The sequence below is a fragment of the Thunnus albacares genome, chromosome 7 (genome assembly GCF_914725855.1).
Source record: "Thunnus albacares chromosome 7, fThuAlb1.1, whole genome shotgun sequence".
NCBI lineage: Eukaryota > Metazoa > Chordata > Actinopteri > Scombriformes > Scombridae > Thunnus > Thunnus albacares.
In genome coordinates, this window is record NC_058112.1 from 26,556,215 (window position 1) to 26,699,330 (window position 143,116).

The following is a 143,116-nucleotide window of genomic DNA, read 5'->3' on the forward strand; positions in this document are numbered from 1 at the left end:
CAGACCATATTTTAATTCTAAAGTAGGTTGTTTGATCATTAATAGTTTACTGCGGAAGGATTTACAATGACTCAAAACCACTTAGAAACAGACACCTCAGCTTAAAAGTTTCTGCTTTAGCCATTTCTATTTCCTTTGACACAGTGTGCCAAGACCAAATCCCATAATCAGGGTAAAAGTAGGAAAATGTCAATTACATAAGGAGCAGTTAGTTTTCCATCTTTGTGTTGAGCCAGGCCTAAATGACAGAGCAGAGTCACAGAGGTGCCTAACAGATGTGGAGTTCAGACGACTTCTGAACAATGTTAGAAATATAAAATGCGTCCCAAGTTTAGTCTGTGCAGCACAAAGCAATTTTCTTAATATTTTTCTCTGTAAAAGTATAAATGCATCCAATCTTGGCTTCTTTTTTTAAAAACTATTGTTTGAATCAGTTGTTCTGTTGTCAGAGTACGTTCATTTTGCCATTTCAAAGATAATGAAAACAGTCCTGTGCTCCTTTCAGCGTGCTGCAGCCTGATGGCATAACATCAGTCCATTACCCATCATTATTTCCCGGAAAATATAAATGGATCACTTGGCTGAAAACAGCAACATAATGATCGTTGTTGCCTGCAGGACAAATAAACAGAAATGTACAAGTGCCTGGAGAAAAAAGATTATAGTTTCCAGTCGGGGCTGAAAGATCAGATCCAGATTTCAGACGACATATATCCTGCATTTGTAATTTTGAAGCTTGAGGACAACTTGACATTTTCAATGCTCATATAGTTATTTTTGAATATTTGTTTTCATCATGAATACAGTATGAATTGACCGAACATGAATGAATACAATAAGACTACCAAAAGGGCCGATGTAATGGTTCTTTGCAAGAACTTTATGGCATCAAATGGATGGATGAAACAGTCCATTACAAGCTTTGACTCTACCTACAGCTGGTTTGTGTGTTTACAAGTAAAAAGAAGCAGCTCGGAAGGAACAGTTTTGTTATTGAGGCCTTGGAACAATCATCATCATAATCAGTCACAGAGGCACTTTAAATGCTTCATTACAAAGCATGTATGGCATATGCAAGGACCAAATTTCAAAATGTAGATGTAGCTCTTAAAAGATAATTGTTCAAGTGTGTCCTAAAACAATAGTCAGGTGCCCAAATGAACATTGAAATAGTTTTTAGTTGCCATCATCAATCCTTCTGTTCATACTGACCATTAGAAGTTCCTTCATAATGCACTTATAATGTAAGTGATGGGGGACAAAATCCAAAGTCCTCCTTCTGTGCAGATTGTTCAAATTAGATATCTTTGCTTTTGATTCTGTGGTTGCTTGTTTGCTTATTTTTGTGGATCACATGACTTTTGTATTTGCTTATAATGCGTAATGAGGTGAGATTACTACTATAAACCTCTAGGGGTTTTCTAAATCTCACCTGCACAATTTGTTTGGTTTGTTTTTTTCTCTTTTGTTGTTGTGTTTATGCTACTTTGTTTTTATTGTGCAAATAAAAAAATATAAAAAATATCTTTCAACGTTAGTCTTTTTACTGTCAAAGTCCCTCTTTTTGTTATGATCCTTCCACTGCAGCTGAACAGGAAATTATTGTCCGTCGACACACAAAGAAAGAATTATTCTACTAAAAACACTGTAACTGTGGAATATTGATACTTTATCTGACTAAATCAGACAGTTGAAGCCTCATTTTATCTTCAGGTACGTTTTTGCTCATGAGGATTGTGTATTTTGTCCCACATCACTTGCATTGGCAGTACATTTGGTGGAGATCTTTTAACGGTCAATATGAACAGGAGGAATGATTACAGCAAGTAAAACACTTTTTAAATGTTCATTTGGGCATCTGACTGTTGTTTTAAGACAGATTTTAAAAAATGTGAACCAAATCTTTAAAGTTTTCTTGATAATAAATGTAGAAAACAGATTTAAAACCCACAATTATTTTTATTATTCTTACACACATTGTTTTTCAATTACCTCTCATTCTAGATTTTCAAAAGCTCGTTCCTTCAGTTCTTCATTTATATAAATGCAGTAAAATATCTTTGATTGATTGTTAAATAGACATGATGGGTTACTAAAAACCCTAAATATGATACTTTAGTTGAATGTGTTGAATGGTGTCCTGTTGTTATTTTACTGCTACTTTGTACCACTTCAAATAAGAATAAACCTCCAGATGAGAATTTGTGGAGTGAATATCTGCACAAAATATCTGCTCATTATCGGTCTTAAAAATAACCCAATAATTAAATTATCTTTCTCTGTTTCTCCGAGTGCACACACACACACACACACATACACACACACACACACTGCTCTAAATAGGACATCTCTCATCTACCTCACTCAGGTCCCGGGCTGTCAGGAGATTCACACTGATGTCCTTTTCTGGGACACAAGTGCCCTTTTCAACTTTACATTAGGAGTTATTTAAAACTTTCTTTCCTCTTTCTCCTGAAACTTTCTCTTGACAACCGTTTTTGGAGCTTAGATTGGAGCTGCAGCAACTGTCAAAATATTTTTCTGCTTACTCTTCAGACTCAGGTTTGCCTTTTTTTCTTTTGCACCATAGAGGTTTTATGTAAGCCATTATTATGGTAGTCAAGCTTCTGAGCAAAGAGGTTTGCCCGGGTCTAGACCTTTGAATCCACCCACTCCGCCAAATCGACTTGACTGATTCTGAAATGGAGTGAAAGGGGTTGACAGTTCTGTCTGATATCAGGCAACAAAGAAGTCTCATCTGAAGTCAACTGTTGGTCATGTTTGGCCTTCTGGGCACCACAGGTGAGGCTCATGTTGCCTGAAGTGCTGCCAAAATCAATATCTGTGCTATCTCCTCTGTAAGCAAAAGCCTTAGTGTACACACAGTATTTTGATCTGTTTCATTCCTCCTCGCTTTTCAGTTTTGCAGAAAGATTAGTGTTGTGTCTATTATCAGTATACAGTGGGATTAATTTAGGGATTTTGAATGGTGCTATTTTCAAAATGAAGTGATATACAGCAGTGGCTCCCGACCTGTAGGTCACGATCTCTCACACTAAAAATCACAGGGTTAAAATTTAACCAAGTTTGGGTCAATATAGCACCAACACAATATTGGGTTAATGCCAGAAAGCCACTCAAGAGAAGGGGTTGATTTGACCCAGTTTTTGTCTTTTGTTTTTTATTTTACTGTTGTTTTGTACAAAAACCAATACATTTTTGATACAATTTTTAGCGAAAGCTTGATGTGTGTAACACTGGATCAAAATAACAGATTGTAATTTACCGAGTAAAGTTAACGCAGTGATTTTAGTGAGCTTAAATGGTCACAAGATAAAACTGAGGGGTTGTGAGATGATTAATGAGAAAAGAAATTTAAAAATATATATATTTTTCATGCTTCTTCTGACTTTTTTGAATGTTTGCATTTTTTCTTGTGAAATATTATACCTTTTCTGGTTGTTAAAATTTGCTCAAATAAAGTAATAGTTAAGTTAAGAAGAGAGATCCACTCTTTGATGTAACAAACTATAGTCATATGCAACCTGCAGTGAGTAGGAGTCACAAACCAAAACATCTGGAAACTGCCTACAAGCAGTATGTGGCATTGTGTGTTTACTCTTATTAATAGCTACAATTAAATATTTAGATAAATTAAATCATATATGTAACTAAGTGTATAAATGTAATTAAATAAAATATGCTAAATAAAACAAATCAGGATATTGTGATTAATAATTAAGAAATTACTGAATTTATTTATTGATGTATAAGTCTGAATTAAAAATGTTATTGCATTCACAAATATACTATTGATCTCACATTTTTGTTATATTGTTTTATTTGAAACGCATATTAAATAAAACACATTATAAATGTTTTTAATTATGTAAATTTAATTTCATGTATATTTTTCAGCTCTAGCAGTCGCTTTGTAGACGCTTTCTTCTTCTGTTCCGCTGGTGGCGGTAGTGTTCATGTTACTCGCCAACCGAAATGAAACAGACGAAGAAGACGCTAAACGGAAGTTACGTTGAATGTTGTCATGGAGTCTCGCTTGTAAGTCATCGAGCTCCCGAAATTATATTAAACATTTTACAGGAGTTTTAAAGGTACGTGGACGCAGTTTACACTATAGTAGAATAGAAACAGTTATCTTGGTATATAACCTAATAATCTAGTAAATGTTTAAATAGGAAATTGCACTTTGTTGCCAACTGGCCGCTGCTAGTCAGAGCTAGCTGCTGTTAGCCACGGTACTCTAGTAGCTTTTTCAACTGTAACACTGCACAAATTAATGCTAAATTAAAAACTAAATTTTCTGTTAAACTTAAACGTCATTGTCTGGAGCATGTTTGCAGGCTTAAGCTCTTGCCGTATATCTTTGTTGCATTGGTCGCTAAACTAAGTAATGATAGCTAACTGCTGAAATAAATAGTGTGTCATGGTTTCATCATGTGTTGCTGCTGTTTGTTAACGTACCACTAACAAACTGTCACTTTGTTTTCAGGTTGAAGTAAGTTATCTGGCTCTCCAACCACCAGGACCAAAAAAATGAGCACTCAAGTAAGCATCAAATTTAAGCAACCTCATCCTTTCAAGGATTGGTTCGCAATTTCTTAAGTCTGTCTTAAAACAACAGTCAGGTGCTCATATGTATGAACATTGAAAGAGGTTTTCCTCACTGTAATCATTCATCCTGTTCATACTGGCTATTAAAAGATCCCCTTCAAATCTGCTTTTAATGTAAGTGATGGGGGCCAAAATCCACATTGTGTCCACACAGTCATTTTGTGCAAAACTGCATTTAAAAGTTTATCTGAAGCTTATATGAGGCTTCAGCAGTCTGAGTTAGTCATATCAAGTGGATATCTGCCATATTTACAGTCTTTTTAGCATCAAATTCCCTCTTTGTGTTTCCTCAGGCAGTGTTTCCCTGTTGAGCTGCAGTGGAAGTATAGTAACAAAAAGAGGGAGTTTGGCAATAAAAAGACTGTAACGTTGAAAGATATCTGTTTGATTTGACTCATTTGGACGACTGAAGCTTCACATTATTTTATTTATTTATTTATTTATTTAACAGGGACAATGGACAGTCATTGACTGGGCAGGCAAATTACAAAAGAATTATGGTATCAAGTGTTACAACTCATACTGGGGTATAGTAAATAAACAGTACATCATACAAAACTAAAAGCACTATCTATTTAAAACATTGCATCATACAAAAACTAAAATAAAATACTCTCTGGTTAGTATCTATGTGGTTAATGGTCACATGATTGGTTCTGTTTCAGCCATGATTTCAATTGTGATTTGAAACTAGTGAAGTTAGAGCATTGTCATGCTGGGTATCGTGTTCCAAAAATTTGCAGCTCTAATGGAGACACAGTTGTCTCTGGTAGATGCTACTGTTTGAATATCAGATAAACCTTTAAATACACCCACATCAACTATATTGTAAGTACATTATGAAGGAATCTCCTAATGGTCAGTATGATCAGGAGGAATGATTATAGCAAGAAAAACCTATTTCAATGTTCATTTGGGAGCTTGACTGTTGTTTAAAACAGTCTTGAAAAGCTGTGAACCCGTCCTTTAAATACACTCAGCATTTCCTAAATGAAAGAATTTAAAGATTAGTTATTGTTTTATATACATACAAGTGGCCAGCCCACATAGACTTACAAGACACCAAACATAGACAAGAATAAAAGCTGATTTCATTACATTGCAAACAAAGAACTTTGTCTTCTATACCAAGCTCTACAATGTGGTTGTTTTTCCATCAGACAATATTGAATAAATCTTGGTTCGTACCAACCATCAACAGACTGTTGTTCTTTGTACATCAGGAACAGTTTGGGCTGTGCATCATGAATATTACGCTGTAATCTGTTTTGGAAAACAAAAGAAGAATCAAACATAACTGTTAACTTGTGCTTCAATTTCAGTACAGCATTCTTTTCAAGCAAGAACATGGTGAGTAACGTTATGAGCAAAGTCTCACTGTATAACTTTTCAATGTGATAAGTTACCTTTGAGTTTCCCCTGAAAGTCCTGTTATTCAGAGCTCTGCCGCAGCCTTTTCCCTCACATTAAACATGCACCGAGTTTGTTTTTCTCTCTCAGCAGATGACAAAGCAGTAGCCACATAATTAGGAGATTAAAGGATAAGGCTGTCATTATTCTGTGTTTTCCATATTGTCATCAAATCCCACGAAAAGACCAAAATCAACAATGAAGTTATCCTGATCCTGCAAAAGTCTCATATAGTGTATTCAAAATGTGTGTTAATCTGCACTGATGCATTATTTACCTTTTGTTTATGTTTGTTTGGTAAAAACATACTCAGCCGTTCTGACAAATGGGTTTGTGGACTGAGGACCACAGACAGGGTCTGGACGTCTGAAAGAACCAAGAGACACTAAAGCAAAGCAATGTTAGTTTCAGTCTTTATATGAGATTTGCTCATAGTAAGAAAAATATTGAGCAACATTAGCCTGATCCTTTAAATACTCTTCCCATCAGCCCCACTAGTATTTGGGATGTAATACAAGTCATTATCACGCTGTTGTCAGAGGTTTAACCTGCAGTTTGTTTCCTCTCAGCACACGATGATGCTATCTGGACGGCAGCGTGGGGTAAAAGTGAGGCGGACGGGACAGAAACTATCGTCACTGGCTCACTAGATGATATGGTCAAAGTGTGGAAATGGTGAGTTGTTGTTTTTTTTCATGACAATGACACTTTAGACATTTTACTGATAGTTATGTGTCTAGTTGATGTTGTTTTCTTGCCCAATATTGTATTTGTGTGTTTTCTTGTTTTGTAACATTGGATTTAATTAACATCTAGATTTCTTTTCTCTCTGTTTTCATGGACTTAAAACAAATCTTTTAAGATTTGCACAAATACCAAAGAAACAACAGTATGACTGTCAAAACAAAACTGTACCATATTTTCCAAGGTTCAGTTCAAATAGCATTCAGCCCACAGATCATATCAATTTTATGTGCTGTGAAACTTCATATTTCTGATTTGACAAGAGCCAAGCCAGTGTTCATTCCAGGTCAGAAAAGCCCAGTTAACTGAGCGAGACTCTTTTCCATCTTCATTGAACTCATTGAACAAATATGTCTTCTCTCTGAGTTTTAACGATAGAGGGTTATATTTATGACCTCTGCTGCACTCAGACTGTCATAGCACACTTCTGTAGTTTGAGTCCCAGCAGTAGCTGCTCTTTCATGGTGATATGGGAGCGATATCGTCTTGAGATTTGAAGTCCTAAATACACCAATGTGACTTTTAACATTTACCTCTTAAGAGGATCTTTACCAAGGGACCATTAAAGAGATTGGTCTAGACCTGGTCTATGTGAAAAAAGCTCACTGCCATTTCAGGACTTAATTATTGTTAGTGTAAAGAATTATAATCTACAACAGTGATATAATTGGCTGTTACACTTTTTTTGTTTGACTCAGATCCATTTTTACACCAGCAATTTGTGAAAACTACTTACTGTGCACGCAAATGTCACACTACACATATGATTGTTGCTCTCAATTTGCAAATAAATTAGTCCTACAAGACTCTCGCATGTTAATATGCGAGTCACCAGTGTGATGTTTGTTTTTGATTAGTCAAACATTTCAAGATTAGCACGAGAGGAAGTTATCTCATGTTGCAAATTTGGTGAAACGGACCCCAGTTTCTCAGAAGTCTTTGTTTAAATGTGCTGCCTACATAAACTTGATTTGACTTGACGTGACCAAACAAATCCCTGCGCCGCGCTGCACATGCAGGTCAGATGAGAAGCTGGAGCTGCAGTGGACCCTGGAGGGCCACCAGCTGGGTGTGGTGTCAGTGGACATCAGTCACAACGGAGCGATCGCCGCCTCCAGCTCACTCGATGCTCACATCCGCCTCTGGGACCTGGAGTCTGGAAAACAGATCAAGTCCATGGATGCAGGACCAGGTAAGACTCGGAGGATTGTCAGTGTTTATTGATTGATTTATACTAGGTGCTAGAAATCATGCTTCCTGCAGCTCTATATCCAAGAGAGACAAAAATCAAATGAATATTATATTTTCTCTGTGATTATTCTTCTGCTGGCTTTTGATTAAACCTCTGGGACTGAAGACCATGTTCTAGAAAACATTAAATAACTTTAGAACTGTTTATAATATTGACAAGCCTTCTTTTTTTTGTCTGAACTGTGAGACTCAGTTTACCGAGGCGCCTTGACTTGTATCTTTACGACCATCAGGGTCGATTTACGGTGCGTGCAATCACGTGATACAGGAACAGAAGCTTGCTGTCTTACAGGCTTCCCTCGAGTCACCATGTGCACTGAGCAAAAAGTAAACGACTACAGTCTTCCATATATCAACAGATTAGGGTGTTTATTTTCCAATGATATATAACATTTTGATATTTACTCTCAGAGGTGATATTGATCAAAATATAAAGACAGCACCAAAATTTATATGTTGTCACATTGTCCCGGGACACTATGCAAATAAATGGCTGTAACTCACTGAGGAAAAGGTGGATTTGCACCAAACTTCACATGTAGCTCCAAAACACCTAAAATACAACTTTACACACTGAGAAAACATAAATTCCCTGGTTGACTATGGAGTTATTTGACAAAACTCAAGGTTTTTTCACTGGGTGTTTTTCTTTTTTTGTCAAATATTGTATGCTGACACAAAGGTAATGCATGATGGTTTACACTGCAACATAAAGAAAGGGCAGATTCCCCTGAATCATATGATGTATAACACTTGATACTCACTGAAGGAATAAGCTCAGAATCAGCTAAAATATGAAACTATGTCCAGGTGCTTCTTTGTCTATGTAGGTTTTAGAGGGTTAAAGCAGCTCTAGCCGTCTGTGTACTTTGAATTCATTTCAGCTGTTTCTGTCCTTCGACTGTAACCTTTTCACTGTTAATCATTGATTAAATGATGGATCGTTCCCACTTTATAGTCAAAATGTAGTTTTAATGTAAGATATGTCACTTTTGGCTGGATTTTGTCATTACGGATAAGGATATTATTTTAGAGAAGAATTATGGAAGTTTATAAGTATAACTCATTTGTAGTAACTTTGAAAATCATACCTGTGTTGTGTTGAGTAGTTATTTTCAAGTGAACATTGGTTCTTACACTGCAACAGAGTTACTACAAAGGTAATGATCATTCAGTTTAGTATTAAAACAAACCTGGAGGTCTGGTCTGCTGCATACTGTAGCACAACGAACTCATGTTATGTTTTTTTTTTTACACTCACCTTTCAGGAACCCCACACGCAGAAATGTCCGTTTCGTTGTGTATCGTGAACCAAGCTGTACTTCATCTAAATGTCATGTCGACTTGTGTTAGTGACAACCCGTTTCACTCAGCGGTTGGTCTGGGTCACTGGATTAAAGACCTTTTTCCCCTCATTGGACATACTGTATTTTGGTATATTTGGATTCTTCAGAAGTGAGACCTGTTATTGTAAAACCTTCATTTTCTTTTTCTTTTTGTGGATTTCATTATAGTTAACGGAGCATAATTACAGCTTAATTAATAGTATTGGCAAGTGAGCAGAAAGTAGATTAGATGTCTTCAGGGACAGTTTGTGCTGCAGCAGGTATACACATAAATAAAACTAGCTGAGACATTGCATTAATTAAATTGTGTTCATTGTAGCCAGCATTGCTAAAATAAATAATTCCTGGAAAAGAATACACGTGATGAGTTAAATCCTCCTCATCCTCTGTCTTCCCCCTTTCTATTCGTCTCTGTAGTTGATGCATGGACGGTCGCCTTCTCCCCAGACTCCAAATACATCGCTACAGGAAGCCATCTTGGCAAGGTCAACATCTTTGGTGTGGAAAGCGGCAAGAAGGAATATTCTCTGGACACTCGAGGGAAATTCATCCTGAGTATAGCTTACGTAAGGAACCATAAATTGTCATTTTGGTCGGCTGGATGACGGCTTATCAAGCACAGAGTCTCAGAGGCTGAGACCTTCCTGTCTTGACTTTATAATAACTCATCTTGATTAGTGTTTCTCCCCATTCACACCAAGGTTTTCACTAGTTTTAACTCCTGAGCCTTTCTCTGCAGGCGAAAATGTTGTTTTTAAAAGCTTATAATGAATAAGTGAATTGGGTTTTTTTTTTTTGCTTTTTTTGCTCTTCAGAGCCCAGATGGAAAATATTTGGCCAGTGGAGCTATTGATGGAATCATCAATATCTTTGACATCGCAACTGGAAAGCTTCTCCACACACTGGAAGGTAAGTTCAATTATTACTATTTATTAGGGTAATATATTTATTTATTAGGGTCGTTTATTAGGGTATAAAAATGTCTTTACTTTAATCACTTTTTACGGACAGTTACTAAACAGATGGCCATAAGAAATTCCAGATCAGACAAGAAATGAAGGAATGAAATGAACAAAAGCAACATGGATTTGGGGGGAAAAGTTCAAATATACAAGGTCAAACATAAATAAATTAAGAAAATAGACTAAAATATCCAAACCAAATTTTCTTGGACACATTCCGACTGCAAATGAGGATGTTGTAAAATTAATAACCTTTCACTGCTGCAGTCAGAACATATTGAACATGAAGTATAAACTGTTTTCACCTCTCGCTGCTGTTACTGGTTTCATTATTAAGGATGAAAACTAACTTCAAGCTTTTTGAACAAGTATAAAGGTCATTAAGCTGCCAAACCAACAACCTTTTCACTGAGACTTACATCTTCCTGAGTGCCTCTTCTCTCTCTCTCTCTTCAGGTCACGCCATGCCCATCAGATCTCTCACCTTCTCCCCCGACTCCCAGCTCCTGGTCACAGCCTCCGACGACGGCTACATCAAGATATATGATGTGTAGGTTTTTTTTTGTTTTACACTTTTGGTTCTTTAGAAAGTAGCGTTTTGTTTCCTTTATAAACTTTTGCTGATATTATTCTGTAGGCAACACGCCAACCTGGCGGGCACGCTGAGCGGACACGGATCCTGGGTTCTTAATGTCGCCTTCTCCCCAGATGACTCCCACTTTGTCTCGAGGTAAGATTTCACACTGCAGCTTCAAAACAGCTTCGGGAGGTAGAATTTCATGCTGCTCTGCTGATGCGTAGAAACAAATTCAGCTGCATTTCTGCAACATGATTGACAGACTTGAAACAAACTGTGCCACTGTAACTGATTATAATAATCATACCAATAATAAAACCAAGGAAAGAGATCATATATTTCTCCCCTCTTAATGTCTTTACATTAGCTACCAGTTTATTACAGAATCAATTTGAAGATTTTACTTATGACGTTAAGAGCACTTAGCATTTGTCTTAGCTCCAGACTATATTTCTGAATTACTTGCCCGTTACAAACCTGCATGTAGTCTGAGGTGTGAGACTAAAGGGGACGAAGCTTTAGCTGTTAAAACCTCAACTTTGGAGCGACCTGCCTGTCGATTTTGAAAAATCAGTATCTTCTTCTTTTAAATCACTTCTGAAAACACATTTCTTTTCAAAAGGCTTTTGAATAACCTCTTTTAAATATGTAATTTTAAATGTATTGCTTCTGAAAATGTATTTCTACCTTACTGTCTTATTCAATTTGGGTAAATTTGTCTGCATGTGGTTGGTTTTGCTTGTTTTTTTCTGTTGCTTTCTCATTTTGTCCTTATAAAGCACTTTGTAATCTCTGGTTTTGATAAGTGCTACATAAATAAACTAAGTTAATCATTATTATTATTATATAATAGGCAGTAGTTGTGACCATAAAATCTGCTGCTGTCTGTTTGTGTACATTAGAAATGTAGCAGACGTGTTTTCCTCTACTTTCCCAAGCTTTCACTTCCATCGTGCTTTAACATCGTCAGCTGAAGCTGTTTTTCAGGAAAAAAGTTTCCAGTCGACGGTGCCAAGATAAACCGTTCAGACCAGTCAGACGTTACAAAGTTTGACACTAAGATGAACTGTAAAACATGTCAAACGTTGTCTCTCCTCTTCTACCCTCAGCTCGTCTGACAAGAGTGTGAAGGTCTGGGACGCCAGCTCCAGAGCATGTATCAACACTTTCTTCGACCATCAAGACCAGGTGACAAAGAAAATCCTGTGTTTTTTGACCCGAATGTGATATAATCCAAATTCAAAGTGAGAAAATCCATCCGCTTGTAGGTGCTAATGTGTTGGGAAATCAGCACGGCCAATGTCATGCAGCGGCCCCTCACATAACCCTTCTCTGATGTTTAAGCTCCGGCAAAACCAATAATCCCAGCTGTCATTAGATCTCTGGTTGCAGACGCCTGTGGGGTGGTTCATCTGCACTACAAAAAAGCCTCTGATTAAAATAGCACGGCTCCTCGGAGAGGGGATCAGAGGCGTGTTTGTGTCTCCCATATTTCTTTTGTGACTTGCCATGAAATAACAGTAAATCCAGAGAATCTACAGGGACAATTTGCAGCCAATTAACTGTTCAGCAGCTGCTTTGTTCTTCTATTTGGAACATTTTTTTGCTTGGTTCGTAGCTCTTAGGCTCTGCTTAATTTGTTGTTGTAGGTTTTTGCTTCAACTGCCTAAAGTTACAATTATGTTTGTTGCAGATTAGCAGAAAGGAACAAATGCTTTCTATGAACAGCTTCCCCTCCAAAATGCTGTAAATTCATGTGCAATTACTTAAATTATTACCCTTTTTAAATGTAGGGTAATTGCCATGTGGGACATTGTGTCACAGTATCAAGTTTGTGAATACAATAATATAGATACAAGTTTTTCAAAATGTGGATTACTAATATGTGATCAAAGAAGAGCACAGACTAGCTGAACTCAAATCTCATTACTGTCTGTGGTCCTCAGGTGTGGAGCGTAAAGTACAACAGCACCGGCTCAAAGATCATCTCAGCTGGAGACGACCGCGCCATACACATCTACGACTGTCCCATGTGAGCAAAGACGTCCGATACAGAAAACAAGACGAGAAGATCTTCAGAGCTGTTTACAATAATCATGGAGTTGAAGTTGGTTATTGAGGCAGGGAGGGAGGGAGGGAGGGAGGGAGGGGGGTGTAAATGTTATGGATTATTTTGCACTTGATCAAAACGGTCAAATAAAAGGGGTTTTTTTTGTATTTCTGTCTCTGTGTCTTTTTTTGTGGGCTGAAATCTTAACTAGTACCTCAGTTAGTGATCTACTTTTGTATCGTCAATTTAAAAGCTTTTGGTTTTTGACATTTTATAGAAATGTTCAAAAACTTAAACTGGTTGGAATAATTTCTGTTTCAGCCCCAAGCATCGTATGTAGTGTCAATTAGTGGTCTGAGACTGTTGAAAACTGACTAATTTGTCAGATTTCAGACTCCATTGTGATGTTGGATGTTCAGACTCAGAATTTAATCTGTATTCCTGTTTACAATCATAACTCTGTTACATCTGTATCATCCTGTAATGTGTGAGAACTTTAAAACATCCTCCTGCAGTCAGTTGGAGATGAAGCATGATCTCATGCTCCCTCCAGTGGTCAGCAGCTGTACTGCAGCTTTATGATCTACTGATGCTGCAAGAGCTGTCTAGGAAACATCTAAAGCTACGATTTTTACTATCAAGGTCCAACAACCAGTCACATCTAGGGCTGAAATACACATTTTAAGAAAAAAAAAAAAGAAAAACATTTTAAAAATGTATCATTGTAGTGATCAACCTCTGCAGTGATTCACAAATCTTTATTTCTTTTCACAGGTCCACAGGTTCTCAATGTTTAAAACACATCAAACTGTACTTTTGACAATTCTTTATTACAAACACAGCAGGCAGTTGATAATTTTAGGTGTCGCCTAACGCACAACTTCCTCCATACAGGCAAAGTTCCATTTATTTTCCAGAAATCATGTAGGAATTGTTGAGTCCATTATTCTCATTCACTTGAATATTGTGTTGTACAAACTGAAAAGTGCCGTTTGCAAACACAAACACAACAAAGACAGTTTATTAAAAAAGAAAAAAAAAAAAGGCACAGAAAGTCAAACCTCTGAGATGTTTTCTGGCAGTAGTCACTGTTGCGTTTACAGTACATGCCTCTCCGACTGCATTAAGAGTCTTTTCTAACATGACAGTAGCCTTGTTGATACACCTCACACTAAACAGGTGACTGAAGGCAACTTCGGAGTTTTGTTTTTCCATGCTGGTTTGTTGCTGCTGCCTTTACTCGACCTCTGTCTTTGCGTTAGCTTTAACCAAACAGCGAAATGGCTCAGCGGTTAAGGTTTCTGCGCTGTAACGAAATGGTTGTAGATATGATCCAAAAAAGTATAAATAATGTACAGAACAGAAGAGAAAGAACGCACACCCTGAAATACATCAAGATGATTGTGTGAAGGCCTGTAACACTCTCCTACAGCGTCACCCCTTTTCTTCTTTTGTCAAGATCCACTTTGTTTTGTACAGTCACATCTAAAGATATATAAAAAAAAGCAGAAACAACTGCCAGATTGGCCCAGTTAACTCACCCATACTGTACATAGAGTTCATCATATACCTGCACACTGCTGCACAGACGACAGCTACGTAACGGTCAAACTAAACCAACCTGGGCCTGGTTTCACAAACACCTCTAGAGATACATTTATTATGTCCTGAAACAGTCCATCAGTTCAAGGATATTTGAGAAAATTCAGCTTTTAACTTTAGAGTTTTCTGTTTTTTTTCTGCGCCAGTGATCAGCCAATACTATAATTAAATACAATAAAGTACAAAACATAATCTCTCTTCTGGCGGGCCTTCACAAAGGTGAGATTCTTTGCAGATGTTGCAGACGTCCATACGTATAAATTTAATTTCACTGGAATGCACTCAGATATCGAGCTCTTCTGCTCTTTTATGTGCTCAATAAAGCAGAAACAAGGCAGTTGTGTCTCCAGATTTTGGCAAACGGGAAGAAAATTGTCACAAATTATCTTAAAGTACATATTACAATTTACTGCTGAGTACCGGTAGCTCTATTTTAAAAACCGTACCAGCTGGGAACATAAGCTCAGGACGTGCATCACGTGTCCAAAAGCTTAGGTCAGGTTACATTATGACACTGTAAAAGATATATCATTGTCCTACTACACTGGATACACTAATCAACTATCTACTATCCTTTAAGATGCAACTTTATTTAATTAATCAATCAAATTTAAGGAATAGGGGTCATTCTTTTAAATCAATTTGGGCAAAACGCAGTATTTCGTTTTCACTTACATTTCCAGCTTTCACAGTAACCATTTAGACAAATAAAGGCCAGTAGAAACAAGTTTGACAAACAGAAAAATGCAAGGTTGTATCACCTGTAACTCTCAAGTGAACCTAAAGACAAACATCACCTCCTGCACTCTGCTGCATCATCATACCTGCATTAAAACAACAGTTCTAAAAAGGCATGTTGGAGCAGCTGCACAGAGAGCCGAGAAACACGTCAGGGTCTTTATCTCCGGCCCGGCTGTGACGAGGTAAAGCCCGGCTTGAGGTTCCTCTGGCTTTTCACCAGTGTCTGGACTCTACCAGCTCGGCTCGCAGGCTCAGTCTCTTCAGAGTCTCGTATCCCACCACGATGAGCACCGATGTGGGCGTGGAAGAAATGATGCGGGCCGACAGCCCCTTGGTCATCCCCCAGACACCCTCCTCTGCCAGCAGCTGCTTGAACGTCTCGATGACAGATGATCGTCCCTCCACCTTCAATGGACAGGAAAGTGGTTTTTGAAAAATTATATTACATAGTTGTTTTTAGGGCTTAGAGGCAACATCCAATTCATTACAGGCAGGTCTGTGCTTCAGTCTCAAATGGTATTAAGCGAACAATGACCGCTGCAGGAACAGCAGACTTTGTGAAAACATCTGCTGAACTTGTGTCCTCAGACACAAACACCTCTAAGCCTGCCTGCCAGCTATCCCATTAGCGAGTTAAGAAACTACTGAGTAATGTTAGAAACTAGAGGGAGTGTAGCTTACAGAGAAAAGGCAGCTGTATTTGATGTTGAGAATATCAATACACTGATTCTGATACAAAGTGTGGTTTCAATAGTTTAATTAGAGAGAAAGGTTTAAGATGATTACTCAAAGGTTCTGTAGATTTATGACAAAATTTTGATGTTCTCTACACCCTCCAGTTATGAGCTAGCATATAAATTTTGAGCCTGAATGCTGAACATATGACTCATAATCCACTCACTGTGGATTATGACAAACTTGTGTTAGTTAATACTCCCTCGTTTCTTCATATGAAGCCTCGCAGTGTGATCTACTGTAGTGCGCATACGACAGGGAACCCAAAATTTCCTGGAATTGTTTAAAAACTCCTCAAATCTTTCAGGAGTACTTTTCTAATCCCCTTCAAAAGGACTCTCCTCTAGATGTGATACACTTGTCCTTCTTCCATGGAGGTGAATCTTCTCCCTTTAGGTCCTAATTTTACTTTCACTAAGCTGTAGGCATACAGTGCACTACCTAGCAGCAAATCCAATAATTACAACCTACTCCTGCGCTATTAAGGGCTTCTGGGAATTTTCGGGTACCCCCTCATATAATATGGGTCTGACTGTGCCATCTCGGTGATAAATTTGTGTTGGCAAGGTAACTCTCCCTTTTACTACACGGTTTAGTCACGTTTCATTAACGCAACCTTGAGCAACACATTAAACGTCCACCTTATCAGATATTAGCCTTTATATGACATTTTGAGCAAGGTCAAGCTAGGGCTGTGCAATATCAAAATGTGCTATATCGTTATAGGTATTGTTATTGGGATATAAAATAACCTATATCAGGATATGAGATTTTGGTCATATCCCAGAGCCCTAAGTCAAGCTGTATTGTCCAATGATGTAACCCTGATCATAGTGACATCATAGTATCTTCAATGAAATTTTAGCCCCTTTACAACTATTATTCATTCAATTGTTAAAGAAGTATTTTTTCTGTATATAATGGCTGTCATGTATGGCTGTGATGTACTGCACAATGGTGGCCTTCAGCGTTTACCTGTACTCTTGCTCGAACAACATCCATGGGGTTGGTGATGGTGGAGGCGGTTGCTGCTGCCATTGGTCCTGCAAAAGCCTGCAGAATCAGGTGAGGGCACTCAGTGGGCGCCATCAAGGACAGCTGCTCTGGGAACGTAAAAGATATGAAAACAGTGTCAGACAAAGCAGTAGTCTTACAGATTTGGTTGAAGTTGTAATTTAGCTGTAACTAGTCTGATGAAAATGAGTATTTAACATCATGCTACGTGTGGTACTAAGAAACAGTTTCATATTAGATAAAATTATGAGCTGTGATAGATTTCAGTCCACACACTTACACACATGTAGCAGCTAAGAACATCTATTATAAACCACAGCTGATTTACCTGCATAAAAATGATAAAAAGGCCACCAGAGTGCACTGTTTGGGATGTACGTGAGTAGCGAAGCCACGTAGCCCCTGTAAAATCCCCTGAAACCGTCGGCTGCAAATATCTGCACCGTAATATCACGGGTTTGCCCGAAAGTCAGTCTGCGTTTAGTCGCTGCGAGCATCATTTTGGGTTTGGCCTTGAAGCGAGTCAGGTGTTCCCCCTGTCCTTGCATCATCAGGTGTTGGGACACCACGTCAATGGGAACAGTGATGGTCTGGGCCACCAGGGACGCCGCCCCTCCTGCCACCACCGACTTCACCGTGTTACTGGGCGAGTACTGGGACACATATTTGCGCACCAGTTCATAGGTGGTGATGTAAGCCTGTCCTGAGATCAGTGTGAACGTATTGACCATAAAGCCGCGGTAGAGTCCTTGCACGCCCTCTGCTCGCAGGATCTTACAGAAAGCATCAAAGGTGCCGGAGTAGAGGGCTTTCCCCTTCTGCACCTGGAGACGAGTACGGATGAGGCTGGCCGGGTACACGGTGGCCCTGGTGGTCAAGGTCATGAACACACCCAGGGAGTAGAACTTCCTCTTGTCCAGGTCCTCCCATTCGATAATTTGGATGGCGCCTTTTTGCTGCATGGTGCCGGCCCGGGCAGCGCTGCACCCCTAAAGCCACGTGTCTGCGGTCGTCAACCCTCCGACTGCCATCACACCTGCAAGAACCAACAACATTCAGCATTAAAGCTCTGTGATCAGTAGGGATGGGTATCAAGAACCAGTACTAAATTGGTACTGGTTCCTGACTGGTCAATACTGAAATATTGATAAGCTCCTGGACAAACTGCTGCCATCAGTATTTATGTAGCGTCAATTCATTCTAACATAGGTGGCATAGGTGGCCGTAATTCACATTAACGCTAGTTGCCACCCGCCATCGGCACCATGTTTCCCCATCGATCAATCCAATGGTTGAAGCGTAGGTAGAATTTCAGTCGACGAAGATTTTCTTTGGTTGACTAACTGACTTCCCTAATCATTGTAAAACTAAGTGTAGTTATGAACTCAGGACACAGCAGTGGTTTTAAGCACTTCTTATTTAACTGTTCTGTTGATAAATATATAACTGTTGAATCTTTTCATTTTTTCCATGTCATGTCTTTATTTTTTGCACCAAATTACAGAGAGTTGTATCAATAAGAGTATCGATAAGGTATCAATATCAGTAAAATCCTAACAATACCCATCCTTTCTGACCAGCTGCAAAGAATCTGAAGGGTTCACCCCCTATATTCATTCATTCATTCATTTCAGGATTGTCTGATCCCAAATGACTCTCATGAGGCGTTACAATACCAGATGAGACGCTAAACCACAATACTTAGGCCCAATCATAATTTATCAATAAAAGGTTCTCCTATGATACACATGGTAAATTAGAGCTGCAACTGATGATTGTTTCCATTATTGGTTAATCTGCCAATTATCATCTCAGTTAATTTAATTCTTTGGTCTATAAAATGAAATACTGAAAAGTTATGGTTGACATTTTTAAATAGTTTTTGTCCAACCAACAGCACAAAACCCAAAGATAATACAGTCATTGTGGGAAAATGACTCCTCAGTTATAAAAAGTGTTGACTAATGCCATCTAATCAATCAATCAACCAATTGTTTCAACTCTAATGTCAATCAAAAAACTGCGCTGGCAATAAGTGAGATTAGGACTAAAAATTACTTTCAATAACGATTATTCTGAAAATTATTTTCTTGATTAATCATTTTATCTATAAAAAGACACGTCTGAACATAAAATTAGTGGAAACTGTCTGTGATAATTTCCCACAACTCACAGTGATGTCCTCAAATGTCTTGTTCTGTCTGACCAACAGTCCAAAAAGCCAAAGATATTCAGTTTACTATCATGTATGACAAAAAAAGACAAACATTTGAGAAGCTGACCTCAGCAAATACCATTTTTACAATAAAAAATGATTAATGATTATTTGATTATCTTAATAGTTGCAGATTAATTTTCTGTTGATCGACTAATCATTGCAGCACCAAGGGAGATGACCTCTTGTTACACGGTTAGTGTTATTTATAGAATTGTAACATGACCTTAGTAAGTCACAACACTTCCAACACATTTTATTTGATTTTGGCGATTTGTTACACTTAAACCTGGCAATTTCACTCACCTCCTCCCTGCAATCCTGCATAACCAGGCAGGCTGATTTACCACTAGAACAGTATGTCCTTGCAGTGAATATGTTATGCAATTATTTTGCATTATGCAAATATATAAAAGAGAGTGTTGCAAACCCATTTCCTCATCTGAATGTCTGGTTTGTCTGAATATAATTGTTTCTGCAATTACTGCTGCATTATAAATTAGGAAATTCCTCAATTCCTGTCTTCTTCCTGTTGCATTTAAGGTACAAGTCACAGCCTGATAGACCTGATAGACCTGGTTTCATGTGTTATCAGCAAAACATATCAGACTTCCAGGCAGAAGTGTGTAAAAGAGGCTGTACAACACGGAACAGTAGATATACGGTTGGTAGGTATACAGTAGGTATATCTACTAGCTACGTTCATACTATACGAGAAGATAAGACAAAGTGTACAAACGGGAAGTTTAACTACACAGAAAAGCTTGCCAATGAAATACTGGCACGATAACTTATGAACAGCTGTTATTTTAAGCAGTAAAAACACATTATGATCGTTATTAATACCAGATGTGTCCTTGTAAATTACACATTAGTAATCAAACACCAGCTCAACAGCATTGCCATGTGGAAGTCTAATCCGGCCAATCTTACAGTTTCATTGTTGTCAAGCAGTCTTTGCAGAAGGAACAGGGAAGCACGTGCAATGTCACAGCTTGTTCTCGCGCTGACTATTAGCTAGCTAACAACATGAGTTAGCTTGTCAAAGATAATACAGACCCGTGATTTAACGCGAACACGCAGATTAATCTTACCTGTTAGGAGGTTTTGTAGCTCGGGTTCACCTTCCGCCTCCGACACGGCCACTCTTGTTGCGAAACTGAGCTGCTTTGTGAAACTCATACGGCCTGTTCTGCTACAAGGAGGGTCATGTCTTCCGTCCATTACTGCTGAGAACAAACACTGTGAAAGGTTAAAGGTCATGAGCTGTATTTAACTACAGCGCATTGTTTTTTATTCATTACAAACAGTTTCTAGGAAAAACAAACACATCGTGGCTCGATAATTATTATATCTACTGGGCAACTCCTGTAACTGTGATGTTTAATGTTTACTTAGCTGGTGGTGTGTTTGTCGATCATGATGCGTTCACTGTCCGGTGAAAATGTAGGAATTGAAAAAAAAAGACACCATCGAAAAAACAAGTTGTATGATACCTGAAACGTAAAAATAGGCCGTTTGAGCGGTAGGAAAGCTTTTAAAACAACTTGTGGTAATAAAAGGTGCGTTATTGTACAGGTATTCAAATTTCTAAACATTTTTAACATATTTTCTCCAAGAACAACATGACTGGGAATCAATTATAGGTCAAACAGACAGAGTGAAAATGAAATATATAGTAGTTACCTGGATGTAACTCCAGTTCTATGAGTACAGCGCAGGGCAATGAAATGCAATGGGTGAGTTGCCCATTATAGTTGCCTATTTTTGATTAATAAAAAAAAATTAATGAAATAATAATGAAAAAACAATAATCTGAGTAGTGAGATTATGTTTTGAGACCAGCAGATCAACCAACAATTAATTCATTTTTGCCTTGTAGATACAGGAACAAGTGAAATAGTAATAGTTAAAACTACAGTGAAAAGCAAGCAACAAACTAGTAAATAACGTCTGTAGTTGTGCCAACATTGTATTGAAGTACAAAAAAGCTTTTTCTCTGGTAGTAAAAAAAAGTGTTTTTTCAGGGGTGGCGACACTGGAAATAGGACAGTGCATAGAAAATCAAAGGGGCGGCTGTTTTGATGTGTGCCATTTGGCAGGGATGTGTTTTGGCCTTGATAGTTGGTACAATTCCAATTAATTAAATCCAATCAAAAGTTTTGTATCCTGGTTAGAGCTCATTAGGCCAATTCAGCAATCCAAAGACAAACATACTGTAGTTTCCTTTAACAGAGCAGTGATGAATTAATATTTACTTTTTTTTTTTACTTTGGTTTTGTTTAAATGGAGCAGCTCTTTCAGCAAAACTCCTGGATACCATAAACTTCTTTTAAAGATGATAACAGTCTCTATTGATCATTTTCCCTATAATTACTACTAAATAAAATCTTTATTTCAAGAGGAAAACTAAGAAATGATCAGGAGTTTATTAAGAAATGATGGACTTGAAAAATAAAAGCCCACATAAAAAGCCAACATCACCGTCAGAATACCAAATATCTTGAGATATGAATTACAGTCCTCATAATCCTGATTTTTCTCCTCTTTATTCTGGTGTTACAGCAAATTGTAACTTTGGTTGCTTTAGGAGAAAGAAGAACAACCAAAACAACCAAGGACACTGAATGCGGCACAAATCGTTAACGACGAAACATGGAAGTCGGAGGTGCCCTGAAGGCAACGCGACTACATAGTAGAGTCGCATCCGTACTGTCACATGGGACCTTCACAGCAGCACTTTTAAAGTCACAGCCAAAATCACCTTTATAAGGTAATGATAGTCGTAAGAAGGTAATGTTCACCAATGATCAATCCATGCATTCCTATAGGCAATTTACAATGTGGCTTGTCTTGTTGAGGCACTGACTCATTATTTTTTATTTCATTTATTTCTTTATTGTTAATCTTATTTCTTATTTCTCATAACTCCAAATACCTATTTTTTAAGTGTGGATAACAAGATGATGCTTTCAGACAGGTATCAATAGGCTATAACTGCAAATCTAACTTTAGACACTTTAAGATTTAATTGAATATGGAATTAGATATGTTAAAAACAAGAAAGCTGTGAAATATTATTATGTTATATATGTTATGTATATGCTCATAATGTATCGTTTTTTTTATACTCTCTGTGGTTATATCCCTGGTATGATCAGTTTTATATGCACATATGTTGTATGTAGTAATGTTCTGTTAATAAAGAGAGAAAAAAAATCATAGGTACCTAACTGGTCTATATTAAATAGAGTGTCCAGAAACATAAGTGATCATATCCTTTGTGCAAAGCAAGATGATTTCCAAAGGTAAGTGCCTTCATGCATAGCCTTATGATTAATTTTGTGTTTTTACATACTTTACTTAAAAAAATAGGCTAATTGTTTACTTATCGTCATACAATGCCAGTATCATTGTTTTAATCATAATTAATATATTTGCATTTAATATATCAATCAATAAAGACAATAAAAATAAGTTATTATAAATATAAAATTTGAAAAATCTACATAAAGGCTTTTTTTTTCATCTCATTGTCTTCATCAGCAGATGGAGTTTGCTCCATTGTGATCACAGATGTGGTTATGATCTCCACCTCATATATCTTTTTTTTTTTTTTTTTAATTATCAACCAAAACAAACTTCATTTTCATCACAATCCAAGTGTTAAACACTGTAAATGGAAATTACAATAAAGTCTGAAAGGAAATACAAAATAGAGAGGACAATTAAGAAATATAAAAATTAAAATACAGTAAATGGAAAAACAGGGTTTCAAAAATGTAGTTATAATAACTAATTGTGCATATACTCTTCTTGATATGACACTTTAGAGAGTTTATAAAATGTGTAAAATCATGAAAGAAATGATAAAACATTGGTAATCTTTCAGACAAAACATTTGTGAATGAACTTTTATTTTTTCCCATTATTACCCAACATATACCTGATAGTCTGGAACTGCGGTCAGGTGATGACAACTAAGCAAACTGGTGATAACTGTGTGATGCGACTGTGAAATTTAACTTTTACGCTCATTATTATTGTTAGTAGCAGTGGTACTGTCGTCACTGAGCAAAATGACAAAAATGGTTGCTAAGCAAGGCTTGAGTTCTAGAACGCTTCAATCATTTCATGCAAGATTAACCGTCGTTCAGTTTAGGACGTCCATTAACGATAAAACTGCTACAATGTTGCCGTTTTTAATGCTTTAATTCTCATGTTGTTATGTGGTTGCTGTGAGTGGGCGTGGCTCCAGATCTTCGCGCTCCGATTGGTCGACTCGGTGTCGCTCGCCACTGTGATCGTGAGAACGGGTCGTGTTGATTTCAGAAGTCATCATGGCGCTCACTTCCCCAGTCAAAGGTAAAGAGGTGTCTTGTGCTAACCATACCTTGCACGCCGTCATCCAGTCAGCCTTTCATCCTTAAGAGCAGCTATCGATTGAAAAAAGACGTCCTTTCCCTGAAAATATCTGTTGTTTGCTTTTAGTTAGCGTTACATAAAAGTCTACCGTCAACCAGTTAGACATATAAAAGCTAACATCAGCTAGCTTGGTTACTCCAACTGAAGCAAGTGCTTTGAAATTAGCTAAAGCCGCAAACCAGACTCTGAAAGTCCTAACTCTAACCATACTCCAACCGACTAAGCTTATATTTTGTGTTTAATTACCTTGTTGTTGCTTATCTCCTCAAGACATGCAGCTGGTAGCGCGATAAGTAGCTAGTTAGCGAATGTGCTTCATGATAAGGACCAGTGTTAGCAACTTGAGCCTTAGCTAGCTTTGTAGCTGTCTTCCATATTCTGTCACCAAGGCGAATGAAGAGATGATTTAATGTTATGTGTCATCACCACTAATGAATTTCGCACCAAATCAGCATGTTATTACAAAGTGTGACTTCACAGTTGGCTATATTAATCGCAGGGACAGTGAACAATAAGACAACGATTGCTTTTGCCTCCAAAGCCTCGTTATCTGTCGAAAGTGACATTATACGCCACCATCACAAATACATTGTTTGGCAAATCAAACACTCAAATGCTGTGTAGTATTGAGTCACTTTTGTAATAATTTTCCCATTAGTAATAACCGATTTTTAGCTGCTTTATTAGTGAAAACAGGTTTTGATAAAGAATGATCTATTTAGGATTTCACTGGTGCATTTTTGTTTCACTAATTCAAAATGATATATATGTGGCATTAAATATTTTCTATTCGGCTTGCTTTGCATTTGATAATGTTTTTTAATTTTTTCATACAGTTATTTAAAGGAGGTAATTCTACTCACTGACTAGCCTCTCAGTAATGCAGGACACTGTGAGGTTGGGTTGTTGTTATTTAAAACATGAGGAAACATGGGAGTGATCTGCAAGGTTCCTGTGAATTATTTGACAAAAATTCTTCAGGAAATGTGAAATGTAGCATTTGACAAGGTTGAAGGCATGAGAGTGTTTGCTTTGAATGTTAATTGTGCCAAATGAATGTAGCACAAGCTTTTAATCTGTCTTCTTGTGTTCATTATGCTCCTGAATATGTTGCAGTTTAGACAACAGCAGGAACACTATTCATATATCGGTGCTTAACTGTGATGAAAAGCTTTGTTTCAGAGCTGGTTTATGTCTGCTTTGATATATAGAGCTGAATACCAGTATTTTGTTTATTTGCTGCCTCCTCCTTGCTGCAGTGCCCCGCCACTGTTGAAAGTGTTTAAAGGAAATACTGCAGATGAAGAAGATATGAAACCCTCTGCCTGTCATTCATGTTGGTTAACTATCAGATTTTTAGGAATTAGACTAAACCAGTATTATGTTTTCATTTGAGAGCCCTGATTTTCACCTTCGCACCTTCTTCCCTTTTTGTATTTATTCAGTTTTAAGATTTGGGAAACCAAAACAACAGTGCATGCTTTATTTTAAAGCTAATATATGATATATATTTGGTTTAGTCCAGCGTCTTCTACGCAGTGTCAGTTTCATTATAAATACAAGAGTGTTGCTTTTAAATCTAGTAACTCGAGAGCCAAAGTTACAGCCTGATGTCCTGTTGAGAGATCGGTCAGTCATGCCAAGACTTACATTGTCCAAAGAGGATCAGCACTTGCTTATATTATTTTTTTTTTTACCCAAAGTCTCTCAGAGTAATTGAAACTACATTTAACAGCCACAACCTGAATTAACCAGCATTCATCTTGTAGCCCAAACCTAGTGTCTTTTGAGTGTGTTCTGTCTTGAAGTAAAAATCTCAGACAATGCACACAGTCTCACAACCAAAATATATTCTGCAGAGCTGCAACAATCTTTTTTGAAAAACCTTTATGGTTCAGGTAACCACATCCTGGCTGGGTACTTAATACTTAAAGACCACAAAGGAAGAAATGAGACCTGAACGATGTTTTTCATATGTCTTTTCTCTGCGCTTTCATTCTGCGACAATCATTTTTATATTTTACAAGAAACGTATTCACACTACACTTCAGATTTTCGCTGTTCCGGAAACCACCTGCTCAGCTACTAATAACCACTAATACCACATGGTATGTAATAAGCCAATTGTATGGATGCACTATTTGCACAAACAATACAGAGAAATGTAAGCCTCCTGCCAGCTTATTAGAGAGGCTTGTCCCTGCCTGAACTTCCTTGTTTCGAGGAAATCCCCATCTGTAAATGTTAGAAAGATAGTTTGCTATTTGTTTATATGACTGGGCTGAATTTTTTTGAACCCTCACAGAGTAAAAAAACAAACAGATTTGAGGTGATGACATCTGGAAATTTCCTTGAGTTGTAACACACAGGCTGGAATTGTAGCTGTATAATGATAAATGTTTGTTTCCCCTTGGCAGAGCACCCATATAGCCATCTAATCGACACACTATCAGATGGCAGGATCAAGTTCTTCAATCCACAGAAATTAAATGATCCAAGATATGGTGAGTAAAGTCCCTGTGACCTAAGATCTTTTTAGATCTTTATCATGTACCACTTATTTTACTCTGATCTGCAAGTTATAGTGTTTTAAGTAGTTGGACATTGTACGGTATAAATCTGTCAGCGTGTTGCCTTGACAGTCATGTAACAAGGACAGCAAACAGTCGATGAACAATTAAATTTAATAACACGCTGTTTACTGTGGGAAATTAAATGCTGCCGCCTCCTTTTTTTTTTTTTTTTTGTTTGCTTTGTGTAGATAAGCTGCCTTTGTCCATCCGTGTCTTACTGGAGGCAGCAATACGTAAATGCGATGGCTTTTACACAAAAGAGGAACACGTCCAGAACATTATGGATTGGCAGCAGCAGCAGGATAAAGCCGAGGTGCCGTTCTCTCCAGCACGAGTCCTTTTGCAGGACTTCACGTGAGTTTCACAGCGTTTTTATGTCAACACCGGTCCTCCAATGTTATAAAACATTTCTGACAAGCAACATCAGTCAGTTTCTTCCGTGATCTGTGTCTTCGTGTTAGCAGGATCTGTCTTCGTGCTCTTTTAAAATAAACATGTCATGATTATTTCAAGACATGCAAATCAAAATCAGCTTTAGGTTTGACAAGTTCCTGAAGGAAGGTTAGATTGAATCATTTTTCCTCTTGTGGTTTGCTTTGACAGTGGTATTCCTGCCATGGTGGATCTGGCAGCCATGAGGGACGCTGTGGCCAAACATGGCGTGGACCCCGACCTGGTCAACCCTAAATGCCCCACAGACCTCATCGTAGACCACTCACTACAAATTGATTACAGCAAATGGTATGTTTGTAGTTATATTTTCCTGATATGTATTGACAACATAGCAGTAGTCACATATTTTGTCCGTCTTTAGTTCAGCAATAACACTGACCTACTTGATTCATTTTGTAATATAACCTTTTTTTTAACATCCACAGTGCCATACAGAATACTCCGAACCCCGGCGGAGGGGACGGCTCTTCCCGCCCGACACCCTCCAGGCCTCCTCAACTCAGAGGAGGCTCGCACTGCGGAGGCCAGCGGAGCTCCTGTAGTAAAGCTGCCTGCAACGACCCTCCAGCGTCCCCGGGTCGACCTCCAGCCTCTGTCCAGCAGATAGAGAACACACCTCTCCTCTGCCCTTTCCACCTGCAGCCTGTCTCTGAGTACGTTTCGAAGAAGGCAGGGCTGTTGATGTATGGAAGTGATTTAGTCCACATAATAGTGAAACAAGTATATCAATTCTCAAACTTTCTGGAATGCAGGCAGTTTTGCATTTCTGACATTTTGTTTGCTTCTTATAAGTTTGTGCTGTACTGTGTTGCAGATATCACTAATTATATCCTGACTAAATGATTAAATGATGCAGCTTTTTGAAATTTCAGATTTGTCAGAGATGCATTAAAATTTAATGAATCACTTCGAAACCAATGACACAAATCACTTCTTTATTTCATCCCTTTCAAAAGAGGCCACAAACACGTCAAATGACTTGACATATTTTTACTGATTGACACACAAAGTTCCTTTTCAGCATGTTTACTGTCGATTTGTTCTTTTTTCTGCAGACATGAAACAGCTCTGAAGAATCAGGAAATGGAGCTGATCAGAAACAAAGAGAGGCTTCAGTTCTTTAAGGTACAAGAGAGAGCACTTCTGTTTTTATTACATCATATCAGATAATGGAAGGGAGATAAATGTCTAATGATGTGTGGGAAAAGGGGAAATTTCAGTCTTTAATGCAGTGTTTAATACACATAATGTATTTCACACTTTTATAGCAGTGGGAACTAGCTTTTATTATTCAATCTGCCAGATGTTGTTACAACTGAGAACCAACTAAAATCAGAGAAAAGTCAAGTAACTTTGCATCTGTCTTTAAAGAACAATACACATTTGTATTTGTACCTTTTTAATAGACCAAACAGTTATTTTGTTTCTAACTTGCTATTTTCCTGTCTGTCTATCAAACAGTGGTGTTCAAAAGCATTCAAGAATGTGAACGTCGTTCCCCCGGATGTTGGCGCAGTCCACCAGGTGAATCTGGAGTATCTGTCTAGAGTGATCCAGCTCAGCGACGGTTACATCTACCCCGACAGCGTGGTGGGAACCGATTCACACACCACCATGATCAACGGCCTGGGCATCCTGGGCTGGGGTAAATAATTTTCAAACTTCATAGTTATTCGTACGAGGTGTGACGAGAGATGAATAGGGATAGGAAGGGAAAAAAAGCAAAAACAGAGAACAGAACTCACTCTACCAGAACTACACAAACCAGCCAGAACTGGTTATTTATGCAAGTTATGACAGTTTCCTTCACTCTGCAGCACAAACATATCTGTTATTTAAAGATTTGTTTAAGATTTTTTTTTTTTTTTTTGCCTTCTCCACCAGGTGTTGGGGGAATTGAGTCAGAAGCCGTGATGCTGGGCCAGCCAGTGTCTCTGACTCTTCCTCAGGTGGTAGGTTGTAAACTGGTGGGCTCCATCAACCCTCTGGCCACCTCCATAGACATCGTCCTCGGCATCACCAAGGTAACACTGCTCTGCTCTCCTGCATGCCTTATTAGGAACTAGTTTCTTTACATGTGAACTTGCGGGAGACAGAATATACACATCACCAGAGGAGGCCAGTTTTTAGAACAAACATTGCAAACTACAAGAATCTAATGTGAAACTAACATCTATACATGTGGTATTAAAATGTATTTACAGAAAATACTATTACTGTGTACTAATGTAAGTCGTGCGTTGATTTTCCAGCACTTGCGGCAAGCTGGGATCGCTGGAAAGTTTGTAGAGTTTTTTGGACCTGGTGTGTCCCAGCTGTCAGCTCCTGACCGAACCACCATCGCCAACATGTGCCCCGAGTACAACGCAACTGTCAGCTTCTTCCCCGTCGACCACATCGCACTTAAGCACTTTAAAAAGACAAGTGAGTCAGCGCCACTGTTAATTAAGAGTTTTTGCTTCACAGTTGCAAAATGGTACAGTGAATTATCCAGTCCATTAAGGGTTTTTTTTGGATGTATTTCTTACTGAGCAGCTTACATTTTCACCCTGAACTCACTGGGTTTTTGCTACCATGTTCCTATGTTCAGAAATAGTAGTTATAATTGTTACTGTTGTCTCACAGCATTGTTTGGCATCCAAGTACTAACGTGTCATAATTTTCCTCCCAGACTTTACCCAGGAAAAACTTGAATTACTGGAGTCTTACATGAAGGCTGTAAAACTTTTCCGAAGCTATGAAGACACCTCAGAAGACCCCCAGTATTCTGAGGTAACGTGTCTTCTCTTCAGCAGTGTCTCTGTGGACTCAAAGCTGCAATCTACAATAGATTTAGATGAATATTTATTGATATTGATGATAAGTGTGTTTAAGTTATTTAGACATTTTTCCTTAATTAAGAAGGTAGAAGAGATGGTGAATCGACACTCCCGATTAGATTTTTTTGAAGAATCTTGAAGATTTAACATAATCATCATATTTGTTTTTGTGCAGGTGATTGAAATCAACCTGAGCTCCATGGTGCCACAAGTGAGCGGACCGAAGAGGCCTCAGGACAGAGTGGCAGTCAGCAACATGAAAGAAGATTTCCAGTGTTGTCTCGATGAGAAGGTAACGCACAAAAAAACACACCTTAAAACGTTCATATTAACGTCTACTTCTTCACTCTGCCAGTCCTCAGACTAATAAATGTGATTTAGGTCAGCGTCAGATTAATAGTGACGTTCAAGGTTATTATTAACATCTCTTTGTTATCTGATAGTTGAGTGTTATGTAATAACATGTGTTAATTAACTCCTTTTTCTCTTTGGTCTAATCTTAGGTGAGCTTCAAAGGCTTCCATATCTCTAAGGAGAAGCAGGAGACTCGGGTTCCTTTCCTGCACTGTGGTCAGGAGTACCAGCTGGCCCACGGCTCGGTGGTCATTGCTGCCGTGATCAGTTGCACCAACAACTGCAACCCGTCTGTCATGCTGACTGCAGGTAAAGGACTGAGTCACTGGGCAGAGCAGAGAACTCAATAACCCCAAATTATGATCAGACTTCCTCTAAAAATATTTCTGAATCCCATCTGTAGATAAATATTCTTGGCTGTAAGCTTAACAAGTTTGTGAATGCAGGGCAGGAATTATTCCACGGTCAAACGTCCAGTGCCATGGATGCCCCGGAGTGTGGCCGTAATGCCCCTTCTAAAATTAACTACCCACACGGCCAGTTTGGCATGCCCTCTTCTGAACTGGCCGTTGTGCCCTTAAAAGAAAGTCGTCAATTTCCTCATTTAAAACTACATGCAGTTTGTTTCCCAGTGTCTCCATCATCACGCTGGGCATCAACAGTAGCTCAAGATTTCTCCCGCTACATCAAATATATGTGTAATATTAACATAAACATTAACAGCTAACCCGCTAGCTAACATTAGCTAACAATTATGTGATAAGCACAAGCAGTTAAACACTGTATGGTTTAAGTATTAATACACGTTGTATTTCAAAGTTTACCAGGCACACACTCTCCTGCCAGGCTCTGGGAAGTGGTGAAAATGATTTTCCCCGGTGGTTTGCTTTTATGAGACTGCCTGTTTGTCTTGAACTCATTGATATCTGTGACAGTGGTATTTGGCAGCTTGACATATTCCATTTCTGCAGCAAAGACGTCAGAAGACGCTTTGAACTTGTTTTCACTTGTCATGCATTTATTTCCTCTGTTTGAGAAAAACATGTTACACAAGTCCTCATAAACTCCTGAAGATCAAACTGGACTGTGGGGCAACATAGCTGTGACGTGATGTGGCAGGACTAGATTCTAGTCCATGTATCTTGACATGTGTTTTTTTTATTTGCACAAGAAACCAAACACCAAATGTTTCTGTTGTTTGTTTTTCCCACAAAAACAACACTTCTTCTTTATGATAGTAGATAGATCATAGAACGTAACTATGTTTGTCGCCTCGTTGCAGGTCTACTGGCCAAAAAGGCTGTGGAGGCGGGGCTTGTCGTCAAGCCTTACATTCGGACCAGCCTGGCTCCTGGAAGTGGCATGGTCACTCACTACCTCAATACCAGTGGAGTCCTGCCTTACTTTAACCAGCTAGGGTACGCTTGTGTACACAGTGACGCACAAACACACACAAATACTCCTGTAACTCCAAGGCAATGACCTGAGATGAACCTGTATTTGAAGTTCTGAATGGGTGCAAGCTACACTTACCTGTTAACTGTGGGTGTAACACTGCTTGACTTTGGTATGAAAGGACTACGCATTTCTATAATAACTATCAGATTACTAGAGTTTAATATAGATTTATTGTTATCCTACTGTCGATACTTGTAGCCCTCTCAACCTTAAATTCTGCTCCTCTGAATCTCAAAAAATCTTTGAACTGGGGCTGTAATTAGCCTTATTTTCATTACCGATTAATCTCTAGAACTTTTTTCTCGATAAATTAATTTGCTGTTTAGTCTATAAAATGTTTGAAAATAGTGAAAAATGTCGATCAAAACCCAAGGTGACATCCTCAAATGTCTTCTTTGTCTCGACCAACAGTCCACAACCCAAAGATATATAGTGTATTATCATAGAAGACCAAATAATGACATTTGATAAGCTGGAACAACAGAATTTTGACATTTTTTCTTTAAAAAATGACTCAAAACGAAGAATCGATTATCAAAATTGATTCATCTTTACAGCTCTACTTTGAACATGAGTCTTTGAATGTAATCGTCGCCTGAGCTTTTCTTAAGAATACAGTTCCATGTGTTAATAGTGGGGGTGTTTGTGGCTGCAGATGCAGAGCAGGGTGTTGTGTCATCAGCAGTGATTAAGGACTTACTTGTGATAATATTTATGTCTGAAAAAGTAAAACACAGCTGGATATGTGTTAATGATCCTGCGTCATACACAGGGATTGGATGTCACACTCACAGACACAAAAGAAGTTTGACTAATTTAGTTCTTTTACACCGAACAGGTTTGAGGTGATAGGTTACGGCTGTGCCACCTGTGTAGGGAACACGGCACCTTTACCAGAAGCTGTCGTAGATGCAATCAAACAGGTAAGATTTTCATAATACATTCAGCCATCTTTGTCAAATGTTAAATACAATTTTTGCACCTCTCACAGTGAATTTCTGATCATATACTTTTATTTAAGGGGGATCTGGTGGCCTGCGGTGTGTTGTCTGGCAACAGGCACTTCGAAGGTCGCCTATGTGACTGCGTGCGTGCCAACTACCTGGCCTCCCCTCCTCTGGTGGTGGCGTATGCTATTGCGGGCACTGTGGGAATCGACTTTGAGAAAGATCCTTTAGGTGAGGAAAACACACATCAGCGGCTCTTTAAAGCTGCTCCTCTGAAACCTGAGGTTCATCAGGGGATTTGAGGAGTTTGGCTGATGACAGTGAGCGATCATTTAGTGATTCACTGTTGTGTGCAGATGTGTGTGGTAGTGATAAGGTTTTGAATTAAATACTGTGTATATATATAAGAAGTCGATCCTGTTTTTGTTTAATCTTCTTTATTCTTTATTCTCTGTATAAAACTTGTATTACGTCTCTTGTCAGCTCATTTCATTAATTTTTACATCTGAATGTGTTAAGAAATCAAAAATCCCATTACTTAGACAACTAACTTTGAAAACTTTGCTCTTGAAAATGCGATGCAGACTGAACAGATGTTGAAAGAAAGAGGCGTGTTTCATTGTTTGATATTCTTCGTGTTAACTTTGGGCTTCCCGTTTGCTTGAGCAGGTGTGACATCAGAAGGGAAGGAGCTCTACCTTCGTGATATCTGGCCGTCCAGGGAAGAGGTCCAACAGACTGAAGAGGAGACGGTCATCTCCTCCGTCTTTAAGGATCTCAGGGGAAGGATGGAGGTGAGGAGATGATCTTCACTAACTTTCTTCTCCTTTCTTACCCTTTCTTTTATTTTTTCATGTCTGCCATCTGTTTCACTCAAGTCAAGTGATTATAAATGGTTCTTCCTCCCACTGTGCTCTCTTCCAGAAAGGGAACTCATTTTGGAACAACATTGACTATCCAGATTCTGTAGTTTTCCCCTGGGATCACAAGTCCACGTACATCCGCTCACCATCTTTCTTCAGCAAATTAGTAAGTCCTCATGCATGTGGATAAAGACAGATCTCCTGGTTTAACTGCTGTTGTCAGTGAAACAATAAAGACATCAGTAGTTTATATTATAAACGCCTCCTCTGCCTCTGCTTTTCTTCTTTCTCAGAGTAAAGATGTTCCACCTCCTCAGTCGATAGAGAACGCTCATGCCTTACTGTTCCTCGGAGACAAAGTGACTACAGATCACATCTCACCGGCAGGGAGCATTGCCAGGGTCAGCGCCGCTGCCAAATACCTGCTGAGCAAACGGTCAGTTTCCTACTCAGACGCCAGGAAGACCAGTTTTCACTAACTTCATTAGTGCTCATTGTACTTCGTTTGGTGTTCCTATTTACAGATGTGGAAGATGTTGAAATTTGGGGTTTTCCACCACTGTGGAATGCTAGTCACAAGTTTGTTTCACTCCTTTAATGAGTAGGTCACCGCAGATGTTTGAATAATCTCCTGACATGGGTTTTGTTTATATGTGCTGAGTTCATCTTGCTCAATACTTTTAGCTGGAAGTCTTCTCATTACTTGGCAACAGCCTCTCCTAAAGTGCTGATGTAACATTTGTTGTGAGGTTTGAGAAGATAAGGCCAATACAAATTGGGTCTAAAATATGAATAAGCAGTTGTTCATTTTGTTCATGAGAAGTATATATAAATTATTAATTGAGGACCTTTTCTCTGTAACAAAAACAAAATGATCAACAATCAACAAATAAGCAATGAAGAGACACTAAATTGTCATAGAAGGTAAACAGAACCAATTGTCTTAGCTAATCTTGCAATAGATGAGAACATCCGTAACCATGGTGAAGGTGACACACCAAAGATAAAACTGCAGTATCCTTATGAACAAAAAAGGGATACATATTCATCACAGCTTTGTGGTGTTACTGGACACTGTGCTGTTGTTTATCACTGAACAAATTCAAATGTATTTACATTTTACTTTGAATATTTTCCCACAGCCTGACGCCAAGGGAGTTTAACTCGTACGGCGCTCGCAGGGGGAACGACGCAGTCATGACCAGAGGCACGTTCGCCAGCATCAAGCTCCAAAATCGATTCATCGGCAAAACAGGCCCTAAGACTTTGCACATTCCTTCAGGCCAGACAGTAAGTGGAAACTTCATCAGACCACTAACCTTGAAGTGCATCAGTCAGAGACACTAATGGCATAGATTCTGTGTTGTTTTCTGAGTTTTTTTTACGTAACAGCCAATACAAACAGAAATCCTGAACAAGCTGGCTGTTAGAGTGGTTAGACTTGGGACCTTTGAGCTGAAGCGTCCGTGTCTGTCTAGCAATAGTCAGTTGCTACAGGTTTGAACCAGACTAGCTGGTTTGTTATTGTTACCATGTCAAACCTGCTGCAAATAACATGTCCTCTTCCTGTCTGTCTGATCAGCTGGATGTCTTTGAGGCAGCTGAACGCTATCAGAGAGACGGCATTCCCCTCATCATCCTGGCAGGCAAAGACTACGGCTCTGGAAACTCCAGAGACTGGGTAGCCAAAGGACCATACCTGCTGGTAAACTACAGTACACACTAACCAGTCAACAACTGTCATTTTCCTTGGTTAACATAGTACATTAGATTAGTTTAGCCATAAACTTTCTGCTCATCAGATTTCCTTTGTCCTCAAAATAATTGTCTTTCCATGCACCTCGATGGTCGACAGGGGGTACGTGCAGTCATCGCTGAGAGCTTTGAGAAGCTGCACAAGACCCAGCTGGTGGGCATGGGCATCATGCCGCTTCAGTTCCTGCCCGGCCAGACCGCTGACTCGCTGGAGCTCAACGGGAAGGAGAGGTTCACCATCACCACGCCCAGCAGCCTGAGTCCGAGGCAGCAGCTCACTGTCAAGGTAGGCAGTAATCAATGAACAGCTGTGATGACTGTTACACACACAGCTCGGATGTGTTCAAACTGGCTGAAACCTGTCTTGTTGTTTTATTAGAAAACCTTGGAAAGCAACCCCCCCCCCCCCAATTTAAATAATTTAAAGTCCTCAACAATCCTTAATATCCAATATTTAGCTAAATTAAAGCTGCATTGTTAGACTTTTGGCCTCTAGGGGGCAGAAAAAACACTTCCTTTTAGATATTATTTCACTTACAAAGCCATTGAGGGTAACATGTGTGCAGCAACAGTTGCTTACTTATTACATACTGACCAGACACAGAGCAACATTATCATCCCATTAGAATATAAATCGACTATTCACCTTTTAGCTGGGTTATAGTTTCTGTCAACTCCTGAGTAAAGTAATTGATTCTTAAGTCTCTAGATGTTCCAGTTTCTTTACCAGCTAATCATTAACTTCTACTGTCTGCTGATTGGTGCTGAACAGGTAGTGTACAGTTGGTTTATCAGAGCTTTATTGCGGAAATCATCTGCATGCTACTGGAAACAGGAGCGACTAGAACACTTAAACTGAATTACACGTTAAATGTGCTGTGAAACCAAAACAGTGCCCTAAAAGAGGCTATAAAGCTTTGGCAGAACAGGTGATTTGGGTGATAATTCTTTGTAGTTTTGGAGAACAGTGTCATGAGGGATTTGTTTCTGTGTTCTCTTTCAGACCAGCCAAGGAAAGTCCTTCTCCGTCACTGCACTGTTTGACACCGAGATGGACGTTATCTTTTTCCAGCACGGAGGGCTCCTTAGATATGTCGCTCGGACTTTGCTCTGAAACAGCCAGCAGCTGGGTCCCAAACCTACTGAATGTGCATTAGGTTCATGAAGGGCAGCCCTCGTCATTTCACCAGTTTGTGTTCAACATTGACGAAAAAGCGGCTCATTTGAAGCGACAGAAAGGCTGGTGCTTTGTCAGTTTGAGCTGGATTTGATGGAGTCATGAGACAGTTTGAAGCAGTTTGGTTGCTTTTCCATCAATACACTCAGCTGTTCCTGTGTTTCCAACAGCAACGTTTGTTCTCACAAGAGACTCAAAACAAGCCCGGGGTGTCCGAGAAGACATTAATACATCAGTTTTTGTCTTTTATTGCTGGCAACAAGATCTGCGGAGTAGTGAGGGGACATTTGTTTCATCATTCAAAAGTAGGTGAGCCAGAAGACATGAACCCTCTCTGCTTTTGTCATCGTTTAACTCAAAAACAGTCCTGCCTAGAGAGGCTAAGATGGTGCTACGGTACTTTAGCATAGCATATTGTATTTTCAGGGTGCGACTGTATAGCCTTTTTTCCCAACATTCAAGTCAAGTAAAATATGAATTTAAAAAAATTCAGAATTGAAATTGATGTCAGGTACCCATATTTATTATTGAGGTCAAAAAATTGTTAATTCTGTTAATATTTCTTTAATTAAACATTTTAATCAAGTTCCCTTTATGCAAAAAGTACAGTTGCCTCCTAACGTGTACACAATCATTTGGAATCAGGTGAAATTCCTCTTTCTGACGTTACTTGTATCACTAAGCTTCCTGCATGAACATGGCTCCTACTAAAACTGACAGTCGTCAACATCACCTTAACAGTAAATTATAAAAAGCTTTTCAACATAAAAAAATGAATTAACACCCATGCACAAAGCAGCAGATGCTTCTAAAGGTTTGATTTGAAATAATAACTATTTGAAATATAATTACTATTTGTATCCAAAGTATAACAAAATATTATCAAAGTGCAAAATATACATTTAAAATGTTTTCTTTGTCAACTTAAGTGGTGCTGAAGTAAAAAGGTAGTTATTATAATGTTGCTGGCTATAGTTACACTTGTGATTTTGATCTTTTTCCACAACACACAGCCAGCAGTGTTCAGCATCATTCAGCGTGCAAGCCCATGTAACGTATTACAATTACAGGATAATTGTAATTATTGTTTTGAATTGAGCAAGAGTGTGTTTTACTGCTAATTTGTAACAGGAAGAATGTGTTACTTTTCTCAAATGTTACATCATCTTGCTTTTAAAGAAAAGTTTGTCATTTTGGGAAAGTAGCTTATCTACTTTCTGGTTGAGGGTTAGAAGAGAAGATTAACTGTCCGGGTTCACAGTTTTTCAAATCTGTCTTAAAACAATATTCAGGTGACCAAATGAACATTGAAATAGGGTTTTCTTTCTGTAATCATTCCTCCTGTTCATACTGACCATTAGAAGATCACTTCATAATGCACTTACAATGTAAGTGATGCAAAAATGTATTTAAAAGTTTAACTGAAACTAATATGAAGTGCAAAAGTTCCTCTTTTTGTGGTGGGAGTATACTTCCACCGCAGCTTAATGGGGAAACACAAAGACTAAAAAGACTGTAAATGTGGCAGATATCCACTTGATATGACTAACTCAGACTGCTGAAGCCTAAATAAGCTACAGAGAAACTTTTAACTGCATTTTGCACAAAATGACTGTGTGGGCACACTTTGGATTTTGGCCCCCATCACTTACACTGAAATCACATTTGAAGGGGATCTTTTAGTAGCCAGTATGAACAGGAGGAATGATTACAGCGAGGAAAACCTCTTTCAGTGTTTATATGGACACCTGACTGTTGTTTTAAGAAAGACTTGAAAAACTTTAAACCTGTTCTTTAATATCAAGCTACAGCCAGCTGACAGTTAGTTTAGCTTAGCTTAGCATAAAGACTGGAAACGGGGGGAAACTGCTAGCCTGGCTCTTTCCAGATAGTCCACCTACTAACGGCCGACAAATTAACGCGCTCTATCTTGTTGCCCGGCAACCAGCAGAGAAATGTCCTGGTCGAGAAAAAGTTCGGCACATAACCCCGTAAAACCGCAACTGTTACACTTCGGTTTTTGTACGAATTAAACGAGATGTAACGTGTTAATTAGTGAGCTTTATAGCTGCTTGTAGATGAATTTTGTTACCTTTGACTGAGCCTGGCTAGCTGTCTCTCCCCGTTTCCAGTTTCTGTGCTAAGGTAAGTTAAGCTAACCAGCTGCTAAATAAGTGTATTTCCCAATTATTGATGTTTTTCTTTGACAACTGAACACCTGGTCCTGTCTGCTCATGTGATGTGGTGAAAAAAGCTGTATTGGAGTGACAAGTGTAATCATGGTGCTTCATCTCTTTGGTGCTTCTCATGCCAGTGTGCATCCACACAGCGATAATTTTTTTCCCCTAGGACGGCGAGGTCATGACCCGCCCTACTCTGCCTGTGATTGGCTTACCGTGATATTTTAACCCTGACTCTAACCAATCTCTCTCATGATGCTTAAACCTAACTAATGAAGGCAATGAGTACTAGCCAATCAGAGGCAGAGTAGGGCGGGTCATGACTTCACCATCCTAGGAAAGAAAATTGGTGACCTTACATGGGATCAGTACATTTCACTTCTAGCTTATTAAATATTGCAAAAAACCTCCTTGCATGAGCATCCACCTTAGTGAGAAATGACTGATATTCAATTCTTTTATCATAATGAGCTAGATTGCAGTTTGAACTGACTTAATTGTAAGTGAATGGATACTGGCCCTGCCTATAATACAGGTATTATTAAATGTCTCATTCATCATAAAGCATATATATTGAGGTACTGGCCTTGTCAGCAGAAACCAGTCTGAAAACATTCTTCTTTTTGTGTCAGCTCTGTATGATTTAATTTATGTGCATGTTCTAGCCATTTTCACTCAGTAAAGAGTATTTTGGTGGATAATAGCACCTTCTGAAATCATCCATCCAGTGCAACATGTCACATTATCTAGAATATGGATTGGAGCCTTTTATGCATAAATATATATATATATTTTAGAGAGCATGATATGTGCTGGCTGTGTTTATGAGAAGTGGTTGTTATTTATTGATACCTACATTATTCTGTAATATGTTGAAACCATTAACTGCCTGAACTGTTGCAAAAACCTTTGTAGTTTTTTTTTTTTTTTTTGTCATGTTAAGAGTGAGCAAAGACTGTGTTTTGTTTTGTCCGACTGCCAAAGTGAAGCTGAAGCAAGTAGCCAAGCAGTCATGGGATGATGTCATGTGTTGTTTGGGTGCCTCATGTGCAAAGAGGCTCTCATAGTTTCTACACGGCTTCATACTACAGTTTCTTAGTCCCTCGGCCAGGCCAGTCCATCCTCACAGTTTGCCTTCTTAGTTTGAGCCGGTCTTGTTAAGTTTAGCTGGTTGGAGCAACATTGTGGCGTTGAAGTGTAGTGTCATCATGTGTAGCGGTTCACTGGTTCACCGCTGCTTCTGTTTTCTCAGCTGTGTGCAAACCAGGTGCATCGCTGCACACATGAAAAGGTGTCTGGATGTCTGTAACTCTGAATCATATTGTAAATAGTTTTTAATAAATGGTAAAGCAAAGCTGGTACTGAAGCTGTCTGTGAGGAGTTAAGAGTGCTCTGGTGAATGAATAAGAAAAGTTCATTTGAGGACGTTTACAGTTGAATATAGTTAACGACCTAAATAACATTAATGTGTCTTGTGAGGTTACAATCATGCATCAAATTAAATGAGATGTCTGTTACCCTCGTAATAAAGCCCATACCAGCACTTCAACACGAAAGTGAAAGTTTTTCATTCCTCTAGGGGGAGAGAAGTGAAGCAATTCAATTTTGTTCTTTCCTGACCAACAGCAGATTTTTGAGGCAGACACTGATATTTTTAATTTTGTTTTTTCTTTTTAAGGATCCCTTAAATTTGGCTGTTAAGGAATTGTGACCCATAAATGATGGTTTTCTGTTTTACAGCTGAAAAATAAATGTCAGTGGTCTTTGGTGGAAAAACTATGCCCAGTTTCTAAATTACTTTGGACATGTGATTGGCATTTCTGTACTGCAATTTCTCTTTTCAGCTTATAGACGGAAGTGCTGTATATTCTGATACTGATAAATCTGATAAGCTAATATCAGCAGATATAATTGGACTATAATTTTACATGTTCAGGTCTTAATGAGTTTTATCTATGACCTTGTGGACCAGTGGAGACTGTAAAAACAGTACCAGCTGTGTAGTCCTGCAAGTCCAGGGATCCCCAGCAAAAAGGGGAATCACTTATTTTCATTATAATTCCATCCATAAGTAACACAATAACAATATGTATGACTATGTGGGTCATGGGTTTCATACACTTTCCGTAACAAAACATCTAAAAGCAAAACTCTTAACAGATGTGGGACCCTGGTCTAATTTGTGTCAGTTCAGGGGTCCTTGATGTGAAAAAGTTTGAGAACCACTGATCTAGTGTATATACACAGAACCGTGTGTTTCAATTAGGACTGAAGATATCAATGTTACCTGGTTTTGGAATGAACATGATACACAACAGCAATATTTACAGTTTCCAGAAATAAAGAGACTTGAGTCTGATGTTCTTACTGAAATTTCCAAGTGTAAACAGTGCAACTTTAATTGATTTATTTTTAAAAGAAATTTTCTATGACACAGTGCACGTTGCTGACATTGCTCTGCACGTTGACAAGTGATGACAAACGGTATGAAGCTGAACCATCCACAGTTTTCATTCAGCACTGTCTGACAGCATTCATTTCCTCTTAGATGAAAACTAGCATTTGTCTATTTGTCAAAAGAAAAAAAAAAAAAGCTTGTGCAAAGAAATGTCCGCAAGTGATGCCATAATGACAAATGATACGGTGTAGCGTAATCGCTGCACGGTGTGCAAATGTGAAATTAAAGCTGTAATCAAAAGATGGCAGCTCGGCCACGGGTTTGTTACTGTTTGATCGTCAAACTGCAGACTGAGGCATCAGGGAAGCATTTCGGTTCACTATGACATCAGCATGTTTAGTATTTGACATTAATCTCGTCTCTATGAGTCAACATCATCGCTCCTGTCCTGGTGCTTTCTGGACTCCGTTTTAAAAAGGACCATTCCAGTGTTTTAGCATGTTGTTGCCCATTTACTAGAAATCACACACAGTATCATGTAGTGCTGAAATGATTAGTCAGTCAACAGAAAATCTATCACCAACTATTTTGACAACCGATTAATTGTTTAAGTTATTTATTAAACAAAAATGCGAAACATTCTGTTTCCAGCTTCTCAAAAGTGAGGATTTGCTGCTTTTCAATGTTTTATATGACTTTAAATTGAATATCTTTTGGACTGCTAGTTGGACAAAACCCACAATCTGATGTCACTGTGGGAAATCACGACTGGCAATCATTATTTTCTGACATTTTATACATGATTAATCGTCAGTTACAGCCCAAATATTACTGTCAACCACATTTCAAAGCAGGACTCAGAATCCCAACTTCCAGACAGCCACTGGTTTCCAGTTATTTCACTACAGTACACCACACTGCTTGTAGAGACCTGCAGTTTGCTTGAGACGGCAAATTTAAGTAGTAAACATGTCAGGATTTACTGTATTTTGCTCAGGGTTAGTCACTGTTGCTTGGTAATGGCTTAAAAAGCCCTTACTTGACTGATTTGAGAAGTCTGAGCTGCATTACCACACAAATAGTCTCGTATGACATTAACGGTGATGGGTGCACATCTCAAGCAAGTTTCAAGTCTCTGGAAGTTGAGGCTGCCTGCAAGATAAACACAATCAAAAAGCTTTGGAAAGAATGCAACAACAAAAAAAAAAAGAATTTGTAGTAAAAGGCAAAATGATGTGAAAACACCTGTATGGTTCTTAAACTCAAGCCTAACACTCTCGTCATTATGGCTGCTGTGGAAGTAACTGTTAACAAGCCTCAACTGTGTACAACTTTCTCCCAAACTGGATTATATTTGCTGCCCGAAGATAAAACACTACTCGGATTCAAAAGGCACAGACATGTGTAGTTACAAGAGTTAAGTTTGCACAATGATTGAAATCATACCTAAAACATTAAACCCACAAGCTTGACCTACAATGCAACCCTTGACCACAGCTGTAGACTGCTAATCTAATGCCTCTCTTAACCCTGCAACCCCCCCAACCCCTCAGCATCAATAGTACTTTAAATCTGAAAGAAAAAAAAAAACAAAAAACAACAAAACATGGCTGGTACTTAAGTACTTAATCCACCTGGTGGAAGTGCTCGTAATTCTTACTTTAACTGTTTTATCCCTTTGAGTCATTAAAAAGAAGAAACAGAGTGAGAGTGTTGGCCACTTTCTTCATCTGGGTCCCCAGAAATATATGATGAGAGAGCAGCCGCACTGTAAACAATTAACCACTGCTGATGTGAAGGAGCTCCTGATCACATGTCGGAGAAAATCCTGAGAACAACGGACTCGTTTCCTTTCCCTTCTCTAGTGGAAATTAATGGAAATCATTCATCTACACTTTACGCTTTTTCGTGTGTCCATATCTTTGTATATGCAAACTCTTTTCATCTATTAAGAAAATATTTGTGGAAGGTTAAATGAAAATATACAATTATTAATACAATAGAATACAGAGCTATATGTTAAAGGTGATTAAAAAAACAGGTTGATTGTATCTCCCTTTACAATGCACGCATTTTTCCTTGGTTTAAAGGCAAGAGGTAAAGTGTATAAGAAAAAGGCAGCCTGTTTTGTCGTCCAGAAGGCTGGTGCTCGAGGATTAGGCGATTGCTTTTGCTTCTGGTAAGAAAGCCTCCCAGTACTTTATCAGCTGGAGAAGGAAGAGACGACATTTGTCAGGTTCATTATTTAACAAGAGCTGGTCAACATTTAGGATTTACAACTGATGCCTTGTCTAAGAATTTAAAAGGCATCTTTCCTAGTTCTGGATTAACTAGTCAGTAGAAATTTGAATTAACAATTTTGCTGATTCATTATTTACACTCATAAACCTCAAGATTTTCATGAAATTAGATCCAGTTTTTGATACTTTTTATGGTTGGTCTTCAATAACCATTTAATGTATTTTCATTCTGTAATAAACTCTCTACATAGCAGTTGTCATTGTTAGTGGCAGAGTCCACCGTTCCCTCACAAGAGATTCACAGGAAACGATGCGTGTATATAATCCAGTGTTACTGTTTTAAAAATGTCTAACTGAAAACAGCCTCTCAGTTAACTGTTCACATGAGAGCTATATTAAGTTACTACCAATCTAATTCTGACCAAGTAGCTGATCTAAGAGGGTTTGCTGTCCCCAGAATTCTGGGAACCATTTTAAAACTGCACGAGCTGTTACCGCCAGTAACCCTGGGCGTTGTTTCTTTTCCTAAAATATTCCCCTTAAAAAAAACTGTTCACAGGAATATCGCAGGTCATTATGCGTCTGAACGTAATTTCATTCTTTTCACTGTCATAATTCAAAGTTTTACCTTATTCTACTATTGCAATCATGAATGTTTAAGATCATCAGCTAAATGCTCACAACAAATTCAGACATGTTGCATGTAGTTGCAAAACCTTTCTCAATATCACAACTATTTATAAATGAACACCGACTGGTTTGACAAGAAGATTATTGATTATGGAAATATTAAATATTCCTGTTTCACTAGACAGACGCTCACCTGTTGCTGCGACTGAAGCTGAGACTCCAGGTACTGGATGATCTGCCTTTTGAAATTCTTAGCTTTTTCTTTCTGTTAGAGAAGAGAGAGAAAAAAAAAAAAAATTAATCCCTATTGACAGAAGTTTTCAGCTGTCTGGTGACGGATGTGAATGCAGCATCGGTACCTCAAAGCGGACGACTTCCTTGCGCACGGTGGCAGAAACTCTTTCAAAGTCTCTCTCGTACTGTGTCACCTTGGCCTCCCACTGTTAACAAGAAGGGAACATATAATCTCCCATGTTCAAACAATCTTGAATCTTGAAAAGACCACATCAAACTCCAGCCTTGTCTTGTTATTTGGACGGTGTTGATTTTGGCGTGTGTTTTACCTCGGCGATCTCCTCTTTGGCCAGCTGCAGTTTATCTGGCTTGTTGGCCCACAGCAGTTTGGCCTCGACCTCCCTCTTCTTCTGCAACATGGCCTGCGCATCCTGCCAACGCTGCCACGCCTTCATCCGGTGATCAAACGACCCCTGCAGGTCACAAACACACAGAACCGTTTCATGTTTATATTTAGAGGATTTACTGTACATGAGCTATTTATTCAAGGTCCCTATTATAATTAAACCAGACTCACTAAAGGCGACCTTCAGCTTTTGAATATATTGTGTCAGCGGAGTCTGAAAGACTGTACAATTAAATACTAAAATTAATCATTTAATCCATTAATCTGCCTTTCCTTCTCGCTGCATTCTTGAATTACTCACTTTAGTGGCATCATATTTTGTTACTAAACTTTCTGTTCTTTATTTTCTCATGAGGATTAAACACAACTACTTGGACTGGAAGGCTGATTTGACCTGACAGTTTACCATTTTAACTCCCAGAGACAGATATAAAGAACAGTGAACCAAAGCATCATGAAGGTAGGCCTCAACCTTTGTAAAATTTAAATGCTCATGTTCTACATTTTGTGGGAGTTTTATTTCATCTGTCCTTCACTACACAGGATCATTTATGATGTCCAGGAATTAGATTAACATAAATTCTCAGTACCCTCACGGCGCCGAGCAAGCGTATAAAATCCGCGATGAGTTCAGCGAAGCGGAAGGTGTCGTTTGCTGCCTGGTCCTGGTGTAACTGCTCCATCTTGTCCTCCACCTCTGCCAGCTGGGAGAGGGCGCGGGACAGAGCGGTGTTGTCCTCTGCGCTGCCCAGCATGGCCGTGCTTTTGGCAAAGCTCGCCGTGTTCAACGACAGCTCTGGAGGGGGAAAGACAGGCAAATGTTAATGCAACCGCAAGCCTTTTTTTCCTACCGTTTTACTACCAAAAACATGAAATATAGAAGGGGTGATCTGCAACAACTTTCTGGGCGTGGTTTTGTGAAATACTGCTCTGACTGTGGAGCATACATGTCACGACTTGTCCTCAGAGTACATACTTTACAGGTGTTTAGGGAGGTAGAGACATACCACAAGGTTTAAAGATACCCTGTCTGTCATAGGTTTGTCATTTGTGTTTTGATTGGTGCAAACTGTCAAGAAGGCGGGTCAAATATGAGCCAGTCAGAGGGCAGACGCTAGAGAGAGAGAAGAGGAAGGAGAGGGGGAGCTGTGTGCAGCTGATAACAGAACTCCTCTTGTTGAGAGCATGAAAGGTAATTTCTGTCTGCGTTTATTTGTTCACCTAAATGAACTGAAACCAGTTGTGACATACTAACAAATTGGGAATCCTTTCATCAAAGGAGACTTATTGTTGTCTGTACAGCTGCAGCAACTAGTGGATTAATTGTTTAGCTGATCGACAGAAAATTAAATCGCTAAGTATTTTGGTTATTGATTAATTGTAGTAAGTCATTATTTGAGAAAATATGTCCAATTTATCTGATTCCAGCTTCTTAAATGTGAATATTTTCTGGTTTCTTTGGTCGTCTATGATAGTAAACTAAACCTTCGGGTTGTGGATGGTTGGTCGGGATAAAACAGAACATTTGAGTTTGCATCTTGGGCTGAAGAGAACAGTGATCGACATATTTCACCATTTTCTGACATTTCATAGACCAAACAAACTAAATCAGTCAAGAAACTAATCAACAGATTAAATCAATAATGAAAATCATCGTTTGTGGCCCATATTATCTGGAATGTGCAGAGTTTCAAAATGGAATATACATGAATATACAGCAGTTCAAATATCCTGCCGAGAGCAGATGCTGAATCTTTTTAAGGTGAATTTCTAACAGATACCTGCTGCCTTCTGAAGGCTGTAAAGAATCACCAGAGTAAAGGAAAGGTCACAGTATAAGATGCTACTGTAGCTTATCTTTATTCTGTCTCACCTGCATTAAAGCCATAATCACAATAAAACTTTTATTTTTCAGCTGGTTGAAGAATGTAGAATAAAAATAAAGAGCTTTAAAAAAAAAAGCATCAAGCTAGCCTGAGTAATATCTCCTGTCAAAATGTATTTGCCCTGACATCAGGGCATGTTGTGGTGCTGTTCTCATAATGTGACCGATAGGTAATCATGTTAGGAAGCAACAGGAAGTGAAGCTCTTCATAGTTGGACACGGCTAACCTTTTCTGTGGACGACCAGGGATTCGACCAGCGCGTGGAGCTTCCTGAACTGCTGGTCTGCAGACTCCACCTCCTGCAGCTTCTCCTCAAACCACTGCAGCAAAACAAACTGTTAGTACAACTGCAACAACAAGGCCCCGATGTGTTTACAATAACACTGATTCTACATATTGATTTATAAACTTGGCTTCAGTATTTCTGTCAATATCAGGTGCACTGAGGAGGACTGAGCTCTTATGACATTATGACCAAGATTAACTGGATTAAACTGGATAAAATGTATCAGTTATTGTAAAATTATTTCATACTTGTTTGGTTTGTAAGGTGAAATAATTCCCTAAAAAGCAAATTAGCCCTAGAAGTGTCATTTAATTGTATTACTTTTTCAGACTTTCTACATGTATATAGAAACATCAACATGTATACTGTGTAGTTTAAGACATTTCTTTTGCATTTATTCAGCTGAAATATATTTTTTACTTTTATTTAAGGGACTTCTCAGTTCAGTGCATGCATGTATGTGTTATTATTCATACATTTACTGATGGTAATTTCACTCAGTGCTCAGTCACTTTGTATACACCAACTTTTTGACAAACAGGTTCTTTAATCAGTTCACCATTTTGTATCAACATGACTGCCTCACCCTGGGTGTTTAATGAACTATGGCGCCATCCACTAAATATACAGTTTGCCAAATGTTAGCGTGCACCACAGCAAACAAAACAATCACTGGACACACACTAAGTGCCCATCTGTGCTTTCATCTATCAGGGCCGTTCAGGATAAATAGTCGTAACACAAGAACACAAATGAAGTGATCTCGCCCAGTGAAAATTCTTCAAATTAATCATGAAAAACAACAAAAAAAAATGTACAGCTCTGTTCTGACTAATGTCAAGCTTCTCCGGAAAAGAAGTACCTGATATGTGTTGGTACTGTGCTGTTCAGTCTTGCAGCCTGAATGTGTCATCAGTCTTTCGCTGGAAGCTTATACTCATGTTCTAAATACCGAAACTTTCTGCTCTTTTTTTTTTAACGCATTCTTTTGCCTTTATTCAACAGTTGACAGTGGAGAAGCAGACAGGAAACAAGGGGGAGAGTGAGAGGGGTGTGTGACATGCAACAAAGGTCCCCAGGCGCGTTCGACTCGGGAATGTTGCGGTTTTGCTGCTTTTGAGAAAAATTGGTAGATTTCCTCATCACAGAAACCATCTGCTGCATCAGATTTTCTCGGAAATGAAAACTGTTGAGAGCAGCAGGAGTTTGTGTTTACAGCTGAACTCACCACGTCTGATTCATTCATCTTGATGGTCATTTTACTGACAGCATCTGTTGCTTTGTTGATCATTTTCAGGAAGCCGGCGCCGCTCAGAGCCTGGGTGCTCACTGCTCTAGGCAACTGAAGACATACACACACACACACACACACACACACACACACACACACACACACACACACACACACACACACACACACATCACAGCTGTAACACAGTCACTGGCAGACTGTGCTTTCAAAATATAGTAAAACTTCAAATATAAAAAGCAATTGAATAAAAGTAAATGGCAAAAATGTGCTGAAGTTGTGCGCCTGAAGGTTTCATGGTCTAAATGTGCAGGATTTCAGTGATTCAGACAGAAAACTAAATAAATGTTTGTCTCCTAAAAGGCATTAAAGCATCAATTTTGTCCTACTTCGTCTCTCTCCAGGAACTCTCTGACATCAGGATCTTGGAGAAGTGATGGGTGAGTCACCACCCTCTGGAGATACCTGTTAAAATGGGGAAATGGGTATAAAAAACTACTTTCCTCCACTGATTACAACTTCATATCATAATAACTTTACCATTGTTTGGTAGATATTAGATGGACATGAATGTTTTTGTCCAAACTAAAGGCAACCTGAATTGTCATGATGCAGCTTTAATCTCCTTCCTTTTCTAACACTTACCTCTCCAAAGCACCTCTTCTTCGCTCAACAAAGTCTGTAGATGAGGAATCTTCCTTTCCCACCTTCACTTTTGTCATACCTGTGACAAGACCACATGCATTTTCACAACTGATGAGGATTAAACTTCTAGTTACAGCGACAGTTGAAGCAATTCAGCCTACCCAGGATGCTCTTCTCTGGTGGCGGAGGCACGATGAATCCGTTTGGGCCATGTTTTTCAGAAAGTTTCTCATAGAGGCCGAGGAAGTCACTGAAACGTCGCTTCACTGTGAAGGTCTTGTTGCGAAACATGGGCAGTGAGGTCTGAAACAGTGGTCACACAGTTCCTCATCAAATCTCCCTTAAAGCCTTGTGTTGAAACATAGATATTAGTGTATTTGATGTACTTTACAGTATACTATTTGGTGAATCACTACTATAAAATGTCACATAATTCTGATATAACTTCTGTTTGCTTTACGAGAACAGTACCATGGGTGTTTCTCCTACAAAACACTGACCAGCATTTCCTCTATTGACACATTGTTGCCACATATCTGATGAGTAACTGAACTAAGTTCCTCTGGATAAAAGATGGACAACGTTAGATCCGGTTAAACGCTCTGACAGGGTTTTACCTGTGTGGCTACTTTGTAGGCCATGTAAGCGTTCATCCCGTCCCCTGAAACATAAGAAAGGCATTCAATGAGTAGAGGCAGAAAAAAACAGGCACAAATATGATACAAATATTGAGGGACTTGTGTATTTGCTTTATGGTCCTGTTTATATCACTTTTCTCTCCTTCGTTGCTTTGTCTTTTTCAGAAGTTTGAAATAATCAAATGAAGGACTCATGTACCTCAGAATAACCTTTGTCTTATTGCAATGGAAAGAAAAAAACCCAGATAAACATAACATTTCTTAATCAAAACAGAATTAAATAAACCTCACCTATTTTTTCAGGGTTAGTGACAGAGACAAAGATATCAAATTTGTCTTCCTGCTCTTCTTCTTCCTCTTCTTCCAACTGTAACAAATATTGAACAGAGAGTGAAACATTGATCTTCCAGTCACCAAGCACTTCTATTTTACAGTTGACTTCCTACTCTGGTAGGATGACAAACTGCCTCAAAAGTGAATACAAAACAACCTTTTATTCCCGACTTCTCAGAACGCTGTTATATTTTTAAATAAATTAACCGGTGCAGAAATAACAAACAGAACAGTCATTACTTTGTTGCAGTTATACAGGGAATTTCACTCTGGGGTTAGACATGCATGTACCTCGTCCAGGGCAGCAGCCTGAGGCTTGACCAGGCTGGCAGCTGCTGATAGAGAGGGAGCGGATGCAGACGGTTTGGCAGCCGCATCCTTCTTTCTCTCATTCCGCGGACTGTCGAGAGAAAGCTCCACTGTGGCTTCTGTGGGAAAAGAAAAGACACAAATAAAATTACAGTTCAGCCAGATGAACATGGCTTTACTTTTGTTGTAAATTATATCCTCTATTGTTTGGAACAAATTGGAGCATCCTTGCTGGTATATGAAGTGTTGATCAGTCTTTCGTATAATATCGGTGGATGATGATGATGATGATCTTTGGTGGGACAAGAATGGCTGGATGTAAAACTGGTTTTATGTTATGTTGTCACTGAAGTTTTTTGTGAGCTTGTGTGTGGGGTTTAACTGTATGTTTTATGTATTTTCTTATGCTTTTTATTCATGTCTGAGTATGTTTTGTTTTGTATTTGACGGCAAGACAACACTTGACAACAATAAAGTTGAAGCAGGGGTTTAAAATGCTGATCTTGTAATCGTAACATCTAACGAGGGCAAAAATACCAGAACTGTAAAAGAACATAAAGCAATGCCTCAATAAGACAATCTGAGTCATTTAGATTAGATAAATTAGAGCAGATTATCTTATAACTTCTAACATTTTTGATTTTTGAAACAGGATTGAACCCCACATTTTCATCCCAGGCCTTTGTAGTTGTTGGTGCACATATGTTAAGTCATGTTAACTCGATTTTCACTTGAGAAAGTTTCATAAAAGCTTTGTAAAAAGCTAGTAGGTGAACTTTGGAATATATGACCACAGATAAATCCTGTCAATAAATCCCCACCTGCAAATATATCCGTGTCTTCTTCAGAGTGGACTCCATTAGTCTTGGCGTTGACACTGCTGGGCGCCGTGACGATGGCTTCCTCAGTGAAGATATCAGCAGGCTCTGCCTGGTTACTCTCTTGCAGAGGCCCACTTATGCTGCTACCAGCGCTAACAGCAGCCTCGGTTGTGACAGATTTGTCTGTCTGCTCTTTACTGATGGTTTTCTTTGTGGTGGCACCCAGCGGCTCACTGAACAGATCCTCGTCAGGTTCACCGAAGAGGCTTTTCTGTGGTTGCTTGGCAGATGTAGTCTGCAGTGGTTCTGCAAACAAGTCGCTTCCGTCATCTTCAAACAGGTCTGACCTGGTGCTGGGCTTTTTGGCCTCTGCGGGTGGAGGATCACTAAGAAGGTCAACGAAAGGGTCAAGAATTTTGTCACTGCCAGGTGGTTGTTGTAAAAGGTTTTCAGACAAATCGCTGCTGATGTCGATAATCGGAGCAGTGAAAGTTTCTTTTACTTCCTGTTGAGCGTCACCAGGGGGATCTGTGACACTGCTTGTCACTTCACTTTTATCTGTTTCTACTCCGACAGTAACATCTGCAGACACTACTTCCTCTCGCAGCGCTTCAGTTTCACTTCCCAATATGTCAACAAATTCATCTGAGGGTTCATCTAGAGGGATTTCAGTTGAGTCTTTTGCTGCATCTGCAGCAGCACTTACAGCTACAATTGTGTCATCAGGAGTCATCAGGTTGTTTGTTAGGTCGACAAAATCATCCGAGAGCTCGCTGACAACTTCACTGGCTGGTTTGGTTTCTGTTTGGCTGCTGATGGGTTCAATTAATGGGTCATTCATGATATCGCTGGGAGGATTCATTAAAACATCACTGGGCTGAGTAGCAGATGGTAGTGTGGGATCCATTTCGGTCAGTGGAGCGTTGGTCTGTAGATAGGGAAGAAAAGATATTATGTTTTGAACAACATACTGCTGAAACTAACAGTTATCCATCTGTTCATTCTTTTCCAGATTCAGAATATAGTGAAAAATGCCCCATCACAATTTCACTGAGCCCAACCATCACCTTGGGCATGTTGGTTGGAAGTTGGTTTAGGTGAAGTAATCAATTACTCACCACCCATAGCCTAATATGCCAGACAAAAAAAGTACGCTTTGGGCATTTAAAAAAAAACAAAAAAACAAGACTTAAAACGACTAATCCACTATCAAAATAGTTGGCGATTAATTTCCTGTTGATCGATTAATCGTTGCAGCTCTGCTCTTGTATGTATTTTCACTAAAATATTGCTTAACACATCACTTCTACAAAATAAATCAACTTAAACCACCATCAACCACATAACTATTTTAAAGGGTCTTTAATGGATTGTACCAAATATTCAAAGGTTTTAATAGTTGTTAGGACAATGAAACAGGTATAAACATATTGAAATAGTTTTCAGGATTATCTGCAGTAGATAAATGGGGAATAAGGCTGCCGGTTCAGATTTATTACTGAACAGCTTGATGTTTGCTTACTCATTTGTATGGTACTGTTCAACTTGATTCTGAGAAAAACACTATTTTTTGTCATTCCAAGCTACTGGGTGTGTGTAGCTGATAATAAAAATATTCCTTTAAAATCAAAAAGTAAGTATGTTGTAACTTAAGAAAAGCAATGACAGGTTTTGGGCATACACTTTGGGCGTATGTTTTATCAAGGTGAGTAATACTACATAAAGTGTTTCTTGACACAGCGCGACAGTGTTTAATCAAATGTCAAATGCACAGTTAAAAGGCCAGATTGATCTATAATAAACTGATTAACACAGCTCTTTTCTGTTGGAAGCCACTCGGAATCCACATGTGACCTCTACCTGGTACATTTCCAAACATTACTTCAGCTACAGGCAGTTAAATGTAAAATCCACAACTGCTGAGTAATGTTTTCCATGCAGCAGTGAATGCAGCGCTCAAAAAAAAAAAAAAAAAAAAAAAAAAAAGAGTCAAAGACAGCAACTTTCCTATCTGTCCTCTGAACTTTGACTGTAGGAAAACATCCGGGTTCTGACCATGTGACCACAGCTGACTCACATGACAGCAGCCTTCCCGAGCCAGCTTTTTAATCCTCATTCAAAAACAGCCTGAATTTGAACCACTGATACACCTAAAGTAATACAATCCCCTCTATGGTAATGTCAACTTTTACAGTCAAAGCACACAGACATAATCCCCTGCAGATTGCTATGATTAGACTGCTTCTTGCTGCATGCCTGGCCTAAAAATCTGCACATCCAGAATGCTGCTGAGGAGGAGGATACCTTCAGATTTAGGACGACGGTGCAATTTCAACCTGAGACTATTCAACTCTATGAAAATACCAAATATGTTATGCACAATCATCATCCTTCTACTATAAACCAAATAGAAAGCGCGTTACATCAATTTCTGGTTTCCCAATCGGGATCTGATGAAAAAAAAAATCACAGCTAGGCAGTTCTCCATACTGCAACTTTTTAGGGACGAAAATCAATAATACAAATGATGTTTGCAGCCGTGTCAAGGACCACCAAAAGCTGCTAAAAGCTAACGTCAGTCGTAAGTAGGACAGATTTTCTGCATCAAAACAAGTACACTGCATTGATAATTTAAGTTAAAGTAAATGCTGCAATTCAAACATTATCTGACATGACAGTTGGCAAAGTCGACACTATTTACTTAACGTTATTCCTACGTTAAAAACAGCTAAATGTTCCTCTCAAAACTTTTGCTCATTAGCTTTCTTCGCTGACGTTAGCTGACTGTGTAAGTTAGCCGTTAATGTCAGTTAATGTCAGTTAGCCATATCCGCGGCGGCTAAACTCGCGTGAAATGACCGTTAACCTCATTCAGACGTTACCGCGCTCATGAAGAGGTCGTCCCCGTCGTCTTCATCACTGTCTCGGCCTCCTCCGACGTCTTCAGCGTCCAGAACATCTTGGTCCTCCGAGTCGGGGAACGGAGGAGGACTGCGCTCCGAACTGGTCGCCATCTTCAATCTAGTTTTTTAGAAAACACAAGGGGAGGTAACGTCAACCAACGGCTGCCCTCTCTGCTCTCCGCTCGGACGGACGCGTCTGCTTTTATTTAGCTGCTTGCGTTCACCTCTCGGCTGCTCATGTGACGATAAAGCACGGCTGTGTTTCTGGCTCAGTGTCTTGTAAGTAAACCACACTGCCTGGCTGACTGGGAGGACGCTGTGGACGTGCGAACGGCCGCTGTCTTCTTTCCACTTCCTGGTCCTCCTTCTTGACAGGTTAGCTTAGCAGCGAGCTCGGCAGTCATGGGACAGACGCGGCGGTTGCAACAGTAACATGGACCTGCACAGGACAAGGGTGCAGTTGAGTAGTTAAAGTGCCTACACGGTGCCCATATTAGATACATCCGACTGTATTTTTTTTGGAGGGGGATGTCTCGTCACGCGCATACCGGAGACACGGAGGCGCGAGAGCCGCTTCTCACCGGGGACTACCTGCAGCCAGACGAGCTCGACTCAGATGAAGGTGAAGTTTTGCCACTCCATCACTTCACCTCTGTGCATTAACCGAGGTTTAACTCGTGTTTTATTTACTGTTCAGACACACAGAGAGCTACAATCTGGTCAGGTGTCCAACAGTCAGGTGTCCAGATGAACACTGAAACGTGTTTTTCTTGCTGTAATTATTCCCCCTGTTCATACTGGCCATTAAAAGATCCCTTCATGATGCACTTAGGAAAAAAAGTGTCTTTAACTCTCATCCTACCAATATATTTAACATACAGGGACTACAGACTGAAAAAACTACTGTGAAAAACAACCAAAACATCATTAGTTATGCAATTAATGTCATCTGAAAAAAATGATTATTATTACTGTAGGAAGGTTACAGTTAACTTGCAATTGTGCAAAACAGAAATAGATACATTTCTTTAATACAAATTGCAGTTTTCACCCCAAGTATAATCTTTCCACAAAGCCTTCTGCATTTAAATGCATTTTTGCACAAAATAATTGTGTGGATTTTGGCCTCCATCACTTACATTGAAAGAGCATTTGAAGGGGATCTTTTAATAGATAGTATGAACAGGATTAATGATTACAGTGAGGAAAACCTCTTCCACTGTTCATATGGACACCTAATCACATATGCACAGTAGCAAAATGTTACCAAGTACATTTACTTTAGTATTTCCATTTTCTGCTATTTAATACTTCCACTCCACTACATTTCAGAAGCAAATGTTGCACTTTTTACTCCACTATATTTATTTCACAGTCACAGTTACTAGTTACTTTTCAGATTAATATTTTAACATAAAACGTATGCCAGTCAGTTTTGTTATATGCATTGTTATAGTTTAGAGTATTTAACAGTATAAGGTGTTAATTAGCTCAACCGTGACAACATAAAAATGTTGCTTACATGTACACATCAATTAATCAGTTTTAATTTTAAAATAATATATACACATGTATGATGAATATAACACTCTAAAATGGGCCATTTTGCATAATTAGTATTTTTATTTTTGATACTTTAAGCGCATTTTGCACAATACTTATGTACTTTTACTTAAGTAGGCTTTTGAATGCAGGACTTTTACTTGTTATGAAGTATTTTTTCATTGTAGTATTGCTACTTTTTCTTAAGTAAAAGATCTGAGTACTTCTTCCACCACTGGGTATGCAGCATATTTTATCAAGGCAAGCACATCTCAAGGTCTTATTTTCAGGCTATCAGAAACATGTATTTACATTCTAGCTCCCCTCAAGTACAACACACACTAATAGAATAGAGCCATCAATTATTTTCTCAACTAATCATTATGTTTCTATAAAATGTCAGAAAGATACATCAAAGATAATCAGCATGTTATTATGTACGGCAAAGCAGCAAATCTATGTTAGAAACTGGAACCAGTGACATTTTGGCATTTTTCAACTCTTATGATTAATCAATGATCAAAATAGTTGTTAATTTTCTCCTCAGCTAATCATCTAATCAATTAATAGACTTAACTGTTTCAGCTCAGACACTATAGATAGTAACTTTATTATATTTTGTACCAAGGAAACAGAAACCAACCAGTCCTCCTAAACTAGAATACTTCCTGGCCCTTATTTTCTAATTTTCCAATTTAATTTGTGGTAATTTGATGAAACACAAGTTAATTTAGTCATTCATTTTTAGTTTGTGACTGCTTATTATTTTCTCGATTCATCTTTTGATCATTTAGACTGTGACTAGTTTTTTCTGACTAACAGTCCAATATTCAGTTTAATGTCATATATGACAAAGAGAAACAGCAAATCTTCACGTTTGAGAAGCTGGAACCAGAAAATGTGCTTGAAAAATTACTGATACAATGATACTATTATCAAAATAGTAGCCGATTAATTCATTTGATTAATCAATTCATGGACTAATTGCTGCTCACTGCTCTTCTTGTGTCTTGAGCTTCCATTTCACGTCACCTCTGTGTGTGTGTGTGTGTGTTTGGCTGTTTTCTAGGTGAAATAATTTTCGACAGGAGCGCCTCAAACATCACACATGATGCTGATGGAAGTTCACAAAGAAGATTAACATTTGAGGAAGCAGTAGAGGAAGCAGGTAATTCAGAGTTTTATGATACCATAGTTACTGTTGGCTGTTATTTATGTCCTGCTATTAAATGTCAGAAGTGAAATAATGCCTCTCTGTGTTTTCATTGTCTGAAGGGTTGTAAACTTTACAGCAATACAGCCAACAATCACAATGTTAGGTGACATTTTCAAAATGTCATTCACCTACATTATCATGAATGATTCAAGCTATGTTTCTGCCAAATTAGATTTGACAGTATCTTTAAAACTTGTATATCTTGACATGTTTTGTTCAGGATTTTAAATTTAAAAAAAATATTAAGAAATAATATGCTACCTTATGTGTTTAAATGGTAAACAGACTGCATTTATATAGCACTTTTCTAGCCTTGTCAAGCACTCAAAGTGCTTTGTAATACACACCAACATTCACACACACACTCACACACTGATGGCAGAGGCTACCATACAAGGTGCCAACCTGCTCATCAGGAGCGATACAGTGCTTCCTATCCAAACCGCCCCACAGTGATTCTGTGCTCACTCATTCAAACACACACTTACACGCCATCGGCCATCAACACACAGCCATCAGGAGGAATTTGGGGTTCACTATCTCAGGAGGGAGAGCGAGCTGTCTGCTGACCATATTGAGCGAAGCAGCGAGACATTACTGTCGAGACAGACAGTTGATTCTTTAAAGGATAACTCGTCTCTTTGTTCTGTGTCTGCTTACAGGTTTTGGTTTGTTCCACTGGCTGCTGCTGCTGGTGTGCGGCTGGGCCAATGCCAGCGACGCCATCGAGATTCTCTGTGTGTCTTTTCTCCTGCCAACGGCCCGCTGTGATCTGCTGCTGAGCTCCTCAGACATGGGCCTGCTGACTGCCAGTATTTTCCTCGGTGAATCACGCACAGTCATTTAATAATTCTCGTATTTAAGCAAGTAAATAAAATACCTGTGGATAAAACATTCAGAGCAACACCACGTCCCCAGAGAACAGTAATATCTCTGTCAAACCTCCATATCTTGAATGAGTCACAACACATATAAATTAATTTGTCTCAGTGGGATACTAACACTTAACATGATGGTGCAGTGTAGAGAGATTAACAGTTTAATTGTCAGTATAATAAAGGATTGCACAATGAAATGCAGTTGTAGCTCCCTCCACACTACACACAGAGAAAATGTAATAACAAATATTAAAATATTTAAACTGGGAAAAGGTAAAAACTATTTTATATTTACAAGGAATATACAGTTGTATATATACATATAAATAGTATATATACACACAAAGTAATTTTTTACAATATGTGAAAAATCATTGTATTATGCAAGTTATGCTGCAAAAAAAGCTTGAGGTATTAGTGGGAGTGAGGGTATTGTGAATGTAGTGGTATGGTCTATATGAAGACCAAAAATAACAGAATAGTTCAAAGTAAATTTCACAGATTCAGCAAAAAAAAAAAAATAAATAAAAACTGGAACTAAATAAACAATTAATGGTCTGAAATTAGTAAACCCACTCTGAAAACCAACCAAAACTAAACAGAAAGTAATTTATACAGTAATTAAAAAACATTTAAACCCCAATTTTACTGTCAGTGTCTATCTAATATAATCTAATCTTAAAAGCAAATGTGACTTTACTCATAGTCTTGTTGTTTCCTGTTTTCCAGGAATGATGGTGGGCGGCTACATGTGGGGATACTTGGCTGACCAGAGGGGGCGCCGCAAGGTCTTAGTCGTGTCCCTGACAGTGAACGGACTGTTCGGAGGTCTGTCCAGTATGGCTCCCTGGTTCTGGCTCTTCCTGTTGCTGCGGTTCATTAGCGGCGTCGGGTGAGGATGTGATTTGCTTAATTTTGCATTTTTCTGTTTACATGGTCGTCATTTAGTTGACACCCACACACTGAATGAAGTCAGTATCATTACTTAGAGACGCTATACTGTAACCAACAGGTATTTAGAAAAGGTTTTTATCTCCTCAACACCTGTATGGTCTTAATAAGTAATAGATAAATAAAATTACAAAAACAAGCAAATTCAAAGTTCTGGTCTTGTGACTTTTAAAAATTTGCCAGAACTGTGCTAAGATAAATCCGTTTGGTCCAATTCAACAAGATTTCTTCTTATAAGAAAACAGTTCAGGGATAAAAACTGTTTTGTTTCCCTCTGTAGGGTCGGCGGATCGATTCCTGTTATCTTCTCGTACTTCTCAGAGTTTATGCCCCGCCTGAGGAGAGGTGCGATGATCAGCGCTCTGGCCACCTTCTGGATGGCAGGAAACATCGTGGCTGCAGGTGGGAACAAACATGAATATGTGATCACGAGTTCCCCACTATGCAATGTCATGAATGTCTGTACAAAATGTCATGTCTATGCTATACAGAAGTGAAGTTTCACCCACTTTAAAGTCAGCCTCTGTTCCACTTTTCTATCTTTCTCATGTAGAGTCTCTTTCATTCATTGATCTAAAAAGCTGAAATATGATACAGGGGTTTCTGGACAGATTCTGAGATACAGTATAACAGTTAGAGATCGATGAATAGGCAATTCTGCAAGCGTCAAATAACATTTCCCCTGAATTTTAGCTGAAGATGTTCTGTCAAGGTCTCATTTTTTCCAATATAATTGAATTTAATACAGCTTTTTTATCCCTTTGAGGACAATTGTATTATGCAGCCACTCAGATCAACAGATACACAAAACAGCTGATAGGAAAGAAAGAAAAAATGATGTAAATCACAAAGCTAAAAACAATGAAATGCTCTAATCTTAAAAAAACAACTACATGTGGATTTGTTTAACAAATACATTCATAAATAATTATAAAAGCATTTAATAAGTGTTGCAGATACCACGTGTGCTAAATAAAAGCAAACAAAATTCCCCCAAATATCTTTAAAAACAAAGACATTTTGAGAAATTCTTGTTGATACAAAGGAACATATGTGTCTGTCTCTTATTTTCATTGTTCCAGCCAAAAAATGCGAAATCATCTGGTGAATTACAAGTTTGATCAGCTGCTTCTTTCCTCATAAACTCATACATGAAGGGATAAAAAATAACGGCAGGGGTTATTAAAATAAGAAAAAGTACATATTCTGAAATGGATCGTTTGAAGCACTGTGTGTTTAGTGAGTGAATGTTTGTGTTTTTGTCTGCAGGTCTGGCCTGGTTGGTGATTCCCAGAACCTGGGCACATTTCTCTCTGGGACGACTGGACTTCCAGAGCTGGAGAGTGTTTGTGGTGCTGTGCTCTGTCCCCAGCATCACCTCAGCCCTCCTCTTCAAGCTGCTCATGCCTGAAAGCCCCAAGTTCCTCATGGAGGTATTTTAACATCAGCCGAGTGCTCATGTTGCTTTCTCTTCTGAGCTGTCTTTAATATATATTGTATATATGTTTGTGATATATGTCTTTGCCAGGCGGGCCGGGAGAAAGAGGCGATCCATGTCTTCCGCTTGATGTTTGCGCTGAACATGTGGAGGAAAGGAAAAACTCTCCCGGTATGAACTAAATACTGTTTCTATATGCTAGTACATATCATTAGCACTGTTAGGTTTACAAATTTAATGTGTTTAGCTTAATTACTAATGCTGAAACATAGAAATGGTGTACAAATATACAACAACAGAGATGTAAATGACAACTATAAAAAAAAAAAAATCCTACAAACCAAAAAAATTGATATGAACTGAAGACACAACTGACATCATGGCCAAAAAAAATGTAAATGAATTTACAAAAATATTATATACAATATTGCTTCTATAATAACCTGTGATACTGTAAGTGTAATGACTCATTTTTGAACTCTTTTACAGGAATTTGGTTTGTGTACCAGCTCCAAGCAAAGAGGGAAACAGGATGAGACAAAAACTTGGAGCTCACATAAAGGGCGACTTGGCAGTATTGTTAAAAAGGTATCGTCACACATCCAGACAAATCATGACTCATCATCACATCTCAGACACTGAAAACAGCACATTTTTGGCATTTATTTGCTTAAAAAATGACTAAAACAATTAATCAATTATCAAAATAGTCAACTGACTTATCTATTAATCGACTAATTGTTGCAGCTTTTTATGTCACTGTAACTCTGAATCCTTTCTGCTCTGTCTTGCAGGGTTTGGTGCCTATTAAACAGATATTTGATGGTTCACTCAAATCCAGGAGCATCGTTCTGCTCATCATCTTCTACTGTATCTCTTTTGGGTGAGAAACCACATCTGTCTGTCTACATTCAGTCAGGAGCGTCTCTCTGTAGTGACACTGGAGCTCTTCTTTTGCTTTCTGTTATGCAGCCAGTGCGGATGGTGTCAAGCTTGGAAAAATACAAGTTCGAGGCTTAAATTTATCACTTGTGTTTTAACACTGCTGATGTGATAAATCTACACCGGGCAGCGCTGCAGCTTTAAATGGCAGCGGCAGCAGAGATAATCATTGCAAATATTTTATCACGTATATAATGTCAACCAGACATCATGTAACTTAACTACATGTAACTGTAACTTACTACTGTGTGTGTGTGTGTGTGTGTGTGTAGATACTACGGGCTGTGGATGTGGTTCCCAGAGCTCTTTGCGAGAATGGAGGACGGCGGCTCGCCCTGTGCCAACGTGTCCCGTCCGTCTCCACTCAGCGACCAAAACTGCTACCCAGTCAAGACAGCAGGTGTGTATCTGAGATGACGAAGATTTTATGCAAATCTTTATTGGCGTCAGCTTTCTACCGCTCAGCAAACACAGAACTGGACATGAACCGCAAATTTAGAGCTCGTCTTTTGAAGAGAAGCTGGAAAATTAGTCTAAAAGTAAGGTGCAGTTTGAGGTTAAGTTAAAATAAATTATTGCTAAATCATCTTTACCAGGCACCTGATAATGATTGTACTACAATTGTGTGTATTGTTACTTTGTCATTCTTTAAAATAACCTTTAATAATGTAAGTTACAGTAGTGTTAAACTTGCAGTACGGAACTTTTATATATAAATGAATGTCCTTGCAAACAAGTTCACACAATGCTGATTAAGCTTATCACCACCAGATAAATCCCTCTGTGTTTCACAGTATACATGTCCTGCGCTGGCTGTTTGGCCATTAATCATACAGCTCTTCTAGACTTTCCAAATGTTAATGAACCTAATGGATCAAATTCTAGTGAAACGAGTCATTTCGTCGGGGTTGTGTGACGCATAAAAAATAATTTATCCACTGTTTTGCAGCTGCAACAGTAGGTTACAGCCAGTGATGTACTGGCATGCTGGGGCAAATCCCAGTTGGCCGGTGGACCGTCAAAACATATCCATTTTCACCGGCCCTCTCTGTGTGCCGTCATTCAGGGTGTGCATGAGAGCATTCTGCATGCCTGTGTCAGGTAATTACAGCTGGACCTGTACTCTCACTGCCAGCAGGGGGAGACAAAAGTCCTGTACCCCAGCTTTAAAGTAGATAGTGCAAATATATTTTAGAGATTTTTAAAACAAATACTGCAGAGTGGAGTAGGGCTGCAACTAGCAATTACTTAAATTATCAATTAATCGTTTTGTTTATAAAATGTCTAAAAATAATTAAAAAATGCCTGTTCTAGTTTCTTAGAGCCCAAGGTGACGTCTTCAAATGTCTTGTTTTGTCCAATCAACAGCCCAAAACAAAGATATTCAGTTTACTGTCATGTACATTTGACACATAAAAGCTTCAAATTGTCACATTTGAGAAGCTGCAACTGGCAATTTTTGGCATTTTCCTTAACAAAATGACTAAAACAATAGTTCGACTCTCAAAATAGTTGCAGATTGATTTGCTGTTGATTGATTAATAGACTAATCATTGCAGCTCTACAGTGGAGCATAAAGGAAGTGAAGAGACAACAAAACAATGAACCAAGGCAAATTTAAGGGGTGACGTCCTATAAAAAGATATTTTTATTCTTTTTAATCATTTGTTTGCCTCAGTAAATGTTATTTTTCCAGCTGTTAGAGGAACTGCTTTGATATCTCACTTTTTTAATTCAGCTCTGACCCCAAAAGGCAAAGAGCACCAGCTCAGACGCAACCTGAACATTTATATTTGAGTGTATTGTGATTCTTCAGTGTGACGTTTGCGTGTCCTCCGTGTGTCTGTGTGAGTTTCCTCCCACAGTCCAAACACATCAAGTTCAGGTGAATTAGAGACTCTTAAGTGTGAACGTTTTCTTCATACGGTCCTCACTCACCTTCATGTGTCTTTCCTCCTGACAGTGTACATGGAGGGCTTCATCATCGCTGCATCAAATCTCCCGGGCAACATTTTCACTATTCTCATGATGGACGGCATCGGAGGAAAGGCTCTGCTGTGTGAGTCTTAGGTTTAGAAAATTGTGTTCCTCACTGGTTTAATTTACTGTCTTCCTCCCCAGGATCAATATTAACTATGATTTTATGTCAAGTTTCACTTTTACAATATTTGATCATGTATTTCTGATCCACACTGTGCTACTTTTGTTTTTATGTCTAATAATAATAATACAAAAAGTTCTTTGAATGTTTATCTGCGTTATTGGGAGGTAAAATACTTGCTAAAGGGAATCTCAGTTGTTTTGTTTAGGAAGGACATTTTCTCCACCTGGACATAAAGACTCCTGGTCACATCTTACTGCGACTCCTGTAATTAACAGAATATTAAATAATCTGTGATTGATGACAAATATCAAGACGCTTCTCCATTTTCACAGAAGACACATGTGCTAACGCTGGCTTCCTGTTACGTTTCATACTGATTTTAAAATTCTACTGATCATTTTTAAAATGTCCAATAGCTTCGCTCCACATCGTATCCAGGATTTATTTATTTATTTATTTATTTATTTATTTACTGCCTCCCTGCTATATGTGTCTGGTCATCGCTGAGATCAGTGGATGTGGCTCAGCTGGATTTTCCTTTTTCTCTGCCAGTGACCAACGGTTGCATCTTTACCATCTTTTTAATATCCACTTAAACATTGTTTTATAAGGAAGCGCTTATGAATTTAAAAATATTTTATCATCCCACTCTTGTTATTTTATATTTATAGATATATACACACTCACACAGTGTTTTAGGAACTCTGTTTTTATTTGCATTTGGGTTTTTCTTTCTTTTTCTGTTAAGCATTTTGTAACTTTGTTAGGAGAAGTGCTCTATAAATAAAGTTGATTATTATTATTTATCATGTAAACCAGCTAACTTGATCAGAACCTAACCAGATGTTTGTGAGGAGGAACTGCAGTGAAAAATATTCTATTGATTATAATTTTATTTGTCTGAATTTTTAGCATCATTTATATCAATGAGTCATCCAATCACCTGCGTTCTGTCAGTAAGGAGAATATCGCTGCACAACTGTCATCTAACTTCACCATTAATCAGCTGATAACCGACCACTGACCAATCAATAAATGCTTCAATCCTGCACTTAAGAATTGTTAAACTCGCTGTCTGACCTTAAATCTCTGCACCTCTCGGTTTGTGTCTCCAGCCTGCAGCCTGCTGGTGTCCAGTCTCAGTGTCTTCCTCATCTATGTGGTCCAGACTAAAGCCCAGAGTCTCGCCCTCTCCTGCGTGTTCAGCGGCGTGTCGGTGATCGCCTGGAACGCCCTGGACGTGGTGGGAACGGAGCTCTACCCGACCCAGCTACGGTAACTCATCTTAAAACTCAACCACGGATTAAGCAGGGTGGTTCAGGTTTCGCCATTAATCTGCATCCTTATTTTATAATAGCTCGCAAGGAGTCCCACAATAAATCTGAGTGGTCACATGATCATAAAAGGGATAAGAAAGAATTTTTTTCTGTCTTCTAATATTTGCTATTTTCCCTGTGAAATACTGAATATTATAATATATATATATATATATTAATATTATAATGTCTAAAATTCCTTCAAATGAAACAATCCAAGAAGAAATTCTCAAAATAAATCAGCAAGACTCTTCACAGTTAACATATTAAATGAGGTCTTTTTTTCAGTAAATAACCTGCTGTGTCTTTCTTTTCTTTCAGGTCCTCTGCTCTCGGTTTCTTCACAGGAGTGGGCCGAGTGGCGGCGATCATGGGTAACGTAGTGTTTGGTAACTTGGTGGACACAAACTGCGCCGTGCCGGTTCTGCTGGTGTCGGCTCTGCTGCTGACTGGAGGACTCGTAGCTCTCCTCCTTCCACAAACCAGACAGACAGAGCTCACCTGATCACTCGCGTTATTATACATGAATAAATGATTCGCACACGTCCTCCTAACATCCTCATGGAAGCAGACCGGAGGATCGCTGAATCGTATATATATATATCTGCTGTTCCTGCTTGTAGAGGATATTTGACTCCTGTGCCTTCTGTCATCTCTCTGTGCCTTTTTATGGTGCCAACAACAACAGAAAAAAAAGTCAAAGGACAGCAGGCTCTGTCCACCGCCAGGAATTATTATTCAGGAAAAGTGAGTAAGAATAGAAAGAAAGGCAGTCGTATTGTATGATGTGAGCTCATGAGAATTAAAATCCTTAACAGAAGAGAGTACGAACCGTCAAGAACACCTTTAAAAAGTTTCTCAGTCTTTAAGTTCTCCAAAAAAATTCAGATTCTCTTATTTTTAAGTGTTGAACACACAAAAATGTCCTTGAATTTCACTCTCACCTTGACCTTAAAAGGCTGTTTGATGCCTTTTAATGTGTCATGTCTTATTATCCGTTTACTCAGGCTCAGTGTTTTTCGTGTTGTGCTGTTAGAAGCAGTAAAGCTATGTATGAAAACACACGCTGCACATTCCAAAAACCTTCTGCTATACAATCATTTACTATTTATGATGCACAGATATTTAAAACTATCAGTGGCTGTAAGTTTAAGTTTGTAATATGTACGTTTGAAAAGGAAAAACTTTTGTGTTCTTAAAGGGGACATATCATGCACATTTCCAGGTCTATATTTATATTCTCGGGCTCTGTTAGAATATCTTTGCATGATTTACAGTTCACAAAACTCTTTATTTATCTTATACTGACCCTTTAGACGCAGCCTCTCGGTTCAGCCTGATATGTCTCCTTTAAAAAAGAAAAAAAAGAAGAAGTGTCCTTTTTTTGTAATCTAAATCATGTTTACGTCTATGCATTTCAAAGGCAATGCAGGATTATTTACTTTGCAAAACACTTTCCTGTAAAAAAAACTGAACCACATCACTTCAGTGCTCTAGTAGAAAACCAAAGACTTTCAGATCACAGTCATTGTAAAAAAAAAAAAAAAAAAAAAAAATACCAGAACAAGTTCAAATAAACTTTTATATCAGCCTGAGTGACCACATGACTGATGGGCTCATGTTTCCCGCCACTGCTTATGTAAAGGTGTCTTGTTTTCAGACAGGTTTCACATTACTCTGTGACTACTGAAGCAGTATTTTCTTTAAATAAAAGACTCATTTTGTTCATCTCAGCTGTGTCTGTCTGTCTGTTTTAGTGACAAATTAACCGTGTTCCCGTACAGCTCAGGTTTTATAAAAACTCACCAGATAATGAGGACTCACTCTGAAATGTTTTGATAGGTTCAGGGAAGCGTTTAAGAACATGTATTTGTTATTTTATAGTCGGCTGCAAAGAGGCCACGATTACAGCAGAAGTCCTTTTCCTGTGTTCTGCTCGTTCATTCATTTAATACAAGTGTCAGCGTGAGATTGAACAGCACTGCGGTCTGGTGGTTTTTCATCTTTCGGGACGCCTTGCAACAAAAAAAACACACAAAAGATTGTATCTGTATTTTTTATTTGTATAATAAATAAACTTGTAATACTTCAGGACCACATGTCACAACCACACACAGGGTATGATAAACCGTACTTTGGATTTTTGAAACAGAAAGCTGATGCAGATAAAAACAAACTTCCAGACAGACGCTCAGTGCGTGAATTATGACTCGGAGGAATAACGTGTTTCTCTGGAAGAAAACTCTCTGAGTGGATTCTTACTTTTTAAAATAGTATTTCTTACTCTTTACATTCTTCATCATGGCTGAAAACTACAGGTCTGTCTGTGGGGTTAAATAGTAAACGATGCAACAGGAACAAAAACGCAAAAATAAGTTCAGTCCACAGCTGCTCAGTTTGACTGCACCAAACTCCTTTTTGGTAAAACACAAACAATAAATAAATACACAGATATTATGTTAAACATAAGAAAGAAACGTGCAGCCACCGGGCACATGAGGGTTCATAACAAAAAAAAAAAAAAAAAAACAGAAGCCACATGAACTTCTGACCTGAAATCAAACATGTAAATAAAAATGAAAGGCATGAAAACAGTGAAACCTGAAAAATGAGATCAAGGTAACACTCAACTTGAAAGTTTTTGACATTTGATCTTAAGCACAGATTTAAACATAATTCAAAAATATAATTTATTGTCTAAACTAAACACCACATTCACATACAGTGAAAGTTGATTTATGAATTAGACTAAAATGACGCTACTGTCAGCATGTTTAGGAGACTATTTTGATCATTCTTTAGTCATTTTTTGAACAAAAATGCAAAAAAAAATGTGCGTGGAGATGTAACTCTGGGCTCTGGGAAACTGTGACGGGCATTTTTCACTTGTTTTTGACATTTTATGGACCAAACAATGAATCTCGTTATAGAAAAATAATCAGCAGATTAACTAAAAATTAAAATAATTGTTATTTGAAGCAATTTTTCAGAAACGTCAGACAAACAAATGATTCTCAAGTGTTTATTAGGGCTGCAATTTACGTTTATTTTCATTATCGATTCATCTGTGGATTATTTTATCAATTAATTGATTAGTTGTTTGGTCTGTATAATGTCAGAATATGGTGAAAAAATTCAATCGCTGTTTCCCAGGTGATGTCTTGACCCACGACTCAAAGATATTCAGTTTACTGTCACAAAGGACAAAAGAAACCAGAAAATATTCACATTTGAGAAGGTGGAACCAGAGAATTTGTACATTTTTTTCTTATAGATCAACTCCAAATGATTAATCGATAATCAACATAGTTGCCTATTAATTTAATAGTTGGCAACTAATGGATGAATCGACTGCAGCTCTAGTGTTTGTCTCTTGGGGGGGTTGATCATGTGCTTAAAGGACCTGTGTGTAGGATTTAGTGGCATCTAGCGGTGAGGTTGCAGATTGCAACCCTTCGCCCCCCCTCGCCATCACCCTCCCCTTCAAAACCTACAGTGGCTGCGAAAAACGCAAAAGGCCCTCTGTAGAGCCAGTGTTTGGTTTGTCCCTTCTGGGCTACTGTAGAAACATGGCGGTGCAACATGGTAGAGCACCAATAAATTCTACACACTGCACCTTTACGATCCTCCACAAAGATTTCAAGTCAAGTGTTACGAGAGTCAATGTTCAAAACAGCGAGTTAATGTTTGCCAGGTCAATATTGAGTGTCATCACACCCGCACACACACACACACACACTCACACACTCACACACACACACACACACACACACACACACCACACCTTATAGTAGTACTGTATTACATGTTGCAATACATACAGTAACATTTATACATTTTGACTTTTTATAAATGCCCCACTTACTGTGATGAACGTGTGCACTATGACGGCTACTGTAGGCAAATGGTAGAATTTGGGATGCAGATCGGGATCAGTGAGTTATTGATTATTAACATTTACTGCGTCAAAATGATTCAGTTACAGGTGCTCGTTGTCTCAGTCGAGCCTTCATGCCACATTCAAGTAATGACTGAAAATGACGTGATGAGAATTTACTAAACTGATCTTTCACCTGTTGCAGAATTTACACCTTTGTTTTCTATGACTTACAGTTTATTATCTACATTTTTTAATAGTCTGACAGCTGATAACTAACAAGCTATTTATTATAAATTGTGTTTTGACTTGTTAAAGAATAAGAATTACATCACTTATTCGGGCACCTCATTCTAATTAATTAAAAAACTCCTCTCAAGCAGATGTTTTGTTTGAAACTGTATTATTTCGAAGTGTTATTTTTTTCAGACTCTGACATGTTTGTAATAATCTGGTTCTCTCTCTGGTTGTGTGTGTTTTTTTTTATATTCTCATAACGTCACAGTAACAATGTTTAGAAATATCAACACAAGCTTCTCTTCCTTTGAGTTTTCCTCATGGAGGACGGAGCGGATGGAGTTTGCTCAGTTATAATCACGTGACCTAAGTAGGGACATTTTTGGTCACATTGTTACAGGTAATCGTATAATGAGGTTGCTGTGAACAGAGGGCTGATGTCATCTGTGTACATTCAGCCTCAGTCCAGACGACTGAGCGGCTCCATCTGCTGAGGAAGACCATGAGATGTGAGAAAGCAAAGGAAGTGGACCTTGTGTTGACCGTTTTTTTGTCAAGCTGCTGAAACTTGGAGCTCAAATCCTGTCGTGTTTTTGAACACTTATCTCTTATGGCTCCTCGAGGAAGGACAACATGTTGCTAAATAAGTATTTTTTGATTATATGTATAAAAAAAACATTAGAAAGCAGAGAGGGATTTCATATCAGGTCTGGCATAAATTGTGTCTGATTGTCATAAATACGTCGTACAGCTGTGGCATTCAGTGTTTCAAGGAGTAATTTCTAAAAGTGGCGGCTCTTAAACAAAACAACAAACTGGAATTAAACATTCTGGAAACTTCCTCACTGACACGGCGGACAGGAGAACGGAGTCTTGGACGGTATGTGCGAGGTGAGTGGAGTGGGGAGGTGGGGGGGAGGGGCGGGGGGGGGGGGGTGGGGGGGGGGGCAGCGGGGCAAAGGTCGGGCGCCGTCACGCGTCACTGCGTCAGAGCCAGGAGGATGTCTTTCACCAGCATGGTGCCGATCACCATTTTCTCACAGTTGACCGTCAGCTGGGCGGCACCTTCCTCTTTGGTCGCCACAGTGACCAACACCAAGCTGCCACTGGTGACCGTCCTGCCGGCGAACCTGTGGACAGGATGATCAGGAGGAGGAGGAGGAACAGGAGGACTGAAGTCAAAGCAGCAAAGATCGGAAGTAAAGACGAAATCGAAGAACAAAGGAGGGACAGACGTGTCAATCAAACACGAACAACTTCATGAACTATTTTACACAATAATGACTAACTGAGGCCTTTTAATCATCGACAGTATTCATGTTGCTGTGAAGAGAGAAGTGAAGTGATTCGAGCTGCTCTGATTTAAACCTGGAGGGATTTTGCATTTATGCATCTCGAAAAACTGTCCCGACAGGCCTGATATTGCCACAAAAATGGCCAAAATTATTTTTATAATGTGTTATATAAGGTGTTAAAATCAGCTCAGTATTAACTTAATGAACCTAAAGATTTGGACTTTTAACCCTGAAAGGCCAAAACTGCTGCATCACGTGTTCAATTTGACAAATTCTGACCAAACAGAAGTGGAAAATACTGACAACATTAATATTGGGATAATATGAGGAATATCTTGATGCTGACAGGTTCAGATATTTACTATTTAAACTCAAATATTTTATTTTAGTACATTACTAAAAAACTACATACATATTCTCGAGTATTTAAGAGCTCATAATGTGCTGAAATAGTTTTATTTTTATGACTTGTTTATTAATCCATTTATATCATTTCTGTTTTTGTGAGTAGCATTAAGGGACTACAAACTACATGTCGTTATACAACCTTGTGTTGTAAAATGATAATAAATGAATCTTGAATCTTGAATTCTCAGCATCTCAGTTACAATCCTGATTTGTTGCCTGTTGCATCCTGCGTCTGGTAAATAAAACACTTTCATCAACGCAGGAGATTTTTGGCGGGAAAGTTACGGCAGATCTCCTCACCTGCATTCCTTATCTGAACCGCAGGGGACTCTGCTGAGGTTGGCGGCGGCGGTAACCCTCTGGACGATGGCGTGTTCGTCCCGGCACTTCATGTCGAGGGTCAGCTTCTCCGTGATCTCATTCATACCCATCAGTTGACCTGTAGGGGGGGAGTGAGCAGAGCACTGGTCAAACTGGGAAGCTCTAAAGTTGGCTGCTGCTCATCTGCTTTCTCCCAGTAGCATAAAATGCAAAACAAGGATTAATAATACAAGAAAACAGGACAGGGTGCTGCTTGTATCAATAAAGACATATTTATATATTATTATATTTATATATTTTTCAGGATATCAACCAGCTACAGATATATACACTATTACACACAGATACTGTATATACTGTATGGCCTAACACTACAGTGATCTCTATGTGTATCACTACAGTCTTCTAGCCAATTGATGCTAACACATCAATTATTGCAAAATGCTACTAAAGCTTAAACTGGGATGTCCTGATGCTTCCCACTGAACACAGTCGTCAAGTGATTCAGTTCACAGCACAAAGAAGGCAAATTTATGCACAACCAGCCTGGTTTAATGCAGCTCTCTTCTTTCTCAGTAAACAATTATTTGGTGATTTGCAAGTACAAAGACATCTAGACCAGTGCTTCCCATACTTTTATAAATAACAGCACCACTTCATAGTGTTTGTTTTGTTGCTGCTTGCATTACAAAAAAAAAGTGGCTTTCACGTTCACAATTTTGGTTCTTTTTATATCTCAAGTTTGGTCGTCTCAGAGTGTCGAGGACTTAAATTTAATTTCTTAACTGTGACAAATCTTTACATCGCTTGTTTTGACTGCTGTGCATCTGTAAAAGGCTTATGTTTTGTTACTATGACAACCAGCAACCGTGAACTGTCTCATCACAAAATTGATTTTGATATTTCAGCTCTGATATGTTTGAAAAAACAATATAAAAATGTTAATGTTGTTTTTTTTATGTGGTGAAATGTTATGAAAGTTAATCATCTTTTAAAAAAATATGGAAATGGAAATGTATTTTGTGAACCGTTGCGTTAGAAGTCCAGGTTCAAACTGTGATTGATGATTAGTCGATTAATTTAGTAGCCTAAAACTTTGTCATATCTTTCATCATTTAACAGGCAAAAGTGAAAAACATCTCCAGCTTCTGAAATGTGAGGACTTACTGTCTATAAATTTATATTTGGACAGCTGATCGGACAAAACAAGCGATTTAAAGACACCATCTTGGGCTCTGGGACATTGAGATGAGCATCTTTTACACATTTTTAATAAATTGAACTGAATAAGAAGTGTAACACGTTATCACAACATCCATGGACCTTTGTTGCATGTTATAAAACTGTCTCTACACCTGCTTCCTGTCTCCCTGCACTTTCAACTCTTGAATAAAGGTGAAAAATGCCAAAAAAGTCACTTTAAAAGAAATATCCAAACAAAATTATCTGCAAATCAATTGAATGTTGTTCTGAGTTGCAGCCCTGGTCACTGAAAATCAAGATGTCTAAAAAAAAGATTGGATTTTCAACAACATTTATTCCAGTTTTAACCTTGATGTCTAGATGTGATTCAAACAGCAAATCACCAAATAATGAAACAATTCAGACAAAACAAATGCATCGCAACACTTCAGATTCCCCACATGGTCAGTGATTATCAGCAGTCTGAAAGCGAAGGTAACAGAAACATGAACACGATGAACATGATCGTCTGCTGCCCCGCTTTTGTTTATTTTATTTATTTCACACGATGCTGGACGAGTGAATCAAGATCAGTGGATGAGCATTTCCAGTCATTCCCGGTGGAGCAGAGTGTGAGCGGCCTCTATAAAGATGCAGGTTAAAGCACAGGTGAATCTGTCTGCAGCTACAGACCTGGAAGATGCAGCGAGTGTTGATTATCAAGGCAGGAAGAGGACGGGGGGAGACAGCGGGAGGAGGAAGGAGGAGGAGGGAGGAGGAGGGAGGAGGGAGGAGGAGGAGGAGGAGAGGGACTATGGGTTTGTGTGAGGTTGAGGTTTGCTAAAAGGCAGGTGGGCACACAGACGGCTGGGAACAACAAATCTATCAAAGCCAACTTACCTAGATTGTGTAATAGCGTCTCTATTGGGGACAGTACCAGGAGGGAGGAACCGTGGATACGACACATGTTTAAAGAGTCACTTTGAGCTCAAAACGCTCTCAGTGTTAGTCAGGATGTGAAATGAACTCCAGAAACATGCTGCTATAGTAAATATTGTCTGTTGCTGCTTCACCAAACACTTGGGTCATATTGATTTTTTTTTTTTAAAAAAACCTGGATTTTGATGTATTTTTGGTAGCCAGCACAGTTACTAAACAGTTATTTTTTCCTGCCCTGGTGTCCAAATGAAACTACTGAGCAGCAAACAGCTTAAAAGGCGATCAAGGCTCCCTGTTTAAATAAACAAACATCATGCAAAACTGTGATTATTCATGTGATTATGTATTGTTAATCGTTATGTCTGTTACCGGACGATGACAGAGGAATTAAAAATGTGACTAAACTTGCATAAATACACTGCATGAATGATGTCACCTGTCTAATTACAGGTGTTGCATTTATTTTAAGGTAAATACAACGTTATAGTTTCATTTTTATTGAAGCACTTTACATAAAATGTGTCTGCAGCTTCCATGAAAAGGACAAACTCTTAAAATAAATGCCGATGATGAGAAAATATCAATAGCCATGATGCATATTTTTTCATTACACTTATGACACAAAGGCACTCATCTCATCTTCTTCTGTGCTTTTTTTTAATCTGTTTGCCTAGTGTAGATTTTCATATTGAATGTGCAAATCGGACTCTTTGATAAACTAAGGTGTGGTATGTTTTCTCTGGAGTCACTGAATTGATTTGCGGAAACAAATCATGACGTTCAAATGCCTTTTTTAGCTAGAATACTTATTTACAGCAGCCTAAATCACTACTATTAGTCAGAGTCAACAGTTCAGAGCCATCGAGAGCAGATGCACAAAATAACGTCAGAATAACGATGTATTAGAGCGACGTAGGAAGAAAGGAAATACAGTATGGACATAGTAGCGAACATGGATGGTAGTCATCTCCTGTTATCACTCACCTTGCTCCTTTTTAAACTCATTCTCTGTCAGAAAAACAGGCTTCATCAGCTCTCCCACTGGCGGCTGGATCGACACGAAGAATTTCCTGGTGTGAGTGCTGAAAAAGCAGACAAACAGTTCTAAGGATTATTTTTCTAAAAGGGCAACGACATCCTTAACTACACTTGACTGCGTTTTGCTCTCCCCGATGCAGCACAGAGTACACATCCTGGTAGCACGAAGGTGAAACTGACTCTTAAAGTGTATTTCTCTTGACCCGCAAACACACACAAAACCAACAAGCCCGACCGAAGCAAGACTCAGCAGATTCATAAGTAATGGTTTGTTACAGCGTCACTTCTGTTTATATTTTCACCGAGCAGCAGGGTGTCGAAACAAGGGAGCGTGCGTGTTCAAAAAACAAGATGCTTCTCACCACAGCTGGAAATTCGCCGCTTGTGTTGAGTCACAGAAATCGATGCCCATCACAGCTGTGGCCGTCTCGCCTGCTGGCAGCAGCTCTGTCAACACAGACGGGGGAAAAATAAAACATCAGTGTCAACACAAGCACAAATAAAATGACGTAAACCTCTTCAGTCAGCAACTTAGGCGCTTTGATCTATGAGGAGTGACTCCTGCACTGCAGACCGTTCAGTGTGATTTACTGAAATATCTAAGCTAAGCCTTACAAATACTACATATTAATTCTGAATTAGGTGTTGAATACGTGATGTGTTCAAACTAGAAAAGAGACAAATTATGTATACTCCAAAAAAAAATCAGTATGGATCCAAAAATAGCTTAAAATCATCACTAAGTGAATTTAGATTTTGAGACTTATTGTGTACAAATAAGTCTGTAATGTTTTATATCAACTGATTCATTGTCTCTTTAATGGGAACCCACTTTGCAGCAGCTGTTAAAAATACAACAAAAATTACTAACATGTAACAGACAAATTACCATGAGAACATATGCACACTCAACAGAAGATTTGCAACATATTTCTGTTCTTGTATAAAGTGCATTTTCCCCTCCTCTTTCTTCCAGTTATATAAGATATTTGTCAGTTTTTCCATTAAGAAGATTTCTTCAACAATCATGAACACATTGGTAAAGCATTTTATTTCTCATGACCCCTGACCTTTACTCTTAAGCAACTCTTAAAGGGGACATATTATGCACCTTTCCAGGTTAATGTTTTTAATCTGTGCCTCTATTGGAATATATTTGCATGATTTACAGATTTATAAAAACTCCTTATTTATCTTATACTGGCTTTTTATGCCCCTCAGTTCAGCCTCTGTCTGAAACAAGCTGTTTTATCTCCTGTCTCTTTAAGGCCCTCCTCCTGATAAGCCCACTCTGTCCTGATCAGCTTCCAGAAGCTTCCTCAGGAGGCTACATAAACAAACAGTAGTAGTCTAATTTCACTTCTTTTTCTCATTCTTTAATACCAACCTCTCAAATACATCGGTATATGTTCGAGCCCAAATCTGATCTGAAATACTGGACATTGAGACCAACTCAAGGAACAACCTTAACAACAAAGTCTACGGAACGAGTGTGTGAATGATCTGACGTCAGTTCGATGGGGAAGTAGAGGTAACTTTCCAAACGGAGCGTTCAGAGCAGGTTGTAGCCCTGGTTTCTGACTTGCAGGACGCAAATTTTTACATACATTCACCTCAAGTTTTGGAACTTTGACCATGTTTACATCATAACAGTATATATGTAAGAGAAAATCACACAACAGTTTATCCCCGCTATTGGTAAAGCTATAAGAACAGGACATTATCAGTATGTTTTTATTCGATCTAAGGGCCAGATTATGCTTGAAAAGAACTGGTTTGAACAGCAGCTGAGGTTCAATGAATCCTGCAGCCTCAAGGGCCTACTGGCAGCGTTTAAGACCTCTACTCTTATTAATAACACAAATATCGGTGATCTTGCTTGAATCACATCACAATAAAAACTTCCTTCCCCACTGGACCTTCGCAACTCACCAATCTCCGGGAACTCTTTGACCCTCATCCCAGATTGCAGCTTCACGTCCTCAATGTGCAGGTTCTTGGTGTCGGAGGTGGCGTTGTTGGTGAACTGCATCTGCACCGCCACCATGTTAGCGTCCGGGCTGAACGGCTGTCGGCTGAAGCAGTACTCCACCGACAGACCCTCGCCCGTGATGCGGTGCAGCAGCTCATAGTTCTTCAAAGCGCTGGAGGGAGCGATGGTCTGTAGGGAGAAGCGAAGAAGAATCATTAACCATCACTGAATGACACTGTTTGTGTTCTTTACTAGGATGGTGGGAAAGAACCTCACAGGGCTGACAGCACGTAATAACAATCCTGAGACCCTTTCCGTTTCATTAGTTTTTAGAAATGGTGGTTATTAATTAAAATTTGCGCTTCATTTTTCTTTTTTTTTGAGGGAAATATCCTCTCTGGATATTCACAGGCAGTGTTACTAATGAGTTCATGAGTTAGGAAGTAAAATGAGCCAAATACATCAGCAGATGATAAGTAATTTAATATCCTTTAATTGACTTTGCTGTTGATCTGGCATGGGAGTCGGAAATTCATATCACGTAAAGCCCCAAAAAATAGCTTCTTTTTTTTTCATATGGATTTATTGCAAACAATGACGATAAAAATATGAAACCATTCAATTCAATCTAATTCTTTAAATCATCCGGGTCTGAGTCTTCATGAGTTTTATCAAGAGTGTTTGTGTCATGCAGATCATGTTATGAATACTAAAGTAGGAAATCTGTCCTCTCCACAACCTCGTTGCTGGATTTAGGAAATGTTTTCTGTTCTGCTGTCAGCTTCTAGTAATGTGTTCAGGTCAAGAGTAAGAACCAAATCGAATCGAGTTCTATTTGTCATTATTTCTGGGGGCATTTTAAGCCTTTATTTGAAAGTTAACAGTAGAGAGAAACTGAAGGAAAAGGAGAAAGACAGCAATAAAGGTTTCTGGCCGAACTTGAACCAGACGTAGGTTCATGGTCGACACCCTGACCTCCTTTGTGGACTTATTTTACCACAAATCAGCTCTAATTTTGAAAGGCAACTCAGGGTGAATTGGAAGTGTGGGTTATAATTTGGACAAAGCCAAAGTCTTATTTGACAGATAAAAAGAGTGCAATCGTCTGGTTAATATTGGAATACATCAGCTACTAAAAGTTTCCTTTCTTTACACTATCTGGTTGACTTTGACACTTTGACTCCCATAAAACAAAAGCAAAGACGGATATTAGGAACATGTGTTCTGTACAGCCATCTTTTCAGTCAGTCAGTCAGTCAGTTTCCTGCTGCAGTAGTCTCTCATACTTTATAATCTTCCCAGTTATCATCTGTCTATCATCATTTGTCTAATAGAGAAAAGATACCAACCAGGAAGATAATTGATATTTTGGGTACTTACAGCCGGGGAGAGAACAGCGTCAGACAAAGATAATCCCTCCAGGTCGGTCACAAGGCTGTTGGACAGGAACGAGTTGACGGGCGTCACTTGAGGAGAGGGAGTGGGTTCAACTGAGGAAAGAGATGACAGCGTGTTACATTCATCAGAAAGTCAGACCTGAATGCATTCATCTATTTGTTATATTATCTCTCGTGGGAACACATTTACATTTTCCCACATCTAGTTGCCAGAAGAGTTGGCATAGCAACAAGTCAAGTACACCTACTGTTACTGTGGGGTTTTTAGAGATAGTTGCATGGTTGCAAACGTCCTTGTCCGTTGACTTTTTACTAGAGTGAGCGTCATTACTTTTGAATTCTCTTTCAGAGCAGAAAGCACACAGATGAGAAAAACTCACAGTCATCAAGGTCGAGTAGAGACATTTCTTTCTTCTCTTTCTTGCTCTCTTTTTTGACAGGCTTGGAAGGAGGTTTAGATTCAGCTGCCTGGAAGCAGATGAAACCAAAGTGACATGAATAGATGCTGATTTTCATGTTACGTTCGTGTGTGAAAGCGGTGCAGTCTAAACACTGGAAGGTTTAGTTCATAAGTCAATGATAAGAAGACAGTTTATTTATTTACAGCTACATTTTACATTTTATTATAACATGTTATGGTTTAAATTCATGTAGATTCATTTCAGTACCTTCTTTTTCTTTTTGACTTCTGTCTCAGACTCGGAGTCTTCAGACTCTGATTGGCTGCTCTCGGATTCGCTTTCATCCTCTTCGTCAGATTCTGACTCAGAGTCGCTCTTACGCTGTTTACTCTTCCTCTCGTGCTTCCTCTCTTCCTCTTCACTGCTCTGCTCGCTGGAACAAAAGCAAAGAGTTTGATATGCTGTTACACGAAATGAGACGTTTTAAGTGTGTTAGCAGCCTGATATTAAGACTTAAAATGCATGAAAAGGAGTAAAATTACAAGTTTTTTGCGTCCCAGATCGTGATTAAACACTAAAAACTGAAACATGTGCTACCTTTCGCTTTCTTGCGCTGCCTTCTTAAACTCTTTCTTTTTCTTCTTCTTCTCCTTCTCCTCTTCATCTTCCTCCTCTTCCTCAGACTCGGAGCCTTCTTCACTCTCTTCGCTCTCCGATCCCGAACCGCTCTCCTCGCTGGCGCTGGCGCTTTCCGAGTCGCTGGCAGAGTCCGACTCTGAAGAGGGTGAGCAGGTGAGTTAGTTTAAACAGAAAAAGAGACTTTTACAGACTAAAGGACCCAGTGATCCTTTCATGAACCAGTCAATTGAATACAAGTAACATCCTAATCTGTTAAATTATCTAAACTTTCCCATGACTTTATATTACTGATGCACCAGACACACTCTGACATGTCATCGGATTTTTTCAGGAGCAAATTGCAATGAAAATCTTAAGCAACATCTATAACTGACATCCCAGATTTTCTGTTTCTTATTCTCTGTTGTGTGCATCAAGTACATCCTGACTTTGAGAAAAGACGGAGTCAGCTTTAAGCGACACCTCGTGATGACATGTTTTGATTTTGTTTTTGATAATTTGGTGCAAACTGTGGATGCAGAAAAAAAGGATTCTAGGTGATGAGCTGCCACCAAAACTCAGCAGCTTTAAATAAGCAGCCTTTTCAATCTTTGCAAAGAGGTGGCAACTGTAAAAAACTGACATCTGGGTTTGCTGATGTTTCTTTTTATTCTCCTTCCTCTTATGTAAATTCAATTTTCACTGGCTATTGAAAAGTCTTATTTCAATATAAACTTTTGACAAGAACACACCGAGGGAATATGTAAAGATGAGCCCGAAAGATCAAACCTGTTAGTTTTGATTTTGACGTTTCCAATTAGGAGAGAATGACAGATTTTAAATGAGTGTCCATGAAAAGACATCGTCTAAACTGTAGGCCTGCGACTAACAACTATTTCCTTGTTATTGGTTTCTCTTATTTTTGTCATTTTGTCAATAAAATGTCAGAAAATATTGAAAAATGTCCATCACATTTTCACTGTGTCCTTAAAGATGACATCAAATGTCTTATTTTGTCTGACTAACAGTCAAAAACCAAAATATATTCTGTTTACATTGATATAAAACAGAGAAAAGCAGCAAATCCTCACAATGGAGAAGCTGGAACTGGAGAATATTTGGCTATTTTGCTTAAAAAAATGACTTAAACAATTAATCGATTACCAAAACAGTTGACATCCTCATCCACACTGGCTGTCAGATAACATCAGTTTCACAACTCTTACCTTTTCTAGGACTCCATCTCTTTCTCACACACACTCAAACACTCACACACACACACACACACACAAGTGAGCTGAAAACTTTGTCAAAACAAGAATGAGAAGGTGCCAAGATGGCGCAAACAGAGCCGTCAAACCCCCTGAAGTTACCACTGTCGGCGGACTCCGTGGGCCCAGACTCGCCCTCTGAGTCGGAGTAGAACGGCTTCTCCACTTTCTTCTCCTTCCTCTTCTCCCTGCTGCTGCATTTGGTCCATTCAGGCACCTGTCGGAGGAAGCAGAGTGCAGACAGTAAGCCGTCAGCTCTGCCTCAGTAAACAAAAAAAAAAAACCCCTCAGACAGAAGCGGAGACGTGGGCAGATTACAGTAGCGTGGCCATGAATGCCTCTGCCTGGGCGTGATGCAGCCAAATGAAACCAGCCATCCCTGCTGCAGATCCGCTTTTAGATCTGACAGTCAGACAACAAATTACAGTACAGACACTAATGCTTGTATGGTGTGTTTTGTTTGTTTTGTTTTGCACAGATAGATGTCAGCACCAGGTGATGCCTTCATGACCAGTTTGCAGAAATGGTTTTTCTTTTACACAGGGAGCAGTTCCATTAAGAGAAGTGATGTCTTTGAGGAGTGGTGACTTTCCTCCCACACTTTAAAAAAAAAAAAAAAGCCATCTGTCTTTCTTTTTCAGTGACCAAACTCATTAACCATCGGCTAATGAGCTCGGACATCTCCAACCCACGTTTAAAACCCACAGAGTCGCTAATGCATCACGACGTGTCAAGAGGAGCTCACGTCCTGCTTAAAGAATCACTTCTTTAATGGTAGAGACCGAGGAAGAGGGTGCTGTGTTTCAGGTAGCTTGGGCTGAGCTAAAGCACAGAACAGCGACTATGTTAGGCGGGGTGTCAAAAAGCACTTGAGTTTTGCCGCTATATGGGTTGAGGCTCAAGGAGGTTCGGGCTCTTTGCCGCTAACTGACTCACACTCGTTAATGTTGTGACTCTTTCGAGCAGCGTAAAAACCTGGCAGACGTAGAAGAAAAAGAAAGAAAAAAAAAAAAGAGTTGGGATGGAGGTGAGATGGAGGAAAAAAAAAAGGAAAGGGAAAGATTTCAGAAAAAAGTCAGGAAAGCAAGAGAAACAGGCACAGGAAGGTTTTCTGGGTCTAAAAAAGAAGATGTGTGAGAACAGTTTTCTGATATCACAGAGACAAATAATAATAACCCCAAATTTCATCACAGCATGTTAATAATTTACCACAATATCTGGCAGTTACATGACTAACTCTGGCAATACACTCCAATATAACTTAATTATACTGAATATACTTAAACACTGCAGAAATAAAAAATAAAAAGTCAACATTAACATTCACTACTTACTAATAAATCAAGCAAGTACATGACAATACATTTAGTATGAGTGTCTTCATCAGTAACGAAGCACGATGTTACACGAGCAAGCTAAATGAGCTAAATGAAGAGGTGGAGGTGGAAAGGTAGAAGGGAGGGGGCGAGGGGGGCGTCATGGAGTCGGGGGCTGAAATCTGAGAGAAATCACATCACACAACAACATTTGTGACGCGTCCAACAAACCGTCACAAATTTCACGTGAGACCAGTAAGATGCAGAAGAGGAAACAGGACGTGTCGCTAACTAAACAGCTTTCTAATCCTTTTCCCTGATTTTAGTCTTCTTCTACAACTTAAATCCTCAGATTTTAACGTCCTCAAATAGGATGAGAGTCGTTATTTTGTTTGATGCCATTAATTGAAGACCGGTTTGCAAATTTCAAGTTCATCTCCTTCCACTTAGGGGTAAAAAAAAAAAAAAAAGGACAGCTGTCACATTTATCCTCTATTTAACAGCTACGAGGAGTAAAAGCTAATTAATCTTATCTTGTCAGCTTCATCATCATCTGTTACCAGAGAGAGAGACTATAAGAGAGAGAGAGAGAGCAGTCATCAAAACAAACAAACCACCACCGCACTCTCAAACTGAGGAGAGGAGGAGGAGGAGGAGGAGGAGGGGAGGTGGGGGTGGGGCACCTCTCGCCAGTCTCCTAACAAGCCGATCCGCCCCTCGCCGGTGGTTATGGTTTCCTCTGTCTGTGGAGATGCATAATGTGCAGAGAGAGAGTCTGTCAGAGAGGTCGAGGCTTCCAGTGGATCCGTCGACCCTCCCGGGCTTTTTACAGCCTCGACATGAGTGGACGTAATGGGACTCTCAGTGTGATAACGGTCCAGCGACTGAAGCTTGTTTATGCTCTTTCACCACAAATCTTGTATATTTTACGTTGTTGCTGACCATTTTTCAAAACATACCAGACTGATTTCCTACCTTTCCAGGCCGCCCTTTGATTTTCTTTCATTTTTTTTTTGTCAAAGGATTGATTTTAAAATAATGCTGTTGGTTTATAAAGCGCTTAATGGTTTAAGTCCAAAAACATGGCGAAGCAGCGTTCAGTTTTTATGCTTCACATATCTGGAACAAACTCCCAGAAACCTGCTGGTCTGCTGCAACTCTCAGTTCTTTTAAATCATTTTCTGTTTTATTAAACCAAATTTGAGGGTTAATATTTTACACTGCACTGTAACTTTTATTATCCTATTTTATCTGATCTTATTCCCTTTTAGCTCATTTTTATTATCAAATTTAATGGTTTTTAATGGTTTTTATGTCTTTTTACATGTGTTGCTTTAATATTCTGTTTTGATGCCTTTTATGCTCTATGTAAAGCACTTTGAATTGCCTTGTTGTTGAAATGTGCTATACACATAAACTTGCCTTTAATACACTTTGAATATCAGTCTTGGGAGAGATTTGAGATGTGCTTGGAATACTGCAGTAGATAAATTATCCATCACAGATAACATGTTCTTCTTTTATTTTTGGGTCAAAATTACACTATTATTGCAGAGAGAAAAGACCTGAGTATATTTATTTAATGTGAAGCCTTCAATAATCAGACAAATAGACTACTGTGTCTCAATCAGAGTCAAAAAAGTCAAAAAAAATATTATTGCGTGGTAATAGTTGATTGACGGAAAATTAATCTGCAACTATTTTGATAATCAAATGATCATTTCAATCATATTTTAAACTGAAATGCAAAGTATTTGCTGGTCTCAGTCTCTAAAATCTGTTTCTCATATAAACATGATGATAAACTAAATATGTTATTGGTTTTTGGACTGTGAACGACAAGACTACTTTGAAAGCTTCTCCTTAATGGTCTCAGATTTTAAGGTCTGCTGCCAGATACAAACCAGACCAATCAGCAAAGACTTGAATCACCGTCTCGCCAAACCTAATAAATATCTATTTAAATGACTGGAAAGCATTACCACCAAATAAAACCTGATTTTGCAGTTGCAGGACCTAAAATAATCTTATTTAGGTTGGTACTTTGGAAGAATTTCCATCAATAGATGCCATGTTTTTTTCATTTTGAAAACATATTACAGAGACAACCATATATAGAACACTACCAGGCACTATTGTTGTATGTATTTAGAGCGTGGTCCTAGTTTTTAGCTTTTAGTTTATTATTCTGTTTGCTTCTTTGAGTGCCCATGTATTGTGTTATTTTATGATTCATGTGTGATTCGGCTGCTGTAATGCAATAAATTCACATTAGGATTAATAAAGTCCTCTGTCTCGTCTCTAAATCCTAAACCCGGTGGGTCGTGTGTTGTCTGGTCAGGTGTAGAAAGATTCATGTTGACTTGAAGTGACATCACACGCTAATGTAATTTGATCCCGGCCAGACCACAATAAGAGAAGCAAAATTACATTTGCATTGCAAACATAGCAAATTGAATCGCAGTCATGAGATACGTTGTCAGAAAATCGATCAGATATCGGAGGTTCTTTGAACGCAGCCGCAGGCAGCGCTTTCAAAACAGTCGCTGTTTAAAGCTGCGATACCACCTGATGTTCAGTCATTTATATTATTAAAGCAAGAAATTGTTCACAGTGATGGATTTTCTACCTTAAGTTTCAAATCACTGCAAGGAAAAACAAATGGCTGCCTGGATGGTGGACGATCGAACTAAATGTAACTACATGATTTGTAGTTAAAACTAATCCACCGATATTTTACAACCCCGTCTCCTGCTGGACACCAATCAAATCAAAATACACCTCAAAGTGTACGACAATGCACCTGTGGCCTCATCTTGAAATCTGCATCACAAGTAAATGACAAGTTAAAAGCGAGTATGGGACACTGGCAGTGAGTACAAATCTATGCGATTATAATACTAACGAATCAAGACTTGAGGTCACTTCTGGACTTTAAAATCAAGTTGAGTTGAGTTGATTTTTTTTGACAAAGAAGTGACACACTCAAGTTTTGATTTCATGACTTCAGTTAAAACACATTATTGGTTATGAACCAATGGCACATGGAGTGAATGGGATGGAGAAGAAGAAGAGGAGGGTGCTGCTTTGGGATGAAGCTCTACAGGAGAATGTACAGTGAGTGTACTCCTCTTGCTCATCTGTAGTTTAGCAGATTGTAACTTCAGTATCTACTTAAAAATTTGGGGGATAATTAGGGAAATTTTAATATATTGAATATGATGCAAAACATCAACTGTTGGTCGTCTGTGTTCTAGCAGAGATTAGAGGAGGTTTAGTTTATAGAAAGTGTTTATGCTGTTGATACTGATCCGTAGTGAAAACTTATGCTGTTGTTCCCATTTCTGTATCGCATGTGCTATTGGCTCAAACAAAGGTGAGAAATCACCTGGACGGGGAGAGTGAGCTGCTGCCGAACAGAAGCAAGTGCAGCAGAGAGGAAGCTCGATATTACTGAGAATCAGTAGTTTTCAAATAAGAGGGTTTCCTGTCTAACTTTTGCTCTCACTAATAAGAAAATCATCCTCTTTTCTCCTCTGTGACTCATTCTCCTCCATGGAAGGGGGGAGATGTTGAGCAGCATCCATTTGGAAGTAGATGGAGGCCAAAACGGATGCATGTTACCGATGAGCTGTTATGCTAATGAGCAGTAAGTGAATGGATGATGGCTAGTGAAACAGGAATCAATGTTATATTGGAGTAAATGTTATATTGGATGTGAAGCCCTGGTGACTCTGTCCAACCCCTCTGAGGCACTGCTCTGGAGCAGGAGCAACCCTCGCTCCCCTCCATCTTTTGGACCCCCTGGAGATCCCAGAGGGCCCCTGTGTCTCTGTATGTTACTGTTCCCACTGCACGCACAGACTCCTTCACCTCCACGTTGCGCACGGAGGGGTCTGGGGCGGCTTCAGGCCAGTCGGGCAACTCCTGGTAGCCCCCAGCCTTGGCATTCAGCAGGTGGGACAATGAACCCAACTGGAAGTGGTCTCGATCTGCAAAAAACACAGAATCAAAGAATCAAGAACTCAAATCCGCAACAACACAGAAGGCGCATACTTTCTGTTTTGGTGTTCATGCTTGTCTCAAGAATCGAGTGAGGACTTTTAATCGCTTCTGTACCTTTAAATGGAGACTCGAGGACGGGTGCTGGCTTGAGGGCGAGAAACAGTTTCTTAGCGTACTTGCTAAGGGCTCCACTCTTCTCGGTGGGCACAATGAGCTGGCGAATGAAGCGCGCCCGATCACGGATGTCGTAGTTCTGGTCATACTTGGCCAAGTTCAGAACATACTGTGTCAACAGTTTGGTCTGTGAGAAGAAGAAACATGGAGGAAATGGAGGATGAGGAGGGAACAAATAAGAATAATTAAAGTCTAATATGTGCATGAACTGTATGTGTGTGGGCGTAGAGGTGTGATCAGTAATGGTGAACAAGTCATTCCACATAACACAGTCGTCTGGCATGATGATTGTAGTGTAACAGAAGGTTTTGACCTTGCAAAAGTAGGTAATTAGTTGTTAAGGTGTCACTAGGTGGTTGCTAGGTGTTTTCTGTGGTGTTCTGGGTGGTTGGTAGGGTGTTGCTAGGTGATTACAAGGGTGAATGAGGGGGTTGCTATGTAGTTGCTATGACGTTCTGGGTAGTTGGTAGGATGTCACTAAGTGGTTGCCAGGGTGAATGAGGGGGTTGCTATGTAGTTGCTATGACGTTCTGGGTAGTTGGTAGGATGTCACTTGGTGGTTGCCAGGGTGAATGAGGGGGTTGCTATGTAGTTGCTATGACGTTCTGGGCAGTTGGTAGGATGTCACTAAGTGGTTGCCAGGGTGAATGAGGGGGTTGCTATGTAGTTGCTATGACGTTCTGGGTAGTTGGTAGGATGTCACTAGGTGGTTGTCAGGGTGAATGAAGGGAGTTGCAGCCATAACTTAATAAGTTGTGTTGCTTGGATATGTACATTTCTGGTGAAAGAATAAATGTCAATAGAAAATGTGCACAAAAAGTAAAAACTGCAGAACTAAAAACATTTTAAAGTCTTTTTTTTCTTGTTTTGAAAGCGCTCATTAAATATGTGGAGCTCCAGTTGGTCCAAAACACATTACTGAGTCTGAATTATTTTTGAAAAAAACAGAAAACTGTGTGCTACTGTGATTATTTAAAAAAGTAAATCACATCAAAAATGTTAATTATTATGCTAATTATGAGCCATAACAAACTTATGATACATGCTTTACAAAATGTTACACTTCGTTCACTGTTTTTAGTTTCAACAAACAAAACTTTCCTTCTGCGAGATGTTTCTACGCTGAATCTTGGTCGTATCGGACACATTCTGATGCGTCAAAGCTTTATTGGGTTTTTAAACACTAATGATAGACACATGCCGTTTATTTAATACCTGTTTGGAGTTGGTGAGATAGAGCTTGGCAGCCAAGTTGATGATTTGTAGCTTGACGATGTCCTCCTCATTAGTAAACGACTTGGCCATCTTTCTCAGGACATCCGGGGCGATCTTAGGTACATGTTCACAGTATTCTCCAATCAGCCACAAAATACTTGCCCGCGCCATCGGCACCTGAGGACGCAGGTTAATTCAAATGTTAAGGCACATCTAACTCTCAAAAACCAAAGAGGGTTCGACAATATTTCTCTCTATTATATTTTGCTTTTTTAATCACCTCAGATGAGAGATTCATTATAAAAAGAGACAAAAAACAAACAAAATATCCAAAAAAACCAAAACAGGTTAACTTAAAATATACTTGGGTTAAACGTTATTACAGATTTAATGTGTGATCTTTTGTGATTTAACTCTGACATTAACGGCATTTTTGTGAATGAGACTGACCTGGATGTTGTCCGTTAGCTTCGCCATGTGCTTGATGATGTCACTGTGCTTTTCCGGCTGCATCTGCAGCAGCTTCTTGATAACAACCACCGACTCGGCAACCACTAACTCTGTACGACAGGACAAAGAGGTGCTTGTTGATACAGTATCAGGAAAAAACTGTCACCGAGTTTTCTTTCATTGGTGGAGAGTCTGTGTCTGTTGGGAATATCGGAGGTTCTGTCATGCTTATGGCTTCAGGATTCACGATTTATAGATTGTATACACATGCCAAAATACTTTGAGTTTTCGCTTATTGAGTCTCAAATTACCACCACTGAAGCACACATTATATGTATTCTATTTTCACTTTATTTTATCTTATGTTTATTATTATTATCAAGTGGGATTTACTTTCCATCTTATGTACATTTACATGTTTTTATGTTCATTTAATGTTCCTTTTTTCTTGTGAGGCACTTGTAATTTCTTTTGTTGTAAAGGCAAAGGTGTTACAAATACAAATAAAGTTATTATAATTATTATTATTTTCTTTTTATCATCAATTAAGTTACTTAAATTAAATTAGTCAATTAAATTTAGTCAATTACTTTTACTCGCTGAGGAAAATGCTCTCAAACAGGTTCCTTATTTTCACTCTCAATTATATTTGTTGTTTTTTTTCCCACTAGTTCTGAAGTGAAGTCTGTGTGTTAGTGATCATCTGACCTTCTACAACTTGTTATTTTCTGCTTCTATTTTTTTTCAATGTGCAAAATTTACATGCAAATTAATACACTTGATTGAATTAAACTATTGACCCGATATCTCATACTGCTATCTGTATCAATTTATTCCTCCTTATAATATGAATCATTTAAAAAGCACCTGTAGTTTAACACAGAAAGACTCACCGTCTCTGTTGGACAACAGCTGCACCAGGCCGTTCAGACACGTGTCCCTCACCTCACCAATATTGGTAGCACAGCGGCCAATAGCTTGAATTGTGGCAGCCACAAAGTCTTTATCCATACTTTTGATGTAAGTCTGCCAGGAAGAGAAGACATTCACTTAATATAGTTTCTATTTTTTTGTTTTGCTATTTTGATTAAAGACAAAGATTCTGTCTTTTCGAAGCATCACAAACTTAATTTCACTTTACCTGAAACTCTCTGAGAATGGTGGAAATGTTCGTCTCATTGGCCAGATTGGTGAGAACCTCAAGCTGCAAAAGACAAAATAAATAAATAAATGAATAAAACACGACTGACCGTAATATATAAACTTAATTTAAAAGGCATCATTTCTTTGTTTAAGGGCTCCTGTGCCAAAGACTGCACTTTTAAAATTGTGCTTCACTCTGATTCATGTCTTTTAAATTGGCATCCGTGATACGTTTGGTTGAGTGAGTTCAAATCAAGTTTAATATTGTTTTTAATATTGTTTGACGGTCTTATTATATCTTAACATGACGTCATTGCTGCTCCTGTTGCAAGAACATAACTCAAAGTAAGTGAGCTTAAAATGATGGAACGGCAAAAGATGCTGCAAATGTAATGTCCATTATGTGTCCGAGTTGAGAGAATTAATAGCCCTCCATTGATTCAGCCTCATGATTAAAGAGGAAAGGATGGCATCATAATTCTGACTAAAGGTGGAACAGAATATAAAGCAACCTTAAGGACTTTGATCTGGGTTGGGTCTGTGGAGCGGATGTAGAAACTCTTCAGGTACGGTTCAAACATCCCCTGTGAAACATAAAAGTGGGAAGAAAAAGAAAAAGTCAGTGAACCTGCAGCTCCATCAGCCTTTGATTTCAAGACAGACAGACAGACACACACACACACACATACAAAGACAAAATACCACGAGGTATAGCTCACCCTTCTCTTGATCGTCATTGTTGCCACGTTCTGAAGAACAACAAACTGAACTTCACTGGAATAAGAGACAGAAACAGGAGAGATTGAAGGAGCAGGCAAGGTAGGACTAGAAACACCCTGTTCAACACCTCAGGCAGCCATGTTGAAGTCTGCAGCTCATCACAACAATGGTAATATTTTTTTTATTATTATTATTTGTACTAACATTAATAATTAGGAACAGATCTTGTTGGCTAGCTAATATACATCTAATAGCACATTGAATTTTTACACTAACATTCAACTTGAAGCAAGCTTTTTTTAGTTTTTTTAGATGAGGTTGTCTGAGTAACTCGCTGGGATTTATATATGTGACAGTCCTGTTAATTTGAGATCCTGCAGCCTGCAACTGGATCACATGACAAAAGTAAATGGAGCCACAATAGCTTATAAAAACAAGCTCGCTATGTATTGCTCAACCTGTCGGGCAGGTGACTGGTGTTCAAAAATGGGCAGCAGGAACCAGCGTTAGTGTGAAGTCTGCAAGCTTCAGCGTAAAATACGAACATGCTCCATCCTCACAAATACCCCCGAACGAGGTCTGAGAAAAAAACCTTTGAAAGTGTGTTTTGCCTGAAAGAATTTCTGTTTTTGTTTTGCTTTGTTGCTGTTGATTTTTGTGATCTAACAGCCGACTGGGAGAGTATAACAAATGATTTGCCAAAGTCAGAGATCATTTTAATATCAAAGCTGTTACGCAGGCCTAGTAGATAAACACAGGTGTTTTCAATGATTCTGTTATTTATTGTCCTTCGCTCTCTTGTTAGTTTTGTATTGTGTTACATGGTTCTGACCAACCTTAACATCAGCAGAGGTCTAGTCAAATAACTGACATCTGTGTACAAGGCCCCTGAAACTGTAATATGTATATTTCAAGGAAAACAGGATGGCATGCAGATGATTGACAACATGAAGAGAAGATTCCCCTAAACACAATATTTACTTAGTAAGGAAACAGCAAAGCAACACTGAGTTGTACAGATATATCCCTGGATTACATAACTTAATTTGAATTTTTTAAACCTACTCATGACAACTTTCTGCTTTGTGAAAGTAGCCAAACAAAAACTAGCTGACTCCTCTCAAGCAACAACTCATGGAGCGTTAACATCATGTTGCAGACCGCTATTAAGAGAAGCTAAGTTGAATAAAACATTCATGTGAGCCTCAGATATGGAGTCTGAGATATAAATATAAATAAAATACAGTATTACTCTTGATAAAGCTAGTTAAAAAGGAATTTTAAACTATTTGTTTCTACCATCTTGGGGAAAACACTCCGGGAGGTTTTCTCATTCCTATTCTGCCAACATTACGATGTACTGTAAAAACCAGCTATGAACACTAGGGCATCTGCTGATGAATGTGATATAATTAAAAGCTCCAGAACAGCTGCTAAATGAACTGGTCTTCCTCAAGTTGGTAAACCAGTGTGATTGTTATGAGAGCTGAGACCCCACTGACTTCATAGGACGAATTAAATCTAATGAAACAAATCGTACAGTACAATGGATTTCTGACAAAACCCCGTCAGAGAGATGCTGCTGAATGATGATCCTCATTACAGCACACCCAGAACCACGAGAGCGCTCGTTCAATAAGAAGCTGACAGCCTGCAGGACTAACAGCCAAGAGGCCACCAATGTGCCGTCATCACTCCTCATGGTTTATGCTCTCATGTTTACTCCAGCCTCACTGAGCTCCCGTTTTAATTTCACTTTCTGCTTCAGGAGGTTATAGAGGTTTATTTTACTACCCTCACTCATCATTTTGTTGTCATAATGTTTTCCACTTTGCTGAGTTTCTTGGTCATTATGCTTTATCTTATCACATTCGGCTGTGTATTTGCACTTCTGCTTTTTTTTGTTCCTTTTCAAGCGAAGCTCATAAATCCAGCTCTCATTATTTTCAAGCCATTCTTTACCAAATAACGTTGCGACATGGCTGATATTGCTGGTTTTAAATACACTGGAGTAGTTTTGGAATACATTGCTGCCGTAATTTATAGTATATCAATTTCATTAGATAATTAATTTTGCATTATAGACACTGAACCTCACCTGTGGCTCCTCAGGAGACGAACTAGAGCCTTGGCGATCACCCCGACCTCCGCTTTAGGGGCGAGATGGAAGTACAGCTGGGCCACAGCCATCACCACCTGGAATATGAAGAAAATGAGAAAAAGAGATGAAGGGTTAAATCATCAGCAGTGATACAATCTCATAAAAAGCTGGATGTACTGGGTAATGTGTTGTGAAAAAGTCCTTTACTAGTGCATCACTGTTTTACACTGCCTTATGTTGCAGTGCAGATGTGAAATGTGTTGGATTTCTTCTGCCAATATGTTGAATGTGCATGAAAGAACTAAGGGAAATATGGCTTGGTTTTCTTTTTAGAGCTCTCAGCTACAAGAGAGAAAATTAAAATGTATTTAAAATCCAAGAAATAAATTGGAAATGAGTCATTAAAGAGAAAGGAACGTCTCTTTTAGGTCTTGTAAGCACCGAATCTGCATTTACACACAACTTAAACCTGTATTAATTGATTTCAAGCCACTTAGGGGCATTGCAATACAACATTGACATATTATCATCTTGTATGTATTAGCAAACAGAGCAACATGAGCAGTCACGTTTCTGGCCACCTGATGAATGTAAGTCCTCTGTTCAATCTCCTTTTAGCTCTGTTTTGGTCTCCACCAACTCCTGAGGGAAATATCTTGCTCTTTAGCTGCTAAATGGTCCACTATGTTCACAAGCTAGCTGCTAACTTTAGCTATCTGCTGTTTGGGGCTGAGCAGGAAATGTCCACTAAGTTTATCAGAGCTTATTTTCCTGAAAACAGCTGCCTGCTACATCTGGAAACAAGGTGATGATGAGAGCGGTGAAAGTGAATCAAAACAGAAAAGTCACTGCAGCGTCATTTTGAGGAGACGGCAACTACTCATGATGTACAGCACCTGAACTGTCAAATATGTAGAAGTCAACTATCAATATGTAGAAATTATTAAGTAACAATTTAAACACTTAAGATTACACTTAAAATTCATGTACAATGAATTAACACTGTACACTACTTAAACATTTCTACATGGTGATAGCTGGAAGGAAAACAACTGATAATTGCTCCAAATTTTATTATTTGATAGATCTATAGCAGCATCTGTCTGTCACAGAATAAGACACATATAGACAATTTAAACCCGGTAATTACTGAAAGAACAGAACTGACGTAAAGGAGCAATAAAAACAGCTGTAGTCTACAGAATATGTTTAAATAAAATATTGCTTATTTAGTTTGTGAAAGTCTGACGACCTTTCAGGCTCAAGATGATTTTATAGGAGACACGTAGCTGTGTGGCTCCATATTTCCTGAAGGAGTTGAGACGTATTTGAAATGGAAAAGAAAAAAGGCTTTTGGCTTATGAATAAAAATAATAAAGTTACAAGAGTGTTTTTTGCACTGATTCATGATTTGGTCATTTTCATTTTATGAATAAATATGAACAGCTGCTGTCGGTGCTGTCATTCCTGTTCCACAGGTAGTTTTCCTGATCTGTTGTAATACAACAACAGCCCGACTGTTTACCATCCCATCAGATCAGCTGACCAACTCCTTTAGTAGCCTCCTCACTCCTCGTCTCCTCCAGGTGCAATTAAGGGATTGGAAGATCCTCCACGATAGAGGAGGGAGATCAGTTTCTGGGTCACGGCCGGAGTACGGAGGAGAGAGTATGCGTGGAAGCATAATGAAAAGCACCCACAGAGCTCACTGATAAGCTTCTACACTACTGGCAAGATAAGCAAACACATTTGTTGCCTGCAGAAGAGAGTTAATCTGAACCGCCTGAAAGCAAACAGGGGCGGGGGAGTTTTATAACATCTAACATGGAACAAAACAGGCCAACCAAGGTGACCACAGCAGCACTAATGTACTGTGATGCTTTATTAATTTCCTTTGGGAAACCGTCACTTGTCCTTCTTTCAGAGTGAGAGGTCAGCTCTGATGAAGTGTTTTGCTCAAGGACACTTCAGCTGGATGAATGCTTGTTAACACGAGGGCTTGAACCAAGGTCGTGCATTTAGAGACCTCAACTACTCACAACACCGACCTGCTGCTCGATGTATGAGAGGAAACAATTATAATCTCCGCCACGGTGATTGACTCAAAAAGAGTTAATTAGCTGCACTGTGTATGATGTAAGATGTGTGTATTATTCAACAGCGTTGTGGTCTCACAGCTGCGTTGCGGCTCTGCAGGAGTGGCTTAGTGTTCCTCAGCAGCAGCCGGTGGTCTGGATCCATCACGTACGGCTTCCTCTTGGCCATTACTGCAGCCTCAGCCTTCTTCTCCTTCTCCTCCTCATCCTCGTCCTCATCTTCATCAGAGCCGTAGAAGGTCTTCTCCCCGCCTCCTCCCTCCTCCAGCAGGGACTCCTGCATAAAACAGTGAGGATATAAAATAAAATTGTGTTGGCAGGGACGACCAAGACAGAAATGTTTCTATCTGTCCTGCATCCAAAGTAGTTACTGGCTGCTTATAAAGTCACCAGATGGTAATTTTCTCCTGAATATATTTGTTTTAAAAAGGCTGCTACACTGTGTTTGAGAAGCGTTATCAGACCTCTTTCCATTATAAAAACATGTAGTGCAAAATGGCTTTAGCAATTTGTCACCACATGCATCAGGAATTATCATAATAACAATATTCCACATGGTATGAAAAAATAGCCCAATTTTTTAGTTAGTGGCTTATGAGAAAATAAGTCAACAGGTGGGTCTGAAACACAGATAAATACAGAGAAAAAAAATCACCAAGTTGGTTACATGGAGAAAGGAAAATAATGACAGAATGACTTCAATTTGTACCTCTGCACAGACACAATGGCAGAACGGGAAGGATATAATTAATCCAGCAAAATAAAACAAAATGCACCTATACACTTTTAACAGTTTTGGTCCCACATTTAATGTCACATCCATTCACATTCAAATTAGTTGTTTATGACGATACACAATGACAATCTTCTAGGTGTTTTAGTTTGCATGGACAGCTGCAACATGCAGCAACAAATCAAACAATGAATCAGTTTATAGTCTGCTGTTCCTCGCAAATTTGAAGTGACTCATAACTTTATTGAAAGCACATAATACACATAGAGGAATAACATACGGGAAAAGAAAATATAGTAATTAAGGCTGTGCAAAATGTGACAAAGTGCGTTAGTGTCTGACTATGTTTGCTCACAGTTAACAGTAATGTTGAAACAAAAAAAAACTATTTTGATAATCAATTAATCATTTAAAGCATTTATCAGACAAAAATACCAAACATTCACTTGTTGTAGTTTTTCAAATGTGACAATTTGTTGCTTTTCTGTGTTTTATTTAACATTAAATATTTTTGTTTCTTGGACTGTTTGTCAAACGAAATAAGCAACCTGATGACATCACCTTGGGTTTTGGGAAACTCCGATGTGCACTTGTCACTATTTTCAGACATGATTAATAAGAATTAATCAATAACTTAAAACAAAATTGGCAGATTAATGGAAAATAACCAAAGTTGCTAGTTACTAACAACATAATAAATTAACATGAGTCACCATAGAGGAAATAAATACAATTGATCAATTAAGCAGCCAGTGACCAGAGATTATATTTACATAATCTGACAGTTTGTGGGACTCTTACTCACATTGATGTTTGGGTTGAGGAACTGGGTCCTGGCGTAGCGGGTCAGCATGTTGATGATGACGACCTGCCCCCACTCCTCCACGTCGATCAGAAGGTTACACAGCTTCCTGTAGTTCTTGTGGATCAGGTCGATTCGCTCCGGACACACCTCCTCAAAAGCCATAACGACGCTTCCCGCAACCAACTGCAGCACATTTTCCATCACACACAAAACAGGAGTTAGAGTTTTGTTCTTAAGTACCTTTTATCAGGACTTTAAATGTTATATATGAGGATTATTGATGAACAAAATACTATTTACACGTTCCACAGTTACATCTGCAGTTGAGCAATTGAATATTTACACAATGTAATTTGTGACTGAATGCTACAGTCTGGCTCTTTCTGGTATATTACACTTGGAAATTATAACAATTTATGAACTAATTTCACTACGAAGACGGAGATTGGTTAAATAAATGATAAGCCTTGAAACAGCTGAGGTATTGAATGCAATCTGGTGCCATTCAAACTATTTGCATTTGTTGAATAAAATCCGCTGAGCTATGTGAAGGCAAGGCGAATTTATTTATATAGCACATTTCAGTATTAAGGCAATTCAAAGTGCTTTACATAAAACATTTAAAGCATTGAGACAAACTGCAAAAGAAGCAAACTATAAAAGGACACTTACATACAAAAACAAGCTAAAATAGAGTAAGACAGATGAAATACAAGAATAAAAGTTACAGCTCTGTGTAAGAAATTAATAATTATTTGGTTTAATAAAAGGCAGCGGCAAACAGAAAAGCCTTCAGCTGTGATTTAAAAGAACTGAGAGTTGCAGCAGACCTGCAGTTTTCTGGGAGTTTGTTCAGATATGTGGAGCATAAAAGCTGAACGCTGCGTCTCCATGTTTAGTTTTGACTCTGGGGACAGAAAGCAGACCTGATCCAGCTGATCTGAGAGGTCTGGATGGTTCATAACGTAGCAGCAGATCAGAAATGTATTTTGGCCCTAAATCAGTCAGTGCTTCATTCAGTGTAAAGATCTGAGAACTGGAGTGATATGATCCACCTTCTTGGTCTTAGTGAGGACTCGAGCAGCAGCGTTCTGAATCAGCTGCAGCTGTCTGATTGTTTTTTTTAGGGAGACCTGTGAAGACAGCGTTACAGTAGTCGAGTCTTCTGAAGATAAATGTATGGACAGGTATTTCCAAATCCTGCTGAGACATAAGTCCTTTAATTCTTGATATATTCTTCAGGTGATAGTAGGTTGACTTTGTAATTGTCTTAATGTGGCTGTTGAAATTCAGGTCTGAGTCCATGACTACACCAAGATTTCTGGTTTGATTTGTGGTTTTTTACAGCACTGACTGAAGCTGAGCGCTGACTTTTAATCGTTCTTCCTTGGCTCCAAAAACAATTACTTCAGTTTTGTCTTTTTTTAATTGAAGAAAATTCTGGCACATCCAATCACTGAATTGTTCAATGCACTTACTCAGTGCTTGTATTGGACCATAGTCCCCCTTATGTAAATTAGTGTGTCGTCTGCATAATTATGGTAACATATTTTGTTGTTTTCCATAATCTGAGCAAGTGGGAGCATGTAAATCTTGAACAGAAGAGGCCCCAGAATGGAGCCTTGGGGAACTCCATGTCATTTTTGTCCATTCAGATGTGTAATTACCTACAGACACAAAGTAGTCTCTGTCCTTTAAGTAGGATTCAAACCAGTTTAGTATGTGCCAGAAAGTCCAACCCAGTTTTCCAGTCGGTCTAGTAATATGTTATGGTTGACCAGTTGATCCAGTAATACTAAGATTGAAATTCTGCCACTGTCAGTATTTGAGTTGATGTCATTGAAGACCTTAACAAGAGCAGCCTCAGTGCTGTGGTCTGGTTGACATCCTGACTGGAAGACATCAAACAGACTAGACAGTTGTTTAGTGCCAAGAAATTCTTAAGCTGTTGAAAAATAGCTTTTTAAATGATTTGGGCCTTTTTAAGAGTGGCTTGATAAAGGCAGTTTTCAGCCTGTGGGAAGAAACCTGAGAGAAGAGACGTGTTCACAATTTGTAGAATATCTGAGGCCATGAAATTTAAACCATTTTTGAAAAACCTTGTTGGCAGAATATCAAGGCAGCAGGAGGAGAGTTTCAGATAATATCCTCCAGGTTTTTATGGTTGATGGAGTAAAACTGTGTCGTGGTATTTGAATTGAACCGAGGTGAACAGAGTAAAAAACCCACCGTGGTTTTGTCAGCGAGCAGTTTCTCTATGACTTCAATCAGCTGGTCCTTCTGTTCTGGATCCAAACTGAGGGCAGACAAGGATAAATCACTCAAACATATGAGAGAAGAAGAAATGTTGGAGGAACTGCAACTGGTTGAACTTAAAAATGATACTCAAGAGCGTAAAACAAATGGACTGCACTGCCAGAGCAGTAATGGATTTCTGAAGGATGTACCTTTAACTGCCACAAAGGGCTTTAATTTTAAAATGACAGTAAGTCATAGTGGATCTCCCTAGGCTCTCTCTGTAGGAGGCTGCAAAGTGAATAATAAACTCTCAAAAACAGATTTCTAACACAGATATGTACAATTTATGCCTCCTTTAGTTATTGTTACAAATGCCTCTACAGTATTCTTTATCTACTAAGTGATCGGCGCCAAGATGTGTTTTTACAGCCACAATCATGAGTCGTGATTGTTTTGTTCTTGCTTCTTGAGGTTACCTGTAAAGTTTGGGGATTGCGTGAGCGGCTGTCTTCCTGACGTATGGAGACATATCTGAAGCAGCTTCTTTGATGGCCAACATCATTATGGGGACGATGATAGTGACTCGGATGCTGGAGAGGACTCGCAGGGCGCTGGCTCTGATCAGCTGGTTTGGATCCTGTGAAAGCATAGCGTGGATATTTTATAAGCTATATTCCTGCAGCTGGTCAGTTTATATTTATATGGACGGCTTGGCTTTCACGTAGTTAATTCCTTGTGTTGTCAAAATGTAAAAGATTTGTTAGGACGACTTGAAAACTATTGATGATAGTAGCTGCCTCTGCTTTACCTTCAAGCCTCGCTGAAATGTGGAGATGGAGAGCAGAGCGAGATCTTGCTGCTCCTCGGCATAACGCACCAAATACACATAGACCAGTTTCTTCACCTGAAGGGAGGGGCAGTAAGACGGAAACAGACAGATAAAAAAAACAAAAAAAAAAACAAAAACAGATTTAATCCCAATTATGTAGATTACTTCAATTATTTCCAGTGAGATAAATCTGAAGTGAAGAGATAAAGCACAGTGATAAATCACAAAAAGAGGAGAGGAAAATTGTAATTTTGCTCAGGTGAGATAAAGCCGAACCCCATGGGGCTTTAAAAAAACCTGATAAGTTAATGCATAATTTACAAGCAAGGGAAATAAAAAAGCCTTTATACAGAAAGTAACTTTTTCCACCATATAAAGCTATACAAGCAGAAGAAAGAGAGCAAATAATACATGAAGCAACATGAAACTGGGTTTATTACAAACCTCAATATTTTTACAGGCCACATTTTTCACCACAGCAGGGAAGAGATCTGATGCGTTTTTACCTCGGGCGATCATCTGTAGACAAAAACCAAAAAAAAAAAAAAAGAAACCACAAAAGCAGCAATGAGGATCTCACAAGATGACATATTAGAAGAGTTTACATCATTTGTAAGAAGGTGCAACTTTTTCATTTCCTTTCAGCCTTTTTTTTTTTTTTAATGTTTTCATGCTTTTCCTTCCCGCTTTCGTCTGCTCTGTCTTGCAGGGATGATGAATGAAGAGTCGCGTGTGGAGCTTCAGAAGGAGGAATCTGACAAGGATTATGAATATTTAACCGCTGACTGTAGTTATATCATCTAGAACTGTCTTTCTCTTATAGCTGTAGGATAATAAGTCTCTTATAATTTCAGGATATTAACTCCAGTATTGTATTAATTGGATTAAGATTTGTATCTCTGATTAGAGCGTCGTTATACTGGAAACCTAACCTAACCATCAAGATTATGACATTAAGGCTGCAACAAGAGCGAGCACTGGGTCTTTCCTGCTGTCAGAATAAATTAAAAATGATACATGTTGTGTTTTTGCATTAAAACTTTCAGCGCCTTTGTCCTCCACTCAACATGCAGCCGTACCTACTGATCAGTGAAATCCCAGAGTAAACATTATTTATACTCACAGCCACGATCCGCTTCATTGCCTCCAGCTTCAAGGAGTCTTTGTTGCTGTCCAGCATCTCCTTTAAGTCGTCATGTCTGAGGGAAGAAAACACTGAAAATTAGATCACAGCTTGGTAGGTTTTTTTTTTTTTTTTTTTTTTTTTTTTTAGCAGTACAAGCAACATCAAATGACACTGATTGCAGAGGCCTCAAACAAGAAATGCAGTACAGACCTGTTTTGCAATTTCCATTCAATACTCAAAATTGATCAAAGTCTGCAAATGTGACCCAGAAATTATTCTCTTTGAAGTGGGGAACGCGGCTTGCAAAATATGGAAACCTTTCAAACTGCAGCTCATAAATGCAGGCTAATTGGAAAGTGACATAATCCCTAAAACATCATCTCGCAGAGAGACTGTTGATATTTTTGCAGAAATTTAGAGAAGCAATAAGAAACGCTTTGATCAAGATGTCACTCAGTGCAACTGTGACTTGTAGGTCTATTAGTATCCTGCAAGTTCACGTCTGTAATATGCAGATATCCAACCACAACAAAGATTTCTAGACCTGAAAAAATTAGTCGATAAATAAATTGACTGATTTTTTATAATCTCTTAATCAACAAACAACCCCAAATGTCACTTAACAATATCTTTGTGTAAAACAAACAGCTCATTCTGAGTTTTAGGAAATTGTGATGAGCATTTTTCACTATTTTATAAACTAAACAATTCATAGATTAATTGTCAGATTCACCATCAGAGTTGAGGACTAATTGTCATGTCAATCAATCGATATAATTCATTACACAGTACTAACTTCCTCCTTGTTGTAATCAGAACTGCAACATTGAAGCCATACAATTAAAATATAACCAAAAACATTGCCAGATATTCTGACTTATATAAGCTTAATTGCCATTATGTCACTGAAATAATACTTCACAACACTCCAGCTGATACTTTGTGTTTTTGGGTGAGCTTTTGAAGTGAAAATGGGTAGTAGGTGAGAGGTGGCATGCTATATAATATATACATGGAATAAAATCTACTTATGTTTAAATAAAATAGCTTTTTGATGAACATCAGTGCTTGGTATCAGTACTTTTTTGGTACCAAGTAAAGTGTGTTTGTAGCACCAAGTACTGAAAACTGCCAAAGTGAATGGTTGGTCATCTTGTTAACTAATTTTTTGATCATATAGTTGCTGATTTAAAAAAGGAAAAAGCTCTTTTGCAGGTGCTTGTGTTTAGGCAACTTTTAACATTTGAGAAGCCTGCTTCTTTTGTTGGGTTTTGTAAGGTGTCGTGTCTGTACTGAAACTCTGGTCCTCTGTCTGTCAGCACTTACAAAAACTTTTGAAAACTTTTGATGCATATCTCTATATAATCTATTTAGATGTCACCAAACACTTCATGTTTTATTGTTTTCCTATTTTAGGGGTGTACCAGCTGTCTTTTATAGTTTCAATCAAGCTACTGTAACCCAGTTAACGTGTAGCCGTGCAGCCCTGTTCATCCATCATCCCCCGTCAGGGACGATGGGAACAGACTGGCCGGGTTACACATGAGATGCAGGATCCTTGTCTGAGCGGATCTAAGCTGACATCTCCGCCCTGCTGCAAAACAAACACACATAAACAATACTGACAGATTCTACCAAACCTGCCAGGAGAAACCCGCAAACAGCAACGCTTAGACAATGGCGGCAGGTCACTGCGGATAGGATGGCTGCTACAGCTGACAAAGATAAAGACACCAGCCTAATTGAATGTTGAAACGCTGATCGATGACATTTTCAACCAGCCTAAATATCCGTTTTGATGCTCTTTTGTTTCTTTTGCTCGGCAAGTGACAGAAGACAATTATGACTCAACCTCTTTCCTGTTGATGAAAACATTTGAATTTACTGTCTTAGTGTCTGAAAAAACATCCACTTTTTCATTTTTTTTCTGGGTGAATATGACCTTAATCAGCAAAAGCAACTTCAAAGCAACTAATTATTTATTAGAACATTATATTTTTAGTTTGTGTACACCCTTTTAAATTTACAACAATCAACCTCTTAATGTACATTGACTGCAGATAAACTACGTTGTGCCTCTCACACCTCAGCTAGCATCTATGTTATCTAAGCTAACATACATGCTCTACTCCAGACATATAGTATCATGGGAGGTGATGCAGATACAGTTACATCAAAAAGAAAAACTGCTACAGTGTTTAACCAAATGTGAAAATGTGCTGAACGTGTCAACATATCTCATGCATCTTAAAAAACAGTGTTGTAAAAGTGCTAATCAGGATGAAAAAGAGTCTGAGCCTCATTCGTAGGTGTGGGAATAAAGGGTGGGGTTGTTTCGGTGGTGGGTGGGGTGATTAAATGGCTGCAGAGCTACACATTTCCCCCCCCCAACTAGTTTCCACGGCAACAAAGGATGCAATAAAATGAAGTAAAGCGATTTCCTGCCTCCCTGCAGTGCCTTTGTTGTATCTGACAGTGTTTCCACATGCGACTGACGGCCTGTGGTGCCGAGCAGAGGAAACACAGCGATCTACTCCTGGGACCAGTCTCCAGTGAGCAGAGGACTGTGGCTCTGATTCATGTCACTCACACTGCTATATAACAGCTGTTATAAGATGGAGACCACGCTGTTCGGACACTTGAGACCCTGCATAGTCTCAAAGTTATACTCTTATACAGAGTTTTGGTATATAAGCAGATATCTCAAAAAATCTAAACAAGACAATCTGACGTTTCTTCACATTCATCCTTCAAATTTCACCCAATATTAAACAAAAATATGTGGCTGACATTTTTAGCGTAATTCAATTCAATTCAGACTCAATACTCCAAGATAGAGTTTAGATTTTCTCCAAATGTCATGACAGACGTCAGCTAATCAGCATGATCGGCTGCTAAAATGTATATTTTAAATCTGTTTAGTTTTTTAAATATTTTTATTATTGATTGATTAGATTAGATTACTAGTCAGTCGATTGTGATGAGGCAGACAGGAAAAGAGGAGTTGGAGTTGCTGTGTTATGTTAAGCTACCAGGAAGCTCTTTTTAAAAGGAAGTTTGAATATTTCTACATTTCTTCTTATTAAAATCATGCAATTTGAGGATTGGATGGAGGTATGTATGTGTTCTCTAAATGCTTTTTAGTTTACTCAAATGTAAACCTGCATATTCTGTGTAGTAATAGTGCCAGAAAGCTTGAACTATCATCGGGTTCGGGAACTGATGTACATCTTACCTCCCGATGCAACAAACCTCACACATACTAAAAAAACAGCCTGAAACAACAACCACTACAAATTACTTTCTGTGTGAGTGAGTGGGAGGCTGTTGGGGTATACTATATATATATTTCATCTGTTTTGGTCATATTACAGCACTGAATGGAGGCCTGCAGTCTGTGAGGAGGTGGCCGCTGCAGAACTGAGTTGATTTATCACGACTCCTCTGCTTGTGAGTTTAATGTGTGTGTACGTTTCTGTGCGCTAAGTAAGATTTATGCTTTTGCCTCTATCAAGCATCAAAGTGTTAATAATTGCATTGCATGAATAATATAGTTCGCTCTGCAAAACACTTCAAAACCTGAATTCATGAAAGAGTGTCAAATTAAAACTTGACAGTATCTATGAAACGCTGTTTGTAGAGGATTATTTTTGGAATTGAGAGGTGAACTGAAGCTGGTTTCTTGGTTATAAATATGTGGCTGTGTCCCAAAACAAATAAAAAATAAACTGTGGAAAAATACAAAGATAACTTGCCTAGAGCACTAAAAGCCCAGACAAAAGGATGAGTCACTAAACTCTAATGCTGATTTTCAGCAGAGAATGAAGGTCCAACTGCTTCATTTCTTCCTGTGAAATCATGATGATAGGTCGCGGCCCTTGGCCATGGCTCCAGAAACAGAACATTTCTATCAGCAAGTCTCTTTATTACAGCCTGAAACCTCCTCTCTCCCCTTTGATGCGAGCTTCTAAACCTGAACTGCTATTTCTTTTGAAGTGCAAAGCATAAAACCTAAAATACGAAATGAAACGTCCAACCCAAAACACCTGAAGCAGCTGGTGATACAGTATATGTTACATTTCTATGCCAGATTTGTTATTTGGTCATGTAATTTTTCTTATTTCCTGTGAATAGCTGGATAAATGTACATAATATGACATCACGTACAGATACAGTGGGGTTATGGAGTGATATCAGAACAAGACTAAGAGCTGTGTGAGACTCTGCTTTGAGCTAAATGCTAACATCAACTCATAACATGCTAATATTTAGCAGGTATAATATATGTTTACCACCAAGTAAAGTACAGCTTGCTGTTGGGAATGTGATTAGTTTAGCGTCTACTTCAGTCATAAACCAAATGAATCACTAATTCATCCTGAACGGAACATAAAAGATCCATCACAATCCATCCAATAGATCCTTTTCACTTCAGATATTTTGTCCTTTCAAAGCAGGAAAAGCACAGGTGTAAATAATAACATTAACACGGCTCCTTTCCATTAATTGTCCCCCATGAATGTCTGTGCAAAATTTCACGGCCATCTGATAGGCTGATTGTTGAGATATTATAGTCTAGACCAGCGGTCAGCAATTATGTTCAATCATGGGCCAGTTTTTTCCAGCACTGTTCATTGCACAGGCACAGTGAAAACACAGCCCAGTATGTTTCATTTCTTTTAATTCATTCAAGAATAAAATTGACTTATAAAGTAGATTAGGGTTGTATTAGAGGCCAGATGTCCTAATTCCCAAGAGAGAGCAAACCAAGTCACAGCAGCTTATGTTAATAGTAATTTGGCAACAAATTACTCATAAAGATGAACATACATGAGACTAGAAAGGTAACTGATATAGCAGCAGTGACTGTAATTTATGATTGAAGTAAAGTTCTGTTATTGACACAAATCTGTATACCTGTATTATTCATCTTGTAAGTGTATAAGATGCTACAAGGTCATATTTACACGACTCTCGTATTTACATTGTTATCTATTGTCGACATGTAAAAGATTTGATGTAATCTATAAAAAGGAAAACACCAGCTATTTGCCAACCACTAGTGTAGACCAAACCAGTGGACCGACAGAGCAACAGACTGCCATAGCGCCACGTCACTAACTTGAACATCATTATGAACAGTAGATATCACATTTTGGTGTGAGAGTTTTATTTGAAGACTGACAATTTTGTGCTAATATTCAAAAATCATAAGAATCTTACATAGAAAAGCTGATTTTCCATCAGTGGAAACCTCATTGACCCAGACTGCTGATACATGATCTGACCTCGTTCTTAGGAGCCTCCGACTCTCACTCTTGCAGCTGAATGCAAAGAGTTCACACTGTTTCTCTGGATTAAGAAAAACTGTACAAAACTCTATAAACAGGAAATCATGACTAAATCAATGTTTTACAGCCCAACATGACAAGTACATTTTCAATGTTTTCACTTGTTAAAATGTAACGGTTGAGTAGAGGAACTTACCAACCGGAGACAAAATTTGTTTTTAGGCTTGTGCTGATTTACCACCTTGATCAGCATCACTAATTAATAAAATGACAAAGACTTACACAGATCTAATTAAAACTGGCCCTGAAAACACTGATTAGAGGAATTATCAGCAATTTGCAACCACAGACAAGTTAAACATGCATTATTAGTATGCATATTAGTAACAATAGTAGTCGTATATAGTTGCTCAGAAAAACAGACCAATGGCTTTTAAATGGAAAGAAAACAGAGGAAGGATTATAATTTATTTTTTCTGCACTTAAAAGTCTAACATATTCTATCTGTCAAAGTATGTGATTAAGTGGCCAGAACAGAACGATTACATGGCTCAGTAAATGAAAAGGTTAGATCCCAAAGTTACGAATGGACCAGAAGACAAAATACTGTAGGGGTTCTGAAAAAGGTGACAGCCCCTCGTACTTCACAGTCTACCCGCCTGACTGTGATGTATTTCTACGAAATGTCACATCAGTAAATTATCTGAGAAATAAAGTTTCATCTACAGCACCTACAGGAAAAATGAGCCTCTGACTGAGTTTATACTTCTCTGCACATGCCCAAAGGGCCCTCAGTAACTCTACACCAACACCGGCTCTCTAATTTCTCTGGATTTTGTCCCGTCCTACTGATCAACAGCTGAATTTACAAAGAGCTCTGAATTATTTAACCCGCAGTGGTACAACAGCGCACACCGGCGGGTCGGGTTACCTGGCACCAAAGCCAAGAGATCAGCAGGACTCTCCAGCTGGAAAGTCTCCATGGAAGTAGGCCAGAGTTCAATAATACAACTTCAGATGCAATGTCATTTTGTTCACCGAGTACAGAACGCTGCATAACTGCAATAACATGAGAAGGAATAGAGATGAGAATGTATTTGCATGAATCAGAGGTGAAAGATTGAAGAGTTGCAACTTGCATTTATAAGCAGCTGCTGAGGCTGTTTTACATAAGCTGAGCCTTTTGGCAGAGACTTTGAAAGTTTCTTGTTTCTTCTCAGTGACAGCAGTGAAATATGGCTGCTAAAACCAACCGGAGCTGTACTTCAGCAGAGCTCTAGTCTATAGGTATGACCTCATAAAATCAAAAAAGTGCATTTATATCTCTCTCAGTCATCTGTTTCTGAAGAGCTCCACTGACGTTTGGTTTGAAATCTAATTAATTGATGCACATATGTAAGACGTTATATAGTAACAAAGCTGCACATACAGTATTTGCACATCGTTCCTGGCTCCTGTAGTTTCTTTACCAATTCTAACAGAGCCAAAATGATCCATTAGTCAATCAACAGAAAATAATTTAGCCACTATTTTAATAATCATTCAGTTGTTTAAGTTATTTTCAAGCAACAATACCCAACATTCACTGCTTCCAACTTCTCCAATGTGAGGATTAGCTGCTCCTTTCTGTTTTATATGATTTTAAACAGAATATATTTGGGTTTTGAACTGTTGGTCAGACAAATCAAGTCATTTGAGTAGTTTTTAAAAGCCTGAAGAGGTAAAACTATCCAGAATTTCACAATCAAAAAACAAAGATGGGACAAGTCAGAGAAAATCAGGGTTGCAGATATAGAATTTTTTTCTTATTCTCTCTGTTGTCTTCATCATCTAACGACTCCTCATGACTTATTTTGCGACCTGTTGCAGTTGTAGCGACTCCCAGGACACCACTGACTTATTCTATATACCTTTCTTTGGGTGGCTTATCATGCTGCATTTAATGTAAACAACCAATGAAGCAGCTAAATGCCTTAAAAACTAAACATAACTTTAGTATATATGAGTTAAAGAGGGTCTGGATTCTCATAGCATCCTACCGCAAAGGTTGACTTTGGAAACTCCCACCACCACCACCTTCCTCCAGTGGTGCTCGTTCCTCATGGTCTCCACCACTTCCACCACCTCCTCCTCCACCACCTCCTCCTCCTCCTCCTCCTCCTCCTCCTCCTCCTGTACCACCAGATCTCAGGTGGCGCAGCTCATCAGGCTGCAGAGCGCTGTACCAAGCCTGCTGCCCGCTGTCAGGGGTCAGCACCGGGCTCTTGTCCTCCTCCTGGCCCTGGACCTGACTCTGCACCGTCTTCACGATGTTCACCGCGTTCACCGGCAGCTGCAGCAGCTTTTGCATGGTGGTCATCTTTGAAACTTTGTGTGAACCCAAAAGATCAAGAGCAACCTGTAGAATCCCGGGCAGATAAAGTGGAGAGAGAGTGGAGAAAGCCTGCAGTTTTTTCTTAGGCCACTCCTCGGTGTTAATGACTTGAATGAGTCTATGAAATTCTCAAGATCCTTCTGAGACACACAGCAAAGAGCAGCTTCAGTCAGATTCTGTGTTATAAATACTCCTTTCCTCCGAGGTTAAGTACATCCAATGTGGACATTTCTTGCAAGAATGACGCAACAAACCTCACCAGAAATGCTCCAGTGCCTGCTGACAGACTTCTCCACGGTGGCAAGGTTGATATACTGCTGCCTGAGTGCTGAAATCCAAATCCACCGGAGCCCCTGAGTACTGTAGGGGTTCTTTTTTTTTTTTTTTTCTGTTACTGCTGAGTCTGTAAAGCATCCAGTGAAGCGGACATCAGCTGCTCAGTAAATGGATGCTCGGCAGAGAGGGGCGTGGAGTTTTATTTGCCATGAAGCGTCTCCTCTCGCGACTCCTCCCGCTGCTCATGTGGTTCCTGTTGCAGCACCAGTCTCTCTCTCTCTCTCTCTCTCTCTCTCTCTCTCTCTGGTCTCTCAGTCAATGTATGTATCTGAGCTCTCTAACAATGACACAGCCTCTCCCACCTTTTGCCACGTTATCACTGCCCCCATGAGCTTGTCATTTTTGCTCCGCCTCTTCACATTAACGGATAAAAATCTTGCTTCCCTCGTTCATTTGAACTCTCGCTCTATCACAGCTTTCCTTATCTGCCTTCACCCAGACTCGCTGCCAACAAACCTTTGCAGATTCCCGACAGATGCTTTTAAATATTCCTCACTCTCCTTGCTCATTATGTAAAAAAAAAAAAAAAGTTCTTTCTTATTAATATTTTAATATACTGTGTGGTGCCTTTTTTTCCCCTCGTCTTACATGACTCAGCTTTTTTGGCAGCGTCGTGATGAGGACATCTCTCTCTCTCTCTCTCTCTTTCTCTCTCTCTCTCTTTCCCACTCATTTCTTTTTGGCTCAAAACAAAAATAACTGCCTTAAAGCACAATTCACATATGCTCGACCCTGTGATCTGTAACAGCTCAGTTAGGATTTGTTGACATTTGCTTAAGACTAATATGATTTTTAAACAGTAATGTCATCAATAAAAAAACACCCTGAAGCTGCAGCATTTACAGTCACGGTGATATAACATGATCTGGTATATCATGTTTTGTAATGCTGTAAAAACAAATACTATAATCGATATGAAACAGAGAATAAATCTTTAAAAAATGTAAATAATCTCCATCTAATGGTGCAAAAATGAAAACATAATTGTTGTACTATTTGAAACATCCTAAGAAGATCCAGTTCTGTAAATATCTTATCATTCTGACCACAAAAGACTACACATTTAAAGTACCAGTGTGTAAGATTTAGGGGGATCAATTGGCAGAAATATTGGCAGAAATAGAATATAATATTCCTAAGTATCTTTTCATTAGTGTATAATACCAAAATAAGAATTGTTGTGTTTTTGTAACCTTAGAATGAGCCTTTTATATCTACATAGGGAGCCTGCCATGTTTCTACAGTAGCCCAGAACGGACAAACCAAACACTGGCTCTAGAGAGAGCCTTTTACGTTTTTCGTGAGTTTCGTGACCACCGTAGAGTCTCCTACATGCTGGGGAGGGGTACTCAGTTGGTTGCAATCTGCAACCTCACCACTAGATGCCACTAAATCATACACACTAGTCCTTTAAAAGTATTTTTTGAAATTTCTTCTTCTTCTTTTTTTTTTTTTGGTCAAAACTTTTTTTTTTTCAGATTTTATGCGCAGTGCAGTAGCATCATAATCTCTAAATGAAGGAGACTTACAATAACAGGGCAACTCAAAAGGAATATATGAAGGCTTTCATAAATTAATAAACTGTAGTATGTCCTAAAGCTGGATAATTCTACTCCCTGCTGAGATCAAAATGGAAATAAGCCTTTTATCTTTAATGTTTTATCCATGATGTTTTTTTGGAGGGATATTTTTTATATTACCAAAAAAAAAAATTAAAAAAATTAAATCACTTTGAATTTTCACTTTGGCCCTGTAGAGCAAAGCATGATCATCGCCAGGGTTAGACACTTAAGTGGCTTTGTGAGGCATACATCAATCAGCTTATATATATATATTTTATATTTTTATATTTTTATACAGTCACTGTGTTTCATTTGAGGGTAAAGAACATTGATAATTACTTTAAGGAATAGTTTGACATTTAAGGAAACTTTCTTCAAGCGTTTAGATGTCACTCTAATGTCTGTTTGGTAAATAAAAGGCTACTGTGAGCCGTTGGTTAGCTTGGCTTAGCATAAAGACTGGAAACAGGAAACAGCTAGCCTGGCTCTGTAAAAAAATAACAAAATCTGCAGTGTGTAAAACATAAAGCTGTGGTTTTACCAGAAATAACTAATTAGTAACTAGTGAACTTTAGACGTGCTGGCAGGTATATTTTGTTACCTTTGGACAGAGACAGGATAGCAGTTTCCTCCCTTCTCCAGTCTTTGTGCTAAGCTATTGTAAGCTTCTTATCTAAGCATATTTTCCAAAATGTCAAACTATTCCTTTTGACCTTTATCAACCTTTTGGAAGGGACCAAAAAATCTTAAAACAACATAGATTTCTTTGACATGGCTTACAGTATGATGTAATTGACAGAAATTCAAGTCAGATAAGCTGTCATCCCACAAAGACAACAGCTGAGAAAGGCCATCATGTCATACAAAATCCAACATGACACTGATCTGACATTTGCTTTTATGGCTTGGGAATAAAATGCGCTGCAGTGCCCCAAAACAAAACAGTACAAGCCAGATATTGTGATTTTCAAACTCAACAAACCTCAGCGGCAAGCAACATCAACCCTCTCAAACTTACAATAGTCATTTCATGTTGAAGGACAGTAATTACCTTTAAAAGAGGAGGGAAGTTGTTGTTGTTGGGGGGTTTTTTTTGTTGCTCAGAGTAATAACACAGACATATTGACATGATTTGAGAACTGAAGAAACATTTCCAAGGTCGTGTTTCCATGGAGACGACTGAAGAGGAGGAGACATTGACTTCTGCAAACACAGATCTTCACAACAACAATGCCCAACATTAACTCACTTGAATCAATCAATGAAAGCACAATTTAAGAAGTAGTTTTAATTTCTGACCATAACAATGACTACGATTACATGCACACTAATATTCTACTATTATTCCAGATACGACAATATTCCCAATTTGATATGGATCATGTAAACAACATATTCCGTTTGGATATTCCGAATTAGGCCTTATTCCGAATGTAGCATTTTCCAATTTTGACATAAGGGATACGCTGACATTATTCGGGTTTTAGGAGCATTCTTTGGACATGTATACAGCACATTCGTAATATGCGTCTCAATTGGGGTTTTTACCGCAGTTTGCAACACACCGCCGTCGTCTGCTGGAGCAGGAAGGCAGACAGAGGAGAGGAATGAGAGGAGAGTGGAGAGCTGTTCAGGGTGGGCTGGAAAAATAGAGTACATCTTCTCCACGACGGGGACGGAGGGGTTCGGTTATTATCCTGACTGACGTAGACGACTTAGTGTGATGCACCAAAAACACTCAGCAGTGTAGTAAACATCATGGAACAACCTGGATACTGGATGTGCCTGTAACTATAAATTTATAATATCAGTCATATCAATATAAATTATAAATATCAGGCAGCTCACTCGTTTTTTACCTCGTTGGTTTACTTCACTGCCTGCAGAAATCTTGTGATTCATGTTCCCATTGGAGCAGCCCTGAAAACCCTTTGCTTGTAAACAGGAATATTAGTGGAATATTCATTTTCATTTGCCATATAAACAGCTTGGTAGGAATATTGCCTTTTTCAGAACAAGGGCAAAAAACTGAATATTTTGTGCATGTAAACATAGTCACTGTTCACCGATCCCCACATACAAGACAGCCTTGAAGAGCAGTAAATCCCTGCATGGACAGATTACAGCGTAGAAACACTGACAGGTTGTTTTTTTATGCACAGACTGGGATACCTTCCCTGGAGAGCTGAACCTGGACAACGCCACAGAAGTTACCATAGATTACATAAAACTCTGTGTTGACACTGTGATCCCAAAACGGACAATAAAAGTCTACCCCAACAACAAACTTTACATCACGAAAGAGGTGAAAGAATGTATTAACAGAAAAAAGGAGGCATTTAAGACCAATGACCAAAAGCAGTTGAACCAGAGGCTCAAAGAAGCAAGGGAGGCGATAGAGGGAAACCTCCAGACTATGAACCCTAAAAAACTATGGGACTTAATTAATGAAGTAGCCATCGACATGAAACCCACAAAGAAAGCTAAAGCAAATGAGCTGAGTGGTTTTTATAGGCAGTTTGACAATTATGATTTCTCTGCTGAATGTGACATAGTGCTCAATGGTATTGCTATTGATGATGTTGACAGGCTAGAGATTTATCCTAAATCTGTCAACAAGAAGGTCCTTAAGCAAATCAATGTCAACAAGGCCACAGGTCCAGATGGTATCATGTGCAGGTTAATTGAGACCTGCATGGTGCCCCATTGTCCAGAGGTCCCTAGATTCTCACACTGTACCAAGACAATGGAAAAGGGCAATCATCACACCTGTGCCTAACAAACCCTGTCCACGAGAGAATAATGATTTTAGACCTATTGCTCTAACCTCTGTTGTGTGGAGAGGCTCATGGTGAGCAAACCATTGCTGAATAGGCCCACAGCTAGATCCTATACCAGTTTACACACAAACACCAGAGAGGCACTGATGATGCAACTAAACTAAACACCTTGACAAATGTAAATTTCAGCTCAGCCTTTAACACCCTGCATGCTCTCCTGAAAACACTGCAGTATATGGATGTGAACCCCTGCACTATTAAGTGATACCACTCATCTTCTGACCAACCGCACCCAGCAGGTTAGGGTGAACAGGACCCTGTTTGAGCCCCTGACCATCAGCACCTGCGCCCCCCAGGGGTGCGTTAGTTCCCCTGTGCTTTTCACCCTGTACACCAATGAATGCACTTGCAGCACTGCTGACGACACAGCTATCCTGCTGTACACAAACATGAGATTCAGAGCTTTGTCCAGTGGTGTGACAAACACTTCCTCACCCTCAACATTAAGAAGATGTTGGTCTTCAAACCCACATCCATTGGAGACCACTCACCAGTGGTTATCCATGACCAGAACATAGTCCAGGTTGACTCTTACAGATATGTGGACATACACATCAATAATAAACTGACATGAGATGTTCAGGTAGAAAATGTCTGCGCTAGGGTCCAACAGCGACTACATTTTTTTCATAGCTTGAGGGTCTTTGGTGTCAGCCAGAAAGTGTTGCTCCTCTTCTACCACGTCCTAGCTGAGAGCGTCCTGCGGTGTGGCATCTCAGCCTGGTTTGGCAACCTCAGTGTACAGCTGAAAGACCAGATTACCCGACTGACACAGGGAGCCATGAAGATCGTGGGAGTCATGCAGCATCCCACACTCCAGGCTGTCTTTGATGATACAATCATCAGACAGGCTCAAACAATTATTTCTGACCACCCATGCCGTCCATCCTGAGTAACAGTTTCTTCCCTCAGGCAGATGCTTCAGGCTCAACCACTTTAAGAACTCCTTTGTCCCCCTGTCCATCAAAGCCTTAAATGATAAGCTAGGCAGAGGCTAACCACTGTAACGCTGCTTTTAATTCTAACTGTACATATGTACACTTTATGTTGACTCTATGTTGATGAGGCTGCTTTACTCTTACTGCACATATTATGTACACCATTATGATGACTACAGGTTTGTTGTACAACAGGCAGCGTGTAATTTGTTGGTTGATGGCAGTCTGTGCATGTACTGTAGATATTGTGTGTGTGCATGTGTATGGGTGACAGTGTATGTATTGTATATATGCACTATGTTATTTGTATTTTTTAACAGCTGTTACTATATGTGTCCAGGACAAATTTTTATCTGGGCAATAAAGTACATCTCATCTCATCTCATCGACTGATTTTTGCCAAACCGCCTCAAGGCAAAAATCTCCTCCTGTAGGACCAAAGGTCACAGTTCACTGCCTGGAGTTCAGCCATCTACGAGGACTGAGCTCCCTCTGCTGGTGAAAAAACATACTATTTTAAAATGATGTGCTGTATGTCTCTACTCCAAGACTTTTCATACTGATTTTCGATCACTTTTTACAAAGCTTCCTCTAAAATCCTCCAATCCTATACAGAATACCAGTCAGTTGTAGTAATAATGAAGCTTATTAGAGCTGGTGATGCTTCTGCTTGACCCAATTATTCTGCACGGTTTCATTTCCAGAAAAAGCCAGAGAGAGAAACAGTGGGAGGAATAAACAGCAATGTGATCTGTTAGCAAACCGAGATACATGCACAGATAACAAATCACAGAGGACTCAGACACACAAAACTCTAAAGAGAAGCTAAAGTTAATTCACAGATCTTGAATAATGTTGTTTCAAAACTCGATATCCACTAGCAAGGCTTTACTCATACAAAATTATCACCCGAATGAAAGTTTAACCAAAGTAACAGTTTGAAAGACTCAATCTAGAAGAATTCATGGACATTGCTGAAAATATAAAGATGATAAATGCCAAGAAAATATAAACTCTTGATAGATCGTTTTAGAATAAAGCTTATGTTTATATGTACTGTATATCAAACAGAGTGTGACACATCTGACAGCATGCAGTATGATTGTGCATATGAGCACTGATGACTCATACAGTATAGATGCTTTCAGCAGTATTAGTCAGCGCAGCTTTCCAACTGACACATACAACAATGGAGATTAAATGTTTCTTTGTCTATGATATTCTAATCAAATAATTACATGCACACAATTGTCTAAAAATAAGAAGTGATTATTAGACTTCTGCATTTATTTTATGTTAGTATTTTTTTTTAAACATCCTATCAATATGGTCCACACAGGTGTTTTTGTTTATTTTGTCTAATTAAACCTCTTCTCAACACTGCATGAACGAGTACAAACTGTGCTTAATTGACATTTTCTGATTTTTTACACCTGCTTTGGCGGAAACTTGCACTTTTAAAAACATCTTTATACACCTTGATTATTCTTATTGGTACATGCAGTTTGATTGACCTTACATACGTTCCCTGTGTAGCTCTACACAACTTCACCAGAGCAGAGGTGTGCAGGACCTTTAACATATTTGATTGATACATACAGTTGGCCCCTGTGTGTCACCAAATTCAGCTAAACAGTACGACAAAAATATATCAAACTGTACTGTACAACTACATTATTGCTGTATAATCAACCATTTACAAATAGTGTAGTACATCATCTAAGCATGCAGGTTCTTCCCTGTGCTGCTCCAGTTCACCAAATACATTTTTCAGTGGGTCTCTTCCACAGAAGACATTTCTACATGTCACAGTAGGAAAAGCACAGATGTAAATAATAATAATTACCAATGACTGACAACACTTGAATAAAACTGATTCATTATTAATGTTGTTAGTAACACCTGTGCTTTTCCTACCATGACAAGTCAAAATGTGTGCGGTGAAAAATTGTCTGAGGTGTAAGCAAGATGCAAAACAGCATAAACAGCATCTCTCTAGCTGTTTGTAGCTTCTTTTTTATTCCTCTAATTCTAAGTGTTTGTGTGCAGCTGCAAGCTGCTCCAGCGAAGGTTGACTTAAACATTCCCAATTAATGTCTCATATGTTATCCCTAATGTCATCAAATGGCAATAAAAACTACAAATATAACAAATATAAACAAAAATCCAGTAATTTTTATGTCCTAACATTCTGTGCCAGCTGTACAGTAAATTACAAACTCTTTACCACTAATAGGTTTTTCAATGAGACTCGTTCAGCTTGCCTTCTACATGAGTACAAGCAGACAGCATTGTACTCAAAACAGTCCTTCCCCAGCACAGCCCCATTTACAACTGACTCTTTTTATAGTCCACTTATGAATCCAGAGGACAAAGATCCGCACCTTGGTCTGTGTTGCTCACTCAGTGTAAGTCATTTTGCAAAAGAGTAGTAGATACTTGCCAAATAGTAAGGTAATGTAAAAGAAGCCAGAAGCCGTCTGGCTTCATGACAGCGTTAACATTAAGACTGACTTCTGGTAGTGTCCTTTGGCCCATGTAGGACAATCCTCCTGTGTGTAGAAACAAAGATGCTCCTGAAAGAACAAATTGTTCCCGAGCAGGACACCAGACTTCACTGTACTGACTGACGAGTTTCTGTTCAGAACTACAAATCTAGATGTCAATGCAGTTTGTTGGTGTCAGCTTGGTGTCTGATATACCAATTGCCTTTCTAAATAATTTAGTTTAGTTAATTTAATTTAATTTTTAAAGGACCAGTGTGTAAGATTTTATGGCATCTAGCGGAGAGGTTGCAAATTGCAACCAAATGAATACACCTCTCCTCTCCCTCTCCTTCCAATCATGTAGGAGAACCTACGGTGGCCTTGAAACTCACAAAAATCGTGAAAGGTCCTCTCTAGAAACATGGCAGTGCAACATGAAAGGGGACCTGCTCCCTATGTAGTTATAAAGGGCTCATTCTAAGCTAATGAAAACACAACAATTCTTATTTTCAGGTGATTATACACTAATTAAAACATACTTATGAAAATTATATTCCATTTCTGCCAAGTCTGTTCTGCTAGATACCACTAAATTCTACACACTGGTCCTTTAAACCAACCTGCAGTTTGTACATAGAGGATGCTACATCTTTACCAGTCTATTAGCTGTCATCTTGTTTTGAAATTTCACTCATCAGAGTGTTAATTGCCTTATTAGATGATGTCTTTAACAGCTGAAAATTCTGCTTACTGGAAGTGAATCTAACATAACCCACCTTTATAGCCAGCACTGTAGCTAGACACTGAGGTCATGGCTGTAACTTGTAACTATAAATATTTGAGCAGATTTTAGTGGGTTTAAGGGTGAGCTAGAGTGAATAAGTTGGATTGCGGCAGAAGCATAATAACATCTCATCTAAGTGACGTTACAATCGTTGTTTTGCTCTTTAACTTTTGTCTGCTCTTTCTTTCTGTTTTAAAGTGGCACTACACCAACTGTACACAACATGTGTGTTAATATTCAGCCTATGAAAACAGTTTTAATCATCTTGGTTATTTAGGCTTTTGCTTGGAGACTACGATTTTATTCAACAGAAAGCCCTTGCTACAAACCAGTGCTGTTGAGTCTGAAAAACATGACATTTACCAGGCAAGGAGGGTCTAATGAAAAGATGCTATCAGGTTGTATTATGGGAAGAGTAGGATGTGGCTGTTTTGAAGCTTGACCCCACAGCAGGGACTAAAAGTCAGGGTATCTCTGCCTCTGCTGCATCGGTTTTGACCACTATTATTAAAAAGCTGTTTCTCACAAGTTCTTAAAGAAATAGAAGTGCGATACAGTCACATTTTTTCAAGTCTGACTTAAAATAACACTCATGCCCATTTGTGCAATACATTGAAAGAAATTTTATTAGCTTCAGGTGAACTTCTTAATGTATTTTACACATTTTACATAGATCAGACTGTGGATCTCTATATGGCCATTGCAGACAGTTGGGACAATTACAGCAATCAATTACTCTTTCACTGTACGTATGGTCATGTGAGCATTGTTTTAAGACAGACTTGAAAGAATGTGAACCTATCTTTAAATGTAAAACACTGAGCTACATTTCAGGTGGGAAATTATTATGATTATTATTTATAGGTCTGTCTAGCCATTTTATATCTAAAACAAGAACAATGAAAAGGACACAACTGAATAAAAGCTTCCAGTGGTGGAAGAAGTACTCAGATCCTTTACTTAAGTAAAAGTACAATACAGCAATGTAAAAATACTCCTTTACAAGTAAAACATGGATAAAGTATTACAGTAAAAGTAGTGGTTTGATCCCTCTGACTGATATATTTTTATATATGACATCATTAGATCATTAATAGTGAAGCATCAGTGTTAGAGCAGCATGTTACTGTTGTAGCTGCTGGAAGTGGAGCTAGTTTACACTACTTTATATACAGTTAGCTAATTTAGTCCAGTGGTTCCCAACCTAGGGGTCGGGCCCCTCCAAAGGGTCACCAGATAAATCTGAGGGGTTGTGAGATGATTAATGGGAGAGGAAAGAATCTGATACACAAATCTGTTTTCAGCTTTTGGACTTTTTCTCCAATCTTTGATTTTTGGTGAAATATTGGATCACTTGAACATTTATTGAAATGAAAGCATGTGAGAAGTTTAAAGGGAAAAATCACTATTTGGTGGAGCTGTTAACAACTCATAGACATCTGAAATGTGACGCCAACTACACACTGCTTTTTGTAAGACGTCAAAAGCCAAAAAGGTTGGAAACCACTGGTTTCATCTTTAACAATGTGTTGTATTTTAAAAGCTTGTTATATTATCCATTGTGTCAAATCTTCATTGGAAAAGTAACCAAAGCTGTCAAATAAATGTAGTGGAGTAGAAAGTACCATATTTCCCTCTGAAATATAGTGGAGTGGAAGTATAAAGTAGCATCAAATGGAAATACTCAAGCAAAGTACAACTACCTCAAAATTGTACTGAAGTACAGTACTTGAGTAAATGCACGTAGTTACTTTCCACCACTAGTAATTTCCTCCTATTGACTGATACATTTCAGGTGTTAAACCGGGTCCATGTGTGTCTGAGCTGCTCACACTGAGCTGCTGCTGCTCTGCGCGCTGTCCAGCAGGGGTGGTGCTGAAAAGCTGGAGCTGAGGCCTCACATCCCCTCTGACAGGCCTTTCACATTTCACCTCACAAATATAACATAAACGCTGCCATTATCAACACCCCAACCAGCCTGTTTTAAACACAAACCGCTGAATGCACCTTTATATCCTCAGTTAACAACCGTCATTAGACGTCATACGACCAGCTTGAGCAATCAAATCACGGTGAGAAAAGGCAGACACCGATTTCAATCACGGGCCTAATAACAAACAAAGTTCAGTCTGGAGGGGTGGGTTTACGTTATATTCCGGTCACCGACATTAAAATACACTTCTTATGCATCTCAGCAGGCAGGAAACAGCATCCACACTGCACCTCCCCCGCCATAAGTTGCCCCGGTGCATCCCCATAATATGACAAATAAAAGGCGTCAGCTGCACCGAGGCAGGTGGCTCCGTACCTTTTGTAGTCGGAGGAGAAAATCCCTCCGCTCGCCGGGTCGTGACCATATTCAGGCTCTCCGACGCTGGAGGAGCCCCCTTTCTCGTCGTTGAAAGCAGAGCGGTCGGACATTGCCGTGGCTTTCTGTGTTTTTTTTTTTGTTTTTTTTTTTCTCTCTCTCCCCCTCACAGGGCAGCGATGGAGATTTAGTGCAGAAGGCAGCAGGATGTAGAGCTCTTAAAGGCGCACAGACACAGATCTGTGAGGAGGGGGGGGAGGGATGATGCTCTGGTCACGTGATGTCCGTCATGTTTCCCTCTCCAGATTCCCAATACTTTTTGTTTTAACTTCAGTTCATGCAGAAAATATTGTGTGTGTGTGTGTGTGTGTGTGTGTGTGTGTGTGTGTGTGTGTGTGTGTGTGTGTGTGTGTGTGTTGGCATATACAGTATGTCAGAGCATTTTCACATTTTCTTTTTTTCTTTCTTTTTTTTAAGCTTAGCAACATTTTATTTTTATGAGGAAAACAACCTCCAGGGCTTGAATTGAAATTAACTTTTTTCATCACCAGCCAATATGGCTACTAGATTTTAAATTTTACCAACCAATCAGAAATTCCATTAGCCAAAATGTTTTTCTTGAAATATACCAGATTATGAGAGCCATTTGATCAATTTAAACATAAGTATCAGTAAAAATATAGCATAATAATTGTCTTTGACAGCTTCCAGCTTGAAATGATTTGTCCCAACTACAAAATGGGTCATCTCGTATTTTCCACACGTGTAGATCCGGCAATCCTGACAGTACATTATGTTTTACACGTCACAACATAGTGTTCATGGGAAATGTAGGATTAGGACTATGAGGGTTGTTTCTGCAGCCTGCTTCAAACAGATGCAGTGATATTTAGAGCTCGATTCATCACTAGTCAAGTTGGCAAGTAACTTTACAATGTTACCTGTCATTTTTACATGTTGGAGGGTGTTATTTTCTAGCCCTGGTTGCCTCTATATTAAATCTCTTGAAATCCACCCACCCAGGAAAAAGGTCAGGTTGAATTCACATGTACAATACCTGTCAAACATGTGGACACACGTTCTCATTCAAGGGAATGGGAGGGTGTGTCCAAACTTTTGACTGCTGCTATAAGTACAGGCTGAGCACTCAGATTCTTCTCCTATATTTTTCTTTTTATTAAACCATAGCAGCACTTCCACAAACAGACTTCTGTCTAAGGCTCATGTCTTCTTCAGTGTGTGTGTTAGCACATAGACTGTTGCTAAAGCTTGCCATGTACTTATCAGCAAAATTATACCATTCAACTTTGTGTAGTTATTTGTTTCATTCAAATACAGTAAAAAAAAAAAAAGTGTTGACTTATGAGGATTACTGTACTGAACAAATCCTCATGTCATTCACTATGGAAATATGTGATGGGAATCCTGAGCTCTGGTCTATATAAAGACGTCATCCTTGGTATGTGGCACATGTGTCATGTCAGATTTTTCATTTTTTACAAAGTGTTTTTTTGTAATTTGTCATCATTTTCTCCCAGTTGCTAATGGAAGATTCTCAGTGCACTGCGGTTGCCATCATTTCCATTGACAACCATGTGATTCCTCCTCATATAAGCTTTACAAAGTCTCCATCTGCTTGTTTTCACAGTGAGGAGGTTATAATGTTGATGCTATCGACCTGTATCCAACCCCCCTTCTGCTCAAACATCCCAACCAATCAGTGGCAGCAATCAAGTCAGGATCCCTCACTGGCTTCCCATCAATCAACACTACCATTACAGCCACAGCTGGATACAGCTGTTGGGTGTGAATGAGAGTTTAAATGTGGCAAAGTGTTTTTTAACCTGCGCCTCAAAGAACATCATGTCAGTTTTAACATAAAGTGTAACTGCTACTGTCAGCTGCTTGGTGGTAATAACAAATAAGACATGTTGAACATTGTATGAAAAAACATTTTTTTCTATAATTTGTACAAAAAAATGGTGATCTTGTTGACTGAGTCATGTTGATTATTTGGATTAAATTAGTAGTAACCATGACAAAAACTTTGTACAACCCTATAACACGGACATGGTAGTATAACAAAATTTTTTGTTTAATGTTAAAATAGTGTTAGTCAGTTTTAAATAATATAAAAACATCAATGAGAATATTCTTGCACATGAAATATAAACTTACTGGCTCATATTAATGAGACATGACTGTGCACAGAATTGTGAACATGTTCCAAGTTGCACTTGTGTGTCTATAGATTTATTATGTGTATATATCTTTCATATATTATCATATACAGTATTTACTTAGAAAATCCCCACCTCACATATTTAATCATTAGGTTCATGCTTAAGAGCCCAAGTGTTTTAAGATAATATTAGTAATATTTAAAATAAAAATTTTGCAGGTAAAAATTCACAATATATCATATACACAAAAAACATTCCCCTGTGAAAAACAAGCAATATCTAACATTTTAATTCAAAATTCATAAATGATCTTAAATCTGGATTTTTCAACAGTCAAAACATTAAGTTTTTTGTTGTTGTTGTTGTTTTAATTGTATTAGCAACATGTGATTTAACTTCCCTGTTATGGCATGAACAGTCAAGACTTTGCTCTGTTGTCTCATGTTTAAATGAGGACATTTTAAGATCAAGTTGTCCTAAATTATGTTGTGCTCCATTTAAATCTCATTAGCTGCTGGTGCTTTTAGTCACAAGGGGACACGTTTAGACAGACTTAATTAGGCTGCCAATGACGAAATTCTCTAAATAATATTAATAGTCTAAAATGATGTAACTAGAGTAAACTCAAATGGACACTTTTGGTTATACTTTTTTCTATTTTATGAAGTACTGGTGTCTTTATAGAAGCAACAGTAGTTTTAACGTTTTTAATATAACTAGAGGTACTAGCTGTTAAGCTACATGTGGTGATATGGTTGTAGTATTTTTAATGTACTCCATAGCAAGCTATTGTGGTCATAATATCCCACTTTCAATTCACAGTACTGCCATCTAGTGGATAAATACATGTCTTCTATCACCTTCAGCCAAGCATCAGACCCTCCTGTCTGTCATCAGTCACAACATGTAGTTTGCATATTTTAACAAGGGCACCATAACATTTTTTAAAACAAAAAAAGGCATTTTCCCTCTCTGCTCTGGTCACATATTATGTCTAGGTCTACATAAAGATGCTGTAGTTAGACTAGTCAGACCTGAGCTGGAGGAGCAGTTACAGATTTGTCAATACTTTGTTGTAAAAAAGGACAGTTGTTCTCAAAGTGGGGTCCAGGGACCCCCAGGGGTCTTTGAGGGGAATCATTTATTCTCACTATAATTCCATCCATAAGTAACACAATCACAGAATGTATGACTATTTTGGCCATGGGTTTCATAGACTTTCTATAATAAAACATCTAAAAGCAAAAATCTTAGTAGATTGGGGTCCATGGACTAATTTGTGTCAGTTTAGGGGTCCTTGACATGAAAACGTTTGAGAACCACTGAAATAGTGAAAATAACACCTGTGTGGAGTGAGTTTCAATCTCCTCATTTTTTATTATTAATGTATTTATAACAGCTTTATTGATACAAGTAAAGTTTACAGCACCTCGTGTCTGCAAGCACGCCAGGGGGACTAAAGATTGTAATAAGAAAGAAATAGTTGAGTAAATATCTTGTAAAGCTTAGAGGAGTTATATACGTTTTAACAGCTTGTTTGTACATTCAGATATAGAAGAAATATATTGTGTGATATCAACAGTCAGCTCTGAAAAGTTTGGCTTTTTGCTGAACAATTTTGATTTGTGAATATAAAATTTGGTCAAAAATAGTAAGCAAATTAATTAATATTAACTACGAGCAGAGATTTCTCAATACATTTTTTTCCCGTGTAGCCTAATTTAAAATGAGGGTAAACCAAAATACATGTACCAGCGTTTCTCTGAGCTCCCCACAATGTGTCTTTCTGCAAATAATGATTAGTTGGATAAAACCCGTGAAGCATTTTAAAAGACATATTGACTTTGTTGGTCAATTTCAACCTCCTGATCGTCTCCCAGAGCTGAAAGTAAAGGGTCGTCATGTTACCATGGCAACATAGAGTAACGGTTGCTCAGAGCCGTTGAGAGATTGTCGGCCGTTAAAAAACAGATAACGATAAGTAGACAGCATTAGCTAGCTAGATAAGTAGTTTCACCGCTGTGGGGAAACCACAAAAATGAGTACCCATCCGACAGAAATGAAGAACACCAGTCTGGTGCTTAACTCGTAAGTTCACACAGATTCACAAGTCATTTTGACAACACGCAATGAATAAAGTTTAAGCTTGGTAGAAACACAGCGGTGGCTATGCTAACTTAATGGTTTTGTTGTCTCCATTAGATCATCTCGAATAATGAAGAGTTCAATAACAGGAATGCATCGTGTCAACCCAAGTTCACAAAGGTTCACAGGTTCACAAAGCCGAAGATGTTCCATCCTGGCTGGAGACAGCATATTTATGGATAAGAGCACCAGTAAAGTAGTTCGGGTAATTTTTAATAGCTAAATGCAGCAGACTTATTACATAACTTACCCAAACCTCGCACTCCCATTCTACAATAATATTGTGACAACAGCTAGACACATGCTGTATTATTTTACAAATAAACATCACTTAAGTTTATATAACATTAATAAATAAGTAATAATAGAAGAAGAAGAATTGAAGACTGAAGGAGGATTAAAAAAATAAAACAAAACACTTCCAATATCAATAATTAATGTTGATCACATTCAAGATTCAAGATTTAGTTTATGTCATTTTCTTGTGTATTTGCATACACAAAAAAACAAATGCTGTTCCTCCCAGCCCACAGCAGAGCAACAACAACAGAGAGGATAAAGATATACTGTATATCTAAAAAATCCCTTAAATAAAAATATTAAAAACATATAAATCCCAAGGGGATAAAAAAGAACGAGCAGTTAGTAGCACAGTGCATTTAGAGAGAAAAGTGCCTGTCTCAGTTCGATGTAGACAGCTCTTGCATGTCAATAAACATAAACAATAAGTAATGGGGAAATAAACAGCACTTTCAGTTGTTAAGTTGACTCACTAAACAACTCTTAATTACTCAGTCATAAATCATTTTCTATTTTATTGGTTGTCGTAGTGAATATATGTATTATGTAAGTTCAATTCTGCCTAAAAGCAGTTTATATCAGAAGACTCTCTGCTTTGTATTTGTGTAATTTATCCATCAGGAGCAAAACATTAACAGCAAAACTCAAAGAGTCAAAGTCAAAATTTCTCTCCCCACATTTGCAAAAAGAATGTTTTATTGAAAATAAATTACTGCATATCTCCCCAAAATTTACTTGATGAGGGGAAAACATACAATAAATAAATAACTGATTGCGGCTCTGGTTTCTCTCTTTGCAGGTGCTGAATGATGATGGCAACGATGTCACTCCTCTGACTCTGTACCACGCCGAGTCAAGTGACATACAGCCCAAACCAGGCAGATACTTTCTGGATGAAATCTTTTCCAGCGCGGGATCAGACCAGTTGACATCCCTGTCAAGCTTCACTGGGACGTCTTTTGGGTAACTGCTAACAATCTTATACATCAGCTGATTTGATGATCACACAGCAGGTCTGAGACAGGATGAATGGAGGGTGTGCGCATCGTTTGTTATGGCACAACTTGAATTCAAGAGAAAATAAATAAAGCATTACATAACCACCAACTCTGCTGAATATGAACAAATCACCATCTCCGTGGTCATGTTTACCATTTATTGATGATATACAGATGATGGTTGTGAAATAATGTCACTAAAAAATTATGATTTATGGTCCTGTTTTAACTCTATCTGTTGCAAATTTTACTTTATTATTATCCAGTATAATCTCTCCATGTGCTTGTTGTTTTGTGTCTATGTAGCTGTAGCAGATAAAATCTAAACACACATTTCTGACCACTGAAAATGTACAATGACGCAGTAATGACACTGTTTTGCAGCTCTTTTCTTGGGAGCAGCCACTCTACCAAAGCCTCACTGACCAAGAACACTGAGGATAGCGGTCTCAAATTGGACATGAAAAACATCCCACCAGCTCCATGCGGTTACTATTTATTTGTTTAATTTCTTATAAAAAATATGTGTTTATCATTATCACTCTTTTTGTTATAATCTTTCATCTTGGTGACCAGCATATCCTTCACCATTTATTTAACATTAATATAATCATTCATAGACAAAATATGCTGTTATCTTATATGCAAAACAATATTGCCATATATACTGTAGCATAATATAATTACAGCATGCCTACAAGATGGAATGACACATTTTTGTAGCAGATTTTGAGTCTTTTGTTTTGTGTTATTATGTTTCGTTCTCTGCCAGTAGTACAGAAGAAAAAAGACAGTATGAAACAACATGTAACAGAGGAAATGTTGGATGAGGAAGTCCACATCTGCCTCTCTGAGACAGACACCATTTCACTGCTGGATATACCTAATACCTTGGTGTCAGAGGATGTAGATAATGCAGAAGCTATTAAGTGAGTAATTGGCTCTGTTGATTGTTTTTCTTTGATATGACGCAAGATCTAAAGTGTATAATCTAAAAAGTGTAAGAGGCATAGGAAGTGGATTGTCTTTTTCATGTACTGATACAGTGTATGTAAAGATAAAAAAAGTTTAAAGTCAGTGCAGACATGCTAGCCAGCAACTTGTAGTACTTTTCTTTGGTTGAAACAAGCTGTTGATATTTTCACCTTGTTCTTACAGACAGAGAAACATTGACTATGCTGAGCTTTGCAAGAACAGAATGGGCAATGATAAGTATGTAGCGCGATCAATGTGGACATTCAACGGAGCACTTAAAAACAAAGAGATCCAGAGCGATAAGATTGTTAAGGTGGATGTAGGTAAGGCTTAATTATACTCTTTGTGTACTTTTTTTTGTTAATGTGTATTTCTCAAGTTGTAGTAATCAAAGAGAATATATTAGACAGGACAGTGTAGTTTACTCAAACTTTAAGCTAACAATTTATATAAAATATTTTACTAATTCCCACTTCACAATCCCAACAGGAGCCTCTCAGCTGTAACAGATATCGCAAACCTTTTAAACAAAGAGTCTCACACTGCTTGAATGCAATAACTTATTCATTCAGTCAACAATAATTAAACCTGAACTTGGCAGTAAGTCACTCATTCAAACCATGGCGTTTACAATCAAGTCCAAAGTTTAACCTCTGAAGACAGTAGCTAAGTTTCCTTTTTACAGTGTTTCTTATCTGATGTCAGGTGGTTTCAGTGAAAATAAACACTTCTAATTTATAATCAGTTGTTTATTCAGATTGCTGCAGTTGGCTTTCCAACTTCCGACAGTTAAATTACAGTCTAGGTTGTTTGTGGACATAGAACCAGCACATTGATGCAGGCTTACAAATTTTAAAGTTTGTCATGTTCACAGGCGCAATGGCTACGGTCTGGGATATCTATGACTCTTTTTGTGAACAAAATAATACCCTTGAAAATGAGAAGATTCCCTATCCAGAGGGAACTGTTAAGACCAGCAGAGGTCTAGAGAGCAGCGGCAGCACATTCGGCACAGGTAACAGTAGCTGGGACAACACTGACTCAATCAATGTTCAATGTATCAATGTTCAGTTCTTGGTACTTTAGACTGGAGGCATCTAAAGATTAACAAATGTGTCTGTTCTGAAGTCATTCATAGTAGTTTATCCTAATCAATAATATAAATTCTGAAAGTTTTAATATTTTTTGCTATTTATCAAGTACCGTAATATACTAAACAGGTATGCATCATCTTCTCGTATTTGTCCTCAGGCAGTACCATTAGCTCACTGTTCGAAATACAGATGTGTGGAACCAGTTTAAATGCTGAGCCAGACCCACAGCAGATCATGCTGTCTGAGTCATTCCAGCACAGCTTATTAGTGATGGAGCGGAGCATCGTGGCAGAAGTCTTTCAACCCAAACTGGCTGCTTACAGACAGCTGCCCATTCTTGCAGGTAAAGTCAGGTTATTACTGTTTGCTTGCTTCATTGGTGCAGGTGCACCAGTCGATGGGTTAAAATTCAAATACCTTTTTGCTTTTACTAGAACTAAATTCTGTCAGCTGTAAAATGTATAATATACTGCGTAATAATGTGTTTATTGTGTAAGACCCTGACTGCATGGTGAAGCCTGCGACCAAGGAGCAGGGCGAGGAGGATGAGGAGAGTTCTCCGATTCCAACTCTGGAACCTCTCTGGGCTTTCAGCTGTGAGCTCACCAGAGGACGCACCATTACCAGCATGGCCTGGAACAAGGAGAACCTGGTAACGCTGCCAAACAGCGGGGTGTAAATATTTTTAAGATTTTGGGAAAGTAGAGAGTACAGGTATCGGATTACTACTCTGTATTGGCAGAGTTGAAGTATCAGTATCAACACTGAGAGAGAGGAAGTATTTTACAGATTTTATGGTAAGATGTGGACACCACAGACACTTAATAAACGACCAATGCCAAGTAGCAGAATTTCAGGAGTCAGTGATCAAACATATACTTTTTTATGGTTCTGTTGCTTCTAGTCTTAAAAACTCAAATCCAGTGCTTCTTGTTAAAATCAGATGTCTCACCTTTGACTTCAACATGTCTGTCTGTACTCTGCTCTCTCTGTAAGGATCTCCTGGCTGTGGGCTATGGTGACTTTGACTCTGCTTATCAGAAAAGAGGCCTAATCTGCTGCTGGTCCCTCAAAAACCTTACGGTATATTTATATGGTTTTTGCCCTCCATTTACTTTCATCCATCATCTTCCAGTGCTCTACGTTGGCTAATTAGATTGTGTGGTAATAGGAAATATTTTGAATGCTTATGTTTTGATATTAGTTCATGCAGGAGTGACAGTGATTCAAAATGTTGTAATGTGTCCTCTGTGCAGTGGCCGGAGCGTGTTTTCCGCTGTCACAGTAGTGTAACATCCCTGGATTTCTCAGCCAACAACCCCGACCGGCTGGCTGTTGGGATGTATGACGGTACTGTAGCCATCTACAGTGTCCAAATTAGAGAAAACAAGGCATGTGTCGCCACCAGCAGGTGAGAGCTTTTATGTATGTGTGTGTGGACTGTTGAACATGGAAATTAACCCACACTACATTACACACTGAAAAAAAATTGGTACTATTGCACCAAACCCCTTTTCTGTTTGCTTTTGTAGCAAGTGTTCCAAAAAGCACTTGCATCCAGTGTGGCAGGTCAACTGGACTAGACAAGAGATGAGATTATCAGGGGAGGACAGAGTAGAATCTCTTGTCTCTGTGTCAGCAGATGGCAGGATTACCAAGTGGTTCCTTCACAGCAATGGTCTTGACTGCATAGGTACTGTGGTCAGCAACAGACTATGATTTCAACAGTGTAATTACAGTTTTACACATATAATGATAAAGACTCTACAGTAAACATAGATTAACAAGTAAACAGTGGTTCAGTATTGTAACCCACTGACATAACTGTTATGAAAATATACTAGAAACGTCATTTGAAAATTTCTTTTAGATAATTTAGTAGCACAACATACTTAGATGAGCTTTGAGTTTAAAAAGTAGGAAAAAAAACAAAGTTCAAGATGTAGCAGTACACACACTTTGGTATCGTAATCTCTCCAATGAATTTAAAAATGATGTTAGAATTCTTTCATATGAAGTCTGTAACAAGTATTTTCTTGCACTTGAATTGATAGCATTGCAGTGATTTAACGCAGTAATAATCAGAATCATAATATTTGTATCTTCTGTAAAATCATGTGTGTTCTTAGACCTGATGAAGCTGAAGAGGATTCAAGACGGCAAGAAGAAAGCTGCAGGCAGCAAGAAGAAGACGGACAACGTGTTGTCAGGAACGACTCCTGGTCTGTGTGTTGACTTCCATCCAACAGTAAGTTTGTCACAGCTGGTATGAAGCTGTTCTGTCATCCAGGCAGTTATAGTAGTAATCATCTCTTTCTATGACTTCCAAATGACTTCAAAATAATTCACATATATGTCTCTCCTGGATCACATTGAACCAACAGGATTCTAGCATCTATTTGGCGGGCACATGGGAGGGCCTCATCCACAAGTGCTCCTTTTCCAACAGTCAGTATTTTCTGGACACTTATCAAACGCACTTTGTAAGTCTTTCTGGATAAACTTTTTACTCAGTGATATTTTAAATATGTAAATGCTCACATGATAAATGACCATATATCCCATCACCTCCCTCTGATAAGAGGTTATAACACAAAAGAACAGGACAGGCTAACTTTGGGTTTCACAGTCACAGTCTCACCATCGATTCCTTGAACCCAAATCAAGCTCTGTTGCCACCGAGCACAAAACTTGCTAGAAGAAGTTTTAAATGTTCAGACTGACAAATCATGATATATAGAAGAATATGTAATTATATCCAACTATCTGTGAGGAAAAGTGTTGTCATTATGTCTACGTGTTTCCAATATGGACATAAATATTGCATACACATTAAGTGACAAGCACAGAATAGCAGTTTAACATGATCATATATTATAAGAGAAATATATTAAATGTTTGTAGTATAATCAGTGTTTCCCGTGGCTATAAAACAGTGAAGCCAGATAACTCGTAGTACTAACCTCAGATGTTACAAAATGCACTAAAGCTCTGAGCCACGACCCTTCAGTCATTTCCCATTTACAAAAAACATGTATGTGTTGACTTCAGTGATGCTGCTGCCCTTTTACTGCCATTTGATTTATTAGTAAAATTGGAAAATTTGTAAAATATATTGAGTATTGCAGTATATTCACTCCATATCACATCTTGCTGGCTCTCAGTGTCCTGTGAACCACGTTGAATGGTCTCCATTCAGTCCCGATGTGTTCCTGAGCTGTTCCTCTGACTGGACCATCCAGCTGTGGAAGCAGGACCACTTGACCCCTGTACTGGGCTTCGGCTCCACCGAGAGGGCCGTGTACACCGTCAGATGGTCCCCAAACTGGCCCACAGTATTTGCAGCCATTAATGGAAAACAAGTGGAGATCTGGGACATGAACTCAAGCATGTGAGTCAGATTGAGCGGGATCTGTCCTGAGCTCATTTACTCTCTATCTCTCTTTTTCACTGATTTAAACATGAGCCGGAAATAACTGTGTGTCCACTATATACACACACACTTCTCCTTTTAGCTCGGACCCAATCATTGTGCGCCCTGCTGCATCTGGTGTGAAGATGACGTCCCTGCTGTTTGCCAGAGGGACAGACAGCATCTTGGTTGGGGACAATGACGGGCAAGTGACTTTCTACGAGCTCAAGAACCTCAGTGTGGGAGAGGAGGGCAAACAGGTAAAACTGAGGTGGTGTACTGTACGTGGTTAGGCAGGAGGACAAACGTCTGTGATAGTTTTACATTCATACAGAAGTACACAATATATTTATTTATGCATTCATTTTATTTATTTTCCATGTATTTATTGTGTGTTTATATAGGATAGGTTTACTGAGGATACATGTTATTTTACAACAAAGCAAACAGCTAGTTGGAGGCAGGTTATGGGGCAGTAATCAACATCGGTCTTGAAGTTTCAGAGATTTTTGAGCAGTGGATTTTAGAGGATGTGAGCACAGTTCTGTGTTACGTGTTTACATCCCTTTTTACATCCGGTGAATTGTCTTTGTTTTACTTTGCGTTTTAAGCACATTGGGAAGTGAACCTGGATTTGAAAGTGTTTGTGCCATCCGCTGTCCCTCCGCAAATGCCATGTGATGTTATCACTTTCCCAAGACTGTTACTGTAGTTTTAAACCCACTGGCCTTGAATTTATACACTTTTCCCACTCAGAAAATACAGTTTCCACACCTCTGATGGGCTGATAGGAATATATGTTAAAGTAATTAGTATCAGATAGTGTAAGTTCTATGTGCACAGTGTCTTTGTTTGTGAAAAAAATATTTTAGGCCCTCCAGATGTGTGTGTGTGTTGTGAATTTGTATCTCTACTTGTTAGTCTGTCCCCTCCTGCAGAAACTTTACAGCAAAGCAAACAGGTAGTTTGAGGCAGGTTATAAGGCAATAATTAACATCGGTCTTGAAGTTACAGGGAGGTGTAAGTGTTTTGATTTTTAGGCAGCTTTCTGGAGTCTTTACAAGCCAGCTCTTGTACCAGGTTTCTGCAGCATCAGTTATCAGTTATCAGTTATTGGATAAGCGTTCCAGAGAAGCAAAGATGAGGTTAAAAATGATTTTCTACCATTTTTCTTTTTAGTCAGTGTTACGTAAAACATTTAGTACACAGGTCAAACTGTCCCTCTTGCTCTCTCTTTCAGGTGGACTGTTTGGAAGACATCGTTCACTCTGCAATATCCAGGTAGCTTCAGAGTTCAAAAACTACAATGTAAAACTTTATTTGTATTCGCCACTTTACATACAGTATACAAAACAGTATACTTGTTCACGAGCCAGTTTAGGTTTTTGTTTTTCTCTGAAGTTAATTTAATTATTGCCAGTTGTTGAAAATTTTGGAATAAATATTTAATTCAGTGTTTCACACAGTGTAGTTTATATCTTTATAAAAGAACAGAACAGATAAAAACAAATGGGCAAAAGAAAAAAAAAACAATGAAAATACAATAAAAACTTGTGGAAAATCATTTTTAAAAAAAAAACAAAAGGACAAGAAATAACAGCATGTAATTTGTACTGAATTTAAAAATCGAAAGGTCTGGATGAGAGGGTTTTTTTGCGTGGATGCACAACTGTCTGTGACGCTCAGCCTATGAATTTATTTTACAAATAAAATAGCTTTCAATTTGTTTCAGTAAACAACTCAGTCAAACTGTGAGCAGAACTCAAGAATGCGTCAGCTAACACAGTTATTCTGGATGACAGTGTTTTCTTTCATTCACACACTGACACGGACAGATTGCATCACGCTCCCCAGACCAGCCGGTATGTCTATAAATGACAAACTCCAGTGCATGAAGTTGTGGAGACTTGCCGTCACATTCCACTGCAAAGAGTTTCAGAAGAGAGAATTCATATGCCATGAGTAATAGTGAAACTCTCGTCCCTCTCACATACAACAACTTCCTGATTTCAGTCATTGGTTTCCAACCTGGGGGTCTGGACCCCAGCTGAGGGCTGCGAGATAAATTTTAGGGGTCATGAAATGATAAGAAAAAACATATTTCTGCTACACCTTTTTTTTGTCAGACTGTAGTTTATGCAGTTGTTGCCAAACCTTTTAACCATGTCACCCCTTCATAGGATTTTTGTTGTCATGGTGCCCCCATTTAAAGTCTTTATGCTAAGCTAAGCTAACCATCACCTGGCTGCAGCTTCATATTTTCCATATAGACATGAGAGTGGTATCAATCTCATCTAACTCTGTCAGAAAAGTGAATGAGTGTGTTTCCAAACTATTCCTTTAAAGGGGAACTCCACCAAACTCCACACATCAAAATCTGTCAAAATCAGGTCTTGGGGAGTACTACTACATGAAACCTTTTGTGGCTTCAGAGGAAGCCACTCGAAGTCTGATCAGTTGCCTCAAGTGATGTCACTAAAGGCAACATCAGTTGGAGCTGAAGACCACAAGTTTGAAAATGTCAAAAATTTGGGGATGTGGTGGTCAAGTAAGCTTGAGGCTAGCAGCTCGAGGCTATACTAACCACCACTAGCATAACAGACCCGAATCTGCAGTTGAGCCGCCAGCGGTCAAGTTGAATTGTGGGTAGTGTAGCCTCCAGAGTTTGGCGAAGCCCCCAGGAACAGCACCAGGCAGTGGCATAGGCTGTGTTTGGAATCGCATACTAATGTACTATTCGTACTAAATGTGACATCAAATTGAGTTTGTAGCGCAGTACAACTGCATAGTATGTGTATTTTGTGTTTGCAAGAAATGCCCAGATGTATACTAGATTAACAAGAGTATGGACATACTCAACTGCCCCAGAATGCATTGCATCTCCTCAGACTGCACAATGGTGGAGATTTTGAGCCAGGCTAAAAGCTGTTGATAAGTCATTTTATGAAGTTTCAGTATTTTTCCAGATGAGAAAGTAATCATTAGATTCCCAATATGTGGTCATTTTATCCAAATAGGAAAAAAGGAAATTTGCTGTGATGTTTTTGGAGATGTTATGGCGTACTTAATCATTCATCATGCAGTACATACTGATTGGCCAATCCATGTAATTACAACTTCGAGGTCCGTTACATGATGCAAACTGGCCCAAAAAGCATTTTTCCCACACACACAATCATTAGCAAAGGAGTGACTATAAAAGGTTGAATAAAGAGGGAAGGACTCTAGTGCGCATGTTCAACGGGCCCAAAAATATGGAAGTGTGAGGAAGCCTGCTTAAATTTTTTTTTGGCTTCACGCACCCCTGAGCAACTTTCATAGGGATGGACGGACGCCATCTTTGAACGCAGTATCCAGTTTTCCTTAATGCATCCATGAGTTTGACAAGGAAGAAGAACGTGTGGAATAAACAGGAAGATAGCTCTGTGTTTTAACAGTACAATACTAATTCTGTGGAATACCCTTTAACTGAAGATAATGTTTCTAACTATACAAAACCTGACACCAATAACAAACCTTCAAAATGGATCCATTTACACCAGAGGCTCAGTATTTCAGGAACAACAACTATAATAAAAGGAACTTCCCTACCAAGAGATTCACTGGTTTGTGTTGTCATGTGAAAACCTCCAAAGACAAGACTCCTCTATACTTATTGAATCAACTCAGAAATGCATAATGGACAAATTGAAATAAGGCAGCACCTAATTATTTTAACATCACCAGAGTCTTTAAATCCATTACAGCTTTATTACAGCTATAAAACCAAGACTGACTTCCTGTTTGTTAATGTGTATGGCCCGTGTCTGCTGACAGAGTGAATTCAGACACAATGAGTGTTCACCAGCAGGACACAGATTCACGTGAGCCGTAGTGAAACACGGTGATGACGTAAACACTCAGACGAGTAAACCGCTGTTATATTTTTACCCGGCCGTGATCTATGACTCGTTAAGGTCATACACTGTAACCTCGCGTGGAGTTGCTTAAGTAAGCGTTTCTGCCGGCTTAAATTATAACACAGTGAGCAACAACAGGGATGGGAAGATATAAATCTCATGATGACGGCAGGTCACAGGCAGAGCATGTGATTGTGGTTGAGATTGACGATGTGATTCAAATGCAGAAAGAGGAAAAACAGCTGAATCTTATCCTGTAAAGCACTTTTTGGAAAAGTATCTTATCTTAACAACATACTATCAACATAATATCTTTTTCTTTTTCTATAATAAACTGGGAGTAGTTTCATTTTGAGCAGTGGGTTTTAGAGGATGTGAGTACAGTTTTGTGTTACGGGTTTACATCCCTTTTTACGTCCTGTGAATTGTTTCTTGTTTTACTTTGCGTTTTAAGCACATTGGGAAGTGAACCTGAATTTGAAAGTGTTTGTGCCGCCGGCTGTCCCTCCGCAAATGTCATGTGATGTTATCACTTTCCCAAAACTGTTACTGTAGTTTTAAACCCACTGGCCTTGAATTTAAACACTTTTTCCCATTCAGAGAATACAGTTTCCGCACCTCTGATGGGCTGATAGGAATATATGTTAAAGTAATTAGTATCTGATAATGTAAGTTATATGTGCACGGTGTCGAACAGTCGGCAGCTCTTGTGATGAAATAGGAATAAAATAGGAATATTTAGGTGTGTGTTGTGAATTTGTTTTTCTACATGTTAGTCTGTCCTGTCCTGCAGAAATTGTCTTGAAAGTCAGGACTGTTTTCATCTTTAAATGCTCTTTGTGAGCTCCTTCAGTGTGTCAAATATAAGAATTAACCTGTAAATAAATATACCTTGTTTTGTTTTACTTGAAAAATGAAAGCAGCGCAGCATTATTTCACCAGTGGCAGAATGAAAAGACTGAATTCCTTATTTGATATTTAAATGATGTCTAGTATCATAAACGAGGAAGTAACTTTCAGTGGTGCTTTATTTAATATTTAAGTAGCTTTTAAAGTAGTATTGTGATTGTTCTTTACTTGATCATCTTCATATTGTTAGACTTAGTTCTGTGTTTTTTACTCCTCTACACTCATCTGACAGCTGTAGTTATTAGTTACTTTGTGAATTAATATTTTACATTTATAAGTCTTTCTTGCAAAACGCAGGTAGGATGCTGAATACACAACCTAGCTTGAATTTCATGACAAAACCTAGTGCTTCTCTCACTTTATTCAACAATTTTCTAGTGTATTTATGTATTTTAAATTATGTTGTTTGGTTCTGTATTGTCTGCTGTTTTTTGGCGCTGCCTGGTGAAACCAAAGTTTCTACAGTGTGAACAATTCAAGTTTCTCCCATTCCTTCAAAATGCTCTATTGTTAAGACACTTTCAACACGAGGAAAAGGAGCATTTTTTACAATATAAAATTGTATAAAAGTACAAGTTGTACTTCTAAAATGTATGTACTTGATTAAACAAATTTGAGTACTTTTAGCTGAAACTGATTATTTGTCCATTTTTGTTACTTCTGTGAGGACGATGAAGACGCCTTGTAGTGTGAAGATTTTCTGTATTTAGACCTTAATGTTAAGAAATACAATTTACATAAAATATGTAAATTACAAGAAGTAAAACAGTTGAATGAATTAATGAATGAATACAGTATGAAAAACACAAATAACCTTAATGTTTTTGTTATTTTAAAATCAGGAGCTTTCGGGGGACTTTGTATTCCTTAAATCCTGAGCTGGATAAAAGTTTTAAATAATTTTCCTGCAGTGTTCAAAACAAAACTGCAAATGAAAGTCTGAAAGTTGAACCAAAAGACACACATCAGTGCATGTGTAGCCATAATAACACAGTAACGTTAAACATTCAGACTCTGTATACCAACATGCTCTCTGCCCACTAAACGTCACATTTTACCAGACATCATCATGTGCACTAAACTCGTGATTATCATTATTCCTTCCAGCAGCAGCAGCAGCAGTTATTGACAGTCACTAACTGCTGGACTTTTTCTAAAAAATGTTGGACTGCACCTTTAATGGCTCTGGACGCGCCTGCAGCTGGGTTTGTCCAATTAGTGTGTAGGTGGAGCACAAACCGACTGCAGAGCGACAACAGACGGGCTGACACACGGGTCTCTTCTTTTTTTTGTAGTTTTCAGTTCCTGGACGCGGAGAAAAATAGTTTGCGATTAGTTGTGGAAAGTTACAGATACATTACTGATCAAATCTGATGCTGGTGGAAGAAGATTTCCTAATGATTGAAGTGTCGATACCATCGATGGAGAGGGAAGTGGATGACTCGGGAAAGTCTAAAAAGGTGAGGACGCTCTCTGTTTAATCTGTACAACTCACCTTTGGCGCAGCGTAAAGACTTTTTATGACTTCACCATCACGGATATTCGTTTGTAATGATAATAAAACTGTGTAGTGTGTAAAAGTGCGGTTGTAAAGGTGAAAATGTGCCGCCAGGTGAGCCAGATAACCTGCAGGAAGAGTGACACTGACATCAGCGCAGGTTTTCTTTGATTTCTTTCCAGAGGTGCAAGAGGAGCTCAGATAGTGGAACGATCGATATTACAAAGGAGTAATACTTGAATAGAAATAACAGTCTTGTATTTGGAAGTAAAAGTAGCAACAACAGCCAATCAAATATTAATTTAGTTAAGGTTAAAGTCCCCATTCAAGCTTTTACTTTTAAAGGTGCAGTGTGTAGAATTTAGTGGCATCTAGCGGACCGAACTTGGCAGGAATGGAATATAATATTCATAAATATGTTAAGATTAGTGTATAATGTTTTCATTATCTTAAAATGAGCCCTTTATATCTACATAGGGAGCAGGACCTCCTCTACAGAGCCCACCGTGTTGCACTGCCATGTTTCTACAGAACAGACAAACCAAATGTTCAAACGCTGGCTCTAGAGAGAGCTTTTCGAGTTTCTCATGAGCTTTGCGGCCGCTGTAGGTTCCCCTACACACCTGGAAGGGGGGGGGGGGGGGGGGGGGTGCAGGTATTCAGTTTGTTGCAATCTACAACTTCACCACTAGATGCCACTAAATCCTACACACTGTACCTTTAAGTAAATTACAGAAGTATTGGCAACAAAATACATTTAAAGTACATTTAAAGTATCAAAACTACTATTATTCAGGGCATTTAGAGCCTTAAGTATGATGTAATTTGTTAACAGTAACTATGTGAAGACAATATGATAATATTATATATAATATGACAATAATTATATAGAAATGAACTACAACTGCTACAGAAGTATTTGCATATATATAGTATAGTATAGTATCAAACGGCCCCTGTCAGAGTTATTATATCACTGGATCATTATTATTGATACATTAACATGTAAGGAATAGATGCTTTAATGTTAGAGTTAGAGCTGATTTTAATTTCTTTGTATACTTTTAGGTAATTTAATCTTTAACATTGCATCATATGTTTTGTCTGTAAAAGTAGTCGAGTAAAAAGTACAATATTTCTCTCTGAATTGTAGTGGAGTAGAACTATAATGTGGCAGGATATGAAAATAGTGAAGTAAAAGAACCTCAGAACTGTATTTAAATACAGTACTTGAGTATTTAAATACAGTACTTTCCACCACTGAAAAGTAATATATACTTTGTACATTAACACTGAAAAACAATATGTTTGCTGTGAACATACATGACCTCAGTTATACTCACACACCTCCAGGCATGTTGTTTGAGCTGCAGGAGGAAACCGTGTAGTCTCAAGCAGTGTCGGAAACATTCAGATCTTTTGCTTAAGTAAAAGATACAGAGCTACAACAATTAATCAATTAGTTGATAGACAGAATACAACTATTTTGATGATTTGATACATGTAACATTTGAGACATAGGAAAAAATGCCCAAATTCTCTGGTTACAGCTTCTTAAATGTGAAGATTTTCTGTCTTCTTTTGTCCTCTATGATAGTAAACTGAATATCTTTGGTTGTGGACTCTCGGTCAGGACAAAAAAAGACAATTTAAGTTACATCTTGGGCTTTGGGAAACTGCAAATCAGTATTTTTCACCATTTTCTGACATTTTATAAACACAAACGTCAAATCAATTAATTGAGAAAAATAATCAGCTCCCTCTGAAATGTGGTAATGTTCAAGTACAAAGTAGAATAAAATAGAAGCACTCAAACTGCAGTTCATCAGTAAATGTACTTATAGTTAGTCTGATTCATTATACACCACTGACTTGTTTAAATTGTTTAAACAGTTAACCCTTTTTTAATAAACTCAAAAAATCACCACTTAGCAAAGTAGTCCAGCCATCAGATCGTGTCTTTCTATCTAAAAAGTAGCAGAGTAAAAGCAAAAGTCTCACAAAGTAGAAAAAAATCAAGCTAAGTAAACATTTTCAAACCTGTTCTTCAGTATATGTACTCAGGTGGTGTAAGACCAAAATCTGTTGGACCATTTGATAAAGTATTTTTGTCTTGTTAGATGTTTTTCTGCAGTTGGACGTAAATGCTGCATAAAGCATTTGCTGTAAAACATTAAACTGCAGTACGCTCCGTCTCTCTTGATACACAAACACACAGAACCCAACATCTGGAACCGCAGACTCAGCTGTATCCTGTCTGGAGATTTGTTGAGACGAGGAAACCGGAAAAATGAGCATAAGTGGTTTAATAACTCTGTTTATGTGTTACTTAAGTTTTCCACACTAGTTTATTCTTGTGGCTATAAACTCATTTACAGTAAATACACGGAGCTGGAAAAGTTGTTGGTGCTGAAACAGACCAGTGTGGATCAGACTTGCTGAGAAGAATCACCTTGTTATGAATGTGTAACGAATCTCATTCACACGTACACATTTTTTGAAGTTGACACAAGTCTGCCTCGGGTTATCTCCAGTGAAGAGGATGGGTGTGCATGTGCTGAACTGACCTCAGTTACAGGATCGTTCAAGTTTATTCAAGTTTATTTTCGTTCCTCTCCTTACAGATTATTCAAAAAGCAGAAATGAAATATAATGAAAAGCTAGCGTCCCCGGGGGCCATAATGCAATACATAAAAACCATAAATTAAAACAAAGCAATAAAAAACAAGCATAACGGACTCGGAGAAGCCGCTGCGACCTTGCGTGCAATTAGTTAAGTCTGTCCTAAAACAATAATCAGGAGCCCAAATGAACTTTGACACATGTTTTTCTTGCAATAATCATCCGTCCTGTTCATACTGACCTTTAGAAGATCCCTTCATAGTGCACTTACAATGTAAGTGACGGGGGACAAAATCCACAGTCCTCCTTCTGTGCAGAAAATGTATTTAAGTTCATTTGAAGATAATATGAAGCTTCAGATGCATAAATTAGTCAAATCAAATAAATATCTTTCAAAGTTATTGTCTTTTTAGTGCCAAAGTCCCTCTTTTTGTTACTATACTTCTCCTGCAGCTAAACAGGAAAACACTTGTCGAGACGCAGCGAGGGACTAAAAAGACTGTAACTGTGGAAGATATCCACTTAATGTGACTAACTCAGTCAGCTGAAGCCTCATTTTAACTTCAGATTTAACTTTTGAATACAATTTTGCTCAAAAAAAAGGACTGTGGGTTTTGTCTCCCATCACTTTAATCATAACCACATTTGAAGAGGATCTTCTCATGGTCAGTATGAACATGAGGAATGAAAAAACAAAACATGTGTCAATGTCCATACTGGCACCTGACTGCTGTTTTAAGACATACTTGAGAAATTATGAACCTTTAATCCTTTATGTTCAGTAATGAAGGTATAATCCTCCAGAAGATGGTCAACTCATGTTAGTGCGACTCTCAAACCAGCATCCATCACAGAGACGAGGATACGTCTCAGCACACATACAGCAGATTTAATATCAGCTGATTTCCTGAGGATGAACTGTGAAGATCTGCAACTCCTCCTGGTGGAGAAATGTCATTGTCGTTGTATCTGCATGCAAACTTCACAGGACAAAACCAACAAACATGCACTTTTAAATGACTTTTTTCATCATACTAATATTTAAAAAAATATCACTGTACTGTGAGAATCTGCAGACCTTTTCCTGCTTTAAATTGGTCTTTAATCTGTAACATCTACTGCATTACAGAAAGGAAATTATTCAGTTCTACAAAAGAGAAACTATGATAAGATTTAATGTGTTGTTTAAATATAAATCTATATTAGCTGAAGCTTGTTAGTTAGTTAGTTCTCTCTTTAAATTAAAATTCATCTTTATCATTGTAATTAAAACAAAAAGATCTGACCAAATTGGAGAACCATGTCTGAACATGATGATGAAGCAAATACTACAGTATTTAATAATAATTTGCATAATAGATTTCCATCTGCAGCAACTTTAAACTTAGTTAATCACAGATTGTGAATAAATCTTCTGTTTATCTCTGTTTTTTTTTGCAGCTTTTCAGGGTGGAAGTCTTGTTTAATGGGAGGAAACATTATGTGCTCAGAAGAAACAGTGAGTTCCAGACTCTGCACAGAAAAGTATGAACATGCAACCATCCCTGCTACTAATAATACTACTGAATGAATGTTATTGTATGAAATGTGTTTGTGCACATATATATTATGCTGTTCAGTTTATATTTGTAACACAAAATAAAGACAGTTTACATGCAGCATTGGGCTTAAAATCACAAGGAAGCTTCACATCGAGCATCTCCAGATGTATTGTGTTTTAGACATGATAAGGATTATTTAAAATTTTGCACAAACTGTTGAGGTATCACCCAAAAATCACCCCCATGTTGTTACTTTGACAGCTAAGAAGTGAAAGATTATTATGTTCTGTAAAACTTTTGTAAACAGATATTTACTTGAAATGTTGTAGGTTTAGGTTTTTCATGTTTACGTGTTTTTCATGTTTTCATGTTTTTCATGCGACTAATTTTATTCCACCTCATTTCTGTTCTCTGATTTCAGCCACTCTATATGTTGCGTGCTACTGTAGCTGCTTCATTACAGTCGATTTCAAGGTTCATGTTTATGTTTTGATACTTTCAGCTCAGGAAGATCATTCAGACTCCTGATTTCCCGAGTAAAAGGAATCAGCACCTGAGGACCAAACCTCCCGAGCAGAGGAGGCAGGAGCTGGAAGATTATATCCAGGTAACACATCGATGTGTACACCCAGTATGGTGTGAGAAGACTAGATTGGTTGCAAGGCACTTTTTTGTAGAAAAGTAGCTAAAGGGGATGCCACATCTAGCGAGAAAGCTGGCAAGTTAGCAACACTGCTGCCAAGACAATGTGTCAAAGATTAGTAGAGATACTTAAATCTTAAGCATATGATGTTCACTGATGTGAAGTATGTTGCTTTGTTTTATGTCAGTCGTTCTAAAATTAATTCATAACATCACATTAAGAAGCTTTAAAATGACTTTAACCAATAATCACTTTGTTGTCTGGCCAGGACATCATCTATCAGGACGAAGACGTGCCGCAGGTGCTGCTGGATTTCCTCCACCTTAAACACTTTCACACGGTGAACAAGATCAGCAGCGTGGAGTGAGTCCCACCTCCGGTCCAGTCTCCTCTGACTGCACCCAGAGATGCTGGAGATGTTATGCTATAATTAGAGCCTCTATTTTTTTGGATTAGGATCAATGCAGCAACATATCAAAACTGCAGAAACATTTTCTTCACAGTGGAGTAGAGCAGACGCAGTGGCTCCAACCCAAAATATACATAATGATCAAGGAGTGAGAGAGAAATGTGATATTTAACATTACAGCTGTGTATTTTAATTGACTTCAACAAAATATTTCTTTTCAATGTTGTAGGTTTAAATTGTTTTTGTCTCCTTTTTACTTAATTGAATATATAAGATAGAAAAACCTTTTATTTGCATGGTGTCCTTGCAGGAAATCTTATATAGTTTTGTGCTCTAATTTCAGATCACTTGATGAACTGGACAGTCAGGATTACAGGTGAGATCTTTACTAGTATCTCTAGTTTCTCAGTATTTGTGGGGTTCAGTACTGCGTCTACTGGCAGGGATGTACAGTAGTCAGGAGTACTGAGCTCTGTGCAACAACGCCATTAATCCACTTATTATACTTAAAGCAGAGCGGCTACTCATCCACAAGTTACTGATTGTGTATCAAACACATCCCTTATTGAAATTTTCTTATTGGTGCAAGTGTTAAGTTAGTCAGCTGTCATGACCATATTTTCAACCGTAGCTAAACCTCACCAATATGTCTCCAGTGCTTTTTCAGTTTGTCTTATAATCTGACTTTTGGAGACGGTTTATTTCTTTGCAGTCCTGCAGGTTTCATTCAAACCCAGCTGAAAAAGAGAGTATAAAATAGAATAAGTGTAATGTGTAATGGCCGCCCCTCGGCTCAGGAAAGGCTTAAAATATGTGTGCCGCCACCGAGTCTGCTTATCAAGCATCTGGCACAACCAAATTTGAATGTAAATACATGCCGCATTGACACAAATGATAAGTTCTATCACTTTTTTTTCTCTTAACTTCATGCAATAATGTTAACCTTAATGTGTCCTCAGTTATCAGCAGCCACATCAGCGAGTACTGGGATTTTTTCATGATCCTTATCTCTCCAACGGCACATCAGGTAGGAAAGAACAGACTGCAAATCTGCTCTGAAATGTTTTGACCCACAGAAACAGATGTTGACTGTGTATTTTCACGTGCATCTTGTTGCTGAATGTTGGATTTTTTTTAACTGAAATGCATTTAAAAGCATAACAACCTGACCCACACAGTATAAATCTAGATCGTCCTGTCCTGCAGATCTCCCAGATGTGGTTGTGGACGGGGTTCTTCAGGGTTTTTACCCCCGGGACGTCAGAGTCAGCTTCACCGCCCCCACTCTCACCGAGCCCACTTCTATAGAGGGCTGAGATTATAAACATAGTTTTTAAGATTATATATATGTATATGTGAAAATATAGAACATACAATAATGCCAGTAAGACTGATTCATTACAAGCTTGTAGTGTACACTTGTAAGAAAAATGAGGCCTGAAATAGGTCACTTGGAGGCTGCCTTTGTCCAAAATGTCCTACAAAACCATGAATACTATTGTTTGGTTGGTCCCAGTGGGACTGAAACCAGTTACTCAGACTTTGTTGTTCTGCTGCTTCATATGTTGTCTTGTTACAGCAGAACTTAGATTTGTTTGCAGAAGTAGTCGAATTCATTCAGTCGGTGTTTTTATACATGAAGACGTCTGTTAGTTTAAATGACATACAAACTGTTTTTATAATTTTATTCATACTGTGGCTCAATTTAATTTTTAACTGAAATGTCACTGTGAGAGTGTTGAAAATCACTTGAAAAGATTAGTTTTTAATATATACTTGTTTACCTTTTTGTCAAAGTTTGTCTCATTTGATAAAGACTCTCAAAGTCGATCAAGAGTGTCCAGTTTCTTACATCCTCTCTTAATGGTAATTCAGAGTTTATTGAGGCTGATGCCAGTTACGTTTGTTACAGTAAGTCAAACACAACCTGCCTTAAACCTCTTATACCAATACTGGTGCAGAGGTTATAACACTTGTGATATTTTAAAGCACTTGTATGATGGAGTTGTATGTATATATACTGTTTTTTTTTATCATGTATATGTTGAAATTTTAATAAAGGAGGAAACATGACTCATTCTGTGTGAATTGTCTGTATAAACTTTTAACTGTAGAACAAGAAAATCCGCATTCTTCAGTTTTAGAGGCTGAAGGTTGGAGGCGTTTTGGACACAATAGCGTAGAGAGTCTTTTTTTCCTTTCTTATCAGAGCATCTTTACAAGTCGTGCTTTCATTTCAAGTGTTACAGGACACTAATCAGCCAAACGGGTTGTAAATACTTAACTTTTTACAGTGAGAAGGAAAAAAAAACAGGAGCATTCCTCCAGAGGGTGAGGAGATCTGAACGATTCCTTTTCAACAAGCATTAAAAAGTGTTTCCTGTTGGCTTTTTCACACCTTATTAACCAAAAGGGTATAAAGTACAAGGTTCAATACAGCCTTGTGATAAAATTCTTAACTTTTGTTTCTTAGACTTTCATAGATTCTTAGACTTTTTGAAACGATTTCTCAATTTGTTTTATATAATATGTGTGTTATTTTAATGACCTTAAACTCAGAATGTGGCAGATTCAAGCATCTAAGGGACCATTTATGGGTTTTTTTAAAACGGTGCCTTACTGAATTTAAAGCAGCTATTTCTGCATAGAAAATGCATTTATCCCATAATTCGATTTCCCCCCTTTGAGAACTTGCATTGAAGCGAAACTCAATTCGATTCCATAAAGCTACCGTTTTAATCTCCTTATGCTCAGCTAACATGGCTTTACTTGAAGAGTTAAGTTTCGTTTAAAAACCACTCAGACTGGGACCATCTTATGTAAATGTTTAAATGTTATCAGACTGAATGATTGCTTTATACTGAGGTATAAAGGGTGTCAGTCCTCCCTACAGCGGCTACACCACACCTCATCCTGGAGCAAAATAGTTTGCAAGCAGCAACAAGCAGTTCAGGTCGAACTCTCACACATAAACTGCCTGAAGGAGAAAAGAGAAGAAGAAAGGGTTTAAGACTTTATGTTGTTTGGTTGTGGTTCACTTTAGTCTTAATGGGCCTCACTTGTTAATTTCAAGACCAGGACCAAAGAGTTAAAGCAGTTTATTAATCAGATGGTACTGGTTACTACAACCTATCTGTTATCTTAAAGTAGAGAATCAAACATCTGTTGAGTGTTGCATCCATGTATTTAGTGACCAGTTTAAAACATTATAACATTAAAACAAAGATGATACCATTAAACTCTAAATAAGGGACAAACAAAACTCTTCATGTACTATCAAGCCTTAAAACTTTTAAATCAATTAAGTTTCATCAGACTTCCTGTTATAAGTACAACTTAATTTAGGAGAACTTGATTTATCTTTAGTACATTGTCCATATTAAATTTTAAAGAGACTCTACAGCAGTTTAGTATTGCAGTTGAGAAGTCTATGAGACAGATTTTTAAAGAGAGTGGTCAAAAAAAAACACAGCAGAGGCAGAAAGATCCTTATTTTTAGACCCTAGTATGGGTTAAGCTCCAAAAAAACATCCCTTATTTTCCATAATGCAACTCAGCAGCGTCTCATTGGACCCTCTTTGCCTGGTAAACGCTCACAACTTCCGTAACGTTCGTGTATGTGTATGTGTACTCTCCAAACACAGGCTCAGACTCCTCACACTTGGCAAAGCTCCCACACAGCTGCACAAGTCATTTTACAGTAGCTGTAGCTCCTCACGACAAGTAATCAATCATGATGTGCTAAAAAAAATGGTGGATTAAAATACTAGAAATGATAAATATATCATTCTAAATTGAGCCATTTTACCTTATGAGTACTTTGGATAATTAAAGTACATTTTGCTGACAGTACTTCAGTACTTTTACGTAATCAGAATCAGGCCACATGTGTTTAAACACACAAGGAATTTTACTCTGTTTTCCAGTTTACTCACATAAAATGTACCGAAGCTAAACAAGTACAGCAGGCTAACAGAGATGAGCACACATAAACATATAGCTTTTATACAAGCA

General features: G+C 38.5%; 8 protein-coding genes across 16 annotated transcripts; 5 read left to right on the forward strand and 3 right to left on the reverse strand.

Moving 5' to 3' along the window:
• The first annotated feature begins 4,004 nt into the window (after positions 1-4,004).
• Positions 4,005-13,139, forward strand: wdr61 (WD repeat domain 61). Its single transcript, XM_044357753.1, has 11 exons — positions 4,005-4,112; positions 4,511-4,566; positions 5,955-5,982; positions 6,612-6,717; positions 7,806-7,978; positions 9,801-9,949; positions 10,199-10,292; positions 10,802-10,895; positions 10,983-11,075; positions 12,032-12,110; positions 12,869-13,139. Exons 2-11 carry the CDS (start codon positions 4,555-4,557, stop codon positions 12,956-12,958), a joined length of 918 nt encoding a protein of 305 aa, XP_044213688.1. The 5' UTR covers positions 4,005-4,112; positions 4,511-4,554; the 3' UTR covers positions 12,959-13,139.
• Positions 13,140-13,711: 572 nt separating this feature from the next.
• Positions 13,712-20,720, reverse strand: slc25a44a (solute carrier family 25 member 44a). The gene is made up of 4 exons (XM_044356185.1): positions 20,374-20,720; positions 17,393-18,100; positions 17,026-17,153; positions 13,712-15,720 (listed from the first exon to the last, which is right to left on the reverse strand). Exons 2-4 carry the CDS (start codon positions 18,024-18,026, stop codon positions 15,529-15,531), a joined length of 954 nt encoding a protein of 317 aa, XP_044212120.1. The 5' UTR covers positions 18,027-18,100; positions 20,374-20,720; the 3' UTR covers positions 13,712-15,528.
• Positions 20,721-23,258: 2,538 nt separating this feature from the next.
• On the forward strand, positions 23,259-36,689 carry ireb2 (iron-responsive element binding protein 2). Its single transcript, XM_044356184.1, has 22 exons — positions 23,259-23,644; positions 26,122-26,208; positions 26,466-26,631; positions 26,881-27,018; positions 27,156-27,383; positions 27,786-27,855; positions 28,192-28,375; positions 28,615-28,754; positions 28,983-29,154; positions 29,402-29,502; positions 29,725-29,841; positions 30,053-30,212; positions 31,186-31,321; positions 32,200-32,284; positions 32,383-32,539; positions 32,978-33,102; positions 33,233-33,337; positions 33,465-33,607; positions 34,314-34,461; positions 34,754-34,876; positions 35,027-35,212; positions 35,930-36,689. Exons 1-22 carry the CDS (start codon positions 23,620-23,622, stop codon positions 36,038-36,040), a joined length of 2,907 nt encoding a protein of 968 aa, XP_044212119.1. The 5' UTR covers positions 23,259-23,619; the 3' UTR covers positions 36,041-36,689.
• Positions 36,690-38,314: 1,625 nt separating this feature from the next.
• Positions 38,315-53,577, reverse strand: snx1a (sorting nexin 1a). Of its 2 annotated transcripts, XM_044357051.1 has the most exons (16): positions 53,486-53,577; positions 53,241-53,379; positions 50,359-51,286; positions 49,520-49,656; positions 49,187-49,262; positions 48,875-48,918; positions 48,419-48,560; positions 48,258-48,336; positions 48,002-48,077; positions 47,592-47,705; positions 46,304-46,397; positions 44,782-44,987; positions 44,115-44,258; positions 43,911-43,991; positions 43,745-43,816; positions 38,315-42,888 (listed from the first exon to the last, which is right to left on the reverse strand). In XM_044357051.1, the coding sequence occupies exons 2-16, from the start codon at positions 53,370-53,372 to the stop codon at positions 42,838-42,840; spliced, it is 2,376 nt and encodes a 791-aa protein (XP_044212986.1). In that variant the 5' UTR covers positions 53,373-53,379; positions 53,486-53,577; the 3' UTR covers positions 38,315-42,837. The 2 variants fall into 2 exon arrangements, with proteins under 2 accessions (XP_044212986.1, XP_044212987.1); XM_044357052.1 differs by lacking the exon at positions 53,486-53,577 and having other exon boundaries at positions 53,225-53,370.
• Positions 53,578-53,780: 203 nt separating this feature from the next.
• On the forward strand, positions 53,781-65,381 carry sv2 (synaptic vesicle glycoprotein 2). Its single transcript, XM_044357053.1, has 13 exons — positions 53,781-53,883; positions 55,873-55,971; positions 56,682-56,843; positions 57,627-57,789; positions 58,129-58,250; positions 59,118-59,281; positions 59,377-59,457; positions 59,776-59,874; positions 60,081-60,169; positions 60,501-60,628; positions 62,192-62,287; positions 63,448-63,607; positions 63,970-65,381. Exons 1-13 carry the CDS (start codon positions 53,790-53,792, stop codon positions 64,151-64,153), a joined length of 1,641 nt encoding a protein of 546 aa, XP_044212988.1. The 5' UTR covers positions 53,781-53,789; the 3' UTR covers positions 64,154-65,381.
• A 309-nt stretch (positions 65,382-65,690) lies between these two features.
• Positions 65,691-116,743, reverse strand: LOC122985998 (AP-3 complex subunit beta-2). Of its 6 annotated transcripts, XM_044357049.1 has the most exons (28): positions 104,886-104,988; positions 97,553-97,628; positions 96,874-96,948; positions 96,409-96,504; positions 96,077-96,237; positions 95,592-95,658; positions 93,363-93,545; positions 91,904-92,101; positions 89,726-89,823; positions 87,627-87,681; positions 87,420-87,491; positions 86,906-86,968; positions 86,658-86,790; positions 85,765-85,874; positions 85,315-85,491; positions 84,040-84,226; positions 83,782-83,912; positions 79,541-79,579; positions 78,707-78,821; positions 77,313-77,490; positions 76,983-77,148; positions 76,695-76,782; positions 76,298-76,407; positions 74,878-75,106; positions 73,308-73,392; positions 72,892-72,989; positions 69,766-69,904; positions 65,691-68,892 (listed from the first exon to the last, which is right to left on the reverse strand). In XM_044357049.1, exons 2-28 carry the CDS (start codon positions 97,607-97,609, stop codon positions 68,742-68,744), a joined length of 3,261 nt encoding a protein of 1,086 aa, XP_044212984.1. In that variant the 5' UTR covers positions 97,610-97,628; positions 104,886-104,988; the 3' UTR covers positions 65,691-68,741. The 6 variants fall into 6 exon arrangements, with proteins under 6 accessions (XP_044212984.1, XP_044212985.1, XP_044212981.1 ...); XM_044357050.1 differs by lacking the exons at positions 79,541-79,579; positions 104,886-104,988 and adding an exon at positions 116,475-116,743 and having other exon boundaries at positions 83,794-83,912; XM_044357046.1 differs by lacking the exons at positions 79,541-79,579; positions 104,886-104,988 and adding an exon at positions 116,475-116,742 and having other exon boundaries at positions 65,691-68,934; positions 83,794-83,912.
• Positions 116,744-120,431: 3,688 nt separating this feature from the next.
• LOC122986548 (dynein axonemal intermediate chain 4-like) lies at positions 120,432-129,042 on the forward strand. Of its 3 annotated transcripts, none has more exons than XM_044357881.1 (17): positions 120,435-120,745; positions 120,860-121,007; positions 121,902-122,065; positions 122,485-122,588; positions 122,873-123,029; positions 123,259-123,398; positions 123,950-124,090; positions 124,327-124,512; positions 124,667-124,821; positions 125,166-125,252; positions 125,426-125,580; positions 125,702-125,862; positions 126,299-126,417; positions 126,554-126,652; positions 127,334-127,560; positions 127,685-127,841; positions 128,822-129,042. In XM_044357881.1, the coding sequence occupies exons 1-17, from the start codon at positions 120,696-120,698 to the stop codon at positions 128,864-128,866; spliced, it is 2,295 nt and encodes a 764-aa protein (XP_044213816.1). In that variant the 5' UTR covers positions 120,435-120,695; the 3' UTR covers positions 128,867-129,042. The 3 variants fall into 3 exon arrangements, with proteins under 3 accessions (XP_044213818.1, XP_044213816.1, XP_044213817.1); XM_044357882.1 differs by having other exon boundaries at positions 120,437-120,745; positions 122,876-123,029; XM_044357883.1 differs by lacking the exons at positions 127,685-127,841; positions 128,822-129,042 and having other exon boundaries at positions 120,432-120,745; positions 126,554-126,617; positions 127,334-127,445.
• Positions 129,043-133,563: 4,521 nt separating this feature from the next.
• On the forward strand, positions 133,564-141,175 carry snx22 (sorting nexin 22). The gene is made up of 7 exons (XM_044356718.1): positions 133,564-133,849; positions 137,950-138,033; positions 138,553-138,657; positions 138,962-139,056; positions 139,446-139,478; positions 140,062-140,129; positions 140,309-141,175. Exons 1-7 carry the CDS (start codon positions 133,763-133,765, stop codon positions 140,416-140,418), a joined length of 582 nt encoding a protein of 193 aa, XP_044212653.1. The 5' UTR covers positions 133,564-133,762; the 3' UTR covers positions 140,419-141,175.
• The last annotated feature ends 1,941 nt before the right edge of the window (positions 141,176-143,116 follow it).

Coding starts and splice junctions, on each gene's coding strand:
- slc25a44a (XM_044356185.1), bottom strand. CDS start 18,026: ATGCAGCAAAAAGGCGCCATCCAAATTATCGAATGGGAGGACCTGGAC. Junction 17,154..17,392: donor TTTTTATCATTTTTATGCAG/GTAAATCAGCTG, acceptor TTACGTTCCCAG/AGCAGCTGTCCTTGATGGCG. Junction 15,721..17,025: donor TTGTTCGAGCAAGAGTACAG/GTAAACGCTGAA, acceptor TGTCCATTGAAG/GTGGAGGGACGATCATCTGT.
- wdr61 (XM_044357753.1), top strand. Junction 7,979..9,800: donor GTCCATGGATGCAGGACCAG/GTAAGACTCGGA, acceptor TCGTCTCTGTAG/TTGATGCATGGACGGTCGCC. Junction 12,111..12,868: donor TCTTCGACCATCAAGACCAG/GTGACAAAGAAA, acceptor TGTGGTCCTCAG/GTGTGGAGCGTAAAGTACAA.
- sv2 (XM_044357053.1), top strand. CDS start 53,790: ATGTCTCGTCACGCGCATACCGGAGACACGGAGGCGCGAGAGCCGCTT. Junction 62,288..63,447: donor CGGAGGAAAGGCTCTGCTGT/GTGAGTCTTAGG, acceptor TTGTGTCTCCAG/CCTGCAGCCTGCTGGTGTCC. Junction 63,608..63,969: donor CTCTACCCGACCCAGCTACG/GTAACTCATCTT, acceptor CTTTTCTTTCAG/GTCCTCTGCTCTCGGTTTCT.
- snx1a (XM_044357051.1), bottom strand. CDS start 53,372: ATGGCGACCAGTTCGGAGCGCAGTCCTCCTCCGTTCCCCGACTCGGAG. Junction 47,706..48,001: donor AGTTCCTGGAGAGAGACGAA/GTAGGACAAAAT, acceptor GTATGTCTTCAG/TTGCCTAGAGCAGTGAGCAC. Junction 44,988..46,303: donor CCTGGTCGTCCACAGAAAAG/GTTAGCCGTGTC, acceptor TTCCCCCTCCAG/AGCTGTCGTTGAACACGGCG.
- ireb2 (XM_044356184.1), top strand. CDS start 23,620: ATGGCGCTCACTTCCCCAGTCAAAG. Junction 28,376..28,614: donor CCTGGGCATCCTGGGCTGGG/GTAAATAATTTT, acceptor CTTCTCCACCAG/GTGTTGGGGGAATTGAGTCA. Junction 34,877..35,026: donor CCAAAGGACCATACCTGCTG/GTAAACTACAGT, acceptor GATGGTCGACAG/GGGGTACGTGCAGTCATCGC.
- LOC122986548 (XM_044357881.1), top strand. CDS start 120,696: ATGAGTACCCATCCGACAGAAATGAAGAACACCAGTCTGGTGCTTAAC. Junction 120,746..120,859: donor ACCAGTCTGGTGCTTAACTC/GTAAGTTCACAC, acceptor TGTCTCCATTAG/ATCATCTCGAATAATGAAGA. Junction 123,030..123,258: donor GATAATGCAGAAGCTATTAA/GTGAGTAATTGG, acceptor TTGTTCTTACAG/ACAGAGAAACATTGACTATG.
- snx22 (XM_044356718.1), top strand. CDS start 133,763: ATGCTGGTGGAAGAAGATTTCCTAATGATTGAAGTGTCGATACCATCG. Junction 138,658..138,961: donor AGCTGGAAGATTATATCCAG/GTAACACATCGA, acceptor TTGTCTGGCCAG/GACATCATCTATCAGGACGA. Junction 139,479..140,061: donor CTGGACAGTCAGGATTACAG/GTGAGATCTTTA, acceptor ATGTGTCCTCAG/TTATCAGCAGCCACATCAGC.
- LOC122985998 (XM_044357045.1), bottom strand. CDS start 116,587: ATGTCCGACCGCTCTGCTTTCAACGACGAGAAAGGGGGCTCCTCCAGC. Junction 83,913..84,039: donor CCTCGAGTCTCCATTTAAAG/GTACAGAAGCGA, acceptor TGTTTTTTGCAG/ATCGAGACCACTTCCAGTTG. Junction 73,393..74,877: donor CAAAGAGTTCCCGGAGATTG/GTGAGTTGCGAA, acceptor CTGTGTTGACAG/AGCTGCTGCCAGCAGGCGAG.